This window comes from Schistocerca cancellata, chromosome 2 (assembly GCF_023864275.1).
Source record: "Schistocerca cancellata isolate TAMUIC-IGC-003103 chromosome 2, iqSchCanc2.1, whole genome shotgun sequence".
Lineage (NCBI taxonomy): Eukaryota > Metazoa > Arthropoda > Insecta > Orthoptera > Acrididae > Schistocerca > Schistocerca cancellata.
In genome coordinates this window covers 400,653,618-400,797,796 of record NC_064627.1, presented here as the reverse complement: position 1 = coordinate 400,797,796, position 144,179 = coordinate 400,653,618, and the positions used below count along the sequence as shown (strand labels likewise).

At 42.3% G+C, this 144,179-nt stretch overlaps 1 protein-coding gene across 1 annotated transcript; it reads right to left on the bottom strand.

The window, feature by feature from the left end:
* Positions 1–31,188: 31,188 nt before the first annotated feature.
* Positions 31,189–122,997, bottom strand: LOC126145978 (circadian clock-controlled protein daywake). Its single transcript, XM_049915592.1, has 7 exons — positions 122,868–122,997; positions 92,051–92,154; positions 73,090–73,182; positions 58,788–58,935; positions 46,863–46,996; positions 45,211–45,360; positions 31,189–31,654 (listed from the first exon to the last, which is right to left on the bottom strand). Exons 2-7 carry the CDS (start codon positions 92,124–92,126, stop codon positions 31,467–31,469), a joined length of 789 nt encoding a protein of 262 aa, XP_049771549.1. The 5' UTR covers positions 92,127–92,154; positions 122,868–122,997; the 3' UTR covers positions 31,189–31,466.
* Between the last annotated feature and the right edge of the window lie 21,182 nt (positions 122,998–144,179).

Here is a 144,179-nt window from a genome sequence, read left to right as displayed (position 1 = left end):
ACTGGAAATACGTGTATCCAGTCAAGTAGCTCCAGAACTGCTAATCAACGAGCGAACAGCAGTGGTAAGGAATGGTTTCTTAGTCTTTCGATGATCTGTTGTGTGAGTCACGTAAAAACTATAAATTTCGTATCTACTTCTTTGACATTGGATATATAGAAAACCACCTTCCCCTTTACCATTTTTTGTGCTCTACAGTTGTTAGTTAATATCACGTTAGTTAGGTTCATCAATGACTAAACGTTGAAATGCACAGTCCGTTCCCCATGCACTACCCTGATAAGTGAATGAACACAATTTTTTCTGTAATTTTTATACGTTGTCCTTTAAGATAAATAAATATTTTAGTATGTTGAAAGGTACCATCTCATGCTCATGTATTACACTGATGCTTCTTTTATTGTGTTTACGTGCAGGCACATCACATGTATGTTTGTTTTTGTATTTAACTGTTTTAAAGGGAAGTAAACATTTTGGCATATAGATAGCAGCAATAATAAACCACAGGGAGGAACCAATGTCTTGAGATTTTATGTTTGACGAATAGTCAAGGAGTATAATTGCAAGTTCAAACAAATCCTTTTGTAATCTTTGACAAGACATGTCTTTCCAAGACAAAATATTTTTTCTCCACTTTTGTAATTACTTCCTTGTATTTCGTTCTATTGTAATGTGCTTTAATGTGCCTATGTGCAGGCACGCAACATGTACGTTCGGTTGTTATTGGTTACAGTTTTAATGTTTAGTAAAAATATCGGCTTTTCACAGCCCCAATGCCACAAGGTGCTGCACTCTTGCACCGACTTGTTTACCTAGCAAATGCGATCTCACTGAAGTAGCAGTATTTCGTAGTCGTTCTCATCACCAACATCCCATTCTCCAAGTATAAATTATATGTAACTCTTTTTGGCTTGTGAATATGTCAGTAAGGAACAACTATGTATCAGTAGGAAACTACTGCGAAAGCAAAGAGAGCTTCACTGAAAATTTAAAGACAGCCAAAACCTCTGGCACAAACAGAAGCTAAACGATGACAAAGTTAGCGTAAGGAGGGTTATGCGTGAAGCGTTCAGTGAATTCGAAAGTAAAATTCTATGTACCGACATGACAGAAAATCCTAGGAAGTTCTGGTCTTACGTTAAATCAGTAAGTGGATCGAAACAGCATATCCAGACACTCTGGGATGATGATGGCATTGAAACAGAGGATGACACGCGTAAAGCTGAAATACTAAATACCTTTTTCCACAGCTGTTTCACAGAGGAAGACCGCACTGCAGTTCCTTCTCTAAATCCTCGTACAAACGAAAAATGGCTGACATCGAAATAAGTGTCCAAGGCACAGAAAAGCAACTGAAATCACTCAACAGAGGAAAGTCCACTGGACCTGACGCGATACCAATTCGATTCTACACAGAGTACGCGAAAAACTTGCCACCCTTCAAACAGCCGTGTAACGCAAGTCTCTAGAGGAACGGAAAGTTCCAAATGATTGGAAAAGAGCACAGGTAGTTCCAGTTTTCAAGAAAGGTCGTCGAGCAGATGCGCAAAGCTATGGGCCTATATCTCTGACATCGATCTGTTGTAGAATTTTAGAACGTATTTTTTGCTCGCGTATCTGGAAACCCAGAATCTACTCTGTAGGAATCAACATGGATTCCGGAAACAGCGATCGTGTGAGACCCAACTCGCTTTATTTCTTCATGAGACCCAGAAAATATTAGGTACAGGCTCCCAGGTAGATTCCATTTTCCTTGATTTCCGGAAGGCGTTCGATACAGTTCGGCACTGTCGCCTGATAAACAAAGTAAGAGCCTGCGGAATATCAGACCAGCTGTGTGGCTGGATTGAAGAGTTTTTAACAAACAGAACACAGCATGTTGTTCTGAACGGAGACGTCTACAGACGTTAAAGTAACCTCTGGCGTGCCACAGGGGAGTGTTATGGGACCATTGCTTTTTACAATATATATAAATGACCTAGTAGACAGTATCGGAGGTTCCATGCGGCTTTTCGCGGATGATACTGTAGTGTACAGAGAAGTTGCAGCATTAGAAAATTGCAGCGAAATGCAAGAAGATCTGCAGCGTGTAAACACTTGGTACAGGGAGTGGCAACTGACCCTTAATATAGACAAATGTAATGTATTGCGAATACATAGAAAGAATGATACTTTATTGTTTAATTATATGATAGCGGAACAAACTCTGATAGCTGTTACTTCTGTAAAATATCTGGGAGTATGCGTGCTGAACGATTTGAAATGGAATGACCATATAAAATTAATTGTTGGTAAGGCGGGTGCCAGGTTGAGATTCATTGGGAGAGTCCTTAGAAAATGTAGTCTGTCAACAAAGGAGGTGGCTTACAAAACACTCGTTCGACCTATACTTGAGTATTGCTCATCAGTGTCGGGTTGACAGAGGAGACAGAGAAGATCCAAAGAAGAGCGGCGCATTTTGTCACAGGGTTATTTGGTAAGCGGTGATAGCGGTACGGAGATGTTTAGCAAACTCAAGTGGCAGACTCTGCAAGAGAGGCGCTCTGCATCGCGGTGTAGCTTGCTGTGCAGATTTCGAGAGGGTGCGTTTCTGGATGAGGTATCGAATACATTACTTCCCCCTACTTATACCTCCAAAGGAGATCACGAATGTAAAATTAGAGAGATTCGAGCGCTCACGGAGGTTTTCCGGCAGTCGTTCTTCCCGCGAACCATACGCGATTGGAATAGGAAAGGGAGGTAATGACAGTGGCTCGTAAAGTGCCCTCCACCACATACCGTTGGGTGGCTTGCGGAGTATAAATGTAGATGTAGATGTAGAAGCTTTCAAAGTTATTTTTGCTATGAAATGGAATGTATTGGTTCTGACACTTAGATCGACCTCGCACTTTCTTGTTAACATTTGGTGTTTTTGAAAAAAAGATGTATAACTAATTATTTGTTATATTGTTTACTCCATGAAATCCTATGATTGGTAGGAGCTCGAAACATGTCATACGGAATAAATGCACCAGAAAACAACTACTATCTTCTTGTTGGCGACTACACAGCTTTTCTGAAATCCTGTCAGTTATATTAATAATACCTCAAACGGCAGTTTCAGGCCGACATAATTGAATGGTCGTTGCTCAGTTGGATGCCATTCCTTGAACATTTCTTGTACATTTTGTATCAGTGTGGGCGTCAGGCTCAAGTTAATTATTTGTGTCCATACATATCACTGCAATCAGTGGGATCTCATTTCTGGAGCTGCACTTGTGAATATTTTTTATTCATTATTACTCAAATATTTTGTAGTTATGGCTCACTGCCTGATTTGAACCGAAGGTCAGACTTTCTCTTGCTTTGGTTTTATTTGTACGTAACATACCTAATGAAAATCTTTTGTGGTTTATTGTAGCTGTGTTTGTCCAATATACGAGGTAGTATAGACACTGGGGACCTTATAGTCAATTTTGTGTTGTACTGATAAATTAGTACACTGGTTTTACAGAATCTGTTGTGCTGTTTGATGATGTTGTACCGACTGAAGCTCCCACAGTTGTCATGTTTGGTGAAGTTGCGATAAGCAAGAAAATTTAATGGTGCAGTAGTCGCATTGAAATTGTCACATTTTATAACCCAGCATCTTACCGCTCCTAGCTAGCTACATTTTCAGTTACATACCTTTTAGTACATGACGACCAAGGACACACAAAACCGTATTTATGTCTCCGAGTCACGCTAGAATAATTTTCACTCCATTTTATTGTAATGGTTTTCAATTACATAAATTGTTTACGGTTTTAGAGATGATATTCCCCCTATAAATGTTTCCTCATTTTAAATGAAAAGTTGGCTGCCAACAATATTAAATGGTTCAAATGGCTGTGAGCACTATGGGACTTAATATCTGAGGTCATCAGTCCGCTAAAACTTAAAACTACTTAAACCTAACTAACCTAAGGACATCACACAATTCAATGCCCGAGGCAGGATTCGAACAATGCGATCATAGCAGTCGCGCGGTTCCGGGCTAAACCTCCTAGAACCGCTCGGTCACAGCGGCCGGCGCCAACAATATATGATGATGGTTAATACGCGGAGATTCTCCCCAGTTTCGTCGAGGAAAGGAGTCTGTGGAAAACACTGACAAGAAGAAGGGACGGGATGATAACACATCTGTTAAGATGTCACACAATAACTTCCATGATACCATGAGAGCTGTAGGAGGTAAAACTTGTAGAGAAAGGCAGAGATTGGAATATATCCAGCAAATAATTGAGGACATAGGTTGCAGGTAATATTCTTGGCGGGCCGCATCAAACCAAACAGAAGATGGATGACAAAAGAAGTAGTACCCCTTGCCCACATCCTTATTATTCGCAGCATCTCGTGGATTCCCATCAGAGTTAAGAGTTAAGTGTTGGAGACTGGTGTGCATCCGCACTGAAGGGATCATTGGCCGTCCTCACCCGAGTTATATGTATGGAGCCTGTTGTTTGAGACATTTACGAAAGAACAGACACCATTATGATCCTGCAGCTACCATGAATCAAGACAAAAAGGAATTAAAAGCGTTACCTACCTGTGGGCATTGATTTTCATCGATGGGGAAACCTGAAAATTTGTGCCTGTCCGGTATTCTAACACAGGTCTTCTGTTTGGTAGGCAGGTGCGTTGATTTCAAAAAAATGGCTCTGAGCACTATGGGACCCAATTGCTGAGGTCATTAATCCCCTAGAACTTAGAACTAGTTCAACCTAACTAACCTAAGGACATCACAAACATCCATGCCCGAGGCAGGATTCGAACCTGCGACCGTAGCGGTCTTGCGATTCCAGACTGCAGCGCCTTTAACCGCACGGCCACCTCGGACGGCTGCGTTGATTTCTGCACCGTTCGGACACAGTGGTCATAGCAACTGCTTAGACTACCATACCCAACTTCTCAACTTATCCACACGCTACTTACCCATTATCATCATTATTCACGACATCTCACTGATTCCCATGAGTTCGAGCATCTGCACTGAAGGACTCATTGGTCGTTCTCACCTGAATTATATATATGGTGCCTGTTGCTTTGGACATGCCCGTAAAATTGGTCATTAAAAATATATTTTTTTTCAGTGGACAGTTCAGTTCATGAAATCAATACTAGTTATAATCTTCACAAAGATTGAAAATCGCTTACTTTCGTCCAAAATGGTGTCCATTATTCTTGAACACTCATTTTCAACAAATTTCCAGCAGCCATAAAAGCTTAACTGGCAATAAAGTTCAGTTTCAGAGGTTTGTGAGAAACTTACTACATGCTGTCTGGAACTTGTAAGAAGTTTCCACCGGGGTATACCCAAAATATGATGTCGAATAGATAGAAGAAATGGACAGTGTGAAAGTCTTGGAATTACAGCTTGTTAATAAATTCCACTGGGAGGAACACACCACAGAACTGCTGAATTGTCTAAACAAATCCCTATTTGCAATCCGCAATTGTTAGACACAGGGGATATTAAAATCAAAAATCTGGCATACTACGTATACCATAGTGCAATAATGCGATAAGGAATTATTTTCTCGGATACCTCATCGAGTCAGGGTAAAGTTTTCCACGTCCAAAACCTGTAATATGAATTATCTGTCTCGTGAAGTCAAGAACATTCGGCAGAGGCCTGTTCAGAGAACTAGGTATTTTATCTACTGCTTCCCAATGTGTTTATTCTTTAGTGAAATTTGTCATTAGAGAAGTATATTTTTTCAAACCGACTGCTGGTTTCATGGAATAAACACTAGAAATAAGGATAATTCTCATAATGCTTTAAAGTCACTTACTTTGGTCCAAAGAGGTCTCCATTACTCGGGAACACTCGTTTTAAGTAACTTGTCATCAGCCATACAAATTTTAATTAGTAGTAACTCTTAATTTAAGAGAAACCTAAGGGATTTTTAGCAGGCCAACTTCTTCTACTCCACTGATGAACTTAGTAGAGCCATATATATATATATATATATATATATATGTGTGTGTGTGTGTGTGTGTGTGTGTGTGTGTGTGTGTGTGTTTGTGTGTGTGTATGGGTGTTATAATAATACCAAATAATGCGAGTGTTAGTCCAATCTGATCTCTGTACAGAATGAGTGCAGTACTGTGATCATTGTAAGTAAGTGTTGTGAGACTTATCTTTCTATTTAATATTTCCACATCCATCATGATCGTTTCACTTGGGATTTGCTTTTTATTGTAAATATTTATTGTGTATTCTTGATTTTCTGGCATGATCTGAATCTTGGAGGAGCTCATCATTATGGATCCATTGGAACAAAAGGTACATCTAATCTAATCTGTTCAAAATTCTGCAAGGCCACTTCCCTATCATTCTGTTTCACCAGTTCCTGGTCTCCTATTTCACTGTCTCTTGCTTTTCTAGACATACATCAGAATTAAATTTTCGTCTTTCTTAACTATTTGAATTTCAAGTGCAGTGTGGTGGTGGATACACCGGTTGACGTCGGAATGCAGAAGTCAATCACCGCTGGGTGTGGTTGGCGCTTGGAAGTGTGTCCAAGCGGGCCGCCATGTGCTGATGATCTACCGGCATGCACTCAGCCTCATGATGCCACTTGAGGAGCTGCATAACCGAATGTTAACGGCATAAGGTCACGAAAACTGGCAATGGCTCCTCTGTACCTGCATCCGGTCATGCCAGATATCTGAGAATGATACGGTAATCGGTCGGCACCGTTGGGTCTTTCGAAGCCTATTCGTACGGAGTAGTTAACGTTCTCAATAATTGCCTCTTTCTCATCGTAATGTCTTTCAGTGTTTCAAACGCCTGCGGAACGAATAGGCATATAAATCTATATAACTGTGATACTGTGGAGGGTATTGCGTTTGTGCCGTAATGCATTCATTATGTTTTTAATAATAGTTTACCAGCATTCCCATTTACTTACTCATTATTAAACACTCTCCTGGATTATTGCTGTCTGATCTTTTGTTGATAATACTACACAATACAAAATTCTTCAATCACATGCTGAGTTGCCAGCGAGATGGAAATACCGACAAGAAATATGGCAAAACACGAAGGTACTGCTCTACTCTGCTGACAGAAGTGTAAGAACTAGATCTAATGGTCTGTGGACCCACAACCTCTTGAAAGACCATGCCTTATAGATAGAAAACTGCTTGGTCTAAAGCTAGGTAGGGGTATAATCGATCTCTAATTTGTGGTCCCGAAGAATTAGTGAACATTGCACTGAATTATACGTATAGGATATAAACAGGAGGTAAAGCCGTCGTTTCCCATTTCGAATATATTTACTGAATGGGGAAAAGAATGAATTAACTGTCATGGGAAATAACTGAGAGGAATGAAATCGCTTGCCGAATATTAATGTGCCGTGCCTGATATGAATGCTACGCCTTACATGATGTGAATTTTGCTGGCTTCCAAAAATCAGGAAATAAGAGTAAGTGTGGTGAAGATTTAAAAATGACTGTGTTGACAGTGGGGAAAATTGGCCAACATAGGACACAGTATAAATAAGCACGAAAACACACATCTCGAGAAACCGTTTGAAACATATAGAATAAACGTCTCCTCAAGACTTTGTTTTGCACCCTCATGAATCAGCATGAGAACGATGTTGCATCTCCATCACCTGGTTTGGTTCTGTCAAAAATACCTTACTTGAAATTATTTGGTATATCAGTAAAGTAAGTTATTCTGCCACGCACAGTCGTAATTTAGAAATCTTTGAGAAAAATCTTATCAGTTCCTTACCGCAATGCTTACTGCAATACCACTTCCTTTTAGTCGACAAAATCTGGATCGAATCATAATATTCCTCTACAGGCGGTGTCGGCATTAAACCATGAAGTTTTGAGGCACAGGTACATGGTGCAATTCATAGTTACTTACTATTCGGGTCAGACCTTAGAGCTAGAGCAAACAAGCATTTTAATTCATTGCATGTGGCTACGTACAAGAAGCGGAAGCTTTTCTGCGGGCGATACTGTCTGCGTGACAAGAAGTGCATATTTATACGTTTCTGATTGCCTTCCAATAACCTTTTGTTTCAAGTCTGTTCTCTCAACGTACCGACTCCTTACGTCATTCAACACTCTTTGCAAGCGAAATGAAGGAGTAAAGTTAACCTTCCGTCTCATTGTATACCAAAGACGCCTAGTAATTAGTGAAACTACACTGACGAGGCAAACAATAGTAACACGAAACATAATTAATGGAGAGTAATGAAATTTCTGGACTAAATTTGTCTAGGTGATATATTTAAGTGATTGACGTTACAAGGTCACAGATTAATGTAAGCACGAGATAAGGCATTGCAAATGTGAAGTGTTACTACATTAATAGCGCCTGTAAGCACAAGAATGTGAATACAAACATGCAAACATGCATGAATTCTGTCGTACAGGAGCCGGGTGTCACTTTGCGGGATGGAGTTCCGTGCCCCGTCAATACAGGGACGGTTAATGCTGGTTGTGGGTGATTGTCGTCCGATGACGTCACATATGTGTCCGATTAGATACAGATCTGCCGATCGAGCATGCCAAGGCAACATGTCGACACTTTGTAGAGCATTATGGCTTACAACACCGGTATGTGGGGGAGCGTTAGCATGTAGGAAAATAGCTTCTGGAACGTTGTTCATTAATGGCAGCACAACAGGTCGGATCACGAGATTGACGCACATTCTGCGGTTAGGGTGCGTGGGATAGATAACCCGAGAGTGCTACTGCTACCTTACGAAATTGCACCGCAGAAAATAGCTTCAGGTGTAAGTGCGGTGTGTGCAGATAGGTTGATTGCAGGTTTCGTCAGAAAACGCAACAGACCTCTACTCTTCCCTGCATTGAGATCTCGCCTAACACCACTAAAGTCGCAGTGGAGTACACGCTACAGGGCGTCTGGCTCCGAGATTTCCTTGAAATAACCGATTTGTAACAGTTTGTTGTGTCACAGCGGTGCCAACTGCTGCTCTAAATGCTGCTGCAAGTGCGGTGCGATGCGACAGGGCCATACAGCGAACACGATGGTCTACCCTGTCAGTAGTGTTATTATGTAGCCGTCCAGAGGTCGGCCCTCTTGCGGCAGTACGTTCCCGTGACCACCGCTGCCAGCAGTCACGTACAGTGGCCACATTCCTGCCAAGGCTTTCTGCAGTGTTGCAGAAGGAACATTCACCTTCCCGAACCCCTATTACATGATCTCGCTGAAACTCAGATTCTGACAATGGCATCCTTGCCGCCATAAAGGGATTTTTGACTAGCATCAACTACCCACGTTCAGTCTGAAAGGCATCTAATGCTCACGACCGTTGCAGCGTGTATCTAAAGCAAACTTGACTTGCACTTTCATAGTGTCGCCACTCTTATGGTACTGACATGAAATTTGAAGACATTATCTATTAGATGCAGGTACACACCTAAACTTCTGTTTAGCCGCACTACTCCTTCTTGGTGTAGCGATTTTTTGTACGTCAATGTATTTCTGTAAATCTCGACACGTGTCATCAACAATTCTCCTCTGAATCATTTCTTTAGACTATGGAGTACTTAAGTGAAGGGTTCTTCTAAATTTGAATACCCAGAGGTACACAAAAAAGATTGGATTTCATTTAGGAAAGTCATAATGCCAAAGGGAAAACTGTTTCTAGGTGTTCTTATTTTAATTGTGTCTATGGCTGGTGATTCTTAGATGAATTTCGTAAGGACAGAAACTTGAATGAGCAGTGTCACAAATCGAACAGTCGTGCCAGAATTTCGTGCACGCATATCTTTGCCTACAAGGTGTCCAGGGGTGACCTGTAAAGAGGTTTCTGGCCAGCTCGCTCTCGTACACACAGTCCATCAAGGAGGCAGCTGGTGCCTAGCTAGAAAACCCATGGGGCGCGCGGAGCACGTGGCCGTCAGTGATTGGCGTCTGTACTTTCGACGATGGGCGTGTGGGCCACTTTCCGCCATATGTGGTGGTATCGCAGGAAGAGGTGCCTTTTCCATCACGGTCTAAGGACTGGTGCTGCAAAGCGCCGTTTGTCCAAGAGTTCAGTTATGCGTGCCGCCATGGGACTGCAAGCTGCATGTTTGCGTCTCTCTGTTAATACTCGGCAAGGAGATCTGATGTTGTTGCTTACATTTACCGGCGCAACAGCGCGATTTTAACACCAATTACGACACGTTATACCAGCCGAGTGTCTGGGAAGGTGCGCCAAATTGGTTAATGCTCATTAACTGAGCGGACCACTGAGTTAGCCGATACCCACTAATTATCATCTTTCTATTTAAATTATTTGATTTGTATCACAAGGTTCAGCTTTTCACTGTAAAATTCCTTTCTAATTACATGCTTGCTCTTTATTGTGTTGATCCTTTGGCGAGACAAGTGGATAAGGACATACGATCTTGCATTCAGTAAATTTTGCCGTTGTTAACAGCTTAAAGTTTTGCTGTGACTTTTAACGCTCCGCCTGTGTTCTTGCGGCCATCTTCAGGAGTTGGCTCAATTTGGGCTCTCTAAGTATTAATGGGATTGTTTTTAAGACCGGTAGAGTTGGTCTTGCAACCAAAAATTTTCTACTTTATTAACTTATTGTGGCTGTCTCTTATATCGCCTGGTACCAGGATTTTTCTTACTTGTCCCTTCTTATACTGTAACACAGAGTACTATTGAAGGAAGGGGTGTAGCTGATCCCTAAATCTAATTCCCAGAGTGTGAGATAAGCTATCGGTTGCCACGCTATATTGCGCGTGTTTGTATTATTTTCTTTGTAATAATAGTCTTGTGTATGTTGTAGTAACATTTAATATGCATACTTGGCCGCATTCCTGTGGAGTGTCACGGGTTCTAGGGCGCAGTTCGAACCTCTTGCAACACCAGAAGATTGCTCAAAGTATTTTGTAAAACTTTCATGCCCACGTTTCTTATTACGGTTGATGTATACATATTAAAAAAAAACATTCTTTAAATTGTTGTAAATGACACTGGATGTACCCCATTAACATTCCCTTCGGGTTACAGTGAGTTCATGTATTTTGTTTCATGCACTGCTAAAAGCTCTTAAGAGCTTGTGACATTACAGGCTTACTGTTACCACCTCTCCATTATGTATTAGTTGATCAGTACTCTTATATCTCCAGCTATAATTAAATTCAATTACTTTTCGATAATGGGAAAAAGGTTTTAGAAGAATAATAGCAGTACCAAAGAATAGTTGATAGTGTTGTTAAACTATTTCATATTATAACTTATGTTTTGCATTATTATAACCAGTAGTACATTGTAAGAAGAGTATAAATACTCGGCCTCGAGTATTGTTAGGGCAGATGAGTGTTAGACCCACTAGAGGACAGATCTATGCGTACAGTTGAGATAAGTTCTTGGTGTATAATTCAGGTTTGGATTTACAATAGAGCAACTCGTGTGTTGGACATTGCCTAAAACAGCATAGTAGAACAGTGCAGTGAAGGATTAATCTGGAGTGTTAAACAGTTTGATTTAATATCGCAAAAGGCAGTGACTTTATATTCGTACTTTGTTGGGTTTCAGAAGGATTGCTCTACTGAGAATGCCATTTACACGATCACTCACCATATGTTACAAGCATTAAATAATAAAATAACACTAGGTGATTTTTCTGCGACCTCTGTAAGGCATTTGCCTGTGTGAATCACAGTATTCTCTTAGATAAATTAACATTTTATGGGATTGATGGTATAGTCAACCAGTAGATAATGTCATATCTAACCACAAGAATGCAGGAAGTTGTACTTAGCCATTCAAGGGACATAACTATGACTGGGTTCCCAAAGGTTCATTCTTAGGTCCGGTACTGATTCCCATATATGTAAACAATCTTCCATTTAGTATTCAACAAGCAAGATTAGTTGCTTATTCAGATGTCGCTAGTACTGTAATGAATCCAAGCATACAAACAGAAACAGCAGTAATCGTAAACAAAGTTCTTAAAACTATCATTCACTGGTTTTCTGGGAATGTTCTCACCCTCAGTTTTAAAACGGCACTACATATTCAGTTCTCCACATCTAGAAAAACTACACCAATGATAAGTCTAACACATGGTGAAGAAATAATAAATATGCTGGAAACTTCTTGTGGTGTCCATATTGATGAGCATTTAAATTCAATGTAGTTCAGCCACATTTGCGCTTAGAATCATTCCAAATCTAAAGGAGAGACAAATTAGTAACTTGATATACTTTTTATATTTTCATTCAATAACGTCATATAGCATAATGTTCTCGGTTAACTCATCCTTAAGAAAGAAAGTCCTCATTGCGCAAAAACTTGATATGAGAATAATAGAATAACATGTGGTACTCACCCACGATCGTCTTTGTAGATATCTGTTTAAGGAGTTGGGCATTCTGACTGCTGCCTCACAGTATATTTATTCCCTGATGAAGTTTATTTTAAATAATCCACTACAGTCCAAGCGGAACAATGAGGTATATAATTATAATACTAGAAGTGAAAAGACAGTCATTACTCCACATTAAGGTTGTCTTCAAAATAAAAAGGGATGCACAGTGCTGCAACAAATAATTTGATCTTTTACCCAGTGATATAAAATCATTGACAGACCGCAAAGTAAAATTTGATAGCAAACTGCCAAAGTTTCTCCTGACAACTCCTCCTAATCCGTTGAAGAATTTATACTGCTGGAATGTGTAAAGCGTTCCGCTGCGACAGAGCGGTTCTAGGCGCTTCGGTCCGAAACCACGCTGCTACTACGTTTGCAAGTTCGAATCATGCCTCGGGCATGGATGTGTGTTATGTATTAGGTTAGTTAGGTTCAAGCAGTTCTAAGTCTAGGGGACTGATGACCTCAGATGTTAAGTCCCATAGTGCTTAGAGCCATTTGAACCATTTGAATGTGTAAAAGGTGGTGGGTAGGAATTACTCACATCAGTATATGTTTCTTTTCTTTCTATTAAAAAAGAAAAAAAAATAGAAATTTTCAGAATGTAAGTGTATATACAAATTAATTTGCAATGTTAATGTATAATGACTTGTTGCACATCATTACGATTTATCGTACAAATGATCCATGGAACATGTTGCCAACTAACTAACTAACTCGTTTACAGTCATCCACTGCACAATGGATTAGTGGATTATGACGATGTGCTCGACCATTCCACGCATTCCTTGTAACTTCCTAATTACAGTCATTGTGCATATTGTACTACTGGTAAATCTTTGGATCTCACAACTAATCCATTTCCTGATTTCATGTGATTTTTGACAGCTACCCTCCTCGACGGTTACTGACCGTCAATAGACGAGGCCCGCTTCGTCTTAGTTTCGCTTTGGTTGTTCCTTCGCCTTTTCACTTCACAACCACATTACGAACTGCCGAAATGAGCATCTTTAGAACAGTTGAAACAAGAATTATTAGGCTCTAGCGTCTCGTCAACAAGGAGGTCTGTGGTGACGGAACACGAGCTCGGATTGTTTCAAGGATAAAGTAGGAAAAAGGCCGTGGAATTTCAAAGGAACCCTCGAGGTATTTGCGTGGTCCAAGTTAGGAAAATCAGGGTAAGCTTAAATGTTGATCATAGGATCTAGATTTTAACCGTCGTCCTCAAGAACGCTAGTCCAGTGTGCTAACTACTGCACCACGCCACTCGCTAAGAGGACAGTTGAAATGTCCTCGATGGATTTAGTGCTCGGGTGACATGTATTGAGTAGACCACGTTCGAAGTTACTAAACTCTCCTCAACGACCCATTCTGCTATTACTGCCCCTCTACTTACAAAACAACACTTCTTCCACCCCCCTTGTATAGCAGTGATTCCGCCTCTTGTGGCATAGTTAATTCTTTGTTATATATGTCCCAATTCTTTTGATGTTATAGTGTATTTTGTGTAGTCGTGCCGAAATGGTGATCATCTGCATTTACAAACATGTAGTGGGCTACATGGCTATTTGACTTTTGCTGCACGCCGCCTTCATGGAGTTGCAGCTGTAATGGACAGCTTTGTATTTTCCGGCAGTTCCTTGACACAGGGTCATTTGTTAAAGTGAATATGGGACGTTGTAACAGGCGTCGTTATATAAACGAAGAGTGTTTATTATCATTCCGTATGAAGTTCTTCAGCCGGCCGCGGTGGCCGAGCGATTCTAGGCTCTTCAGTCCGGAACCACGTAGCTGCTACGGTCGCAGGTTCGAATCCTGCCTCGGGCATGGATGTGCGTGATGTCCTTAGGTTACTAGAATGAGATTTTCACTCTGCAGCGGAGTGTGCGCTGATATGAAACTTCCTGGCAGATTAAAACTGTGTGCCCGACCGAGACTCGAACTCGGGACCTTTGCCTTTCGCGGGCAAGTTCTCTACCATCTGAGCTACCGAAGAACGACTCACTGGCAGAAGTAGAGCTGTGAGTACCGGGCGTGAGTCGTGCTTGCTGATGATACCCTTTTTAAGCGGTAAAGTATGTCACTGCACTTCAGGAAACTTTATTGCTTCTCAGATGTTGTTGATGATAGTTCTTGGTAGACCTACTGAAACACCGTTCGCTGGAAACTTATGTAAGTACTTGAGAAAGTACGTTACGCTTCTCGTCTCACGCTAACACGAGTACGGAACAAGAGCGACGTATCGTCATAGGAGACTGCATGTTCCACGTTTCCTTCATACACAATTCCGCTGCGTTACGGATAACAGGTGCATCACACTGTAATGATGATGAAGCCCTATACTCCTTGACAGATCGTATGGGAAGATGCAGGAGACCTGCACCGCTGTACTAAGCAAGGTCCTAGCGGAGGTGGTTTGCCATTGTCTTCCTCCGACCGTAATGGGGATGGATGATGATGATGAAGAAGACGACACAACAACACCCAGTCATCTCGAGGCCGGTGAAAATCCCCTGACCCCGCCGGGACTCGAACCCAGGACCCCGTGCGCAGGAAGCGAGAAAGCTACCGCGAGACCACGAGCTGCGGACTCACACTGTAAATGTACCCCAAAGTTGAAGTACGTTGGAGAGAACGACTCCCGTGAGAAAAACGTGAAAATTGCAAACAGATTCACCGTGAAATTCTTGTATTGAAGGGGCAAATGCAGTGTCACTTTTAGCTGTGGTGAAATGGTGACAACAGTTTCAACAAGGCCGCACAGACGTGGGTGATGGCGATAGGGAAGTCCAAACTCTGCACCATATGAGTTTCATCTTTCCGGAAAGCTGACGAAATATAAGATGGAAAAGTCATTTATCCAATGACGATGACTTCCACATAGCGATTCTCTAATGGCAACGTAACCAAGGAGCAGGTCTCTAGCGTTAAAGGTTAACTGCTACTTCCTGCCCCACTTCCCCTACGATCTTATCAATAAATAATCCATTCGGCCCCACAGGTCCCTTAATAAGATATTCCTCTCCCAACAACTTCACAACTTCAGTTATTTCATTTGCTTTTAAAGTACTGAACAGAATATTGTCTCTGAATCTAATTATTTCCTCCCTCTGATTACATTATGCCGATAATAGTATCCATATTAATTTCAAACTTCACTAGTTCTTGTCCCGAGGTTTAAAATCTTTTTGTGCTTTACAGACTAGCTTCTAATCTCAAAATTTCCCCTTGAAAGCCTTTTAGTTTATTTCATGCACGTGTACAATGTCTTACAAAAGGTTCCGAGACTGATTTTATTATTGGCGCACAAACGATGTCAGTGCAGTAACTATGGCAATTCAGTTGTGAACAGGCAGTGTTAAGTAGCGGAAGTGCGATCGTAGTACGTCAACGAAGTTGTTCCACAAGCTGTAGTGGAGCAACGAACTGAAAATTTCTAAATCAAGAGTTCAAAACATTCTACATGATGATGAAATAGATAAAAATGTGTGATAAGTTTGTCCCACGTTCCTTGACTCGCGATCGAAAATAACGGCGTTTGGCTGCCTGCCGTGACGAGATTGAAATACTAAGCGTGGACAATTCTTTTCTGGAAAACAAAATCATCACAGGTTATGAAACGGAGCTGTCATTGCGAACCTACAACAAAATGACAAAGTACAGAAATTCAAAATTTCTGACATAACCAACATTCAGGCTAAACTAAGGAGCGAGTTGAGCACATCTCAAATAACGATTTTTCTGAGAGTTTCATATGGTTGAAAGAACGTTCTGTGTATTGTTATCAAGCGGGGAGGGGGGAGGGGAGACTATGTACAATATCTACAGCATTAAAACCACCATCTTAATGATTCCATATTTTTGTCACGTTTTTATTAGGTCACTTCCTTATATGTCTGTTCGGTACAAGTTTCGCAATTGATTATAAACCAACTTCCCTGTGAACTAGAAACGCGAAACTTCTACATTGCTCAGATATAGGTGACAACGTAATAGTAACTCGCTTTCTTCTCTAGCGTGTGGGTGTGGCAGACATTACTTTGTGTTCCACTCCATTTCCCTCTTTTCCTATTCGTCGTAGATGGCTTGCAGGAAGAAAGGTTGTCGGTAAGGCTTCTTGTGATTTCCAATGTCGCAAATTTTACCTTGACAGTCTTTTCGTGAGATTTGCATAAGAGGAGGCGAAATATTTATTGAATCAGGAGACGACAAACATAAATAAACCTGAAATACACCGTCTGTCTCTCTTGTACCGTCATCAAAATGTCTGAAGTCGATTCAAACATTCACACACTTGACTAAATAGCAGAAAATAGTTATTTAAATAAAAAAGAATGTTTAATGTGCCACGTTTTTTAATCAGACTAGAAAGTATAAAATAATTTTTCCTACGTCCATACCTGTTCCTAACCCTACAAGAATATTTCCGAAAATCTGTAATTCCGAATTTATTGTATTTTTAAAAATACTTGTAGATTAAAATTGGGCTCATGCAATACATAATTTATGCTATTAGTTGTCCATTACATGTGCTCCACATTTTTTATTTTAAATCTTACAACGATCTTCATAGCTTTTAGTAACTCACAATCAGAAATTTTTAGTATTATCTGCATGGGTTTAGGAATCTGCATATGCCTACGAGTATTCATTTGATACTTTTGAATCAGGTTTGAAAATGTGACACACAAAAATTCATTTTTGTTTAAATAATTATTATTAATCCAGTCTCGAGACATTTTGAACTGACTAGATATGCCCATATTCCATCTTATGTTCCCTTTTCCCTCTTAGATATGACAACTTTATCTCCAGCTTGGTGTTATCGTAATAGCGTCGCTTTGTATCTTCGGAGTCAGGGTATTCCAGCAAAGAGGCGACTTCTTGTCCATAGCAACCCTTCTACTATGGCATGTGCAGCAGATATTGGAACTTATTCTCGTTTTCATATTTCTAACTAAATTGTGTCCTTTGGTTCTGACTTCCTTAATTCTGTGAGAGCTAGGATTTCAATCACTGTTTTTCAATTGACTGCGTTCCAGTTAAATGTTTTCAGGATTATTCATCTTTGTCTGTTTCCTAATTGCATTCTGCTGCATGCTATTTTGCGTACTCGTTTACTCGTTCGATTAGGTCACAAGCTGAGATAGAGGATTGTAAGCAGAACCGTGGGTGTTGATGATGTTGGCCGGCCTCTGGTAGAAATTTTGCCACAAGTCGAGAGGGGGAGTTTTCGTGTGAGGTAATCCGCACCCTACCCCATCGAACCATGAACCATGCCGTTGGTGGGGAGGCTTGCGTGCCTCAGCGATACAGAGAGCCGTACCGTAAGTGCAACCACAACGGAGGGGTATCTGTTGAGAGGCCAGACAAACGTGTGGTTCCTGAAGAGAGGCAGCAGCCTTTTCAGTAGTAGCAGGGGCAACAGTCTGGATGATTGACTGATCTGGCCTTGTAACACTAACCAAAACGGCCTTGCTGTTCTGGTACTACGAAAGCAAGGGGAAACTACAGTCGTAATTTTTACCGAGGGCATGCAGCTTTAGTGTATGATGATGGCATCAGCTTGGGTAAAATATTCCGGAGGTAAAATAGTCCCCCATTCGGATCTCCGGGTGGGGACTACTCAAGAGGACGTCGTTATCAGGAGAAAGAAAACTGGCGTTCTACGGATCGGAGCGTGGAATGTCAGATCCCTTAATCGGGCAGGTAGGTTAGAAAATTTAAAAAGGGAAATGGATAGGTTGAAGTTAGACAAAGTGGGAATTAGTGAAGTTCGGTGACAGGAGGAACACGACTTTTGGTCAGGTGAATACAGGGTTATAAATACAAAATCAAATAGGGGTAATGCAGGAGTAGGATTAATAATGAATAAAGAAATAGGAGTGCTGGTAAGCTACTACAAACAGTATAGTGAACGCATTATTGTGGCCAAGATAGACACGAAGCCCACACCTACTACAGTAGTACAAGTTTATATGCCAACTAGCTCTGCAGATGATGAAGAAATTGATGAAATGTATGATGAGATAAAAGAAATTATTCAGGTAGTGAAGGGAGACGAAAATATAATAGTCATGGGTGACTGGAATTCGAGAGTAGGAAAAGGGAGAGAAGGAAACATAATGGGTGAATATGGATTGGGGAGAGAAATGAAAGAGGAAGCCACCTGGTAGAATTTTGCACAGAGCTTAACTTAATCATAGCTAACACTTGGTTCAAGAATCATAAAAGAAGGTTGTATACATGGAAGAATCCTGGAGATACTAGAAGGTATCAGATAGGTTATATAATGGTAAGAAAGAGATTTCGGAACCAGGTTTTAAATTGTAAGACATTTCCAGGGGCAGATGTGGACTCTGACCACAATCTATTGGTTATAAACTGTATATTAAAACTGAAGAAACTGCAAAAAAGGTGGGAATTTAAGGAGATGGGACCTGGATAAACTGAAAGAACCAGAGGTGGTACAGAGTTTCAGGGAGAGCATAAAGGAACAATTGACAGGAATGTGGGAAATAAATACAGTAGAAGAAGAATGGGTAGCTCTGAGGGATGAAGTAGTGAAGGCAGCAGAGGATCAAGTAGGTAAAAAGATGAGGGCTAGTAGGAATCCTAGGGTAACAGAAGAAATATTGAATTTAATTTATGAAAGGAGAAAATATAAAAATGCAGTAAATGAAGCAGGCAAAAAGGAGTACAAACGTCTCAAAAATGAGATCGACAGGAAGTGCAAAATGGCTAAGCAGGGATGGCTAGAGGACAAATGTAAGGATGTAGAGGCTTATCTCACTAGGGGTAAGATAGATACTGCCTACAGGAAAATTAAAGAGACCTTTGGAGAAAAGAGAGCCCCTTGTGTGAATATCAAGAGCTCAGATGGAAATCCAATTCTAAGCAAAGAAGGGAAAGCAGAAAGGTGGAAGGAGTATATAGAGGGTCTATACAAGGGCGATGTACTTGAGGACCATATTATGGAAATGGAAGAGGATGTAGATGGAGATGAAGATACGATACTGCGTGAAGAGTTTGACAGAGCACTGAAAGACCTGAGTCGAAACAAGGCCCCGGGAGTAGACAACATTCCATTGGAACTACTGGCGGCCTTGGAAGAGCCAGTCCTGACAAAACTCTACCATCTGGTGAACAAGATGTATGAGACTGGCGAAATACCCTCAGACTTCAAGAAGAATATAATACATCCAATCCCAAAGAAAGCAGGTGTTGACGGACGTGAAAATTAACGAACTATCAGTTTAATAAGTCACAGCTGCAAAATACTAACGCGAATTCTTTACAGGCGAATGGAAAAACTAGTAGAAGCCGACCTCGGCGAAGATCAGTTTGGATTTCGCAGAAATGTTGGAACACGTGAGGCAATACTGACCCTACAACATATCTTAGAAAATAGATTAAGGAAAGGCAAACCTACATTTCTAGCATTTTTATACTTAGAGAAAGCTTTTGACAATGTTGACTGGAATTGTCTCTTTCAAATTGTAAAGGTGGCAGGGGTAAAATACAGGGAGCGAAAGGCTATTAACAATTTGTACAGAAACCAGATGGCAGTTATAAGAGTCGAGGGGCATGAAAGGAAAGCAGCGGTTGGGAAGGGAGTCAGACAAGGTTGTAGCCTGTCCCCAATGTTATTCAATATGTATATTGAGCAAGCAGTAAGGGAAACAAAAGAAAAATTCGGAGTGGGTATTAAAGACCATGTAGAAGAAATAAAAACTTTGAGGTTCGCCAATGACATTGTAATTCTGTCAGAGACAGCAAAGGACTTGGAAGAGCAGTTGAACGGAATGGACAGTGTCTTGAAAGGAGGATATAAGATGAACATCAACAAAAGCAAAACGAGGATCATGGAATGTAGTCGAATTAAGTCGGGTGCTGCTGAGGGAATTAGATTAGGAAATGAGACACTTAAAGTAGTAAAAAAAGTTTTGCTATTTGGGGAGCAAAATAACTGATGATGGGCGAAGTAGAGAGGATATAAAATGTAGACTGGCAATGGGAAGGAAAGCGTTTCTGAAGAAAAGAAATTTGTTAACATCTAGTATAGTTTTAAGTGTCAGGAAGTCGTTTCTGAAAGAATTTCTATGGCGTGTAGCCATGTATGGAAGTGAAACATGGACGATAAATAGTTTGGACAAGAAGAGAATATAAGCTTTCGAAATGTGGTGCTACAGAAGAATGCTGAAGATTAGATGGGTAGATCACGTAACTAATGAGGAGGTATTGAATAGAATAGGGGAGGAGTTTGTGGCACAACTTGACAAGAACAAGGGACCGGTTGGTAGGACATGTTCTGAGGCATCAAGGGATCACCAACTTAGTACTGGAGGGCAGCGTGGAGGGTAAAAATCGTAGAGGGAGACCAAGAGATGAATACACTAAGCAGAGTCAGAAGGATGTAGGTTGCGGTAAGAACTGGGAGATGAAGAAGCTTCCACAGGATAGAGTAGCATGGAGAGCTGCATCAAACCAGTCTCAGAACTGAAGACAACAACAACAACAATCCGCACACACGGTAGCTATGGCGGGCCCGCTGAATTGTGTGGACTTGGGGTGCTGGAACCTGTGTATTATGAATATTGATTCTAGTGTTTCGGTGTTTCTTGCATATCAGGCACACAGATCATAGTATGTCTGTGATGTGTATGCTACTAGCCGCACAAAACAGCATTTTATACTGTAATCTGGTATCATTTAACAACGGTGTCTCGCAAGACTTTGTTAATGACTGATGATTTGAGGTAGCTGCCCGCAGTGTTTTAAGCTTGCTGTATAGGCCACAGATTTTGCACTGATTGTATGCTATCAGTTGGAAAGTCAGTTTGCTAGATATTTGTTTATGTTATGATTAACAGTGTTGTCATACTGATCGTGTGTATTATGAGTGGCTTATGATATTGATATAATGACACACAGTTGTTTCCGTTTCTAATACCGAACTTTTTCAGATTCGTTTCCCTGATATATTATAGCGCATTGTGTGTGAGGATGCAGACAGTGGTTCGTGTACAAGGCACATGTTTATGGTAGTTTTCTAACCACAAACACCCATGGTCCTTTGAATGGGAAACTAACGTTATTAATAGTTATAGCATTTATAGAAAATATTCGATCTTTTACATCAAATATGTTTCTTAATTTGCCATGTACCAGCTCGTTTTCGCATGCTGCTTCTTTTGTAATTATATGTTTATGTGTATGTTGTAGAGAGGACTAATTAGTAATCTTCTCATAATGTGGTTTAGAGGTTTGAATGAAACACTAATAATATTGTTTATCATAATAATAGCTATAAGTCTCAGCAAAGAACATCCTGTACACTACGTTATCCATAATTATAATGAGAGTGGAGCAAACAAATGAGTCATTGAAACTAAAAGTCAAAGAATAGAAACAGCAGTAATAATAGGTGATCTTACATTTTTTTAGTATTTGGATATATATATATATATATATATATATATATATATATATATATATATAAACTTTGAACTTTTTTGCTTTGCATCTATTTATGCATATGAAGTGACTCTATGCAATGGTTATAAATATCTTGTATTCTCTTCTTTGCTGTGTCAGATCCAGAGAGATAATCAAGTACATATTAGAAATGAATGAAACAGAGTGTGAATGAAATATACAATAGTCTGTTGGGATCATAACTTTAATTGGCAAAACTCTCACATCTTTTTATATTATGGATGAATATGAAATATGTTATTCAAGTGCAAAATGTAAGGTCTATAATGTCAGAATATATCACAGGAACACCTCATAGAAATTTAACACACTGAACACATTTGATATGAGATGAAAATGTGAAAGGAATGCACTAGTCCTCAAAAATGTGAACTGACTGTATATAGAAAATAAACCTATATATGAACTATTCATATGGAGAATGGTAAGATAACATAAGGATAAACCATGACCAGGGTCCAAATAGTCAAAAGGCAAGCTTCACTGTGAGGAAGCTTACAGGGGCAATGTTAAGCATTTGCTGCCACTAGTATAGAATGCTGCATTACACTTGCATTCCATGATCTGGGATGAGAAATGGTGTGAATCACAGAATGTTTTCTTTAGTGAGGATTCTGTGAATGGAATGAAATGGGAATATGGGAGATTAAGCAGAAAACCAACTTTTTCACTGAAAATTGCACCTGAAATTCTGTGTAGTAATTGTAATTCTTAGTATACAAAAATAAGTTTTATTACACTACAGTTATTTAGATATAAATGCAGTACCTGATCAGTTCGTTATGATACTGTGGTTTAAAAGCAAATAGTTGTCCACATATAAATTGTTGTCAACAGAACAGTAATAGATCTAAACAATGTGACAACTAATTCCTATAGAAAATTAGTCTTGGGATGACCATGTGTAAAAAGTTTGAAAATTGATGGAGATGAAAGTAATATCATGACTTAGTAGTACAAATCTGTAGGGATATGAGGTATACTAAATCAGTGTGTAATTTTGCAATACGTACCACACACACACACAACCATACACACACACACACACACACACACACACACACACACACACACACACACACACACACACACAATGTTTATGTAAAGAGTAGCAATGGTATCTCCACGTCCAAATACGTATACAGTGTGTGCAATTCGATCTGAGGCTATGTTTTCGTGGTTCTTAGTACGAACTGACATCACCCGACGCTATAACTAATTTTTCGGTAAAATTTCACCTTAGCAAGCACAAATTTAGAGGGGAAGATGTATCATGTTATATAATAGAAACATACAGCTTAGCAATTTTTGCTTTTTATTGCAAAATATTTTGGCCTACTTCAAATTATGTACAGAAAAAACTTTCCACGAAGGTTGCAACATTTATCGACTGGAACAACGATGCCAAAACTCCCTGAATCGTTTGCAGACTGCATTTTCCATGATCAACTATTAAATAATGCAAATAACCTAATTTTAATGCTCCAACACAGCCACAGACAAACGTACTGACGAAACATCAATATTGCATAAAAATACTACGTTTCGAGGATACCTGTATTATGATGTATCACTTGAATGGTCTATTTTGATAATACACAAGTAGGACTTCATCATAAGAACTGTTTACATACAACACAACGTTACCAAAGACAGTGGTGTAACAACGCTGAGATAAAATGTGACAAAGATCATGGTGGGGCAAGACAGAGGTGAAAAGTCGATATCTAAAATAGATACAATTAATGAAGTTAATTCCCCACCATCGATTCCGTATAATGTTTCTGTAATTAGAAAGTAGGTAGCTTAAAGCAGATCAACTATCGTTTCTTACATGTGTGAATGTGTATTACAATTGTTCAGTATGCTATTTCGTCGAATTAGCATGATTCAGAATTATCAGGAGAAGATGGCAAACGTTTGTACTGCAAGATGAAGTTAATAACCTATCAGGGATTCACCAAAATGTCCACTGCAAGCACATACTTGAAAGCTTAGCGACTCTCTTTTCTTACCAATATGAATATGTAGTACCACTACGGATAATGCTGTTTGGGAAACATATTTCAACAGCTACACCTCCCCGAAAGTTTTGGTTACTGGCATGGACAATCGGTGCTCGTTATGTCAAAACAACCACTGTCCTAGTGGAGGCATCCTGAATATGTTACTATGCTAAATGTATTTCAGTACTTGTGAATGTGTATGGATGAATGCCGAACTAGCTGAAACTGCTATTTGCGAGCATATGTCATCAATGCCAGTATAATAGCAATGACATAGTTTATTTTGGTATCTGTCACGACATTTTAAATGGTAATTTACATCAAAAGCAGTGCCCATGTTTATTTTGGAATGTTAAAGATACAATTTTTACGTTTCTTTCTGAATTTAATGTGTGATGCAGAAATCAAAATACACTCGTCGACTAACCTATAATTTACTCCTGGAAAGCCAATAAGTGAGCCTCGCATATTTTAAAGAGTAATATAAATTATTCAGATGTGGAAGTATTGAATTTGAGGGCTCATTGTGCCTGCAAAATGTAGTACAGATATCGAACTTTGGTCATCAACTAGTGCTGCTTAACCCATAATTTTTATAAGCAATGCCAATACTTTTTTAGAAATCTTATAGAACGATTAAGTTATGACAGTAGGAGCACCATGTGTGTTTCGTACTTGAGTATTTCATATATTGAAAGTATTTATATTTTAGCGTGAAGTTCTAATTTTCGTTCTCGATTACAGATATGTAATTATAGTTGCATATTGTTGGCCCATAGTGTAGAGATAACATATCTGACTAGAAATGAAAAAGTCAGTGGTCCCAAATTCAAATCCAGCCACTGCTTAAAATTTGAATAAAAATCATCATCAATTGTTGCCCAAGATACGCGGTCTACCAACCTCGTTCCGCCAGTGATTATGTCAAAGAGAGTGAAGGAACAGACAGAGTTTACTTTGAGATGGGAAGCAGGCCCTAAAAATCAGAAGAATCGGCAATGATCAACGGCAAGAGTACGCAAAAGGCAGTGGAAAATACTGCATTAAAGATACATCAAATGTTATCAAAAGGGCATTCAGCCTGTAACTAAAAAAGTGTCGTGATGATCTCTCGGTTGTCAAAAGATTCCTGATTAGTCCCGCTTTCGGATCTCCGGGAGGGTACTGACTAGGTAACCATGAGAAAAAGAATTCTATAACCAAAGAAATGGTGACGTACTATAGGATGGAGTGTGGAAAGTGTCAGCATATAAGGGAGGCTTTCAAGTGAACTGTAAAGACTCAGTCTAAATATGGTGGGGTTCAATGAAACGGAAAGCACACAAGGATTTCTGGTCAGATGAATAAAGGTTAATGTGAACGGTAGCAGAAAAAGGGAAAACGGAAGTAAAATTCTTTATGAATAGGAAAATAGGGCACAGGGTGCATTACTGTGGTCAGTTCAGTGATATGGTTGTTATCAGAATCGACAGCAAACCAGCGCCTATAATAATAGTTCAAGTACACATACCGACGTCACAAGCAGAACACGAAGAGATAGAAAAAGTATATGAAGATACTTATCAGTTAATTCATTTGTAAAAGGAGATGTTAGTAGTCCATCAGAGAAGCATTTCTAACACTGCAGGAGGTAATGGAAGCAAGATTTGTTAAAAGGATTTGTCGACATGTAAGAAGCGCTTGTCAGTGTAAAGTGGTGCAAGATGTTCGAAAGTCTTACAAATACAGGAATGAGCTGTAGGGAAAGGCGGGTAATGTACAATGTGTACAGAAACTAAAAGGGCAAAATAATAATGCAAGAACAAAAACGAAGTGTTCAGATTAAAAAGGGTGTAACGCAGCGATATAGTCTTTCGCTTCTGCTGCTCAATCTACACGTCGAAGAAGTAACGACGCAAATAAAAGAAAGCTCCAAGATTGGGATTAAAATTAAAAGTGAAAGGATATCAATGAGATGATTCGCTGATGACATTGCTATTGTCTGTGAAAGCGAAGAAGAATTACAGGAAAGGGGATATTCCCGGCCAAAAGAAGTATGTTTAATGTTAATATTTTCTTAAGCAAGTTAAGAAATCTCGGAGAATGTACGTTTTGAGCACAGTATAATATGATAGTAAACCATGGACTGTGGGACAACCGGAAGAAAAGATAGTCTAAGCGTCTGAGATGTGGGGCCGTTGACTGACATTGGAAGTTGGTGGACTGATAAGATAAGAAATGAGGACAGTGTGCTTACGACGGTCTTACATTACAGAGTACGAGTTCTTACACCATAATTTTGTCACCTTTGTGTACCATATGGCAATGCCAATATTGATTATACATTTTATTTGTTCTGGGCTATAGGGTGGATGAGGCAATGATGTCATACCCAGCATAGAGATGTGTTCCTGGGTTCTGACACTTAAATGTGGGCGTACATTGTTGTGTTGGGGCAAGATTTCCTTTGGATTTTTCTCTGACTGAAGCCGTCGTAAATGGTTCTTGAGGTTGTTAAGGACCTACACATATACCTCTGAGTTACTGGTTGACCATTTTGGCAACATATTCAAGAGAAAGAAGCTCACTGTCCCAAAAGACTGTCATCATCGCTTCGCCAGAAGAGGGAGCTGCCTTGAGTTTTATCCTTTTTCAACGTTTCGGGTGGTGACACACCAGTGATTCCCTTTTTGTTTCCGGCTCGAAATGACGCACCCAGACTTCCTCACCTACAACGAGCCGTGACAGAAAGGTCTTCCCATTGGCCTGAAGCTGCTACAACAGTTCGGATGAAATGGCTTTTCTTTGAATATTGTTGTTTGAGCGTTCGTTGAACCCATCTCAGGCACATCTTCCAAGGGTCTCGCGCAAACATTCTTCCATAGCTCATCGACAACTGCAGAGCCAGTTATCAGGTTTTGTTGTGCCGGTCTGCAGGAGTAATGACAACCGCGCGGACAGCGGCTGTTGCAGGACATCCCGAACGATGCAGAAGGTGAAGCTCAGTGTCTGCAACTCCTGACGCTTTACTCACTGCCCAGCAGCACTCCTATTACCTGTGTCATTAGCATAGCTCCCACTAAGTACGATTTTTTTCCCCAACCAAGAATCTGAAATTCTTTAGTTTCTCCCGGCGTATTTGATAATCAAAATATCCACGGGTGTGTTGCCGGTCTATAGTTTCCAACGGGCACAATATTTCAGCGATCATACATGTCGCCATCATCAGGTGAATTGACGGACTGAGCTCCTGTGAACGTGCCGGCACGGAGATCCGTACGCTATGGCTGCTCAGAGGGAACTGGGTTCGGTCGCGGCGGCGGCCGATTTAAATACCCTCCGCCCGCGGCGCGCTCCCTCCGCCGTCCGCGCCCCGCGCCCCGCGCCCCGCGCCACGATCGCGCGGTGGAACAGATTGCGACGGCGTCTGAGATGACGTCGGTGTGATGGCTCTGTCCGCCGTGGTCGTCACAACTATACGTTTGCTCGATTTACTCTTGATTAACCCAATCACTGGTTCCCAAGCCTTGCTAAGATTATAGCCAGAGTCACGGTTTATGAGGTCGTCATTGGTGCGAATTTCGATGGCCTCTCTAACAACGCTGTCCCAGTATCTCGACGTTTGTACCAGAATCCTTACACATCTAAACTCCATACACCCCAACATCAAATTCGCTATGGAGACTGAAACGGAGGGTAAATTACCTTTCCTTGACGTCTTGGTCAAGAGAAGGGCTGACGGCACCCTAGGTCATGGGGTGTATCGGAAGACAACACACACTGATCTGTATTTGCACGCAGACAGCTGCCACCACCCTTCACAGAGGAACGGGGTACTTAAAACTCTAGTACATAGGGCGCGCACTATCTCTGACGCAGAGAGTCTACCCCAGGAATTGGAACACCTGAGAACTGTATTTCGAAAAAATGGGTACTCAGAGTGGGAGATTCAACGTGCTCTCCGCCCAACCACTGCAGTACAACCTGTTGAGATGGATGAAGTCACGAGGGAGGAGGTAGGCACTGCATTTATTCCATACACAGGCGCACTCTCGGGGAAAATCGCCCGCATTCTGAAGAAACACCAGGTCGGAACTGTGTTTTGTCCTCCAAATAAAACTCGTGCACTGGTGGGGGGCGCCAAAGATGACCTCGGTTTGAGGAAGGCCGGTGTGCACCAGATTCCGTGTCAATGTGGCAAGTCGTATATTGGTCAGACGATGCGTACCGTCGAGGATTGATGCCGTGAACACCAGAGGCACACTGATGTATCCGAGCAAGTCGGCGGTCGCTGAACATTGTTTGTCGGAAAATCACGCCATGGAGTATGACCGCGCGAGGATTCGGGTACAGACGTCGAGATACTGGGACAGCGTTGTTAGAGAGGCCATCGAAATTCGCACCAATGACGACCTCATAAACCGTGACTCTGGCTATAATCTTAGCAAGGCTTGGGAACCAGCGATTGGGTTAATCAAGAGTAAATCGAGCAAACGTATAGTTGTGACGACCACGGCGGACAGAGCCATCACACCCACGTCATCTCAGACGCCGTCGCAATCTGTTCCACCGCGCGACCGTGGCGCGGGGCGCGGACGGCGGAGGGAGCGCGCTGCGGGCGGAGGGTATTTAAATCGGCCGCCGCCGCGACCGAACCCAGTTCCCTCTGAGCAGCCATAGCGTACGGATCTCCGTGCCGGCACGTTCACAGGAGCTCAGTCCGTCAGTTCACCTGATGATGGCGACATGTATGATCGCCGAAATATTGTGCCCATTGGACACTATAGACCGGCAGCACACCCGTGGATATTTTGATTAAGAATCTGAAACTTTTAGGCTGAAACTTGTCGACTGTGTATGACAAAACCTATTCGTAATAATATTTCTTGTCACCACTATTGTATAGTTCGTAAAATTTAGCAGTATTATAAACTTACATTTTTTGTTTCTACAAGAATACAGTGCCTCAAGGTATTACGCGCAATGTGAAAGCTAGTGTTCTAAATTTCGATTACAGTTCCACCCATAGCAGTATTCTGATCTACAATAACCTTTGGTACACTACTTTTGGATACGAACATAGCTGTGTAAATTAGATTACATGTGCATGTGGTGCCAGTTACTCTAAACTGAATCTGATCTTCTGTAAATGAGACTAAATACAATGAATGGTTATTAATAATACGCAGATTGGCTCCCTTATCAAATAATCGCAACACAATAGCAAGCTTTCACGTATTGAATCTGTCTTGTTAGAAAAAAGCATCTACTGAATCATGCGAAAAGTTTGTCAATGGATAGTGTTTTCTAACTCCATCTCACAGATTTCGTTAAGGCCCAACTATTGATTCTTGCTTGCGCGTCGGACAACACAGTTCTGTTCCGTTCTATTCTGCGTTACTGCCTCATGTAAAAATGCTGACTGCATGTTCTTGAAATAAATCTCTGCGTGGGTGTTTGCCTTATTACACAATTAGGAAAAAAAAATACGACGCCTCACGAAAGAATTATCGAATGCGAGGGAAATCGGTAAATGTGATATAGAAGTACAGAAAAATGATTACAATTTCAGAAAAAATGGATGAGTTATTCAAGAGGAAGAGCTTTACAAATTGAGCAAGTCAGTAACGCGTTTGTCCACTTCTGGCCTTTAAGCAAGCAGTTACTCGGATTGGCATTAACTGATATGGTTGTTGGATCTCCTCCAGAGGGATATTATGACAGATTCTGTCCAATATTATCAAAAATAAGGGTCAGAGGTGGACCAACACGTTATTGACTTGCTCAATTTGTGAACCTCTTTCTGTTGACTAACTCATCCAAATTTTCTGAAATTGTCATCAGTTGTTTGTCTGTACATGTACGTGACATTTAGCGATTTACACCCCGTTTGGATAATTCCTTTCCTTTCTGTTAGTCCTGTTTTTTGTCTTAGAGGATGTTTTACCTTGAGATGCTTTACGAAAGCTGCTTTATTACCAAAAAGCATGACAACACAGTCGTATTAAGATTTGAATTTAAACCGTGAGGAGTAGCTTATTGGAATTTAGGAAAGTGAATGAAAAGGTGACTTTAAATTGAAATTCTGTTACTGTTTTTGAATAATCTGAACTCATCACATTAATGTGAAAACTATAGTCTACCTTTGGCAATGAAAACTGAATGAGACAAACAGTATGTTATGTCTCGAAATTTTTTCTTTGTTTTTCTTATGACATACTCTTAACTGAATTCAACGCAATCTTATAGTAAAATAATTGACAATTAACGATTACAGCAAATAATAACTTTGTTCATGTTATCTTTTTACAAAAGTGCAGTCACTGTTTGAAAGCATCTCAGAAATCAACCTCTGTCCTCAGCCACAGAGAGGAGGATCTCAGCTATCACCCTTTGTTGGCCATGTGCGCCATCACGGCTGGCCACTCACCAATCACTCGACACTCTCTCTCTCGCAGCGGCCTGTGACATCATTTATTCCTAACGCAACCTCTGGTAGCCAAAGAGCATCATATCACTCATGTGTCCATGTATCCAAAGATGCACATAGTGGCAAATACTCCGAACAAAACTGCCATTTCTCATGATATATAAACCTTTCAGATTCAATTAGCGCAAGTTCCATGTATCCAAAGATGCACATAGTGGCAAATACTCCGAATAAAACTGCCATTTCTCATGATATATAAACCTTTCAGATTCAATTAGCGCAAGTTCCGTGTAACGAGTGTCTTGCGTAGATGTTATTTTGATGGTTCTCTATGGCTCTGCCACCGGTTAAAATTTTTCAGAACTTCGCCTACACGCAGAAAAACGTCAAATTTTAGGCACTTAGAACTACATTTTCCTGTATACATTAACGGCTGTAAAAATTTTTTCGACCGTTATTTGTTGAACAACCTGCGCATATTCTACTTGACGCAACTATTAGCATTGCAAATTTTAAAAAAAGCACTCAAAAGCTTTTTGAGTCACATCTTCAACGAAGTGTCCAAGGAGCTATTGATTGCACTCATATACGTATATACAGCACGTAGGAACTACTTTTTCATAATCAGTATGAACTTACAGGGTGTATGCAATTCAAGAAATATCCGTTAGTAGCGCACGAGGATATGAACAGAATAAAAAGCGGTTCCAGACGCGTGAAAACTCTACCAAGATCGTTGTTCAGACACTCGTATTTACTCAAGTGGGGAGAAACCATGGAAAACATCACGCCAGAAGTACACCTAAGGGTATTTTTAATTTGGTAACTGAAAAAAGCAAGGAAAAACAAACAGTTTTATTAATTTAAATAATAAAATTACTAATGGGTCAGTACAAAGTACTTACTCTACTTCAAAGAATGAAAGAGCTGAAAAAAAAACTAATAATTTTTGTGGACGAACAGTACATGCAAACAGCACAGGCTGAAGCTGGGTACAAGAAACGAGAATGGAAATAAGTTTTCAGTAGGTGGGCCAGAGGTACGCGACAAAGTACTCTCTTGTGGGGCCCGTAATCGGCTGCGAGCCACGATAGCGGAGTTGCAGCAGCAGTGAAGTCTTTGGATACGAGCACACACACACAGGCAGCGGCGGCCAGTGCCACGTATTCAGCGGGCGGCGCGGCGCTTGACAGCCGCGTGCTCCGCCGGCAGCAGGAAGACGTCTGTGGGCACGTGCTTGAGCAGCTGGTTGGCGATGCTCATGAAGACGCCGGCCAGCTTGGTGCGCAGCTGCGGCATCATCGCGTTCAGCACCTCGTGGCCGTTCTCGCGCAGGAACAGGTTGGTCGCCTCCGCTGTGGACAACGGCCGACACGTCAGCACATCGGCAGCGCTGTGGCACTCAGCACAAAACTGGCACAGGGAACACAAAAGGCACATCCTGCCACTCTCCCACGTTGTAGTATTGACAAACATCATTCGTAACCTGTCTCCAGCTTGAGAATTCGAGCTTATACAGGGCTTTAGGAGTGCAAATGTAGATATTTCTATTGATGACTGAGGGCAATGAGCTGAACTCATTAGATCATTATTTGATTCATTTGCAGACTAATAGTTATAGCTATTGCGAGGAGTATGTTTTTGGATTGGCTAGTACCCCCAAGTACACATGACACAAGCAAGCCATTAATGTTTATTTTCCTCTCGGCAGCAGGTCAGGTATTGGATTATAGCCGTGTGGACGCATAAAGAACAGTCTATACTGACAGGCACAGTTCTCTTCACGGCGCTGTTACGACTGTGGAGACAACATCAGGTGCGACATGTCTGCGAGAAGACTGATGCAGGCAAAAACAGCTAAGACACTGTACTTATTAAGTTAGCAATTATCCCAATCTCTGTATGTAAGGTGGGGTAAATCCGACCGGGTCCAATGAAATCGTCATTTTCCAATTAAAATTTACATTCATTTAACTTTCACTACATTTAGTAATCTAAACATTGTTATTTTTTTAATATATGTTGTTCATTTATGTAAAAAACATAATTACTTATAATTATTTCACAAAAAAAACGTTCATTTAGAACTATTTCTGTGCAAAATCAACCAAACAAATAGGGGGTCGGATTTACTCCACCATGTTTGCAAATGGCAAAAATGGACATTTCTTAAAATACGAATATCACAAAAACTATTGATGGTATTAAAAAAAATATTTTGCAAACAGTTGCTCCTTTATATTACCTATAATTTAACGTATATAACGTTCAGATCCCACCTCGGATAAGCGTTTTATAGCCACAAGAAATTACTAGGTCGGATTTACCCCCCCCCCCCCATATATAAGAGTTCTCATGTACATTTTTTCTGATGTTTCGCCAAATATTTACTATTTTCTTTTAAAAGGGTGTAGCTGGGATCAGCCCAAACAAATACCGCTCATCACATCTGCCATACGACGCCCAGCGTCCATGGAAAGCGTTGGTTTGTTTCGTCCCGAGAAAATCTTAAGAATCAATATATTTGAGTGGAGTAATACGTTTTGGAAGCTCGGTCTACCTTCTTCCTCGCGGAGCGTGACTAATTACAGAAGAAATGTAGTTTCCCCGAGAAATTTCAGAGAATATTTTGTCCGTAATGAACGTTATTTCCCGTGACGTGAACCACCACCTGTTAATGTTTGATGCAACGACTTTATATGATTGTGTAGTGTTAAACGGAAATGGAGAAAAGTAGGACCACAGGAATGAGAGGATGTAGCCTCAGAGTCGTACAACTGAAAGATAAGAGTTTCAGATGCCACATTTTTCTGTTTATCTAGTTATGCATACATCCACATGGGTGCTATGCGAACCACAGTACGGTGTGTGTCAGAGGGTACATAGTATTCTATTCTTACTTTTAGTGCCCCTATTCACCATTTGCTCTTCCAGTCCCCTGTGGACCAAATTTCTCTTAGGACACACGTCGTTAAATTATTACGAATCAGCTTTAACATGACGCACAATATGCTTCTAGTAGCCTCACCCACTGCTATTTGTTGAGAATTTTTGTGTCCCAGACGCGCTTACGACAGTACCCATGATGCTTGGGGACGCCCTTCCCTCAACCTTCTCTACCTGTCGCGTTAATCGAAAATTAAAAGAGTTACAGATTTACTATGAAAGCTGACGATCTGGTAGAGCGAGAGTTTTCTAAGCGAGGTTTTTTGAGCATAAATTACAATTCCTTAACAAACGAGGGATAAGTTTGTATGGTGTCTACCTTTCTTACAGCTATAAGTAGTTCGTTTTGTCTTAAAACCCAGTGATACTCCTGTATATTTATTTACGCTCAGTTACCAGTACCTCTACCAGGTGTTGTTTATTTGCAGTTTGTGTTGCATTTTGTGAGAAATGTCTAATGATGTAGTCTCCCTTTAGAAAATTGCATCATCTAAAGACAGACTCAGAGACCTACGACCGTTGTCTGTTGGGGAACAGCAGAAGTTCTTCCACAGTGATTAACAGTACGCCAGATGCTACTAACCCTTCTATTTTTCTCCATTGTGAACGAGATGCTGAGTCTGATTGCACGTCTTCAACAGAATTGTGTAACTGGTCTGGTACGTCATAAGCTAGGATTTTATGAAAAAGCTGAATATGTTGAATAGTTTGGACATAGTAATTCCCTAAAGATAGTGTCCCGTTAATGCTGTAATACCGCAATCCATTTCTTTACAATACTTTCTAATTACACTAAATGGACTTACATGTTTCTTCATTTTGCTTTTACTTTATATGCTCTTTCAATGTGAGATTGAGTCCAAAAGTGTAAATCCTGTTAACGAAGCTTATTTTCCGTGACGGGTGACTTGTCTGTGCATGAAAAAAATATGCCTTTAGAAAGGACAGTAAACAAGGCAGATGAGAAAGATAATGACAAACGTACATTAATCTAACTATTTCAAATCACTGAAGACTTGGAATTAGATAAAAAAAACAAAAGTCACTATCAGTCTGACACTTCCAAAGTCAAGTTTACAGGGGAGGGGTCTAATGTCTTTGAAATCAAAAGAGGAGTGGGACAAGAATATGGACTAACACCTCTGCTCTCCACCTGCACTTTAGAAACTGTCATCCTAGAATGGCGAAAAGAAATGAACAATTCAGGGGCAGAAAATAGGTCGAAGTATATGAATCTTATACTCGACTGTCTATGTAGACGATCTGGTGATCTTTCAGAGTCCATAGATACGGCAGCAAAACAACTAGCTATAGACAAGGCAGTGAAGAATGAACTTCACGTCTCCTTTCACAAGACGCACTTTACGACAAACATAAAATCAGTGAAAACGAGGTCAGAATAGGAAAAATTAAATAGGCAGAAAAGTTTAAATACCTACGTGAACGGATAGATATAACCTACCGGAGAAGGAAGCTATAGTATCACGCAATAACGAAGGGGAAACTAATTGAAGCCACGTAAGATCGATATCCATAAACGCCAAAATTACACACCACTGAACGGTTATTCGATCGGAATCTCTGTATGCGGAAGACACTCTTACAACGAACATGAAAGGTCTAATAGAGAAACTTAAAGCCAAAGAAAGAACGATTTTGAGAAAAATCTAGGGTTGCAACGAAGTAGATACGGAGTATAGAAGACGTCACACCCACGAGCTGCATAGATACGCTGAGAGGGTGGATGGCACCATTCGCAACAGGTTAGTATTGTATGGCCACGTGTCACGAATCAGCCCAACAAGGATGTCTAAAAGACAACTACTTTCAAGATATGAAAACTAAATGGGCATGGTTCACAGAAGTTGAAGAAGATGTACGAGAACTAGAAGTTTTCTGCTAAAAATGTAATTATTCCGCATTAATTGCTACGTATGTTGGTTTTTTCCACTGTATGTCAGCTTGTCTTCTTCCCATTGTTTAATAATCCATCGATTTTGAGGTCTGGGATTTTAATTCTTTATCCTGAACAGATCTTCTGAAACCGAAAAACCACTTATCCGCGTGTTTAACTTTTTTTACACAGGATATTCCTTCTTAGCTCAGAAACTACCTTTACGCAAGTTCCAGATCTATTATCTGATCACAATGAGTGAGGAAGTAACGTCTATTCAGTTGTCTTGTTTTACAGAATGTTCATATCATACAGAACCATTATATTTTCAGAAAGACAAATTTTGTTATTTCGATGTGGTTTTTTTAATACCTGGGCATGTTTTGAACTTTAACAAAGTATATGGTAGGAGAGATGACAGGATCGACATCGTAACGATCGATTTTAGTGCTACTTATTTGTGATGTTCCGTACAACATGAGAATATTCTGGGCTCATATCATGAGCTCAAAAATATGTGACGCCGTCAGAGCACGCTCACGTAAATATCATAAAAGTGCGAATATTTAGTAAATACTGACATTTATAACTCTTACAGTGGATTTGTGATGTCAGTTTAGATTACTGTACACTCATTACTAAATTTAACAACTAATAATTACATTTATCGAGAGTCGAAGCTAAGCGCTGTTTAGAGACGCCATAATATTCGACCAAGATAACACTAGTTGTAGAAAGTCGTGAAACAACTCAGTAAGCATCTTGTCAGTCCAAGTCGAAGAAAGGTACATATACAAACAATAATGAACGTGTATCGTTCTCGTGTTAAGGTGATACAAAACATATAGTACACTCTTCGTACTGGTTACGAGACTGACACTGGTGCGTAATTTCAGAAATTTGCCTTAGAAATCAGATATAGGTTTGTGTTTTTGTCTCCTGCGGCTGAAATGATGAAACCCGGACCCGCAATCGACAGCGTTGAAGTGCATGACAGCGGCAATACAAAACAACATAATTACGATAGTCTCAGAAAAAAAATATATTTGCGTATGATGTAGATTCAGTCACGATAACCATCTGAAATGAAACAGCTCGAAGTGTATTAATTTGGATACTGAAATACGATGTAGTCACAAACATTATTTCGGTATTGGGGTTAACGATAGTTGAGAACCGTTCTTTCAGAATCGAATCAGATTTATAACTTCGAAACAATAAAGGATACTTAGTGTACTGTAGCTGGTCGCTAAAACAGATCTGTGGGTTTTGAGTACTTAGCGTTGCTGGTTCACGCGAACCCCTCGATTGTATGCAACCCGCCACCCACAAAAGTATGGCTGGTGGACATGTGCTAGCGTGGCTGATGCAGGAGACTAGGCGCAAACAGCTGCCCAAGGGCGGGGGGAGCCTTAGTGCGCTGGCTGCATGCGCATAATTTGCCGATACAGCATAATTTACCGAGAAGACTTCTGCTGTCAACAACGTTGTGTGTTTTCATAATGCTGGAATGTTTAGCTAGGCTAATAATCTGAAATTACAGGACGTGAGAACTGTATAGTTACAGTGTTTATGTGCAGGGTACGTTGTAATTTACCATTATAGAAGCATGTAGATTCAGACCATGGAGTGAGGAATAATATAGGGATAGCTTGTGGTCGATTTTACACAACTAATACATCTTAGTTTTTTAATACTTCTTTGTGTTATAAAGGATATCTTCCAAAGATTTTTTCATCGTTATGGTTTTCAAAAACAGGAAGTTCTATGCTGTTGCTCAAGTACAGCGTTAAAATATAAGCTGATTTACTGAAGTCAAAAAACTGTCGGAGTGAAACATTGCTCTCAGAAGTGTATGGTGAGGGTGTATGAGTAAACAATAAAACACTGCAGGTGCCGTCATGTGAGTTCGAAGGGTATGTTTATGCCGGAGCCTCGCTACTCAGGAACAGTCAAACATGGAAATGGTAGTGTGGCCTTAAAGTAGCAATTACGGCTCTAGTTTCAGGACACTTGGTGACGGTGGAGGCAAGAAACACAGAACCAACTTGATAGAATCGCCTGGTGAGGTTCGTAGGTAGCAGTGACAGTGCAGATTAAATGGCACAGTAGGACTCAGAGGCCTGTTCGATCATCGCCGGGCCATGCCAGCGAGTAGCGAGTTGGCAAAGTAAACGCGCCGTAACTGTTTGTGACTGACTGAACTATTACGCGACCAGCAGGCAACCTACTATATGTGGAAAACGAGGTTTTGCATTATAATTTTCTTGAACGGAAGGATTTTAATTATGTAGTGTTCCTTCTAAGCTTTAGGAGTGCTTATGCCACATTTGAAGTGTAAACTAACTTTACTGTCTTGTAATGATAATTGTTACATCGATAAACATAACGTGTTATCCCATCTAACGAATACTGCATGGAAAACAAGAGAAGAAAATTACTGCTTGTAGTGTGACAATTATCACCACACGCTACGTACAGTACTTGTACCAATAAACGTAGGAATGTTTTGGTTCAAATGGCTCTGAGCACTATGGGACTTAACATCTAAGGTCATCAGTCCCCTAGAACTTAGAACTACTTAAACCTAACTAACCTAAGGACATGACACACATCCATGCCCGAGGCAGGATTCGACCCTGCGACCGTAGCGGTCGCGCGGTTCCAGACTGAAGCGCCTAGAACCTCTCGGCCACCCCAGCCGGTAGGAATGTTTTGTTTCCGGTCTAATGAAAAAAGTTGCACGCTATACCTGTTATAATTTCATAAATGACGGTCGCAATATATATGCTGACGACGAAGACTCGAATGCCTAGAAGCAATTCTGCCGGTTCTCTGCCACAACTGTGAAGAGCTGATGAAACTCAACAATGTTGTATGTGTAGTCTAGTGTACAGGAGGCTTACCAATATTTCACTGTTATTGGGGACTTAAAATGAAAACACATGTGTTCGTTTTGAGGCTGGGGAACAAACACTTCCAGGAACATTTACTCCACATGCTTCCTTATTCGAAAAATTTAATTTATTCACTAAAGGAATAAACTCAAAACGTCATTGAATCTTTCTGTGTGAATTACCGCATCACCGTATAAAATAAAACGTTAAAAAAACGACTTTTCGGGTGCGCTGAAGCGGCCTTTCTCTTGCTGAAACCTCTGGTAACTATTCGTAGTCTGAAAGCAACTACGTGAGCTTTCAACAGAAAAGTCGAAACCTGAAGGCTAAGAAATTAACTTGGCATTTGTGGTAGTTCTGTAATGTGACATCCGCTACAGTATCTCTCATTTTATGCTAGGTGAACATCGCCACAACAAATCATAATTAGCGTAAATAACTGTTGTTAGGAAGTAAATTAGAAGAAGATTATATAGTTAGACCTAACAGAATTCTCCAATTTCAGAAGAGCAGACGTGTAATATGTGCTTGAGAATGACCTTCAATAATTATATTTTTATCTTATTATTACAAGAAAAATACATTTACGAGTATATATCATACCTCCGCTTGTGTCGCCTCACAATTATTAAATGAGGTAAAGCACCTAAAGGCGTGTTCTTGACTTGCTTGTAAACAACTTTCTTAAACCCAAGATTTAGAGATACTTATCAGCTTAATGTAAAAGATCTCACAAAATACATCTGCGTCGAGACAGCTGTAAGTCACCTTTGCCTTTTGGGAGAGTGAAAGGCAAGGAAAAAGCAACTGCTAACAGGACGTCCACCACTTTCGCTGCGCTGAGAGCGACAACAAACGTAATTTCCCACTTCCCGAGCCACTTCTCCCTCCACGCCTCCTGTGGATCTGAACGTGTCCCACGAGCCACTGTTTCGGTGTCCTTCTTACTAGAATGAAGCAGGGAAGGGGCAGAAGGGAAGGGCAGAGAGGGGAGGGAGAGGATGCTTCCACTCTCGTGACCTCGAGGGAAAGATGTATCAGACCTGTACCACGACTGGTGAGCAACTATTTTCAACACTCAGGCACTACTTTCGAATGGGGTCGACGGCTTCCTTAGACAGAATGACCGGCAGCACATCTTCGTCTCTGCTTGAAGTCACCACGAAGTATTTTGGTAGTCTGTTACACATAAATATGAACACAGCGCCAGCTAAACTACCTGCACGGCAGTAGTTATGACCATTCAGCTGCAGGCGATGATGACGTATGAAGTGGTCAAAAGCTTGCGGTATCATTTAACGTGCGAATTATACTTATTACTTAAAGAAGAGTCACTGAAACACATGACGATAATTATTTAGCATTGTACACCTGCAGCACAGATGTCAGAACGCACAAGGCGACGCATTTCCACGTCACAATTCCAGCGTGAAAGAAATTGTACTTACGAAACGTTAAAACTACCAAAAAGCCAGAAAATCACCGGCCTAAGAATTAATAAAATTTATAAAAGAAGATTGAACCAGCAGTAACTATAAGTGATTGTGTAGGTATTTTGAAGTTGTTCCTTATGAACAATAAAGTGAAAATGTAGCTTGTTACTGTTACTGTTTATTATTTCGATAGTAATCGCCATAACAATTAACACGTCTATCTCACTGTGAGAGAAGATGACCAAGGCCTTCATGGGAAAATGTTTGTGCCTATGGAACCATGACTGTACCCAGGCGTGCACCTCTTCATCTTAAGAAAATCAACGGCGACGAATGTCTTTCTTCAGGGCTCCAGAAATATGAATGTCGCATGGAGAGAGACATCCTTTCAAAACTTCTGCAGCTTAGTCGAATCAACTCACCAATAAAATTCCCGCCCACATGTTGCCAAGTTTATTTCGACTACGCTGCAGAAGCCAGACTGGGTAGCCCTTCCATGCAATTCCAATACACACCCTCGTGATTTCAAAATTTTCGGTGGCTTGCAAAAAGACATTCTTGGCAGTCGACTTGCTTAGGACGGACAGAATTACGCCTGACTACGATCATGTTTCCATAGGTAAACGCAAACCTTTTTCTATGAGGGCACTGACCATCTTGCCTCACATTGCGATAAACGTTTTAACAATTAAGGCGATTACTTTTGAAATAATAAACAGCTTACTTACTTTTCGCCATCTGTGTCGTTTTCATTTGACTGCCGCTTATAATTCAGACACCATTAAACAAAATGTAAATGTAAACATAACACACGGACTAGGCCTTAGGCCCGTTCCACTTGCTGCCTGCTCCCTGCAAGGCAGTATGAGTAGCGATCTACGATCGTAGGACTTGCGATCACATGTAGACAATTCCTCCAACCACCATCTCTAGTAAATGAATCCTGGTAATGCCTCCTTTGGCCCCAAGAGGCTGAGGTGACCACGTTCCACATCTCCCTAACTCAGAAAAATCCGAGGAGGTACCGAAAATCGAACTCGGATCTCTCCGCACCAAAAAACAGCGACGATAAACATTCGGCTACCGAAGTGGCCATGAACCAAATGTTTTGGGAGAAATTACGAAGGAAGGAGACTACACCTCATAGATAACATAACGCATGTCAATATGTTGTACGCGTGCTTGTAAAGCACCTCAGTCCCCATACCAGACACATAAAAAAGGAAGACGACAGAGAAATGACGATACTTCTATCCTATGATACCCGCAACAAAAATTAAACTCCTGCGTCTGATACATTGGCGTAATAAAAACATAAAAACATCTCCAATACTCTGTTCTGGGCAGTGTAGTGGAACGCCAAGAATAGAAGAAACAGATTGAAGGGAAAATGGGAGGAAGATCCTGGGATATAGAAGATGGATAATGGGAGATGCAAACGAAATAATGCCAAAGAGCACTACTCTAATCCTCAAAATTTTCACACGGAATACGAAAATGTAGTGTCATGTCCTACGGGTATAGCACAAACGTGACTGAAGGCAGACTAACTGAAGATTTCAACGTTATGGGCTAAAGGCAGACTAACTGAACACATTACACAAAATTTTAACAATATGGGCTAAAGGAAATAGAATTATATTAATATACTTCTTGAAGATGATATTAAAACATTTAGTAATTGAAAATAAAAAAATTATTTTTTCCAAGTACATACTGGAAAAATAAATCAGAAAATTTCTCCCCTACCACCCCTACCTCTATTTTCACGCCTACTCAAAAAATATAGAAGAAAACAGCAAAGAGGGAGAATGACATATTATTGGTCATTTCAGTACACAGGGTGATTCTGTGACGATGATACAACCTTTCACGGTTGATGGAGAAGGGTAAATACATCAACTTGAGGTTAGTGCCCTGATCCCGAAACGACAGAGTCGAAAGCTAAGAGCAAAAACCGTTCTGCTATCTCTGGACCCCAAAATCTTTGCTTTGCATATTTTGGAAGAAGATGGTATGCACTAAAACAAGACAAAATGGGATCCAAGGCGTATATCTTCATAGCTATGAGTACTTTTATCTTTCCTACCGTGAAACAAATCTCTTCTAGAGAAGATGTGCTCATGCCTCTTAAGGTATGCATTTTAGAGCCCATGATTGCTAGGCATTTTTTCTCGTTTTCGTCTATACTACTTTCTCTCGAAATGTGGAAATAGGAGAGTCCTTAGCAGAAGAGGAGGACTATCAGAAGTATCAGAACGACTTTCGCTCCTAACTTCCGATTCAGTCGCTTCCTGACAAGGGTCCCTTACCTCTAACTGATACAGTGATCCTTCTCCATCAACCCTGTGACGTTATCGCGGAATCATCCTGTACGCCTTCTATTATGCTCCGCTGTTTGTCATACGTACTGTGATGCGAAACTGGAGGTTACTAAGAAATACATAAAACTTCCTCGCAGGTTAAAACTGTGTTCCGGACCGATACTCGAACTCGGGGCCTTTGCTTTTCGGGGGCAAGTGCTCTACCACCTGAGTTACCCAAGCACTACTAACGACCCGTCCTCACGGCTTTAATTCCGCCAGAACCTACTTAACAGAAGCTCTCCTGCAGACCTTGCAGAACTAGCACTCCTAGAAGAAAGGGCAATTGCGGAGACATGGCTCACCTGCAGGAGCTCAGATGGTAGAGCACTTGCCCGCGAAAGGCAAATGTCCCGAGTTCGGGTCTCGGTTGGGCACACAGTTTTAATCTGCCAGGAAATTTCATATCAACGCACACGCCATTGCTGAGTGAAAATTTCATTCTGGAAGAAATACAGAGGTAATAATAAAAGCTTGAAATTTAATGTTACATTGTATAATAAAACAGTGCATAAAGAAAACGATTTTCAGGCAAAAGGGAATGAAGGACGAACCTCCTACATAGTAGATCTGCCACGTAATTCTTTCCAACATGTATACGTGGAAGACGCCTGGAGACACTGGAAGGTTTCAGATAGATTATATGATGGTAATCCAGAGATTTAGGAACCAGGTTTTAAGTTGTAAGACATTGCCAGGGGCAGATGTGGACTCTGACCACAATCTACTGGTTATGAACTGTATATTAAAACTGAAGAAACTGCAAAAATGTGGGAAAATTTTGGAAATTTGTGGTAAGATATTACGGGACCAAACAGCTGAGGTCATCGGTCCCTAAGGTTACACACTACTTAATCTAACTTAAACTAACTTACACTAAGGACAAGACATACACCCATGCCCGTGGGAGGACTCGAACCTCCGACGGGGAGAGCCGCTCGAACCGTGACAAGACGCCTCAAACCACGCGACTACCCAATAAACAAAAATAAAAAAGGTGGGAATTTAAGGAGATGGGACCTGCATAAACTGAAAGAACCAGAGGCTGTTGAGAGTTTCAGAGAGAGCATTAGGAAACAATTGACAAGAACAGAGGAAAGAAACACAGTAGAAGAAGAATGGGTAACTTTGAGAGATGAAATAGTGAAGGCAGCAGAGGACCAAGTAGGTAAAAAAACGACGGTTAGTAGAAATCCTTGAGTACCAGAAGAGATATTGAATTTAACTGATGAAAGGGGAAAGGAGAAGTGCAGTAAATGAAGCAGGCAAAAAGGAATCCAACGTCTCAAAAATCAGATCGACAGAGTGTGCAAAATGGCTAAGCAGGGATGGCTACAAGAGAAATGTAGGGATATAGAGGCATAAAGCACTAGGGGTAAGGTAGATACTGCCTACAGGGAAATTAAAGAGACATTTGGAAAAAAGAGAACCACTTGTATGAATATTAAGAGCTGAGACGGAAAACCAGTTCTAAGCAAAGAACTGAAGGCAGGATGGTGAAAGGAATATATAGAGGGTCTATACAAGGGCGATGTAATTGAAGGCAATATTATTGAAATGGAATAGGATGTAGATGAAGATGAGCTGGGGTATGCGATACTGTGTGAAGAACTTGACAGAGCACTGGAAGACCTAAGTCGAAACAAGGCCCCGGGAGTAGACAACGTTCCATTACAACTACTGATAGCCAGGGGAGACCCAGCCCTGACGAAACTCTACCATTTGGTCAGCAAGATGTATGAGACAGGCAAAATACCCTCAGACTTCAAGAAGAATATAATAATTCCAATACCAAAGAAAGCAAGTGTCGACAGGTGCGAAAATTACCGAACTATCAGTGTAATAAGTCACGCCGCAAAATACTATCACAAATTCTTTACAGACGAATGGAAAAACTGGTAGAAACCAACCTCTGGGAAGATCGGTTTGGATTCCGTAGAAATGTTGGAACACGTGAGGCAATACTGACCTTACGACTCAATTTAGAAGAAAGATTCAGGAAAGGCAAACCTACGTATCTAGCATTCGTAGATTTGGGGATAGCTTTTGCCAATGTTGACTGGAATACTCTATATCAAATTCTGAAGGTGGCAGGGGTCAAATACAGTGATCGAAAGGCTATTTACTATTTGTACAGAAACCAGGTAGCAGTAATAAGAGTCGAGGGGCACGAAAGGGAAGCAGTGGTTGAGAAGGGAGTGAGACAGGGCTATAGCCTATCTCCGATGTTATTCTATATGTATATTGAGCATGCAGTAAAGGAAACAAAAGAAAATCTTTGAGTAGGAATTACAATCCACGGAGATGAAGTAAAAACTTTGAGGTTTGCCGTCGACACTATAATTCTTTCAGAGACAGCAAAGGACCTGGATGAGCAGTTGAACAGTACGGACAGTGTCTTGAAAGGAGGATATAAGATGAACATCAACGAAAGCAAAACAAGGGTAATGGAATGTAGTCGAATTCAGTCAGTTGATGCTGAGGGAATTAGATTAGGAAATGAGACACTTAAAGTAGTAGATGAGTTTTGCTACTTGGGGAGCAAAATAACAGATGATGGTCGAAGTAGAGGAGATATAAAATGTAGTCTGTCAATGGCAAGAAAAGCGTTTCTGAAGAAGAGAAATTTGTTAACATCGAGTATAGATTTAAGTGTCAGGAAGTCTTTTCTAAAAGTATTTGCATGAAGTGTAGCCATGTATGGATGTGAAACATGGACAATAAATAGTTTCGACAAGAAGAGAATGGAAGTTCTCGAAAAGTTGTGTTCCAGTAGAATGCTGAAGATTAGATGGGTAGATCCCTTAACCAATGACGAGGTACTGAATAGAATTGGAGAGAAGAGGAATTTGTGGCACAACTTGACTAGAAGAAGGGATCGGGTGGTAGGATACGATCTGATGTATCAAGGGATCATCAATTTAATATTGGAGGGAAGTGCGAAGGGTAAAAATCGTAGAGGGTGACCAAGAGATGAATACACTAAACAGATTCAGAAGTATGTAGGTTGCAGTAGTTACTCGGAGGTGAAGAAGCCTGCACAGGATAGAGTAGCATGGAGAGCTGCATCAAACCAGTCACTGGACTGAAGACAATAACAACAACTGTAGAGTCGGTAACATGTTAAAAGGCTGCGAGGAGGCAGAAAAGTGGGGATATTTATTTGCTTCCCGAGACCTCTGCACTGAGTGCTGGAACTCTTAGGACGCTGATACATGTAAAAGGAGTGTTTTTTTTTTGGCAATTACCGATAATGCAGTAGTTTTCATTGTTTCCAGTCGATATAGTTAGAGAAACTGAGGAAGTGTCAGAAGGAAGGTGTGAGAGGCTATGGCACACTGCATGTCGGGAATTATCGCCTGTTGTTGTTGTACTCACTGAGTATGCGGTTGTTGTTGAAGACCTTCTTGACGGCCATGCGCACCGTCTTGATGCTGAGGTCGACGTCGAGCGTGTCGACGTGCAGGTACTGCCGGCCGTCGCGCGTCGGCGTGCTCACCTTGCCGCGCACCACCGCCACGATGTCGCCTGCAGGCACACAAACACACACACACACAAACGGCATGAGTAGGCGCCGCTCACACTGTCTCCCACATCCACCGCCTCACCAGCTGAATTTCACAGCTTTATTCCCCTATCAACTAGCACATATGTGTGCGTGAAAACAAGGAGGTCATATGTTTCAGTGGAGCGCAAAGAAGACTCCCTACATATTAACTAATGGGATTTTGGCCGAAATTTCATCGTCACAAATTGAAATTTCTCTGCTTTTGTTGGTATGTATACTCTTAATAATAATAACCATGGATTTTTAAAATGGATTGTATTTCATGGCTTCTGAACAAAACTGTAAAACAAAATGAAAAATTGAAAAAAGCCGTCATTTCCTTTGTGAAATGATTTGTCTCAAAGAAAGGCATAAAACAGATCAGAGAAACGTTTAACGGGCCTTTAAATTATGCTTGAAATTATGTAGAGCAAGCGAGGTGCCGACGGAGAACGTAAAAGCTTGTGAAATATTTTTCTAATTTATTAATTTCTTACTTTTAGACAAATCATTTCACAAGGCAATTGACCTTTTTTTTAAATTCTTTTTATCAGCTTACGCATTCTGAATATCTGGGTGTAGCGTAACAGACAGACACACACACACACACACACACACACACACACACACACACACATATATATATATATATATATATATATATATATATATGTGTGTGTGTGTGTGTGTGTGTGTGTGTGTGTGTGTGTTTGTGTGAGTCGGTGTTTGTGTATGTGTGTAAATAGGGGGGCGGGGGAGGGTATCGTGTTGGTTTAATGGTGAATGACAGAGAACATCTGAGATTTCATGGCAAATGGCTGTGGGTATCCATTACTTATCCTCCATTTCTTGAAACTGATACTGAATTAATAATTCCGTCTGTTTGGCAGGGCAGGAAGCACGTTCTCTTTGCGAAGATTTTTTTTTTTTTGCGTACAGGAGGGTGGGAAACTGTCCTTCCATGCCATTCGCTGGATACGCTCTTAGTATTGCGATTGACGTAACGCATGATCTCATTCCATTGCACGGCATGTTCTCGAGTCGACATCTATCGCTCGTGTAACTACATGAGTAATAAATTTTTTTTATCTTCTTACAGACCAAAGATAGCAAAAATGGTTTATGATTTATAATGGTTGCCCTATACTCGGTGATTTGCTAGCTTTCCTAAAAGGACACAGACATCGTTTAATGTCATTAATTTAGTGAAGGATTTTTGTTCAAAAAGTGTGGAAACTGAGTGCTATGTATTTTCTCGATTTCACTGTCTCTGATGGAAAGGTAGAGAAACATATCGAAACTTTGTAAACACATGTAGTGTACAGTCTGAAGAAAATACGTACTAGCTAGGCCACGTAACATATCAACGACATTTAATTGTATTAGATAATCACGTATGTTCTGTTAACAACTAGCATGAAGAAGTGGGCGCAGTTTTCGGTAGCCCCGAGTGCAGTGGTTGCCGGTAGAGTGCGGTACTCACCGAGCGTGGACTGGAAGGTGCCGTTGCCGGAGGCTGGCAGGATGATGAGGACGCCGCTGCTGGTGTAGCGCGCGTTGATGCGCAGCTGTGGGATGCGGATGCGGCTCTCGAAGGGCGCGCCGTTCTTGCCCAGCCTGCGGAACACCACAGTAATCACAGCTCAAGAATCTGACTGGGCTTTGTTCATTACAAAACTATACATTATACGAGTGGAAAATGAAAAATGCCCAGAGATGTAAGGCAGAAACGCTAGGAACACATAGAGGGATGCGTCGTTGTTGTGGTCTTCAGTTCGAAGATTGGTTTGATGCGGCTCTCCACGATACTCTACCCTGTGCAAGCCTTTTGATGTCCCGGTGTGGCCGAGCGGTTCTAGGCGCTTCAGTCTAGAACCGTGCGACCGCTACGGTCTCAGTCTCGAATCCTGCTTTGGGCATGGATGTGTGTGATGTCCTTAGGTTAGTTAGGTTTAAGTAGTTCTAGCGGACTGATGACCTCAGATATTAAGTCCCATAGTGCTCAGAGCCACATAGCCTTTTGATCTCCTAATAAATACCACAACTAAGATCCTACAGAATGTAGGGGCAGCTCGTTTTGTATTATCACGTAATAGGGGAGAGAATGTGGCAGATATGATTCGCGAGTTGGGGTGGAATTCATTAAAGCAAAGACGTGTTTCGTCGCGGCGAGATCTATTTACGGAATTCCAGTCACCAACTTTCTCTTCCCATTGCGAAAATATTTTGTTGAGCCCAACCTACATAGGTAGGAATGATCATCAAAATAAAATAAGAGAAATCAGAGCTCGAACAGAAAGGTTTAGATGTTCGTTTTCCCCGCGCGCTGGCAGGGAGATAGTATGATTGTGGTTCGATGACCCCTCTGCTAAGCACTTAAATGTGAATTGCAGACTAATCATGCAGATGTAGATGTAGAATGTGCTTACTGTTTTTATTTCTTGGCCTCTCCCAACAATTTGTATCGCCCCCCTTTCCCTCCAATAGTAAACTGCTGATCCATTGATGTCTAAAAATGTGTCCTGTCAACGTATCCCTCCTATCTACCTTCTAGCGGGTTGTGCCACAAATTTCTTCTTTCACCAATTCTATTCAGTACCTCCTCATTAGTTACGTGATCTATGCTTCTAATCTTAAGCATTCTTCTGTAGCACTAGAATTCAAAAGTTTCTATCCTCTTCTTTCTAAATTGTTTTTCGTCCTTGTTTCACTTCCATACATGACTACACTCCATAGAAAAACGTTTTCAGAAAAGCCTTCCTAACACTTAAATCCATATTCGATGTTAACAAATTTCTCTTCTTCGGAAATGATTTTCTTGACATTGCCAGTCTATAATTTTTATCCACTTTACTTTGGTATTCATCAGCTATTTTGCTAGTCAGATAACAAAACTCCTTCTACTACTTTAAGAATCTTATTTTATAATTTAATTCTCTTATCATCACTTGATTTAATTCTGATACATTCCATTATCCTTGTCGCGCTTTTGTTGATGTTTGTGTGATATCCTCCTGAAAGGAGAACATTGTTCATTCCGTTCAACAGTTCTCCAAAACCCTTTCTGTCTGTGACAGAATTATAACGTCATCGCCAAATGTCAAAGTTTTTATTTCTTCTTCCTTAACTTTAACTATTATTCTAAATTTCTTTTATTTTCTTTATCGCTTCCTCAATGCACAGATTTAATAAAACTGGGGATGGGATACAACAGTGTCTCACTCTCTTCTCGACAACTGCTTCCGTTTAATGCTCCTCGACTCTTATAACTCACGTCTAGTTCCTGTAAAAGCCATAAATAGTCTTTCGAAGTCTGCATTTTACCCCTGCTCCCTTCATAATTCCAAAAATAGTATTCCAGTCAACATTCTCAAATGCTTTCTCTTAGTCTACAAACACTAAAAACGGAGAATGTCTTTCCCTAACCTATCTTCTAAGATGGATCTTACAGTCAGTATTGCTTCGCGTGCTCCTGCATTCCTTCGGAATCCAAACTGATCTTTCTCGAAGTCGGCTTCTACCAGCTTTTCCATACTCCTGTAAGGAATTCGTGTTAGTATCTTGCAATCTTGTGGTACTAAACTGATAGTTCGGTAACAATCACTCCTGTCAGCACCTCCTTTCTTTGGAGTTGGAATTACTACGATATTTTAATAGCGTTACGCCTGTCTCATATATCTTACACACCAGACGAAGAGTTTTGTCATGGCTGGCTCTCCCAAGGCTGAGAAAATGTCGTCTACTCCCGAGAACTTTTTCGACTTATGTCTTTCAGAGGGATATGAACAATATCATTCAAAGCGCCTTTTTGAAGTCGGAACAGGAAGCGGAGTGAACACCCAGAGATCGTAAAATTGCTGAAATAATGACGTATAGTGACGAGTATGGTATTGGATTTATAAACTGTGCAGACATGTCGGTGAGGGTAGAGGAGCAAAACTTTTTTACATGGCCTCATATCCGCCATCGACTGCATTATTTATTAACCCATCCATTATTGCAGTTTGGAAATTATGTCATTTTGAAATGGTCGTAGGTGCTGATAACACATAGGTAGTCAACATTAATAAAAAGAATAAATGTGACGTGAGACCCTATATCTGGTGTCAGCCTTTGTCACATTCGCCATCGGTGTGCGACTGCTGAGATGAAAAATACTGAAAAAATTTAATCACATTAGTTTTTACCCTATCCACATGAAGCATTTAAAAGAATTCTGCGTTGTTCCGGTGCAACAACAAGCACAGTTTTGTGGAATTGTTGGTCTCAACGGTCCTATGGGTGAGCTGTCCAGCGCTTTGCAGGAGGACAACCACGGCGTCTCAACGTAGGCGCGAAATACTGCCAAAAAAGTAGTTATAGGTCAGGGACGCTGCAACAAAAATATATTTCGACAGTACTCAGTAGAAGTCCTACAAGGCACAAACAAAAAATAAGAATTATACACAAGCAAGGAAGAAAGATCGAAGAGCCATATTTCCGTGAGACACTGACAAATGGAAGAAAAGAGAACGATTCAAAGAGCCCTTTGTGGATGGATCATGTATCAGTCCAAGCCTAAATACTTTTCAGTTGCTGAAACAGTTATTTTCTCTTTCAAGTATCTTAGTGGGTTAGTAAACGACCAGTAACGATTCTTTAAAGAATCGAACTCCCGTGGTAGAAAAGCTTCAGACAACTGAAACCTTACAAATGAGTAAATGTTTGGCATTAAGCATGTAAAACCTTTACGTTTAAGACATAAAATCCTATTAGGTTGGTTTTATTCGTTTCGTATTATTCACTAATTATAAATTCAAAACCAAAACTGGTAAACAAGAAATTAATATGTCGAACAGCATTTTAAATTTTGTAATTGGGTCAGTAATTATGTGAAATACTGGAAATAAATCCATCACCAATCCTGTAATGATATAATCAAGTGAAACAATCAATGACGGAAATATGTTTCGTGACGATCAACGGTGATCAACATTCCGAGCATCAGTTACCGAGTAATGAATATGCCACGAAGCTCGTTACGTCCTTAAATATTTCCTTACTCACGTGTTTTCTTCCTCTCACGCAGTTCATGTCTGCCTCGAGGCAAGTCACTATTTTTCGTATGTCTCCAGGTCGTTTCCCTTAGAGGACTGACATGTTGCAGCGTTCCGTTTGTACGGCCGGCAACCAATCTGGCATAGAAATTCCGCGGGTTGCCTAAATGCCACACTATCGCTCTCCGCCACTGTTCTGCAGCAGTTCCTGTAGGTGGCCCTAGGGAGTGTCACCAGGGGTCGCAGGCGGGGGGGGGGGGGGGGGGGAAATCTATTTGCATCCGAGACCTAGAATAGTTCTTTTGATATCCTGAAGCGCGAAACTATTTTAGACCCTCGCTCCGCCGTGCAGAGCGAGTTCACGTCGAGCCACAGCTACAAACGAACATCTGCTCCACTACGACGCCGCTGTCTGCTGCCGACCCTCGATGGACACCGCCTGGCCTCTGCAGGTCCACCAGCGGTCCAGTCTCCGGGGTTGGATGTCAAAACCTGGTCCACAAACTTTGGTAGAATATTGACGGTAACCTGTATTTTTTTTCCTCCAAAGGCCTGTATCACTGTGCATGTAAGAGTGGGTCTTGGTTCCCATACGCAGCAGTACAACTTTGTAAATAGAATATGACACATCTCTCTGTTTTGTCATTTTTAAACCAGTAAGATCCTGAAGGATGCTAGTGATTTTTGAAACTATTCGTTCGGTGGGAGGAAGAAGTCAGTACATTTGATGCATGAAATTATGTACGTTTTGTCACCCTTCGTTGCAGTTTTTCAAGCGTGAATTTTAAAAGGCAAGACCAAGTACGTAAGTTATTATTAAATTCATATACAACAAGGACAATCGTCATGTGGTTCTACATCCGAAGATAGAATGCTTAATACACTGCATTTGATGCTTATTTGTTGCAACGTATTTAGTCAATGTCGAGCTGAAATGGCGCACAATGGCTAGCTGCGTCCTACAGCCCCACAGTGTTACTTGTTTCTTTGTTATTATAATTGTACGTTTGCAAATATATTAACAAATGTACACTCTAAGACAAAAATAAAAAGGAAGAAAAAAAGACTCAACACGAATGAATTATCCAAATGTAACGGAAATCGGTAGACCTGATGTGCATATACTGACAAACAAATGATTACAATTTCACAAAAATTGGGTGATTTATTTAAGAGAAAGAAGTATACAAATTCAGCAATTCGTCCAACTCTGGGCCTTATACAAGCAGTTATTCAGCTTAATGTAAGTCAGACCTGAAATCTCGGTTCACTTTCATATTTACAGTTATTCGACTTTGCATTGACCAATGGAATTATTGGATGTCCTCCTGAGTGATATCGTACCAAATTATGTCCAATTAGCGTATTGGATTGTCCAAATCACGAGGTGGTTGGAGTGCTCTTTTCTGGTTATCGGGACTCAATTCGAAGCGAAACACATTACTGAAGACAGTACTACTCCAGTCAGTAAGATTTCAGGCCGAAGATTTGCCTGGAGATACCGAGAACAGCGATGGGATATCAACCTAACTCTCGCCCGCCATACGACCCGACAACCAGGAGTAAATGTCTGGGATGCCATTTCTTTTCACAGCAGGACCACTTTAGGTGTCATCCGCGACAGCCTTATAGCACAGCGGTACGTGGAAGATATTGTACGCCCATTTTTGATGCCCTTCATGGCAAGCCAACATGGGATTACATTTCATCAAGATAATGCCACTCGCACACGGCGAGTTTCTGCTGCATGTCTTCGTGCTTGCCAAACCCTACCTTGGCCAGCAGGGTCGCCGGATCGCTCCCCAAGTGAGCATTATGGGTAGGGCCCTCCAACTACCTAGAGATTTTATAATGCCAAGCCAAATAACTGCTTGCATAAGGGAGAAAGGTGGAACAACATGTTACTGACTTGCTGAATTAGTGTAGCGCTTTCTCTTTAATAAACCGTACAGTTTTTCTGATTTTGTAATCAAATACTTAAACGCAGTACTCCACAATTTTAACGGCTACGCCATGCACAGTGGTATTGCGGAGATCAGGAAGGAACAAAAAATTACGAAGAAGAAAGCATGTCATGCTAAGAAAAACCGTACAAATAACAACAGAAAACTTGAGTTTTCATCATCAGAGTTTGAATCAGACTTGACCAGCTTGTGTGACGCCCGTGAACTAGATGATATGGCTATTGAATCGAAATAAGAAGTTCACTTACTGCGAGGTGAATCTGAAAACAAAGATCGACAAGTTTCGCACAGATTTGTATATTGCACGTACTGCAGCCATGGGTAGTACAGCACATGGGACAGTTTACATAATTATTTACGTGATATTAGTTCACGCAAACTCTGATCTTCTTGCTTTTTGATTTTACTTGTTCAACAGCGGACTTACCGTTTTAATTTTGTTATTTATATTGTTATATTCTGTTTTTAGATAAAGCTCAATCTAATCATTTAGCACGTTAGCAGAAACGAAATTTAAATGTGAAAGGAACTACGTAAAGTAAAAATTAATAAGTCTTACTATGCGCTATTTAATCGCGCTTGACGTGATATTTTTCCTGCTCTGACCAACTAAAATGGCGTTTTGCAAAAATTTAGGACTGATGTGGTCTCATATAAAGATTAGTTGTCCAAAAGACGTATTAGCTTAACAATAAACTGTGGACGTGTGGATTAAGTTTTAGGGGCAAATTTCGGTATTCATGTGAATATTGTCTGGTTGGCCTGTTACTTAAAGTGGCCGAAGGTAAGAAGACAGGGGGAAGAAATTTAGCGCTTGTTGAAAGCTTTATTCAAGGTATAACTTCTGCTACATTCTCGATAGTTCACTTGAAGATGTGTGGCAAACGAAATACTGTGTTTCACAGAGAATGAAGACCAGCATCATCATATGTTCAGCACTACGGTAAAACTTCAAGGTAAGAAGGAAGGTATGTTCGTGAATTCGTACTGGTGTCCTCATTCTACAATAAGTTAGGAATGAGAGATTCAGAGATATAACGTAAAAATTTAACTAATGATTTTTGTCAGAACGAAAGATTTAAAGACAGATTTCAATTTGGACTCATATAGATGATACATTCTGTTTCTCTGCGATGATGCATTCTGAACGATAGGCTTAACCACGTGAGTCACTGATTAAATACACGAGGAATTTTGTGCATCAGTCTTCATGTTTGTCAGCTGTGAATCTGCCAAACAACATCTGGTGAAATATAGATTAAGATAGTAAATTTTATCACAAAGAAATAACCGTCAGTCACTTTTTTCAAGGTGTAATCAATAACAGAAATATAATCTGAGATATGAATAACACAGTGCTGTGTCGAATTTATTGTTTATTGCCATCGGTATCGGTCCTCGAATATCATCCAGGTAACTCTATCAACGCAAATCAAAGGAAAACACAATGTAGAAACGGCGAATAACATGGTCACATACAATCAACGAATCGTTTTATGTTGCTTGCGAAAGGAAACAATAAAAACTTCACATATCGTACGGAACTCGATAAAAGAGAAACTTCGTGCTTACAAACAAAACAGCCAAAAAGAAAATGCCGTTCCCCGTTCAATGGCAGAGGAATAACTATATGCTAGAATTCTAAAGGCGAACAGAAAAGATGTGCGACACTCATGACTAAAGAAATACAAAATACAAAATTCGAAATAAGTAACATCACATAATAAAACTATTATACTTCAAACAATAGACATAAGCAATGACGTTAATCAAAATAAGGGTAAAATTATGTTAATTTATGTTAGTTTGCCGTTTTGTTGTGGTTGTCGCAACACGTGGAGCTTCTCTGTTGTATTAGGTTATAAATGTTTTATTTTATGACAGGGCCTATATCGATATGTTAACTGCTTCTTTGTGTCTATAATATGTAACTCTTTTGGTCATGTATCTCTCACACTTGATTTGCTCCTGTCCGGCGACTTAGTATCGAGTTATTCCTCTGCAGTGAATTGGTCACGAATTTTCACTTCTGAATACTTTGTTCTTTCCGTTGTACACTATACTGAAAGTCTAACTATACGCAAGAAGTTCCTCTTGTGTGGAATTATGTATGACATGTGGTCTTTATTGTTTTCTTTCGTAAGTAACATGAAATGGTTAGTTGGCTGTATGAAATTTTGTTATTTGGTGTTTCTGAATTCTTTTCTATGCTTTACTTTGAGAGATAAAAACGCTATTCAGTGAGTTAAAGGAAACGAAAATTTAAAAGTTATGGGGGAATGAAATTTGGCAGTAGAAAAAGTAAGACAAAAAAAAAATAATGAATAAATATGGACTGGGGGAAAGAAATGAAAGAGGAAGGCGCCTGGTAGAACTTTACACAGGATATAATTTAATCATCTCTAACACATGGTTTAAGAATATTGAAAGAAGATTGTACACGAGAAAGAAAGCTGGAGACAACGGAGGATTTCAGATTGATTATACAACGGTAGTTCAGAGATTTCAGAACCAGATTTTAAGTCGTAAGACATTTCGAGTGGCAGATGTGGACTGTGAACACAATTTATCGTTTATGAAGTGTAGATTAAAACGGAAGAAATTGCAAAAAGGTGGGATATTAAGGAAATAAGGAGATGGGACTTGGATAAGTTAAAAGAATCAGAGGTTGTTGAGAATTTCAGAGAAAGTATTAGAGAAAGATTGAAGAAGAACAGGGGAAGGAATACAGTAGAAGACGAATGGGTAGCTTTGAGAGATTAATTAGTGAAGACAGCACAGGATCATAAAAGCAAAAAGACAAGACTAACAGAAATTATTGCGTAACAAAAGAGATATTGAATTAAATTGATGAAAGGCGAAAATAAAGAACACAGTAAATAAAGCAGCGGGAAGGAAATACAAACGTCTAAAAAATGAAGTTGACAGGAAGTGCGGAAAGTCTAAGCAGGAATTGCTGGAAGACAAATGTAATGATTTAGAACCATGTATCACTAGGAAAAAGATAGGTAGCAAATAAAGGAATATTAAAGAAGCCTTTAGAGAAAAGAGAAGTGGCTGTATGAATATCAAGAGCGCAGCTGAAAAACCTGTACTAAGGAAAAAGGGAAAGCCGAAAACTGGAAGGAGTATATAGAGAGTCTAAGCAGGAAGGGAGATGAGTTTGAGGGTAGTATTATAGAAATGGAGACGGCCGCTGTGTCCGAGCGGTTCTACGCGCTTCAGTCTCGTCAGTCTCGAACCGCGCTACCACTACGGTCACAGGTTCGAGACCTGCCTCTGGCATAGATGTGTGCGATGTCCTTAGGTTAGTTAGGTTTAAGTAGTTCTACGTTCTAGGGGACTAATGACCTCAGACGTTAATTCCCATGGAGCTCAGTGCCATTTGAACCATTTTTTATAAATGAAAGAGGGGACGTAAATGAAGATGAACGGGGAGATATGATATTGCGAGAAGAATTTGTCAGAATACTGTAAGACATAATCGAAACAAGGCTCCGAGAGTAAATGACAGTCTCAGAACTGCTGACAGACTTGGGAGAAACAGCCACGAAAAAACTCTTCCATACGGTGCGGAAGACGTACGAGACAGGCAAAATACCTCAGACTCCAAGTAGAATATAATAATTATCAATCCGAACAAAGCAAGTGCCGACAGATGTGAATATTATCGAAATATCAGTTTAATAAATCATGGTTGCAAAATGCTAACAGAGATCTCTTACAGAAGAATGGAAAAACTAGGTGAAGCCGACCTCGGCGAAGATCACTTTGGATTACGGAGATATACAGGGTGATTCAAAAAGAATACCACAACTTTAAAAATGTGTATTTAATGAAAGAAACATAATATAACCTTCTGTTATACATCATTACAAAGAGTATTTAAAAAGGTTTTTTTTCACTCAAAAAAAAGTTCAGAGATGTTCAATATGGCCCCCTCCAGACACTCGAGCAATATCAACCCAATACTCCAACTCGTTCCACACTCTCTGTAGCATATCAGGCGTAACAATTTGGATAGCTGCTGTTATTTCTCGTTTCAAATCATCAATGGTGGCTGGGAGAGGTGGCCGAAACACCATATCCTTAACATACCCCCATAAGAAAAAATCGCAGGGGGTAAGATCAGGGCTTCTTGGAGGCCAGTGATGAAGTGCTGTCACGGGCTGCCTGGCGGCCGATCCATCGCCTCGGGTAGTTGACGTTCAGGTAGTTACGGACAGATAAGTGCCAATGTGGTGGCGCTCCATCCTTCTGAAATATGAATTGTTGTGCTTCTTGTTCGAGCTGAGAGAACCGCCAATTCTCTAACATCTCCAGATCACTCGTAACAGATAACATCTCCAGATCACTCGTTCTCGGCCGTCCAGAACTTTTCCCTTTGCACGAACACCCATTCTCTGTAAACTGTTTATACCAACGTTTAATACACCACCTATCAGGAGGTTTAACACCATACTTCGTTCGAAATGCACGCTGAACAACTGTCGTCGATTCACTTCTGCCGTACTCAATAACACAAAAAGCTTTCTGTTGATCGGTCGCCATCTTAGCATCAACTGACGCTGACGCCTAGTCAACAGCGCCTCAAGCGAACAAATGTACAACTAAATGAAACTTTATAGCTCCCTTAATTCACCGACAGATAGTGCTTAGCTCTGCCTTTTGTCGTTGCAGAGTTTTAAATTCCTAAAGTTGTGGTATTCTTTTTGAATCACCTTGTATATAGGAACACGCGAGACAATACTGACCCTACGACTTCTCTTAGAAGATAAAAATTTGAAATTCTGTCAGAGACAGCAAAGGGTTTGGAAGAGTAGTCGAACGGAATGGACAATGTTCTCCTTTCAGGAGGATATCAGATAAATATCAACAAAAGCGTGACAAGGATAATGGAATGTACTAGAATTAAATCAGGTGGTGCTAAGGGAATTACATTAGAAAACAAGACACTAAAGGTAATATATGGGTTTTGTTATTTGGCCTGTAAAATAACTGATGATGACCGAAGTAAAGAGAATATATAATACGTCAAAGATCCGCCTCAGTTGCGAAAAGTTACTGGTCTTTACCCACGTTTCAGCTAGAGTAATCTAGCTTTCTTCAGACGCATAAAATAAACTAATACATGCCAGAATAAGGCACGGTCAAACATAAAAAGCTGAAGTACCGTGATACTATGTCAAACTACGTTATTTTGCTGAGGAATAGCCCTGGCCCCACTTCATGGAAAGCGGTCGGTTAGGCGCGGACGCTGAGTTAACCGTGCCTTATTCTGGCTTGTATTAGTATATTTTATGCTTCTCAAGAAGGCTAGATTACTCTAGCTGAAACCTGGGTAAAGACCAGTAACTTTTCGCAACTGAGGCAGATCTTTGACGTATTAATTTATCACAGCTGCTGACAGGGCTGCAAAACGTTAAAATTCTTAGAATATGTAATGTAGACCGGCAATGGAAAGAAAATCGTTTCTGAATAAAAGAAATTTGTTACGGAACTGAAACATGGACGATACACAGTTTAAACAAGAAGAGAACAGAAACTTTTGAAATGTGGTACAGCAGAATGTTGAAGATTAGGTGGGCAAATCAAGTAACTAACTTGGAGGTACTGAATAGAACTGGGGAGAAAAGAAATTTGTGGCGCAACCTGACTATAAGAAGAGATCGGTTGATAGCATAGATTCTGAGACATCAAGGAAATACCAGTTTAGTACTGGAGGGGAGCGCCGGGGCTAAAAGTCATAGAGTGTCTAATAAATGTATACAATAAGCAGATTCAGAGGAGTGTAAGTTGCAGTAATTATTGGGAGATGAAGAGGCTTGCCTAGGATAGAGCAGCATCAAAAGCAGCATCAGACCGGTCTTCAGATTGACGATCACAACAGCAAAGTTGATAGAGTTAAGTGGATGATGGTCGAGGACCTAAACTGTTAGTAACACATAAGAAATACATTACAGCACAGTGCTATGCATTTCTCAACAGCATAACTCTCAATTTGTTTTTTCACCACAAAAACATCGAATAGACGTAGAAACAGTAATTTCTAAATCCGTCAGCATACCTACCCCGACCGTTTAATACTAATCTCATGGCGGGCTGTCATGTCGTTGAGAAACAGCATCCTCTTGAGAGCTGTACAGTTAATGTCTATAGTAAAGATGTAGGAAATAAGTAAACTCTACAGTCAAGAAAACAAAGTCCAGTTATATGTGTGTAATGAAGATCGTATCTGTCTCACAGGACTGATTAAAATGAAACTTCTTTAAACCAAGATAGAAAGTTTTCAGAGCGAAAACAACATAATTATAATGATCTCCTCTAGGAGGCCGATTGATCAAACCAGACGTCTTTGCCGAGGACCATCTGGTGTTATGCGACGTGCGACGTCTGCTGGCTGCTCACCTGAGCCTGTCGACGGAGAAGTTGCTGGCGCCATAGATGTCGACGTCACGCAGGGTGACGCGGTAACCGTTGGGGCCAGTCGTGAGCGACAGCGACAGCTCGTCCATGCGGAACGGCTCCACGGATGGCATCTCTATCTCCGGGATACCTGGTCACAGGAAAACACAATGGTCACCTGACTAGTAATTAGTCTGCCTAGAGTTGCGCTCTACCAAAACTACGATTCGGTAGTTTGGGTACTCTACATAAATCACGTAGTAAATGGTAGGATTACCAGCAGTATTGGTAGCATTGGTAGGGAAAGAAACGTAAATGGATGTGTGAAACAGGCACTGGGAGCAACGAACTCTTTGTTTTGCTTGTTTGGTTGTTTGTGTAGCACATAATTAGAACCATACATCATTCAGTGTTAGTCCATTGTGTAATTTATATCCTCACAGAATATAAACCTCACCTTATAAGTGTTAAAATTTCGATGATCGTATAACTTCTGTACTTTTATGTAATCAAAGCAATTACTTTTGATGCAATTAGAGTTCAGGCGTTCAAACACTATATATATATAATTAGAGTTTAGACGTTCGAACATATGATTTACTATAACATCCTTTTTTCACGTTACATATAAACAATACCTGACTTAAACAATGTCAGTTTCAAATTTGTTATAAATACTGTTTACTTTTATGTAACAGACAGGAGGATGACTATATAGAACAAGCCCTTTAGATATATATCCTCACTTATTTTTTGGACAGTTCATCGCTTCCGATTTTTATGGGAACCTAGTAAGACACTGATTGCATATGTAAAGAATGCAATCGTTATGAGCTAATGACCGATAGGTATGCAACACTCCTAACACTCCTAAGGTACAGGTAATGCGGGTACAACCTTAACTGGCCAAAGCTACTAGGAAAACTACGTAGTCCACGCTTACTTATGATAGCCTACGGTAGTTTTACGACTCTGTTAGTGCCGAAAAACTGATGACTAGATGGCGTCGCGGTTAACACAGAAAACATGTGCTCTGGGGTTCAAATTGCAGCCTGACCATTCTAATTCAGTTTTTCAGTGCGTCCCCTACATCACCACGTTCCAAAACTTGAGTAGATACACGTCCATTGCCTTTCCTCATCTCTGTCCAACTCAGCTTGTGATCAGCCTCTAATGACCTCTTCGAAGTGAAATCGTAAGTTGTGCAAGGCCTCAAAGCCAACAGCTCCTCAATTACTGAAGATATATCTCATTACAGATTGAATTTATCAATGCTGCACAGTTTACGTATAAATGATCTTCTAGATTAAATGAAGCAAAGGAATTCAATAGTCTGAGAGCCATTCAGGAAAGTAAAACTGAGGTACTGATAGCTTAAGACCTTCGGACGTGCCATACAGTGTGCCTGGAATCACAATCACAATCTTTAAGTGCATTTTCTGAATGGGAAGAGTGCTGTTCGTGATACAGTTCAGTAGACGGGTTTAATCTGCCAAGAAGATCCAAATCTGATGTTACTTTACTCTCTGTTATGTTTTGTGTCACGTAAATTATGGCTGTCTTATCACAGGGATGAATCACACAACTTGGTAATTAAAATTAAAGCAACTTGAGAAGGAGGTCTTACGTAGGGGAGAGTGCTGTACCTGCACCATGGTGTATCTAGAAATACGTGATATTTCGCGGTCGGCAGTCTACTCAGTGACCTAATTTCGACTCACATGAACGAGTGCCCAGTACTAATCTCCATAACCAGTTTCCGGCATTTTCTGCTGTTTTTGTTGTAGTGGTACCTGAGGTTGTGTTTTGTGCACACTTCTAAATATTATTAATTCTACACATTTAATATATCAAAGCTATTTGGAAGGTATTGTTAATTTTTTAGGTATTGAATTTTATAGTGAGCAAAACTGTATGTGGTTCTAAAACTAGTTATATAACGTATGGACTGTTAAGCCATACTTCGTCGGTCTTGTACAATCTCGTACACTGAGAGGGAAGAACGTTTTCTGCCATGGATTATGGGATACAAGCAAATGACCTGAGTTTCTTTAACGTCTTAGAAATTTTTCCTGTCTTGAATATGGAAATTTGTGTTGGTTTCCCATAGGGTCTATTACAAAATTCTGTCAACTTATAATTAGTTTTTTATAACACTTCTACTTAATTTGTTTTCACTTACTGATTAACAGCATGTAGTGCAAAGCAACAGATAAGCTATTACATACAATACAGACAAGATTGTCTAGAATGAAACACTTTCAAATTTCAACAGAATATTTGTACCTAGGTACGTGAATGTATTGTACTTTGGAATATTATTTCATATTTAGAGAGACATTACTTTTGAAGAGAAAGTTTCGTAATATCAGAAAAAGAATGCATACATAAAGTGAAATCTATCATTTAAAAATGAAATGAGAAAACACCCTGACGAAAAAATATCACAGCAGCAAAACATATTTAAGGTAGAATTCTGAAATTTTGTGAATACATTTGTCAGGATAACATTTTAAGTGATTAACATTGTAAGATTACAAGTTAATGTAAGCACTACGTAAACCATTGCAAATGTGAAATGTTGGCACGTTAATAACCGGTGTAACCGGATGCAAATGTGCACGCAGTGTGTTGTACACTTGCCGTATTTCAGTTTGTGGGATGGAGTTCTATGCCTGTTGCACCTGGTCGGTCAATACAAACACGGTCAATGCTGTTTGTGGACGATGCTGGATTTGTCGTCCGATGACGTCCCATATGTTCTCGATTGGAGACAGAGTTGTTGATCGAGCACACCGAGGCAACATGCCGATACTTATACAGGCTGTTGGGCTACAATAGCGGCTTGTGGGCGGACATTATCCAGCTGGAAAACACGTCCTGCAATGCTGTTCGTGAATGGCAGCACAACGAATGGAATAACCAGATTTAGGTACAGATTTGGAATTAGGTTACGTGGGATAGCCGCGAGAGTGCTCCTGCTGTTGTACGAAATCGCCCTCCAGACCATAACTCCAGGCGTAGGGCCAGTGTGCCTAGCACGCAGATAGGTTGGGTGCAGGCCTTTAGCTGGCCTCCTTCTAAGCAACAGACGGTCATCACTGGCACTGAGGCAGAAGTAGCTTTCATGAGAAAACTCAACAGGCGTCCACCCTACCGTCTAATGAGCTCTGGCATGGCACCACTGCAGTCGCAAATGGAGGTGCTTTGGGGTCAGAGTGGAATGCACTTTACACGGCGTCTCACTCCTTAAAGTAAACGATTCGTAACAGTTCGTTGTGTCACTGTGGTGCCAGCTGCTGCTCAAATTGCTCTTGCAGAAGTAGTACCATGCAACAGAGTCATACGCCGAACATGATGGTGTTCTCTCTCTGTAGGGCCACGAGGCCGTCCGAAACCCGGGCTTCATCTGAGCTTACACTCTTGTAGCCACCGCTGGCAGCAATCAGATACGGTGCTACATTCCTGCCAAGGATTTACGCAGTATCGCAGAAGAAACATCTAGCTTTTCGCAACCCTAATACATGATTCATTTCAAACTCAGTGAGGTAATGATAATGGCAGCTTCGTCGCCTTAAAGGCATTATTGACTGACATCAACTCACCACATACTATGTCAAAGTTAACAAACTTTTACGACCGTTATAGAGTGTAAATTAAAGCAAACCTGATTTGTACCGCCATAATGGCGCTATCAGCTCCACTATTATACGACTGGGCCGAAATACGAAAAGTCATCGTCTTTCAGATGTGTAAACATGCCTACCAATTTTTGTTTATATCGACAACTCCTTCTTGGTGTTGTGATGTTTTCCGTATGTGTATATTAAACTTCTGTTACGGAGCTGATTAGGGGGATAGTCTCGAAGTGTTCCAAGGTATAAAATTGTCCCCTACATGTATTCGTCCCATACTCGCACCTTCTAAAGTAAATGACAAGGGCTACAGTAGTCTTCTTACGTACATTTAAAACAAAAATATTACTTAAAATATATCTTACTCTTAACTTGCACACCAGAAGCACCCCACACGTCTCGATACTATCGTTAGAGCAGTAAGTGTTGTGTCGATTGACTATACTCTTTTCGTAGAAATCGGGGTGGCCGAACTGGAACTCGCCCCTCCAAAATGCGAATACAGCGTCTTAACCGCTGCATTATATCGCTCGGTCTAGAACATCAGGGCAGAAGACGCATATCGCAGGAGGAACCGTTCGATCTGCTCTAGCAAGCTCAAGACTGCATCCAAGTCTAAATCAAATACCACAAATTAATTCTGTAAACAGATCTTGAGAACATGCTAAGGTAAAACAAAAGGGTGGTCATGAGAGTCCCTATGCTTAGATACATATCGTCTTTTGAGTTCGGTGCTTATTAAAATATCTAAACTATTCAGTTTGATCTTGGACAGTAAACCATCATTCAGGCTAATTAGATAACTAGATCTCGCCATCAGATAATTTTGTGCTGGCTGTAATTTTCCATTCAGTCCATTTAGCCGCTCCACATACCCCCACAGGGCAATGAAATTTGACCACGTACGCAGCAGAGGCCGCCGGCATCGTTGCCCATGCAGCAAGCGGTGGATTTACAGTGTGGAGAACTCACGCGATTTTTTGGGTTCCAAACCTGAAACGGTACAAATGGAACCTTTACAGGATCACTTCGTTGTCCATCTGTCTGCTTGTCTGTTCCTCTATGTGTCTGTGTGTCTGGCTGTTCCGTTTTCTCAGGAAATATATGTGACATACTAAGGTCTATAGTTCCTTGGCGGTATAAAAATGAGGATCTAAGTCAATGCAATCGAAAGGTATGATCATTTATTTCACATGGTTTGGCACTCGCAAACTCACTCATTAAAACCCACAGAGTACGTCCGGTTTAAGCAGAATTATGAAATTTAGAAACAAGAAAAGTCTCAAAGTAAAAGTAAACGGAAAAATCTGAAAATTGTTAATTTGAAATTATATCAGAAGAAAAAATAGTTCTTTCCTCCTTTGCTATCCAACTTCAGACTTCAAATCATAGTATCTCTCAAAACTCTTGGAATCACTGGGACGGGTACTTGAGAGTATAAATGTTGTTAAAAAGTAAAAATCATCGTGATTCTCGATTTGCCAGGGTGAGTGTACTGTCTGTATACATAATTAAGTTTGTACGGTACCCTCACAGTGTGAGTTATACTAGCACCTGGCCAATTTTCATTTTGAGAAGAGAATAAAAGGAAGATAGGAAACAGTGTCTCTTTACGTGCGAGACGCTACCGCACCGGACACTCGGTGCACCCTCAATAAAAATGTTCAGATGTGTGTGAATTCCTAAGGGACCAAACTGCTTAGGTCACACTACTTTATCTAACTTGTGCTATAAGAACAACATACACACCCATGCCCGTGGGAGGACTCGAACCTCCGGCAGGAGGCGCCCTCCCTCAATAGGTCGTGCTTTACAGGACCCTGTGATTAGATGCTAAAATTATCAACGATTTGGAACGTCGGTGAATCTGCAAGAGCCAAGAACCTCCACGCCTAATGCACCGTGATAGTCTCCTGTAAGACGGAAAATGGCTGTTCGAAATCATGCGCGAGAAAGTGTGCGGCTCGCCGTCGTACTACATGGCATCGGCACCCACTCTCATCCTCTCTTTCTTCATTTTCATCTTTCGACGACCCTATAGAACGATTTTCAGGTCTTATTTATTTATTTTCTAACATTAGTGATGTGCTTTAGCGGAATTTCTTGCTCGCTATTAGAACTGTCTTGCCGCATTGGTCATATTGCTGAACAGCCTTGGCACCCGACAGAAAGAGCTCTGTTTAGAATTTCTAACTCCGTTAATTATTTTATTTTATTCCTTTTGGAACTTTCCTTATTGTTGAGGTTTTGTTTACATCAGATTGCGAGGACCGTTCAATAGGTAATGCAACACATTTTCTTTGTCCGGCAGTTTCGGTTCAAAAAATGCGAAATTTCTTGTAATATGTCGTGGAATATTCCCACTTGAGCAACTGTTGTATCGTGACGTTCTCACAGGCTATGGCGCTGTAAGTAGCATTCAAAATGGCGTCTGTAATCGAAGAGACTTGTAAGCAGAGAGCTGTCATTGAGTTTATTTTGGTGAAAAACAAGAGCATCGCAAATACTCATAGGCGCTTGCAGAATGGAAACATGGCAGTGAACAAAAGCATGAAGAATCGTTGGGCGAGACGCCTCTCATCATCTCAAGATGACAGCTCAAACCTGTCCGATTTCCCGCGTGCCGGCCGGCCGCACACAACTGTGGCTTCTGCAATGTTGGAACGTGAAAACACTCTCATTCGAGGTGATCGACGTATCACAATCAGACACCTCTCTGCCTAACTGTTCGTCTCTCTTGGTAATGCCGACACCCTCATCTAACAGTTGTTGTGCTCTAATTGTGTGTGCCTTCTGGGGCTGCATAAACGAAAACCATAAGGAACAACGAAGGACTATCTGGCGGAACTGCTTGCGCGTTGTGTGTCTCTTTGTGACAATTTTTTGTCGAACATCGTCACATGGATTCATTGCTTCGAACGGGAAACAAAACGGTAGTCCATGGAGCGGCGCCACAAGATCTCTCATTCGAAGAAAAATTTCAAAGCCGCACCCCTAGTTGGTAAAGTTACGACGACCCTCCTCTGGGACTCTGAAGGGATTGTTCTGTTTAATGTCCTCCCTCATGGTCCAACGATCAACTCTGAAGTGTATCGTGCTACCCTCAGGAAACTGAAGAAACAACTTCAGCGTTTTCGTCACCACGAAAATGCAAATGAAATTCTCCTTTCCCATGCCAACGAAGCCCTCACACAAGTCTGTGCCTCCGAGAGGAAATCACAAAACTTTGTCGGCCTCTTCTTCCTCATCCACCCTACCGTCCGGACCTTGCACCTTTCGCCTTCCATCTGTTTGGCCCAATGAAAGATGCACTCTGCGAGAAGCAGTACATGGATGATGAGAAAGTTTGATGCAACAAGCTGCTGCCTCCAACGTCGGGCAGTGGAGGGGTACCATGCGGGTATACAGGTCCTTCCAGTAAGGTGTCGCAGGGACTTCGAATTGGACACAGATTACGTTGAAAAATACGGTTTTGTAGACAGAAGAGTGAGGAATACCATGGTGTGTTACAATCCTGATTAAAACCAACCTGCTTTCAGAAAATTGAGCGCTCCTCGTGTGATGTTTTAAATAATTAAATAAAAATCTGAAAATGATTTGTGGAGTAGTCTTTGAGGTGAATTTAAATTTATGAAACTGTGGTGTAGAAGAATCAAATGATATACTGATTAAAAGAACAAGAGAAACATGCATATTGTCTAGATGAGCTACCGGATCAGACCTTTTTATGGAATTGTCGAAATATTTCTACATTTGCGCTTCGAGTAAAAAACTGAAATCAATCACTCTATCGCTAATGGGTTTTATCAATAACTGACATTAATGAATAGCCTTTCAAACAGTTTAGTGTATGTAGTGAACTTTATTTATATAACACGAATTTTGAAGTACTCATAAAACATTCTTAGCCATAGCCCTTCAGTGTCCGCATTTGCACTTCTTACGACCTTTTGTTAGTGACTCGAGGAAGTAACGATTACATCAGAGTCGAAAGTGAAAGCGGAAGTGCTCTCTTAGATGGCAAAGATCAACAAGAGCAGGAAGTGGAAGCGGCGGGAACTTGATCTCTCCGCGCGGTTCTAATGGTGAACTTCCTGCCTCTACAGGTATTTAAAAAGTACAGGTCGTACCCGTTCTCAGAGGAAAGCCAAATACGGATACATACACCCGTGTTCAGTGCGGTAAGTATGCTGCGCTGTAAAAGGTCAGCATTTCGTGTTGCAGTAGTCTGCAAAACAGCTAAGACGTGCTTTCACTGTGCCGCTGAGCTGAAGCGTTTTTATATGCTTGCAAGCCGCGGTGGTCAGCAGTTACATAAAACGGCGTTGCGTAAGGTAAGAGCAGTGCGCTGCTGCAGGGGGAGTCGTTGCCCCCTGCGCGCCTGCATCTGCGAGTGACGTGTCGACATCTCGCATGAGGAGACCCTGCACCAAGCTCACTCACGTAACGAAGACCGCGAGTAATGCCGGTATCACTTGGCCTTTCACAGTAGGATTAGAAGACAGATGGCCTGGAGTCTGACTTTCGATGGCCGTGCGGTTCTAGGCGCTGCAGTCTGGAACCGCGAGACCGCTACGGTCGCAGGTTCGAATCCTGCCTCGGGCATGGATGTGTGTGATGTCCTTAGGTTAGTTAGGTTTAAGTAGTTCTAAGTCCTAGGGGACTGATGACCTCAGAAGTTGAGTCCCATAGTGCTCAGAGACATTTTAACGAACCATCTGACTTTCGACATTCGTGCGCAATGAAAACGTCCTAGACGTTCTGTGAATTGCGTTCGTATGTCAAGACAAATGTCAGGTAAGGAAATAGAATGAATTTATACATATAAGATTGGCATAATGCAACACATTTTTGTAAAGAAGGCTGGGTTTATTCAGGATTACAATACACCATATTATTCCCCACCCTTTTGGCTACAAAAACCTATCTTTCAACATAGCCTCCATTCAATGTGACGGCCCTACGCAAGCTTAGTGGGAGGTCTTGTTCACACACACGGTACCACTCTAATGACAGACGTCGGAGCCAACGCCATGTTGCATCAATATCCTCTCCCTCATCCAGGCACTGCTTCCCGCGGAGTGAATCCTTCATTGGGCCAGACAGACGGAATCGGAAGACCATACACACACCTTTGAGTAGTCCAATTGGATGACGAGTGTATCAGCATGAACAACAGACGTCCAGTCGTGCAGCAGAGGTGTTTGATTGTGATACACCGATCGCCTCGAATGAGAGTGTCCGCACGTTCCAGCGTTGCAGAAGTCACAGCTGTGTGCGACCGGCCGGCACGTAGGAGGTCGGACAGCTCTTCTTGAGCTGATGAGAGATGCATCACCCGACGACTCATCGTGCTTTTGCTACTTCCATGTCTACGTTTACAATGTGCTAGCATCTATGAATATCTGCGATGCTCTTGTTTTCCGCCAATATAATAGCTCTCTGCTTGGTTCAAATGGCTCTGAGCACTATGGGACTTAACATCTATGGTCATCAGTCCCCTAGAACTTAGAACTACTTAAACATAACTAACCTAAGGACATCACACAACACCCAGTCTTCACGAGGCAGAGAAAATCACTGACCCCGCCGGGAATCGAACCCGGGATATCTGCTTGGAAGGCACCTTGTCGCAGACGTCATTTTGTAGGCTGTATGATACTACAGTTGCTGAAGCGGGAATATTTCACGATATCTCACAACAAATTCCGTGTTTTTTTAGCCGTAACTAGCCGAGGAAGGAAATGTATTGAACTGCTTATTAAAACCCTCTCGTATTTACTAACAAACCTGAAATCAATATTTTCCCAGAAATGAGCAACTGCTGCAGCATTTTCTTGTGCCTTGAACAACTCCTCTTTGCTGCAAGACCCAGGAAAACGTGAATACTGACACAAATGTTTCGTTTTCTGTATTTCTCCATAATAACAAAGCACTGGTCCTTTTTTTAAAATCGCCTATTTCATTACACTGTCCTTAGATTTCCCAACACCCATTCGAAATTTGTTCTCTAATCTCCATTCCAGTCCAAGTTGTATCTGACTGATATGCATTCTGATGGCTTTACCTCTGCTTGGAGATGACGTCCCACAATTTTTCGTTGGCTTTCTTGACTCAATATTTGGTTCAGATGTTGACTGTGAAATGGTCTTCCTACATTTCAACATGGATCATGGAGGACCATGTCCATGCACTAAGTGTAACTCATTTTCTTCGACTTTCTTCTTTTGGCATTGTGCCTACTTTGCAACGTATCACAGGGGAGGCAGTGTCTGCCATGCAGTACCATTTATCAAAACAGGAGTTGGTTCTAGACACCCATCAATTACCGTTGCAGTTTCATTAAGATCTGCATCTACTTCATTCGTATGGGTGGATTTTTCCGTAATTCGATTTAGTGCCTCCTCATTAATTATTCGATGTACCCATTTAAGTTTCAGTATTCTTTTGTAGTTCCACATTTCAAAACTTTTTATTCTCTTCTTGAATGAACTAATTATCGCCCGTGTTTCACCTCTGTGCGAGACTGTACTCCAGGCAGTTACCACCAAAAAAGACTTAAATTTATATTAGGTTTAAATTTACATTTGGTCTTAACAAATTTCTCGTCTTCAGTAATTATTTTCGCACTATTGTCGGTTTGCGTTTTTATATATTGTTAATTTCGGCCATCATCAGATATTTGACTACCAAAATATCTTCTATTTTTAGTATCTTATTTGCTAACCTAATTCTGTCACCATCACCTGATTTAATTCGTCTACATTGCAATACCCTTGTTTTACTTGATGTTCATCTCATAAACTCTTATCACGACACTGTTGATTATGTTCAACTGCTCTTCCTAGTCCTTCGTCATCTGCGACAATTACAATGTTATCGGCAAACGGCAAAGATTTAATTTCATCTCTCTTATCTTTCTCGTCCGAAGTTTCTCCTTACTTTTCCTTACTGCTTGCTGAATGTACACACAGAATAACATCGAGGGGCGCTGCAACCCCGTCTCACTCTCTTCTCAACTACTGATTTCCTTTCATGCCCTTCGAATCTTGCAAGTGCAGTTTGAATTCTGTACAACTTCTAACAATTTTATCCATGCTACCTTCCTAATTTCAAAGATTTAACTCTGCACAACATTGTCAAAAACTACTTCTAAATCTCAAAAATGTTGTAAGCATAAGTTTGCCTTTCTTCGGCCGGTGTTCTAAGGTACGTCTTAAGATCAGTATGGCCTCACGCGTTTCTACATTTCCCCGTAACACAAACTGATCTTCCGAGAGGTCAGTTTCTATTAGTTTCTGTAAATAATCCTTACCGGTATTTTGCAAACATTATTTATAACACTGATTGTTCGTTATGTTCCACTAATGGCACATTATCCTTTTATCAGCCTTTGTAGAACCAGGAGCAGAGGCCTTTTTCTCCAATGCATTGAAGCACTGGTGCCACACGTCATTAGACGTTTGTCCAAATCAAATGTGATTAAGTTATGCACTGTGTCAGTTTTGCTACCTGCCTTTCTCGCAATGGAAGTGTCATCCCTTGAGATAACGTTCTGTAGGAACATGTCGGTCAGCGGTAGAACTGAAATGTCTACATCTATATCTACATACACTCCTGGAAATTGAAATAAGAACACCGTGAATTCATTGTCCCAGGAAGGGGAAACTTTATTGACACATTCCTGGGGTCAGATACATCACATGATCACACTGACAGAACCACAGGCACATAGACATAGGCAACAGAGCATGCACAATGTCGGCAGTAGTACAGTGTATATCCACCTTTCGCAGCAATGCAGGCTGCTATTCTCCCATGGAGACGATCGTAGAGATGCTGGATGTAGTCCTGTGGAACGGCTTGCCATGCCATTTCCACCTGGCGCCTCAGTTGGACCAGCGTTCGTGCTGGACGTGCAGACCGCGTGAGACGACGCTTCATCCAGTCCCAAACATGCTCAATGGGGGACACATCCGGAGATCTTGCTGGCCAGGGTAGTTGACTTACACCTTCTAGAGCACGTTGGGTGGCACGGGATACATGCGGACGTGCATTGTCCTGTTGGAACAGCAAGTTCCCTTGCCGGTCTAGGAATGGTAGAACGATGGGTTCGATGACGGTTTGGATGTACCGTGCACTATTCAGTGTCCCCTCGACGATCACCAGTGGTGTACGGCCAGTGTAGGAGATCGCTCCCCACACCATGATGCCGGGTGTTGGCCCTGTGTGCCTCGGTCGTATGCAGTCCTGATTGTGGCGCTCACCTGCACGGCGCCAAACACGCATACGACCATCATTGGCACCAAGGCAGAAGCGACTCTCATCGCTGAAGACGACACGTCTCCATTCGTCCCTCCATTCACGCCTGTCGCGACACCACTGGAGGCGGGCTGCACGATGTTGGGGCGTGATCGGAAGACGGCCTAACGGTGTGCGGGACCGTAGCCCAGCTTCATGGATACAGTTGCGAATGGTCCTCGCCGATACCCCAGGAGCAACAGTGTCCCTAATTTGCTGGGAAGTGGCGGTGCGGTCCCCTACGGCACTGCGTAGGATCCTACGGTCTTGGCGTGCATCCGTGCGTCGCTGCGGTCCGGTCCCAGGTCGACGGGCACGTGCACCTTCCGCCGACAACTGGCGACAACATCGATGTACTGTGGAGACCTCACGCCCCACGTGTTGAGCAATTCGGCGGTACGTCCACCCGGCCTCCCGCATGCCCACTATACGCCCTCGCTCAAAGTCCGTCAACTGCACATACGGTTCACGTCCACGCTGTCGCGGCATGCTACCAGTGTTAAATACTGCGATGGAGCTCCGTATGCCGCGGCAAATTGGCTGACACTGACGGCGGCGGTGCACGAATGCTGCGCAGCTAGCGCCATTCGACCGCCAACACCGCGGTTCCTGGTGTGTCCGCTGTGCCGTGCGTGTGATCATTGCTTGTACAGCCCTCTCGCAGTGTCCGGAGCAAGTATGGTGGGTCTGATACACCGGTGTCAATGTGTTCTTTTTTCCATTTCCAGGAGTGTAGATACTCTGCAAGCCACCGTACGGTGCGTGACTTTGTACCACTACTAATCATTTCCTTTCCTGTTCCACTCGCAAATAGACAGAGGGAAAAACGACTGTCTATATGCCTCCGTATGAGCCCTACTTTCTTGTATCTTATCGTCGTGGTCCTTACGCGCAATGTATGTTGGCGGCAGTACAATGGTTCGGCAGTCTGCTTCAAATGCCGGTTCTCTAAAGTTTCTCAACAGTGTTTCTCACAAAGAACGTCGCCTTCCCATTTCATTTCCCGAAGCATCTCCGTTACACTTATGCGTTGTTCAAACGTACCGGTAACAAATACAGCAGCCCGCCTCTGAACTGCTTCGATGTATTCCTTCAATCCGACGTGGTACGGATCCCAAGCAATCGAGCAGTACCCAACAATAGGTCACACCGGCAGGACACTACTAATACTGTGTCCAAATATTACACATTTGTTCTTCCTATTCATTCGCATCAACTTACATTTTTTCCACATTTAGGCCCAGCTGCCATTCATAAGACCAACTGGAAATTTTGTTGAGTCGTCTTGTATCTTCTTACAGTTACTCAACTTCGATACCCTATCGTACACTACGGCATCATCAACAAACAGCCGCAGATTTCTGCCCACCGTCCGCCAAATCATTTATGTATGCACAGAACAAAAGCGGTCCTATCACACTTCCCTGGCGCACTTCTGACGATATCCTTGTCTCCAATGAACACTCGCCGCCGAGGACAACAAACTTGAGAAGCCTTCGAGGTACTCACATATGTGTGAACTTATTCTATATACCTTCGTTAATAGCCTGCAATGGGGTACCATGTCAAATGCTTTTAGGAAGTCTAGAAATACGGAATCTGCCCGTTGCCCTTCATCGATAGTTCGCAGTATATCATGTGAGAAAAGGGCAAGCTGAGTTTCGCACGGACGATGCCTTCTAAAACCATTCTTATTCCTGGACTTAAGCTTCTCAGTCTCAAGAAAGTTTATTGTAAGTCCTACCAATTCCACACATGTAGCCTTCTGCGCGTCAGTCAGAAAGAATGTTAAAATTGTCCTTGATACACCCCTATTCCTCCGATTTCAAATTCAGAGATCTGTTGACTGCAAATATCTGTCACTTAGAGCGTAATGCAACATCAACAGTTTCATTTACACCTGGAAACTCTGAACCAGTTTCTACAAATTTTCTGTTTATCAGTTTCTGATTGGCACACTTACACAACTATATCGAATGAAACTGTTCAGCGTAATGTGTTGGAAGCCACATGCAACTTCCAGACGCATTCCTCCATGCGCTGTCTGGTTTATACTACCAAAAGACATAATTCGATTAGAAAGTTACAGATTACAAGTCGATCCCTTTCTGACAAAAGATCTGCGACATTTATTTTTAACTCTTACTTAATTACTTAGGTAATAGTAGAAACTGGACGTGTACTAGTCTCACCCGGCACCAAAGGAAGTTAGATATTTTAGTGTCTAAAGAGGCATAAATTGGGTGTTTACATTCCACGTTTGGAGAAGGGGTTGCCTTATTATGTTTGTTTTAGATTCGTATGTAAAATTTGATCTCACTGCGGCTCCTGACGGCGTTTATTTGAAACGTATGATGCTCTCCATTTACCTTTTGCCAGATATGGCCTCGTGTGGTGCAAGGCCTCGATGAAGCAGTCTACGATCTTCGGGTCACCCATCCGGCATTGTTTGACGTATGGAGCTGAAACAAAAAAAATCAATTAGTATTGTGCTGTATAAGCCTTTCTTTACCGTAAGAAAGTGTCCCATACGTAAGTACCGCGATTATAGGAACTTCACTATCAGAAATATTAGTGTTGTTTTGTACCAGTCCCCAAGGAAAATTGCTAGAAGTAATACGTTATGATCTGACTTGATACATCAGAGTGTATGTACCATAGAAACAACAACTAAAAAACTTCTAGTTATTTTTTTTTCTAGCTTCCAGCGAATTCTCTCGCACAGCAGACCGTTAGGCGCTATAAAAGCTGTTTGCAAATAGTGCTTTTTAAAACACAGAAAAGATTTAATTTTAGAACAAGTGTAGCGTGCATATGAAAGTATTGGTCATTTTGCAATCATTATTATTATTATTGTTATTATTATTTCACAACGTCGACTTTTAACGCTTATTCCGGGAGAATAGGTCATGTGTCTTCATACTTACGTTGAACTCAGGGGTCACTTGAGGAACACCTAGAGGTTGTGGAATTTTTTTTTTTCGAGTAAAGCATTGTGAGTTCATTCCCGTTTAGATGGGAAATAGCAAGTACGAAGGAATTTAATGTTACTCATTGATATATAAGCTTTTCCACCGTTAAAATTTTGTTACAGAAAGGCAGCCATCATTTCAAATTTATTATTGTTATTATTATTTCACAACGTCGACTTTTAACGCTTATTCCGGGAGAATAGGTCATGTGTCTTCATACTTACATTGAACTCAGGGGTCACTTGAGGAACACCTAGAGGTTGTGGAAATTTTTTTTTTTTTTCAAGTAAAGCATTGTGAGTTCATTCCTGTTTAGATGGGAAATAGCAAGTACGACTGAATTTAATGTTACTCATTGATATATAAGCTTTTCCACCGTTAAAATGTTGTTACAGAAAGGCAGCCATCCATTTCAATCGGGATAGTTTTTGTAACTACTCGAAATACCTGGATTGCTCCCCTCGCAGGTGCGTACGCTTGCGTATATCTTATGTCAAACTCTAGCGATCACTGAACGTGTTTCTCACTCTGATGTCCATATCAAATAAACTAATGCACTTGAACCATGACCTTCCACAAAGTACTTAGCAACTACTGTAATATGGTGTGAAGGAAATTGTTGGTACCATTAGGAAGCAGCAGTGGATGTTACCGTAGGGACTCATATTTACGGTGTGCTCAGGAATCTCATTTCACTGGGTACATAAAATATTAACTACGTAGTATCCGTAGATACTGACACAGGAAAATAAAATCTAAATTGAACCTAACTGGAGACACACGTTTTTTCACTTGCCAGAGACTACAGGCGAATATTAGGTTTCTCCCATCACTGTGGTATTCTCGTGTAGGGAAATTATGACCCCTGCTACTTTGTGCAAGGTGCTTCAGTGTTGCAGGTTTCACCGAAGCTTATCCTCCCCACAATCACCCACACTTTGATGATGAGCATTTGTCCTCTGAACGTTGAGAAAGAAGTGAAGATGAAAGCCTGTAAGGTGAGGAAAGTTAATGAATGCTTGGTTTCATTCGTTTTGATTGAGCAATAAGGTGGAAAACTTTCTAAACTGGTTCAGAGCCGCTGCTTACGTGCCAGCATTTCACAGTTGTCCACACCGATACCTGGCGGTGTAAAATGTTTTTTGGGCGTGAACCGAACGGCTGCAATAATTTTCGCCATTATCGAGATCCACGTTTGCTCCGCAAGGCACAGGAATTTTCGTGGAAACGAAGATCGTTAATCATCTATTAATCAGAGTGGTTTTCATGAAATCAACATCACGACGGTAATCCCAATGTGTTCAGTGCAATAGGGTGCAGAAACGTAGAGCACTGGGGCATCATTCTGAAGACAACGAAAGAATTATTATACATTTCGGGCTGGTGCACTGCATTGCAAAAATTTCGCGTATTTATGGGAGTGTTCTAGGCGAAGAGAGCCCACGGCTCGAGAGAGTGATCCCATAATATGCTCTTATTTCATGAAAACCTTGTCTACTTGAGTGATTATCCCAAACGTGTGTGTAAGTTGTGAGCGTTACGTAAGATATTCTGGAACGGATTATTGGGAATGTTTTAGTAATAGTTAATGTATCGTACTGCAGTGCGCACTTTCGAAGTAACATTGGTTTATGCGCACACCAGTTCCTCCAGTGGCTTAGCAGCAAATCAGTGTGCTCACCATCACGACCATCTGACCATCAGTGCTCTCTGCTAGCCTTTGCTCTGGGTACTTGAGACACAGTCAGTCTGTAATAGCTTGAACGTAGCCTCTTAGATGAGTTTGGCTCTTTTGTACATATTGTGGAAAACGATATGAAAAGTGGTGCAGGTAATGGTTCATTCTTCAGAAGCATATTCTTTCGAAGACGTCACCGAAAGCAACTGGAGTAGGTGATTTCCAACAGTAGCTTGCCATCGGCGCGTAGAGACCCAAATCCCAACTTGTTATCCGAGCAGACCTTTGATTTCACGAATTCCGGCACACTTTAACGGTATTTCGAATGGGGCGTATCTACAGAAACCCTATCCCACGTGGCAGCAGATAAACAAATACCAGTTCGCTAGCTGCTCGGTTGCAAAGTATCGATACAAACGTTATACTAAATTATTGTATAGTGCTCTACTGGAGCTGAATAGGTCACTCAAAAAGGTCATACACGCACTGAAAAGTGACTTTATTACTCAAATAGCTCACTCGAGGGGTTTTGGATTTATTTCCATCATCATATATCCAACTGCGCAAAAGGTTACAGGATATAAGCCTTATTAGAGGCACATGTAACATAGGCTGGCAGACAGCTAAAGCTGCTTCTTAGTCAGTTATGTGACATGCACGTTTAATAACGCTCGTATCCTGTGACTTTCTGTGATCTTGGATATCTCATGATTAAAATAAATCGCGTAAAATGAGCTTTTTGAGTAAGTGGTTTGTCATCTGCCGTATGACTTTTCTGAAGCAACCTATTCAGCTCCACTACAGTACTATATTATAATATAACGGTGGTCGGTCGTCTCTTACAAGATTCCGTGTCCCAACTTTATCGTTCTGTTAAATGAATGTGTTCCTGTTCAGATTTCTAAGACTACGTATCGTGAACCAGTTTTCCACAATCTTCACTCGGATGACCAAAAGTCTGCCATCATCATGGATATTTGCCAGTTCAAACTATTCCAATTGCAAGAGTATTTTAAGGCAGTCTTTCCATTGTGAGATTTACCTTTACTTCACTGGCATACTATCATAGAATTAAGTATAAACATGCAAAACATTTGGTGATATAATGCAATTAATCAGTCGACAAAAGCAACATTATTGATTGGCGACTCCATGTTGTCTTGTGCACTACGACCATGTAACAGGTATACTTGAAAAAAGAGACAGCATTGGTCGTATATTTTTCTATTGCAAAATCGATTTTCTGTCACTGAGAGACCATCTTCAGTGCTATATTGTATAACAAATTGGGATGCACTGTTGTTACTAAGCTTACGGCAATCACATAGTCTATGTGATCGCCGTAAGCTTAGTAACAACAGTGCATCCCAATTTGTTATACAATATAGCACTGAAGATGGTCACTCAGTCTATGTGATTGCCGTAAGCTTAGTAACAACAGTGCATCCCAATTTGTTATACAATATAGCACTGAAGATGGTCACTCAGTGACAGAAAATCGATTTTGCAATAGAAAAATATACGACCAATGCTGTCTCTTTTTTCAAGTATAAAAGCAACATTGCTTCACGTTGGCCTCCATGTTGAATGCAGTGATGTCCTGTTGTGGGCGCAACAATAACTGAAGTGGCTGAAGCCCACTTTAGAAATCTGCAACAGAGTTTCACAGGAGAGTAAAAAACAGACAGCCACTTTTTTTAATACTTTGTCGGGGTTCACAACCGTAATACACCCAGAACTATTTTTGCATCGTTCCCACCAATGTCCTGGAAACCTCTCCCTGAGGTAACTTTTATTTTAACTGGCGACAGCCTTTACATCCTCCAATCCAAAAATTACCGACATAACGTCGTCGCGACTTCAATTAGCAACTTTCCGCTGTAATATTTTCATAGATACACACTGACGGAAAAAATAGCAACATAAAAGAAAGTTGGTAGGCGTGTTTCTACATATGAAATATGATGTCTATTCAAATTCCTCGCCACTCGCATAACAATGGTGCTAGTAACGCCACTATGAGGATGCAAAGCAGGTTTGTTTCAAATACACGCTGTAACGGTCGTGAGCGTTAGTCCTGTTTTTGATCATGGTGATTTGATGTTAGTCAAAAATGCCTTTGTGACGACAAGGACGCCATTTTCAACATCTCACTGAGTTTGAAAGAGATCATGTAATAGGGACACGAAAAGCTGGATGTTCCTCCTGCGATACTGCAGAAAGACTTGGCTGGAATGTAGCCACTGTACATGATTGCTAGCAGCGGTTGTCACGAGAATGTATGACCGTATGAAGACCAGGCTCCGCCCGACCATGTGACACTACCGAGAGGGAACACGATCGTATTTGACATGTGGCTCTGGCACATCGTACTGCATGCGCAACAGCAATTTGAGCAGCAGTTGGCACCACAGTGACACAACGAACTGTTAGAAATCGGTTAGTTCAAGGAAAGCTCCGAGCACTGCGTTTCACTGATCTCGTTCGCGACTTCGGTGGTGTCATCAAGCGAGAGTCATTGGATGGCAGAGTGGAGGTCTGTTGCGTTTTATATGACACCAGGAGCACTCTGGTGGTTATCCCACGCACCCTGACTGCCAATTTGTACGTCAGTCTGGTGATGCGACCTGCTGTGCTCCCATTCATGAAGAGCAGGGATGTTTTCCAATAGGATAACGCTAGCCCGATTACCGCTGTTGTAACCCAAAATGCTCTACAGGGTGTCGACATGTTGTCTTGGCCTACTCGATGACGAGATCTGTTTCCAGTAGGGCACATATGGGACATAATCGGACGACAATTCCAGCGTCATCCAGAAACAGCATTAACAGCTCGTGTATTGACCGGCCAAGTACAACAGACATGCAACTTCACCCAACAAACTGACATCCGGCACATGTACAACTCACAGCGTGCACTTCATACTTGTATTCAACATTCTGGCGGTTACGCCGGTTATTAACGTGCCAACATTCCACATTTGCAGTAGTTTACCTAGCACTTACATTAACATGTGATCTTGCATGGTTAATCACTTGAATATGTTACCTTGACAAAAGTATTGACGAAATTTCAGTACTCTACATTAATTATTTATTGGTGTTGCGATTTTTTTCCGTCAGTGTATATACTGATGGGCCCAAACATTACGACCACCTGCTTAATATCATTTTGATATAACACTGGAACGCAAAACAGCAGCGATTCTAGGCGACATATATTGGACAGGTCCTCGATAGGTTTCTGGAGGTATGTGGGACTGGATATCTCCGCACAGATCACACAATTACGAGGTGGTGGTTTGTCGTCGTGGAGCTACCACCAGATAGTGTCCAAGACGTGTTCCATCGGCTTCAGATTAGACACTTTAGGTGGCTAACATAAACGTGATATCACTATAAAGCTCCTCAAACCACCGTAGTACGACTCTAGCCTTGTGACACGGACAGTTATACACTGGAACTTGCCATCACCGTCGGGAAAGACGTGTACCATGAACAGATGCAGGTGGTCTGCAACAGTATTCACGTAGTCCACAGCTGTCATGTCGGTTTCAGTTGCTATTGTCATGTAAGCCCAGTTGAATTCCCACCGTACCATAATAGTGCTCTCAAAGGCCTGTGTCCGATGCGCGGTGCATGTTTCGAGCAGCGGTTCGCCTAGATGTCAGCGTATCCAGGCAGGACCATTGACCTGGGATATTAAGAAACTCAATCCCATTTATTGATTCACAATCCACTCTCTTTTTTTCCGTGCCCATTACACGAACTCTTTGGGTCCACATTAAAACAGGGGCCACCTGCTGCCAAGCCCCATCTTTAAGAACGTATGCTGAACGTTGTGTTTCGAAACGCTTGTGTTTGCGCTGGCATTGTACCTTGTCGTCAGGTCTGCCACAGATTTGCGCCTATACCACATTACAGACTGACAACCGCCGGAACTCCACGTTCTGTGATGAGGTGCAGACGTCCAACATCTTGTGGATTTCAGTGTCCTTCAACCATTTTCTATAGGCTTTCGCGACAGCAGCACGTGAACAGCCCACCAACTTCATCATTTCCAAAATATCGTCGCCGGACGCCCGGCCCTAACGCCCTACCTTTTGCTAAAGTCAGTGGATTTCCCCATCTATGGTCCATATCGTCGCTAGAATGATACGCCATTCATCTCTGCTGTGCTCATATACCTGTACGTTCCTTACCGCGGCACACTTCAGCAACGCCACCGAGCTGCATTCAGTCTCGCTGTGGGCAGTCGTCATAATGTTTCTGGGTCATCAGTGTATATTTAAATGTCTTTCAGCAAACGATATATCTTTTATTTCTCGAATGATAGCTGCCCTGCTGTTTTGCGTAGCATGGCTACCTAGATAATAAATTTTAACAACTTATATTTTGCATAAAACGTCTGTTTGTTTGTCTCTTCGCCACTACGTCGAAATTGAGTATAATCATGGTAGATCCAGTATTGAAATAAACCTTTGATAGTGGGACGTTCAACAGAAATGATAAACGCAAGATTGACGGAGAAAAATTGGCCTGCCTCAGATCTGATACAGTATGTTTTAGATCAGAATAGCAGAGAAGGGACGAGTTGAGAAAGGAACTCTAAGTTCATTTTTTTAATAGTTGTATGTGGGCCATATTCTTAAGTGGAGTTAATGACTTGAGAGGGCCGATGAGTGGTAGTTGTACTCAGACGGTCTAGCTTTGTCAAAAGAAGCAAAAACAGGATAAAATCTAATTTAAGCTGTGCTCCATAGAGCTGGGAAAACATTATTTTATTATAAGTAGTTCCAATTCATCGTCATTTGAACGTGTGTATTTTGTGCTGAAAAGAAAGTACCTAACATTATACCACGATTATAGTATTACACAGGATGTTTAAAAAGTTGTCACATATTCCTAAAGGGGTAGGATTTGTCAGAAATAGAAGTAATGATAGGCCGGAAGCAAATACCGGTTGAGACATGCGTCAGTCTGTACCCTCATTCCCATCTGTCTGTTAAGCAGGACGCTACGTGGAGCCCTGAGCATGACTATAACGCATTCTAACGCATCCTGACCCCCTTCTTCCCAGTGAATCACTCAGTCTTTCAAATACGTCCGGTACCATTCGGACTGCGTCACATTCATGGGTCAAGTGCTCCTGTAACGTCTGCGTATTGTCGATGGGATAGTAATACACCAGAACCTTATACGCCCCCATAGCCAGAAATCTCATGGATTGGATCCGGTGAACTGGGAGGTCATGGTACTGGACCTCCTCGGTCAAACCATCGTCCATGATAAGTTGTCGTGAGTACCGTCGCATGGTCGTAGGAAATGGGATGGTGCCCCGTCGTACATAAACTAAAGTCGTTGTCTCTTGCTGGAAGGCCAACTTTCTCCAGTAGTGCATACGTCTGTGGTACGCAGCACCTGTTTATCTAAAATGTGCAGGCGTTAGAAGAACGTGTCCCCAATGTATATGACGCAATCCGAATGGAGCCAGCTGTATTTGTAAAGAGTGCGTGATGCACTGCGAAGAAGGGCTGAAGGACGTGTCAGGATGCAGCGCTGCCAATAATGTCTACAGACTGATGGAACTGAGAGGACAGATTGTCCCATATCTCTACAGGTACTTGCTTCCGCACATATAATTACAGGAACTTTTTTCTATCTTTGACTTCCACAAACTTCTGTAGGAATACGTTACACTTCTTTAAACACCCTGTACATCTTCTTTCCTTCAGAAAGATTGAGTGTTTTCGTCAAGTATTTTATCCACGTCAGAAAGATGTTAAGGGGCTCCGGAACGCCCTATACTTGCAATGTTAAAATAACGCTTATAAATTACATCTTTCCTCACAAAGTATTTGAGGTAGGAAGTTGAACTTTTTACAGATTATTTATTGGAATATGGGCTACAACTTAACACAGGGATTTTACAAAATTTTAGTTCAGTTATTAAAGATGATTTTTTTAATTGTAATGAAAATTCACAACATTTTTTTGCAATTTTTTATTTATATATTCAAAAATATACAGTTTTTTGGAAAAAGGCTGTGTTAAATTGTGCAGAAGGTACTGTGTAACATTTACTGAAAGTTTGAAACAAATGTGTTTGGAAGATCCTTAGAAAACATGTAATTAGTATGATAAAATAAAAGTTTTGGGAATCGAGCGAGAAAGATTGGATTAACTTTTTAGTGCATTCCAGGTCCATAGGATGGATTATCTTCATCCTCTGCAAACTCCTCCTCCAGCTTCCTCTTGTTCCTCCTCCTGTTTACTCTTGCTTGTATTTCTAGACTCTTTACAGCCCTGTCTGCAGCCCGAAGGCGTTCCTTGTCTACAGCAAGCATCGCTCGTACCATGTTAGAACCTATCTTCATTCCCATATTTCTAAATACCTTGCACCTTACAATGTTGCCATCATTGAAAGTTGCAACAGCATCATACACACCAAAGTGAAGTGTTTCTATTCCAACAAATACAGTCCTGGGGATTCTCGACCATATAACACTATTTACACTTTCATTGGGGTTTTGAGTTTTTCCGTGAATACACTTTTTCAACAGTTCAGGTGCTGCTAAGTCTCTGAAAATAGGTTAGCCACAACACATACTTTATCTCACATCACTAAAATGTACCTGATGAACACGGACGTTAATAATAACACCATTTGACAGCAGTTTAACAGCGCCACAGTGGGTCACGCCCATGTAGAACACATTTCAAAAAAAATTTAAAAATAGTTGTAGTCTTCGGAATTGAATAAATTATATATCTATTAAAAGGTAATAGTCTGCAGATTCAGAAAACGCAAAAAAGTAAAAATTTAACTTTTCATGATTTTGAGCCTTTCCGGAGCCCCTTAACGAAATAGTCGAGGCTAGCTGTAAGATAATAATATTTTATTGTACAGTTCTGGTGGTCTGTGTAAAAAATGTTGTTACATGCACCAACGATGTATTAAAATGTAAAATGAAGCTGGTAGCTCAAGAAAATTACCGAAGCTTGAAACTGGCCAATCGCACAGATAATAAAAAGAATACAGCCTAGGTTTTCATTCTCAAAACACGCTGACGCTGTCGATCCGACAAAAATTAAATTTCAAAAAAAATGTTAGTTACATCAGATCTTTGACTTTCTTTGTGGAACTTTTCAAATGTAAAAGTAGTTACTTTCGAAAGTTTTGATGTGCGAAAGTCTCAAGTGGCAATTTAGTTTGCATTGGATGTGGGCATGTCATTATACCAAGGAAGTACAAATAGTATTTAAGGTAAGACGCACCAGTGACATGCGTTAACTTATTTCATTAAAACATTTGCTCGAAATCAGTAATTGATTACAATACGTAATCATCAATAAACAGATTAAATACACAGCATGACTTTCGTAACTCTCACCCGTAACCTGTAGCCACAAATTATTCTGAAACAAAAATTTTAGTACAGTACTGGCATTATTGTAGCTTCATGTGAGCTGTACAGTAAGCGACAAAAGGGTTAGTCACACATAGTGCCAACAAAATCTGCTCTTATACATGCAACATTGTTTTAGTTATCTGTTCATAAATTATTGAGGAATGTAAGTGGACAGATTAAAAACTGCTGAAACGCTGCGAGGGAGAACACGAAAGCACGTGATTCTGTGGTTGATGGAGGGAAAGTTACCGTACAACTCTCCGTCGATATGAGACCGTCAGCTGGTGGAGCTATTTTTCACTTCAGTAAAAATGGAGGAAGACCAAAGTAGGTTCGATCGAGGCATTGCTGAACCACTGAGGGACCTCTCTCGTTAGGCTACTGAAAAAATAGTACCGGTACCAGAAGACGTTTGGGTTACTGGAATGTCTAACATAGCACTGAATGGTGTGGTTGAATAAAATACAGGATTATTTGAATGTTCTACACACGTTCAAGTGACAGTACTGAGTTGATTTATTATAATTGATTACATGTATGGATACAGTAACTCAAGAAGTTTTTTTGGTTACAGTGATTTCCAGCAACATAGCTTCCAGACAAACCGGGAAGGCGTTTCCCGTGATGGAGTTTTGCAACACCGAGTCCACAACTGCAGTGCGACGTAAACTCAGGACCACCTCTAACAAGGCTAGAGTTGGTACAGAAGTTTACGGAAACACGATGTCTTTGTAAAGACGAACATAACTGGGCAACTGTGACCGATGTCGATTGCGAGACTTTGTGAGCGAGTGTAGGCCGAAGTGGACTATGTGCCATGGGGATAACGGTTTACATATTATCTACACCTACATCTACATGGTTACTCTGCAATTCACACTTAAGTGCCTGGCAGAGGGTTCATCGAACCATTTTCTTACTACTTCTCTACCATTCCTCTCTCGAATGGCTCGTAGGAAAAAAGAGCACCTAAACATTCCCGCTGGAGCTCTGATTTCTCTCATTTTATTATGATGATCTATTCTCCCTACGTATGTGGGTGCCAACAAAATATTTTCGCATTCGGAAGAGAAAGATGGTGACTGAAATTTCGTAAATAGATCTCGCCGCAAAGAAATCCGCCTTTGTTTCAGTAACTGCCACCCCAACTCACGTATCATATCAGTGACACTCTCACTCCTATTGCGCGATAACACGAAACGAGCTGCCCTTCTTTGCGCTTTTTCGATGTCCTCCGTCAATCCTACCTGGTAAGTATCACACACCACGCAGCAGTATTCCAGCAGAGGACGGACAAGTGTAATGTAGGCTGACTCTTTAGTGGGTTTGTCGCATCTTCTAAGTGTTCTGCCAACAAAGTGCAGCCTCTGTTTCGCCTTCCCCACAATGTGGTCTTTCCACTTTAAGTTGCTCGTAATTGTAGTTCCTAGGTATTTAGTCGAATAGACAGCCCTTAGATTTGTGCGATTTATCGTATACCCAAAATTTATCGGATTTCTTTTAGTACCCATGTGGATCACCTCGCACTTTGCTTTGTTTAGCGCCAGTTGCCACTTTTCGCACCATACACAAATTCTCTCTAGATCATTTTGTAATTGGAATTGATCGTCTGATGATTTTACTAGACGGTAAATTACAGCGTCATCTGCAAACAATCTAAAGGGGCTTCTCAGATTATCACCTAGATCATTTATGTAAATCAGGAACAGCAGAGGGCCTATGACACTACCTTGCGGAACGCGAGATATCACTTCTGTTCTACTCGACGCTTTACCGTTTATGACTACGAACTGTGACCTCTCTGAAAGGAAATCACGAATCCAGTCACACAACTGAGACGATACTCCGTACGCACGCAACTTGATAAATAGTCGCTTGCGAGGAACGGTATCAAAAGCCTTCTGGAAATCTAGGAATTTGGAATCTATCTGAGATCTCTTATCGACAGCACTAGTTACTTCATGGGAATAAAGTCTTGTTGCACAAGAACGATATTTTCTGAATCCGTGTTGGTTATGCATCAGTAAGTCATTTTCTTCAAGGTGATTCATAATGCTCGAGTACAGTATATGGTCCAAAATCCTACTGCAAATTGAGGTCAGTGATATGGGTCTGGCCGGCCGGTGTGGCCGTGCGGTTCCAAGCGCTTCAGTTTGGAACCGCGTGGCCGCTACGGTCGCAGGTTCGAATCCTGCCTCGGGCATGGATGTGTGTGATGTCCTTAGGTTAGTTAGGTTTAAGTAGTTCTAAGTTCTAGGGGACTGATGACCTCAGAAGTTAAGTCCCATAGTGCTCAGAACCATTAGAACCATTTTCGATATGGGTCTGCAATTCAATGAGTTACTCCAATTTCCTTTCTTGGACATTGGTGTGACCTGTGCTACTTTCCAGTCTTTAGGAACAGACCTTTCGTCAAGTGAGCGGTTGTATATGATTGCTAAGAAAGGCGCTATTGTGTCTGCATTCTCTGAAAGGAATCTGACTGGTATACCATCTGGACCGGAAGACTTGCCTTTATTAAGTGATTTGAGTTATTTCGGAACACCTAAGATATCTGCTTTTATGTCACTCACGCTAACAGCTGTCTGGTACGTGAAATGACAGAAAAGAAACTTATTGCGTTGTCCTTTCTGTACATGAAATCATGTAATAACTTACGTCAGTAAAACTTTTTCAATGACTTGAAAATGCTTATCTCACTCTCAATAAAATGGTAGTGTTGAGCATGGACCGTAATTTTTTACGCAGATTAAATGGGAATCTTGCGTGTGCCACGGGTCCTGAAACTAAAAAAATAGCAGAAGGTAGGAAGATTTGGAAGTTGGTACGGAGATGGAAAAGAAAGTTTTTTCGGCTCTTTGCGTCACTGTTCGTCACATGTGGCCTACATTCAGTTCAGTCCAGAAGAGTTCTACATAATGCACAAATTTTGTGGATTTGTGTACAGCACTAAAATGCATATTGCTTTTACATATTTCAATACAAATTCTCTTGGTATACGTGCATTCAGCTGCAAGTCCAACGCTCCAAGCCGTGAACCTCCCACAATTGCTCCAAGGAGATGCTGCGTATACTTTGCTTTCCCTGTAAAGGTCTCGCGCCGTGGAGGCGGTACGGCAGGCCGCGTAGCCAGCTGGCAGCTTCGCTTTCTACGGCGGAGGCCACGCGGAGAAAGTGCTGGCGCCGGGTCGCTGACCTGTGGCTGCCCGCTGCCTGCTGCCTGCTGCCTGCCCCGCGAAACTTGAGGGCGCTACTTGTGTCGTCCTTGTCTCTGACCCCCCCCACCCCGCCCATCCCCCACCCCTTCCTCCGTTTGATTACAAGTACAGAAGTTTGCTGACATTACAAATATGTAGACTAGTTATGGCCAGCGAGCTTCACTTGGAGATGCATACATTTCTCTGAACGTATATCTAGTCAATTTCTCCTTAAAGTTTCATAAATGTTGATGAAACAAGGCTTCTGTTTACACTCCAGAGTCCAACCGTAATTTCGTCCACTAGTTCCGAACGTCAGCCTGAGGTTACTACTCCTTACTACTGGACCAACTAATGGCGGTGCAAACTGAGGAAATTTACGAGGTCATATTCAATGACAATCCCCAGAGCGAAAGTAGAAGAGAGTATAGTAAAGATGCAATATGTTGCGACGGGCTGCGAGAGGAATACTCGCTGGGTAGCTTGACGCTTCACGCCAGATAGCCCCGGCTCATCAACTACACTCCTGGAAATGGAAAAAAGAACACATTGACACCGGTGTGTCAGACCCACCATACTTGCTCCGGACACTGCGAGAGGGCTGTACAAGCAATGATCACACGCACGGCACAGCGGACACACCAGGAACCGCGGTGTTGGCCGTCGAATGGCGCTAGCTGCGCAGCATTTGTGCACCGCCGCCGTCAGTGTCAGCCAGTTTGCCGTGGCATACGGAGCTCCATCGCAGTCTTTAACACTGGTAGCATGCCGCGACAGCGTGGACGTGAACCGTATGTGCAGTTGACGGACTTTGAGCGAGGGCGTATAGCGGGCATGCGGGAGGCCGGGTGGACGTACCGCCGAATTGCTCAACACGTGGGGCGTGAGGTCTCCACAGTACATCGATGTTGTCGCCAGTGGTCGGCGGAAGGTGCACGTGCCTGTCGACCTGGGACCGGACCGCAGCGACGCACGGATGATCGCCAAGACCGTAGGATCGTACGCAGTGCCGTAGGGGACCGCACCGCCACTTCCCAGCAAATTAGGGACACTGTTGCTCCTGGGGTATCGGCGAGGACCATTCGCAACCGTCTCCATGAAGCTGGGCTACGGTCCCGCACACCGTTAGGCCTTCTTCCGCTCATGCACCAACATCGTGCAGCCCGCCTCCAGTGGTGTCGCGACAGGCGTGAATGGAGGGACGAATGGAGACGTGTCGTCTTCAGCGATGAGAGTCGCTTCTGCCTTGGTGCCAATGATGGTCGTATGCGTGCTTGGCGACGTGCAGGTGAGCGCCACAATCAGGACTGCATACGACCGAGGCACACAGGGACAACACCCGGCATCATGGTGTGGGGAGCGATCTCCTACACTGGCCGTACACCACTGGTGATCGTCGAGGGGACACTGAATAGTGCACGGTACATCCAAACCGTCATCGAACCCATCGTTCTACCAATCCTAGACCGGCAAGGGAACTTGCTGTTCCAACAGGACAATGCACGTCCGCAAGTATCCCGTGCCACCCAACGTGCTCTAGAAGGTGTAAGTCAACTACCCTGGCCAGCAAGATGTCCCCCATTGAGCATGTTTGGGACTGGATGAAGCGTCGTCTCTCGCGGTCTGCACGTCCAGCACGAACGCTGGTCCAACTGAGGCGCCAGGTGGAAATGGCATGGCAAGCCGTTCCAAAGGACTACGTCCAGCATCTCTACGATCGTCTCCATGGGAGAATAGCAGCTTGCATTGCTGCGAAAGGTGGATATACACTGTACTAGTGCCGACATTGTGCATGCTCTGTTGCCTGTGTCTATGTGCCTGTGGTTCTGTCAGTGTGATCATGTGATGTATCTGACCCCTGGAATGTGTCAATAAAGTTTCCCCTTCCTGGGACAATGAATTCACGGTGTTCTTATTTCAATTTCCAGGAGTGTATTTACCGCGGAAAGCCGTTTCAGCTTTGCAACCAAACTTCCCTCGGAACCAAAAGGATTTGGTTTCTCGGAAGCCGCCCGCCTAGACATCGCAGGAACTGCGCCTGATCACTGGCGGGCATTGCTTGTGGTTAGTACTAGGGCGTTATCTGATCACCTTCGAGTCTCTAACTTTCGTTCTTGATTAATGAAAAAACTATTTAGCTTCAGTTCATGCAGCGACGATCCAAGAATTTCACCTCTGACGTCGCAATACGAAAGCCTCTGCCAGCCCTGTTAAAACCAACACAATAGAACAGAGGTCGTATTCCATTATTCCATGCACACAGTATTCAGGCGGGCTCTCCTGCTTTAAGCACTCTAATTTGTTCAGAGTAAACGAGTCGGCCGACCTCGACTCTCGATAAAGAGCCATGCGTTTGGATTTCAACGGCGTCCGTCTCGGGATGCACGGGCAGGCACGAGGCAGCCGCGCGCCTTCGGCTCGTCTCGCCAGCAGAACATACGAAGACAGATCAACACGACAGTTCATCACGGACGGGCTGTGACCCAACAGCGTGGGGCACAAAGACAACTACGGTCATTTTAACCGCAACTCTGATACATTCTAAGGCAAAAAAAGAAAAAGAAAAACTAAAAAAGAAAAAAAGAAAAAAAAAACAACGAACCGTGAAGGACTTACCCGAAAGGAACGAAAATCGGTAGATGTGATGTAATGTACAGATAAACGTCATACATCGACAACATCTACATGATTACTCTGCAATTCACATTTAAGTGCTTGCCAGAGGGTTCATCGAACCACAATCATACTATCTCTCTACCATTCCACTCCCGAACAGCGCGCGGGAAAAACGAACACCTAAACCTTTCTGTTCGAGATCTGATTTCTCTTATTTTATTTTGATGATCGTTCATACCTATGTAGGTTGGGCTCAACAAAATATTTTCGCACTCGGAAGAGAAAGTTGGTGACTGAAATTTCGTAAATAGATCTCGCCGCCACGAAATACGTCTTTGCTTTAATGACTTCCATCCCAACTCTCGTATCATATCTGCCACACTCTCTCCCCTATTACGTGATAATACAAAACGAGCTGCCCTTTTTTGTACCCTTTCGATGTCCTCCGTCAATCCCACCTGGTAAGGATCCCACACCGCGCAGCAATATTCTAATAGAGGACGAACGAGTGTAGTGTAAGCAGTCTCTTTAGTGGACTTGTTGCATCTTCTAAGTGTCCTGCCAATGAAACGCAACCTTTAGCTCGCCTTCCCCACAATATTATCTATGTGGTCTTTCCAACTGAAGTTGTTCGTAATTTTAACACCCAGGTACTTAGTTGAATTGACAGCCTTGAGAATTGTACTATTTATCGAGTAATCGAATTCCAACGGATTTCTTTTGGAACTCATGTGGATCACCTCACACTTTTCGTTATTTAGCGTCAACTGCCACCTGCCACACCATACATCAATCTTTTCTAAAACGCTTTGCAACTGATACTGGTCTTCGGACGACCTGACTAGACGGTAAATTACAGCATCATCTGAGAACAACCTAAGAGAACTGCTCAGATTGTCACCCAGGTCATTTATATAGATCAGGAACAGCAGAGGTCCCAGGACACTTCCCTGGGGAACACCTTATATCACTTCAATTTTACTCGATGATTTGCCGTCTATTACTACGAACTGCGACCTTCCTGACAGGAAATCACGAATCCAGTCGCACAACTGAGACGATACCCCATAGGCCCGCAGCTTGATTAGAAGTCGCTTGTGAGGAACGGTGTCAAAAGCTTTCCGGAAATCTAGAAATACAGAATCAACTTGAAATCCCCTGTCGATAGCGGCCATTACTTCTTGCGAATAAAGAGCTAGATGCGTTGCACAAGAACGATGTTTTCTGAAACCATGCTGATTACTCATCAATAGATCGTTCCCTTCGAAGTGATTCATAATGTTTGAATACAGTATATGCTCCAAAACCCTACTGCAAACCGACGTCAATGATATAGGTCTGTAGTTCGATGGATTACTCATACTACCCTACTTAAACACTGGTGCGACCTGCGCAATTTTCCAATCTGTAGGTACAGATCTATCGGTGAGCGAACAGTTGTATATGATTGCTAAGTAGGGAGCTATTGTATAATTTTAGAAAAATTTAATGAGACATTTAAGAGAAAGAGCTTCAGAAATTGAACAAGTCAATGAAACGCTGATTCAACACCGTCCCTTATGCAAGCAGTTAAAGGGCTTCTGATTGACTGATTATTGGATGTCCTCCTGAGGGATATCGTGCCAAATTCTGTCCAACTGGCGCGTTAGGCTGTACAGGGAATGATTTATTACCGTGGGACATGTGAACTGTATTTTGCCAATCCCTCCAGACATTACTGCCGGTAGATGAATCCTGATGGTGCTGCAACTTCTTTATTCAAGCAGCTTCTCGTTTAGCGTCACAACGTTGAGTATATCTCGTTACAGATTCCCTACTTAAGAAGGAAACTCTGGGAGGATATCGGGAATTAAATCCAGATCCTTCCATTCCAAAGGCAGCAACATGAACCATATGGCTATGGAGGCAGTCTGTTGGGTTATATAGATAATGTAAATACGAAGTTGTATTGCATCAGCAGCAAAAGTACTAATAGATAAACCGGTCAAAGACGGTTTTGTTCATAGAGGAAAATCAATGTGTATCCTATCCCTTGACGGTCCGAAGTGATTAGTCAACAAGTTTGAACAAGCGTTAGGAAGTCACCAGATTCAGTATATCTAAATCTCTCCCTACTTCCCACATGGAAATTCCAGTGAAAGGATTATGAATGAGTTATACAGACTGTGTGGAACATATTGTAACAAGAAACACACATCCTGGGCTACTACACAACTTTTTTGAAGGAATCATTGACAATTTATGGCATGAGGCAACTGGATTCCCTCTCTGATAATGTGTGATGAGAGGCCGTCAAGCAACATGGCAGGGGCCCAATTCTTTAGGGGAGAGGGCAAGAGCTGGGGGAACGAAATATTTTTAAAGATGAAGGCAACTTGTAAGCATCCATAAAAAAGTAACAGTTTCAGCATTGCTATAACCTGCGAAATATCAAAGTTTAAATCATGTTCTTGAAAGAAAACTGTATTTTTTCCATTCCCTTGCGTTTCGAAGGGTGGGGGGTTTTGAGCCCATGTATGGGCACCCTTGCAGAGGAAGTACATATCCCCTTACTTCAAAGATTTCTTGATCAGATTTTCTGCTAGAGAGAACCAGTCGACTGCTTTCGACCATGCAAGGCGACTTGGACAGCAGCTCATATTCTGTTCTAGATATTCATGGATAGCAATACCACGTTCGGTAGCGCTGCTCTCACTTTATCTCATGATACTTGTTCACATATGAGCTTTCGGCATCTTCCTGCATTTCCGCAGCAAAAACGCAAACCATAACATGCCGAAGAGTGTATATGTATTCCAAATGGGGTCCCACTACGTCAGGGATAAGATACTAGCTCTAACCTTGTCATTCAGGTGTGAACAAAATCAGAAATGGTGTCACTACCTATGGGACACATGCTTCACTCTAGCTGTTTTTTGACATACGAGATGAGGGAAACCTGGCTTGTAGACCGGCTGTGAAGGGAGGATGACTCCACATGTCCACGATGCCAAGCTGACTAGATTCGAGTAGCATAGCTTAAGACGAGTGATGAGGATTGGAACAGAGTACGGCCAATCGTGCCTTACAACAAATCTGATATCCTGCTGCTCTCACGTTCATTCCATGGGTCGTAATTTGTCGTATGCTACCTGTAAAAAACGATTAAAGACGAAATTTATCTTCAACCGTACCGTGAAGTTGAACGAGCTTCAGGTTCCGGATACCACCACTCCAGAGGGGATATTTTGGAAAGTTGCTAGTTAACCACACTAGTGGCGTTGTAAGCATTGTCAATAGTACTAACGTTGCGTAGAACGCTTCTAAGTACTCGCAAACAATAGCGTACGTATAAGCTCAGGGCTGGAATACAGACGGCTTAAAACAATGGTGGACAAATTCTACATTCTCTCAAATAAAAAAATAATAATAATACAAAGATATTCACTGGAAAGAGTGAATTGGAGTTGTACTCACGGATGTTGTTGCTGGGTGCAGACTGAATAGGTACTAGAAGCAGCAGTGCAGATAACAGCAGAAATATCGCTTCCATCGTGAGCAGCTTATGCGGTTTTCTGTTCCTGAAACAGAACGAAACTTTGTCAACCATTTATACGACTTAATACGTTTTTGTTTTGTTTATAGGAACTACGTTCGGAAACCATTTGGTGGAGAACAAGGAGTTGTGCGCATGCATCAGGACACGAATTGTGCTGGGTACTTCTTGGTTGGTTTTGACAATAAATATCTGATACGTACGAAGAAGAGTACGCCAAATTCGCTCGAAGACATTCCGATAGAGGTGTTGCCGCCCAGACACAGAGATAGCACGGCGTTTCCAAAGTATTTCACTACCACTTTTCCCTTCACTTTGTGACCAAAGCGCCTCGTTTAGACGAAACTGCTACACGAATTATTTACAGTGTGATCATATTACCAATGAATTAGTTAGTTTTATATGAAATTCTGTTCTTTGTGAATTACAAGAAAATGGCAATACCTTCTTAAAGTGTAAAAAGTGGGACATATCGTTTAGACTCCTCTCAGAGTTATGTACACGTATATATCAGGTGCCGATAACGCTATATCATGCGAGTGCGCTGCTTCTCTGTCGAAGTGTACATAAACGTGTGGGTCTACATTTCCTTTAATGTGACACCTCATGGCTTTCGATGACAAGATGCTGTAATGTTCGTTAGAACTTCTCTCTGCGTACAGTCCCATAATTCGAGTAATCTGTAAGATAGATGATGAAATATTAACAAAAACCGATTACACACAGAGGTGACACAAGTAATGGGCTACCTGCTAATATCGGGTCGGACCCTCTTTTGCCCGGAGTAGTGCAGCGGCTCGACGTGTCATGACCTCAACAAATAGTATGAAGCCCCTGCAGAAATATTGAGCCATGCTGCCTCTATAGACGCCCATAAATGCGACAGTGTTGCCGGCACAGGATTTTTTGTACGAACTGACTTCTAGAAAATGTCCCATAAATGTTCAATGGGATTAATGTCGGGCGTTCTTGGTGTACAAATCGTTCGCTCGAATTAACCAGAATGCTGTTCAGACCATCGCGAATCATTGTGACCCAATGACGTGACATCCTTGTTTGGGAACATGAAACCATGAATGGCTGCAAATGGTAGCCGAACGTAACCGTTTAGTCAATGATCAATTTCGTTGCACCAGACGACCCAGTCCATTCCATGTAAACACAGTCCACACCATTATGGAGCCACCATCAGCTTCTACAGTGCCTTGTTGTCAACTTCGTGGGGTATGCGCCACTCTCGAACCCTACCATAAGCTCTTACCGACTGCAGTTTGGACTCAAAATCGAGACTCATCTAACCAGGCCACAGTTTTCCAGTCGTCTATGGACCAACCTATATGGTCACGACCTCGGAGAGGTGCCGCGGGCGACGTCTTGCCATTAGTAAAGCACTGCGTCGTTCGTGTGCTGCCATAGCCCATTAACGCCAAATTTCCCACGTACTGTCCTAACGCATACGATCGTGGTAAGTCCCACATTGATTTCTGCCATTATTTCAAGCGGAGTTGCTTGTCTGTTAGCACTGATATCTCTACATAAAGGTAGCTGCAGTCGGTCGTTAAGTGAAAGTTATCGGCCATTGCGTTGTCCGTGGTGATAGGTAATGCCTGAAATTTGGTATCCTCAACACACGCTTGACAACGTGGATCTCGGTATACTGAATGCCCTAAAGATATCCAAAATGGAATGAAATGGAATGTCTCATATGTCTAGCTTCAACTATCATTCCGCGTTCCGAGTCTATTAATTCCCGTTGTGCGGCCATAATCAATTCGGAAACCTTTCCACATGAATCACCCGAACAAAAATGACAGCTCCACCAGTGCACTGACCTTTTATGCCTTGTGTACGCAATACTATCGCCATCTGTATGCGGGGTGTTTCCGTAAGATCGTGCAAAAGTGTAACCGGACTTGGAGAATGCTCCACTGAACAGTTTGAGGTGCCGCGCGTGGTAGCCGCGCGGTCTCGGGCGCCTTGTCACGGCTCGCGTGGCTTTCCCCCGTCGGAGGTTCGAGTCCTCCCTCGGGCATGGGTGAGTGTATTGTCCTTGGCATAAGTTAGGTTAAGTAGTGTGTAAGCTTTGGGACAGGTTACCTCAGCCGTTTGGTCCCATAAGACCTTGCCACAAATTTCCCAATTTTCCTATTTGAGGTAGGGAACCTGGGGTCGGAGAAGCTAGCTGAAGGAGATATGGAAGTTAAACTTTTCTACCGCTCTATCTAGCATTACCATTTTCGAACCTATTTACAACTATCATGCGAAGGAGTTTACACGTACTGTGCTGTTTATTTACATGTACATTCTTTATTTCCTGCAAGGAAACAAGGAGGACGAGCCTGATTGCTTGAAAGTTTTCATGCAGGTTTTGTCTACATTACTTGTCCTTAATATGAGCCTGTTGTATCGTATTTACATTGGCACATGACATAAAGTGCTATGAATCAACGACAGACCTATTCATTACTCGGTGCTATTCAGAGACGTACAGTACAGTACGATAGAACAGTACCAGTACAGTTTCGCAGATCTCACTGACACGAACGTTGTGCATGGTGAAGTACATTTCAATGCTCTCGTTGCTGAAAAGCTGTACATTGAACAATTTCCTAACAGGCATCATCCGATACGACGAGTGTTTATTTCTCTCGATCGACGAATGCCAGAATTGTAGCTGCCTGTGATGTGATTCGAAACACACGAGGTGTATTTGTTATGATGCGTCTGAATATTGTTCGGCGATGTTATCGTTGCAGTGAGGTTGATGGCCGTCAGTTTCAGCACATTTTGTAAGATGCCATATAAGTGATACGTTTATTGTGTCAGTGATGGTATTCACAGTTAACTGTAACTAATACAAATAAAAAGGTACAATGTAATGTGATTTTATTCAATGTGGCTCCTCCGACCCTAGGTTCCCTACCTCAATGTCCCCTATGTCCTGTTATATTTTTGCACACTCACACGGAAACCCCCTGTATGTGCAAATCGCTATTCCATGACTGTTGTCATCCCAGTGTAATATACCTGATGTTTATTCGTCAGTTTAGCTCAATGTTTAGGGGGTGAAAGTTCTGAAAGCGCTCAGACAATAGCGACGTGGTTGACCATTGGTTTCTGAACTCTTCTGGGTTTCTGCGAAAACATTGAACTTGCTGACTCGGCAGGCGGCTGACGAGAACTAACGGTTATATAACGAACAGCGAATTGTCCGCGTTAGACGACACGTGTGTACTGTGATTTCTTAAATTGTTGCAAAGCCGTTTAAACACGTCCTTCTAGTACGAAAGTGGAGGACAGAACACACGCAAATTTTCACTGTCACTCTGTGCCTGAAACTTCAGCAGATGTACAGCATATCTATAAAAAGTCTGTCTCTGGCAAAATACATCATCTGCAAATTATGTGCAATATACCACCAAAGCTCAGTAGTGGATTACATAAACGAGTAGTTTCACTCAGTTTTGGTCGTTTTACCGATGCAAAATGTTACCCACCGACAGAAATGTGAAAAACTACGCTCTTGAGGCTTCGAACTGCTCATAAATTATGTCTGATGTATTTTAAAAACTGCGTCAGAATGCCTGTGTTCAGCTCCTTGATACTGATTTACCGAGCGATGTGGCGCAGTGGTTAGCAAACTAGGACGGTGGTTCAAATCCGCATTCCATCATACAGATTTATGTTTTCCGTGATTTCCCTAGATCGCTCCAGGGAAATGCCGAGAAGGCTTCTTCGAAAGGATACAGCCAATTTTCTTCTCCATTCCGAAAACTATCCGAGCTTGTGCACCCTCTTACGGCATTTGCGAACTGACCATAGGACGTACATGTTCAGCAATGGACATAAATAGCCGACAGGTAGGTTAATGAAGTCAGATCTTCTACTGTAGCACTCTCGACATCACGTAGGTTTGAAGCATCTCGGGCGGTGTCGAGAGGCAATGATTACCCACAGCGTGACGCATGTCCGTTTTGTACCACATTTGAGCAAATGTACCACGATATATCCTGGATAGTCAACGCCTCAGACCAATGCACGCAAGAAAACGTCGTCGTTCATTTATTATGAAAAAGATCTGTATGTTATCTTTCTAGTCTACATTGTAGTCTGAGACGTCAAAAATTTGGAATCATATCACCATACACATTTTTAAATAGCACTGTCGGTCAAATATTACTTAACTTTTCCCGTAATCGTTGTGTGATACGCTTCAAGTGATCCCTAAGCTTCAACGTACACTTGCGAGCTTTCTTATTAGATGAAATGTAGGCGTGATAATACGGTGTGTCATGGCCGTATCGAAATTCTCAACGGTTAATAAGTGATGCTTAAAATTCATGGAAGAATGCCTGTTTACAATTCACTTCAGTGTATCCTGCATATTTCCATATCATAATTACAGTATGTGGGAATGAACTAGATAAACACAATAAAATTTGTACTATCATATGCGAAATTTAGAAGTGCAGGTTGGGATGGGTGAAAGAGGGACCTTTTAGTTACTGCAAATTGTATAGTAGTCTATATTTACGCCACTATTAGTCATGTGTGAAGAGGTAGCTGATTTCACTCTTTTCTGCTCATTTGTTTGTAATGTCGTAGTGTCGTTCTCTGTCATATTACTCTTTTATAAGCACTTCAAATTACCTTAGAGTATGTATAGCATCTGCTCCAATGCTAAAGATGAACTTACAAAGTTTGTCACCGCTGCCTGATTAATGTTTAGATACGATAAGTCCTCGGTATCCAGCGACTCATTACATGGTGACTATTAATAAATATTTACCCAAATTACATTGTTGACTGGTACTGACAAAGCCCGCACATCGGTGCATATGAGTTTAACATGGGCCGTATATTGCGTTTATAAAGAAAATTAGAAGTACTTGTTGTTTAACAGCAAACTTTAAATTCCCTTTGGTTTGAACTATAGATTACAAAACGTTATCATATGTTCAGGTACAGCTAACTAAAACGTAAAAAAGTATGTTATACAATAACATAGAGTTATTTTCTTACAGAAGATGCTCAATATTCGGCCGCAGTTTTCACAACAGGTTGTGTGGCGACTATCATACGCGATGAAGAATTCTTGAAATGCGTAATCTTCAGTTTCTGCGAGGTTCGAGGCAACTATAGCCATGTGGCTGAACTGTCGAAGTTGTTAACATGGTTCATCACCGAGAGGTCCATCGGCACCATGTCTTTTAACCAATCTGGTCATGAAACAGTATCAGCACACCATTGTTCACATTTTACCCATATGTCGGTCCTAACATCGAGCGAAAAATCTTTCGGCAGCCCGTAATTTTTAAATCACCAAACCGACGAGTTGTTAGTTCACATCTTCTAAGATTCCAGGAATGTAACTCTCATGATACGTTTTGTAGAGGACTTTGTTGATTCTGGTGGGATGAATGTAGAAAAAAGAATAATTTGAAAAAATTGTCATTACGTACGGGGTTTCATCATCCCACACGTATCTGTTACTACTGTTGCAAACGTGACGCAGTCTAAGTAAAACATGTAAACTGAAAAATGAAGGAAGAATGCCGTAAGAAGCAATTTTGAATTAAATTCCACGTGGAAAGCTCGTTGGTTGCAATGCTTGCCCCTTCAGCTGATAACACGAGTTCAGTTGCCGTTCATGTAAGATTCTCAAAAAAATGTTACACGTAATGTTCATATCATGTACGGTGCGCCGGCTACGGCATTGTTTACGATATACTCTTCAATATCGTATGGGAACATTTCGTCACGCCTCGTATTGGAAGGTTATATCCGCTGTACTCTACGTAACATACACGAGCGCTGCACAGTGTTTATCTCCGCATGCGTAAATTTACGTAAACTGTAACACTGATTACGTACGATTACCACTTACGGAACCAAAATCCGAGAAAGAACGGAGCAGTACACATCTGAAATCTGAGAACGGAGACCCAAAGGTGTGTTGACAGCGTCATCCACAGTGAGAACTATAAGTCAAAAGAAATAAGACTTAAATATGACTCATGAAATATGTAGCGTCTCTCTGCACTAGTGAACAGGTATTCAAGTACACTGCATTCCTACGGTCGCAGGTTCGAATCCTGCCTCGGGCATGGATGTGTTTGATGTCCTTAGGTTAGTTAGGTTTAAGTAGTTCTAAGTTCTAGGGGACTGATGACCTCAGAAGTTAAGTCCCATAGTGCTCAGAGATAGTGCTCAGAGCCATCTGAACCAACACTGCATTCGCAAGGTACATATAGTTTGTAAACGGTAACTGTTTACAATGTACCACAGTGGTGGTCATGGGGAACAGTTTGAAACAGAACACTTGTTGTCTCTGCGGACGGGAAATAATTTCAAAATATTCCTACAAAAATCACCTAAGCTACAGTGCATGCGCGCCACGTGAGAGTTTCAATATCCTCTCGCTGTCTTACGTCACCTACTTAGTAGGCTATTTCGTTAACATTATTGATTTCAACTTTCCTGTGAATATAATAAAAGAAAAAAATGTAAACGTTACGTAAAAAGACCTATGTTTACAATTCGACCTAAACTTGACCCTTACAAGCGCAGTAGTATCGTGCGTAGTAAACATATCAGTTACACTAAACGATTTAGTTCACAATATTTCGAGGTAAAATTTACGCAACCGTCAATTATACATTTTGTAAGAGCTAGGACAAGGAGTTTTTAATATTGAAAGGTGATAGCCAAAATCTCTGGCAGCTAGCTCGCCTGCGCTATAGCTTACGGTGCTTTTGTGAGCCAATCTGAGATTTTTCCCGGCTTGATAGACTATCCTATATAAATCTATTCGTCTCGGCTTCACCTACACCAGATTTTTTTACTTCGCGATATTCAGCAAACGATCCTGACAAAGTTCCGGAAACTCTGGCGTTGGAATTTATGCTCAAGACAGTTGTTCAAAATGACTCGTGGAATAACAGTGAGAGCGGGAAACACTATGTGGAAACAACAGGCAGATTACGCCACCTGCTGAATACTCGGTTGCAACTGTGGCACGTGAGCTTTGGGCCAAGGTCTCACAACACAGGAGGCCTTACCCACCCGAGAATAGCCGTAGTCGTACTGGGTTGCTAGAGAAGGCGTTACGCCTTTCACGTTAGCCAACAGCCTGAACCGACGACGATGCACCACTGGGAGAAAACAAACGGTTGACAATGAGCGACGGTGCTGTGGGGAAACGGCGACGCGCCGTAAGGCTGATGGCCGTTTCAACACGGCGCGTGCGCGTCGCGTACAGTGGAGGCGATGAGGCAACCGCCAGAGCCCTGGCGGTCGCGACTCGCAGGCAGCCTTGGGCACCATTTCTAACTTGCAAATTCTTCCCTTCGCTTCTGTCTGCCGTTATAAGCAACCGAATTTTTGGATGAGATTACGTTCTAGTATTATTCACCTTAAGGACTGGAGGAGTGGCTGCGAAGGTAATCGTTGTCGTTAATTATCACATTCCCCATTCAGCACGCGATAACGTAAGTCTAAATGGTGGCGCGGTGGCTAGTATTGCAGAGTCACAGGTTTAGGGAAGAATGTGTCGAATTCTGATGAAACTTGCAACCGCACCTACGACGTAAACTGCAGATAAAACTAATAATACTAAGCTAATGGTAACAGATGTGGCGCTCGACAGAATCTCAGTCAGAGGGGGAGAACTCCTTAATAATGAAAGAGCACTCCTGGAAACATAAATGCGAGACCTATTTCTAGTTCTTCACATTCCTGCTTCTATTTCTAGAATATTCAGATACCTTCAAGTAGATTCCATATTTGAAGTCGCACTAAGTGTAATTTAAGGCTTCGTGAGACACAGTAAATGGCCATCAAGGGTTTAGTAAAAATCACTAAGAAACTTGATGTGTGACCCGCCTTAAAGATCACTAGAAGTTTCTCTTTTCTCAGCATTGCATATGATGTATGGTCATTTCATTCCATTCGTCCCTCTCGTGATTAACAGCCTGTTTCTACCAATCTGGATAGAAACGGTATTGGTATGCTATGTCGTGAAACTTGTTTGTTTCGCCGCAGAAGTTGTTGCACGATAAATACCTCACACAGAGTCCTAACCGTTTATCGCTGCATAACTGCACACATGCATTACAAACACATACACGAAACTTCTTAATGTTGTTCTGAATGGAACTTGAGAAAATTGTATAAACATTATATGAAATTTAACGATGAAATTCGCCAATAGCCGTGCAGGTGAGATGTTATCTTATTTTATTTTTGCTACCAGTTTCGGCATTCTATTATGCCATCTTGAGGCCCCATATACATCTCTCAAAAATAAACTATATTGGCATACCGTGCCATATGTTCTTTAAAGTCGTGAATTCTGAACCTTATCGTAAGTGCTTCCTTCGAAGACCTGATTGCAAAAATGGCACTGAGCACTATGGGACTTAACATCTGTGGTCATCAGTCCCCTAGAACTTAGAACTACTCAAACCTAACTAACCTAAGGACACCACACACATCCATGTCCGAGGCAGGATTCGAACCTGCGACCGTAGCAATCGCGCGGTTCCGGACTGAGCGCCTAGAACCGCTAGACCACCGCGGCCGGCACCTGATTGCACATATGATGATGTATTATGAATAAATAAGGCAAAACTGTTCGGAAAAATAACTAAAAATATTTAGTTACGCCAAGGGGTAAGAGGTGGAATTTAAAAAGTATACTACTGTACGGCTTTGACATCAGATATCCTGAACGGTATGAGAATGCTTTCAAATTCATTGACGCATTGATCATGTATCAATATTTTGCTACCTCGAAGGCAAAAGGGCGTATTACTTTTGACGCCACATTTATAAGAGTACATTAGAAACCCGATACGTATAACTTTTGCTTTGCGAGCTCAACTTGTGACACACTGAAGTAGTGCTGTACAACGTCAGATGATGTATCGTTCTGCAGGACGGTGCTCGTGCTCGTGATTGTCATCTTACGAAATACGCTGCGCAACATGCTGGAGAAGTCATCTCATTGACCTTAGTCGCCGTCATCTAGAATGTGTGGAATTTGAAGGATATGATCTGCATTACACTTAATAAACCACCATCAGTTACGACAGTAACTAAAAGTAATGTGAAACATTAGCTTCTAACATATCATAATTCTAAGAGTCTTTAGATGACTCCAGAGGTTTATTGTGCGCAGAGAAGGCTGGACTAGATACTAAAAGAGTTTGACATGACAGATTGCACATAGATGTGTGATGTATTATTCAGTTCTCACCAACTCAGTGTACAACCTGTACAGCACATGGATAAAGCTGCACTCCTTTGGCACCAATGTTTCACTGGGTTCGTTTTCTGTTGTCACTTATTTATACACAAATTAGTATGCGCCTATGACACTAACTGATAATATGTGAACATTTGCTTATGATGACTACCTGAAGTGCCAAAACATATACTGAGATGACTAAAACCATTGGATAACGTTATGGACATACACAGAACGCGGTAGTATCGGGTACACAACCTATAACAGGGCACTCTTGCTAACAGCACAACGTCGCCAGCAGAGCCTCTACTGGGCTCGTGACCGCATCAAATGGACCCTAGACGACTGAAAACCGTGGCATGGTCACATGAGTCCTGATTTCAGTTGGTAAGAGCTGATGGTAAGGTTCGAATGTGGAGCAGGCCTCAAGAAGCCATGGATCGAAATTGTCAACGAGGCACTGTGCAAGCTGGTGGTGACTCCATAATGGTGTGGGTTGTGTTTACATGGAGTGGGCTGGGTCCTCTGGTCCAACTGAACCGATCATCGATTTTAAATGGTTATATTCGGCTACTTGGAGATCATCTGCAGGCATTCATGGATTTCGTGTTCCCAAACCACTACGAAATTTTTATGGATGACAATGCACCGTGTCACTGGGCTTCAGTTGTTCGCGATTGATTTCAAGAACATTCTGGACCATTCCAGTCAGTGATTTGGCGAACCAGATAGTGCAACGTGGATCCCATCGAACATTTAAGTTGCGTAATCGAGAGGTCAGTTCGTGCAAAAAAATCCTGCACCGGTAACACTTCCGTAAATATGGACGGCCATAGAAACAACATGGCTCAACATTTCTGTAGGGGACTTCCAACGACTTGTTGAGTCCATGTCACGTCGAACTGCCGCAATGCGCCGGGCAAAATGAGGCGAGACGCGACATTAGGTGATATCCCATTACTTCTAAAACCTCACTGCATTATTAAAAAAGAGAAAAAAACACTTTTTTTATTCTTACAATACACAATAATGCAACCCAGCAGCAGTCCGGTAATTTATTCGAAACCTTGTGTTTCAGCATAAGTAATAAAGTACATAGGATCGTGTGAGTGCCGTTCTATGGTTGTGCATATTTAGCCAGATCCGTGTATTTGCTTATTTGTGCAATGAGCCGTGAACGTGGCCGCGCTTTTCCTAGATTCGCTAAATGACCTTTTCCCTTTTCGAGAAAAGTCCTTAGCACTATTACAACAAATATTTGTACGTCAGAACGGTAAGCATCGTTTTCTGCAGAGTTTAATGTTTTTGTGATGTTGCTCACGCATACACCAGGAACTGAAGAGAACGGAATTTATCCTTGTGTCGTACAAATATTTGCTGTAATAGCGCTAAGGACGTTCGTATTCGACAGAACTATGTCAATATGACGTATTTTCTTTTTCTGATCAGTAGCTTCATTTTGTCCCCATGAGTTTATATACTACCTAAGTGTACTTCACAAACAAAGGGCGTGTATTGCAAAGAGAGTTATAGGTCATGGCATTTCAAGCAGTATCAGCAGACAGAATCGATCAGCGTCAGGTTCCTCTTCTCGTACTTTTCGTAAGAATAATCGAGGCCAAAGCTATAGAACCTCACGCATACACCAGGAACTGAAGAGAACGGAATTTATCCTTGTATCGTACAAATATTTGCTGTAATAGCGCTAAGGACGTTCGTATTCGACAGAACTATGTCAATATGACGTATTTTCTTTTTCTGATCAGTAGCTTCATTTTGTCCCCATGAGTTTATATACTACCTAAGTGTACTTCACAAACAAAGGGCGTGTATTGCAAAGAGAGTTATAGGTCATGGCATTTCAAGCAGTATCAGCAGACAGAATCGATCAGCGTCAGGTTCCTCTTCTCGTACTTTTCGTAAGAATAATCGAGGCCAAAGCTATAGAACATTAATATGAGTATTTCTTTTGTAGAAAAATACGAAATTATACACATGTAACACTTTAATGTTATTTGTATATCTCATTATTCCATTACGAGTAAAGCTTTTGGAATCTGTCCTAACAGTATTTGGTAAACAAATAGGGGTACTAGTCAAAACAAGACAGAAATTACGAGTCAGATGGTTGCTGTTTCTGTGCGAACGATCCTTTTTTTTAAGCAGTATTTCACTTTACTTGTAGACCCCAAGAAAACTTCACTGTAGACAGGAGTACATTAACCGCCACCTGTAGTGTTGGCAGAAGAGCCAACACCGTGTTACTAGTGGAGGCCGAAATGCACGCGTTTCAGCTCACGCAGGCTGGCGTGAGGAGGGAAGAACTATACTGACGTGAGGTCTGGAACATGACAAGGAATTAGAATTCAGAAAGCGGACGTAATTAGCTTGATACTTAACTTAACTCCATTAAAGATAAACGTCGCTCTTGACGGTACATGATTCACAATATTATCTGTTCAGAATACATTCGTAGTAACTGAATATGGCGCTTTGCTAGGTCGTAGCAAATGACGTAGCTGAAGGCTATGCTAAACTATCGTCTCTGCAAATGAGAGCGTATGTAGTCAGTGAACCATCGCTAGCAAAGTCGGCTGTAGAACTGGGGCGAGTGCTAGACCTGCAATCACTGATAGTGGCGACACGCGGGTCCGACGTATACTAACGGACCGCGGCCGACTTAAAGGCTACCACCTAGCAAGTGTGGTGTCTGGTGGTGACACCACACCACCCACTTGCGTAGTTATATTACGTGTATGTTTTGTTATTGGCAGTATCCTCACCGAACTGCGAGCTACGTATTATGTGAACATCCTCTATCAATTTCTGCCTCCGATGTTCTTCTTGTAGGCATTTTGATACCATTAGCATAGAAAAGAGAAGATAGTCGTATATCGTGGAAGTGAGACTACGTACGTTGTATTCTGTGTGTAATTGCTTCGTATTAAGTTTTTGTAATGGAACAGGGTAACAAAAACTGCTTGGTGTAGTGTAACACTGGCGACTAACCCAAAGTGTGTGTTCTATCGGGGTTCACTTTATTTAGATGCCTCATGAATTATTGGTCGCATTCCACAACACGAACAATTCATTATTTTATTTAGTGGAATACAACCAGAGGAACAAGCAAACAAGAACGATATCATTTTCCGCTTGGTCATTGGTGCCTTAGCTGTTAAAAAGTAGAAGTCCCTATAATACAACTAGAGAATGACCACTGAATCATTGATGTCTTTCGTAATTCAGTCATCATAAAACTAAAACGCCTCTCGCAAAGCATGTACACATTACAGTTACAGTAACTCGAAACAACAGCTTACAGGCGACGACAGCTGCTTTTGAGATACTTCTAAATTTGGGTTAAAACGACAGCATAGATCGCAATAATGATGATGCCGCGAGAGCAACCGAGGAGCCGTCAGCAGCAACTATATTTGTTCATTTTCTCAAGATGACTTTTGCATGAAGTCGAAACCGGTCTTTAACAAAATATTATTGCGATCTGTATTGCTGCTTTAACCCAGTTGTATCAGCAGATCGCTGTTACTCATCTGGACCACATTGTCCGAAATTATGAACTACTAAGTTCGTTGCCATTCTAAGATACTCATGGCGACAATGATCTGTTGAGAACTATTTGCGATTAATAGATTTATTATAACATGCACCTGACTATCACAACAGCAATTGTACACTCACTCACTATTGGAGAGCCGTTACGTGACACCACGCCAGTGGTGTCACGTGACTGGGATGGGTGTACACAGTCCATATACTGGCCGTTTTTGATGGACTAACTCTTTGCCAGATAATACGGATTGCAAGCCTACAAAAGCCTATTCTGTCTTAGGAATCGTTTTTTCGGTTGAGGCATCTGAGAACCTCTCCTGCACAGACTCAGAGTTTCAACTAGTTTTATTTACCTTTTGCCACAGCTGTTGCCTATAAATATGCCTGCCGTGAGTACCACCAAACTTTTCTGGCAAAACAGTTGATGAAAGTTGTCGCCGTCGATTGCCGCGATTTCTCACGGCAGGGAGACAGGAAAAAGAGCAGCAAATTAAACGCCAATTTAATGCAGGTTGACAACATATCGTAAACATCTTACCATCCAAAATGACTTACCAGCCGGGGGATAAAGTAGTGACCGCCTGGCAAAGAAAGTAAAGTGCCCAGGACGACGAGAAACGAAACTTCACGGGTGGAGAAAGTATGTGATGTTTTTTCAATGATTACAATATCGAGTCAAATTTACAGAGAATTTGGCATTATGAGCCCATTTCTCAGTAAAAATTGCTGAGGCGGTTGGGAAGGGGGTCTATCCTGCGGCAAGATGGCCCACAGCTGTTGTAATTGGTACTTGTTATTCTGGATACTGCCACTGGGGCAGCGTTGAAGTCCGAGATTGTAGAGACACAAGCACACCACTCATGGACGACCATTGTCTTGCATGTGACCCTAACACGGTCACATGAGAGGTAACACATGAGGATACAGGATGTCCGTAACATACCGTTGTGCCATCAACGCCCCCTCAAACACCAACAGTCGTGATCTGAAGACGTCCTGAATGGTCCCTGCACCATGACGCCAGGAGATAACACCGCTGCCTCCCTCTAAGACACGGATACAATGAGACCTCTCCCCATGTCGCCGCATATTCGTTGACGATGGTCATCCAGAGCCGTGCATAATCATGATTTATCGCTGAACACAATATGACGTCATTCATCAGAAGGCACAGCAAAAATCCAAACGTAGCTGTTTGTATTGTGGCGGTAACGGCAGCCTACGCGTTGGACGATAAGTCTTTAGTCTGGCTTCTGCTAGTCTCCGACCAGTGGTGCAGGATGGTACAGCAGGGATAAGACAGATAGTAAGCGCAGGTCCCACCATTGTAGATCCTGATAACGCTGTCTCACATGAGTATGCGGCATCTCTGTGTCCTTTGCAGTCACTACTCATCTGATGGTCTTCATGGCCTTTGTGTAGGCTGTCCCAGGAGGAATGGTCAATAATCAGGGATATGGCACAAACATCGTGTGAAGCAAGAAACTTCATATGGTCATATGCCCTATTCCGAACTCATTTACACTACTGGCCATTAAAACTGCTACACCAAGAAGAAATGCAGCTGATAAACGGGTATTCATTGGAAAAATATATTATACTAGAACTGACATGTGATTACATTTTCACGCAATTTGGGTGCATAGAACCTGAGTTCCCAGAACAACCACCTCAGGCCGTAATAACGGCGTTGATACGCCTGGGCATTGAGTCAAACAGAGCTTGGATGGCTGCCCATGCAGCTTCAACACGATACCACAGTTCATCAAGAGCAGTGACTGGCGTATTGTGACGAGCCAGTTGCTCGGCCACCATTGACCAGACGTCTTCAATTGGTGACAGATCTGGAGAAGGTGCTCGCCAGGGCAGCAGTCGAACATTTTCTGTATCCAGAAAGGCCCGTACAGGACCTGCAACATGCGGTCGTGCATTATCCTACTGAAATGTAGGGTTTCGCAGGGTTCGAATGAAGGGTAGAGCCACGGGCTGTAACACATCTGAAATGTAACGTCCACTGTTCAAAGTGCCGTCAGTGCGAACAATAGGTGACCGAGACGTGTAACCAATGGCACCTCATACAATCACGCTGGGTGATACGCCAGTATGGCGATGACGAATAAAATCTTCCAATGTCCGTTCACCGCGATGTCACCCAACACGGATGCGACCATCATGATGCTGTAAACGGAACCTGGATTCATCCAAAAAAATGACGTTTTTCCATTATTGCACCCAGGTTCGTCGTTGAATACACCATCGCTGGCGCTCCTGTCTGTGAAGCAGCGTCAAGGGTAACCGCAGCCATGGTCTCCGAGCTGATAGTCCATGCTGCTGTAAACGCCGCCGAACTGTCCGTGCAGATGGTTGTTGTATTGCAAACGTCCCCATCTGTTGACTCAGGGATCAAGACGAGGCTCCACGATCCGTTACAGCCATGCGGATAAGATGCCTCTCATCTCGACTGATAGTGATAGGAGGCCGTTGGGATGCAGCACGGCGTTCCGTATTACCCTCCTGAACCCACCGATTCCATATTCTGCTAATAGTCATTGGATCTCGACCAAGGCAAGCAGTAATGTCGCGATACGATAAATCGCAATCGCGATAGGCTACAATCCGACCTTTATCAAAGTCAGAAACGTGATGGTACGCATTTCTCCTCGTTACACAAGGCACCACAACAACGTTTCACCAAGCAACGCCGGTCAACTGGTGTTTGTGTATGAGAAATCGGTTGGAAACTTTCCTCATGTCAGCACGTTGTAGGTGTCACCACCGGCGCCAAACTTGTGTGAATACTCTGAAAAGCTAATCATCTGCATATCACAGCATCTTCTTCCTGTCGGTTAAATTTCGCATCTGTAGCACGTCATCTTCGTGGTACAGCAATTTTAATGGCCAGTAGTGTAGCTATACAAAAAATGGCCAGTAGTTTACTTTACGTTGTTATTTTTTCTGTATTATTTAATACCAGTTTACTCATGTACACGTGTACAATAGCTCGCAAACATTACAACATGCGTTTTACATAGTAATGAATGAAAAATATGTTTGTTAGAACATTCGTCTCTAAGCATTATCGTACACCTCACAATACAGTTGTCATAGAGTTCACAATAAATATTCGAATATCTCACCGTCAACTTCAGTGCGTTTGTGCACTCATGGGAGATCATGTTGTGTTGCTTGTCTGTGTGACTTTACACAATCCCTAACGAGGGCAGCAGCGTCCGTAATGTAATCAAGCCGCTCACTTCGCATTTTCACCTTTCGTTTGTACGCCTCAGACTTCGTCCTACCGCATAATCAAAAATATAATGGAGGCGATGTTGGTGGCCAATACCGTGACGAATCCAGTGATTAGTATAACTGAAGTTGTAATGTTTCTTCACGCATCTGGTAAAATGTGGAGTGGTTCCGTCATGCTGGAAGTACATTGCAGTACGCATGACCATCCTTAAGGTGTTCAACAAACGTATTTTCCAAAACATGTGGGTAGTTCTGTCTCGTCGTTCGCTCTTATAAAATGACTGAGCCTATGAAGATGTGGCGTTACCTATAGTGTTGCACCAAACATTGATCGGAGTTTCCACTGTAGTGTGTAGATTTCGCTGCGACCACTGGTGATTATTTAGTGTGTTGTTGATTTATACCGTGTAAGTGTGACTTTATCAGTGATAAAGTAATCTTAATGGGTGCCAATGACCATTGTCATTTGATGACTGACAAAATCAGTTGGTGTGGCATTTCCGAAAATGTGACGATTTTGCAGACGCTGTATGTGAAATGAGCACAAGTTTTCAGCATCTAATGTTCGCCATACGCCTGTTAGAGGGACGCTGATACGTGCAGAAAGTCGCCGTGTGCTGGTAGGTAGTTTGCGCTGCACCATTTCAAGAGTGTGGTACTGCGGTGCCTGTATTATTCCGAATAATGCTGCAAAGTTCCTTTGGACATGACTGTGGCAATAGCCGTCTTGAAGATAGTACCATAACAAATCACTAGATAGCGGGACAAGCGGAAGCTCGAGAATTTGCCAGAAACATGACTGCAAGCTATTGTATATTGATTAATTACCGTTATATCCAATGGAACAAAGCTGGCCAGGAAGAACCTATTGCTGAGAGTGTCACAGGCCATTATCATCACGTGGTTTGGCACAGGCGAAGACGTATTCATTTCTCGCAGTCCGCTCATACCCAGTGATTTAAATATGCCCCTCTATTTAAGGAGATTGCAGTTTTCCATGTGGCTAGCTTTCGTTATGAGTATCAACAAGGCACAAGGCCAGTTACTTCGTGTGGCAGATATTAAACATCCTGTATAACAGTGGGCACTGCTGCAAGCCGAAAATAAAATAAAAAAAAAAATCCTCATCCGGACTCGACCCAGGCCCCTTAGTTTACAGCTCTGAGATCTTTCCACTGTGCTGACAATTGGCTCGAATGTACCCTACTACACTGAAGAGCCAAAGAAACTGATACTCCCTCCTAATATCGTGTAGAGCCCCGGCGAGCACGCAGAAGGGCCGAAACACGACGTGCCTTGGATTCAACTAAAGTCTGAGGTAGCTCTGTAGGCCACTGATACCATGAATCCTGCATGGGCGTCCATAAATCGGTAAAAGTACGAGGGCGAGGAGATCTCTTCTGAAAAGCACGTAGCAAGGCATCCCAGATGTGCTCAATCATGTTCACGTCAGGAGAGTCTGGTAGCCAGCGGAAGTGTTTAAACTCAGAAGAGTGTTTCTGGAGCCACTCTTTAGCAGTTCTGTAGGTGTGGGGTGTCGCATTTTCATGCTGGAATTGCCCAAGTCCGTCGGAATGTACGATGGACATTATTGGACGCAGGTAATCAGACAGAATGCTTACGTACGTGTCGCCTGTCAGAGTCGTTTCTAGGTGTATCATGGGGCCCATATCACTCCAATTTCACACGCCGATACCATTACAGAGCCTTCACCAGCCTGAACAACTCCCTGCTGGCATGCAGGGTCAATGAATTCATGAGGGTGTCTTCATATCCATACACGTCCATCCGCTCTGTACAATTTGAAACGAGTCTCGTCCGACCAGGAAACATATTTTCAGTCATCAACACAACAATGTCGGTGTTGATGGGCCCAGGTGAGGCGTAAGGCTTTGTATCGTGCAGTCATCGAGTTATACGAGTGGGCCTTGGGTGTTGATCCCACGCGTAACCTGAAATTTAATTCATTGTCTTCTAGAAGAGGTGCGCTCAGTTTTCAGTTCAGTATTATTTACGACAGCAATTTTTTTGACTCTTTACGTAAATGTTCTGAGAATTTGTATTGAGGTGAATGTTTTATTCAAACAAAATCAGGACATACGTGAATAGCCGGCCGGATTGGTCGAGCGGTTCCAGACGCTACAGTCTCGAGCCGCGCGACAGTTGCGGTCGCCGGTTCGAATCCTGCCTCGGGCATGGATGTGTGTGATGTCCTTAGGTTAGTTAGGTTTTAGTAGTTCTAAGTTCTAGGGGACTGATGACCTCAGAAGTTAAGTCCCATAATGCTCAGAGCCATTTGAACCATACGTGAATACATCATACAGGAATACATCATATTTTCATCATCTTCGAAAGGAACTCTGTCTGAGATATCTAACACGAGATACTTTGAGTCAAATGAGACGCCTGATACTGTGCTCGCGCGTTAAAACCTCAGCGGTCGCTGCTTTGTTTTCGTTGTGATAAACAGAAGGCCAGGTTTCTAATTGACCTATTATTACAAGTACGTTTTGTGTTAATTTCTACCACGTTAAAATAAATTATGCCTGTTAACCGAAGTGAAGAAACTTATACCACTTGTTTGGACGAAAGAAGAATAGCGGCATAAAATACACTAGCCCAGAACTGGCAGTGCAAACAGTGAGAGGGATATCTCTTGCCCAATTGTAACTGATTTCCTGAGATAAACTTCATTCGGACTCAGTTTCTAGTAACAATGTTCTTGTTAACAGTCAAATCTACAACAAAACTATAAGTTTGTTACGGAGATACTGAAACCGCAATCATCTGAATCTGCCTGCACATTTTTTCTCGCCACTGTCACAGATGCTTGATGTAATGCTGTCGCAACTTGGTGAGTTTAGGGTTCTATTCGTGCGCCACTCATATTTGTACTCTGAAAACAAATGAATTATTTACAATGGCTACGGTCGCAGGTTCGAATCCTGTCTCGTGCATGGATGTGTGTAATGTCCTTAGGTTAGTTAGGTTTAAGTAGTTCTAAGTTGTAGGGGACTGATGACCTCAGAAGTTAAGTTCCATAGTGCTCAGAGCCATGGGAACCATTTTGTATTTTTCCAACACAACACTGCAGGGAAGCTCCTTCCTGATCGAGTGAGTGAAAGTTCTTATAAACGATCATACTTCATTTGGGCTAGTTTTCAGGAACAACAATCACAACTGTTGATGTCAAGCAACCAACACGGCAATTAAAACATGCATTTTCGCTTTTCCGTTAAATAATGGAGAAAATGAGAAGTTGATCTGGAAGTATTTCCTGAACTACGCAGTTTTCCAGTAAGATACATCAATAATTGGAGTCCGTGAGAAAGTTCATCTCGAGTACGACAACTAACATCCTTGACACACATTTTAGTTAACGAGCAAGATATGCGGTCCAACGGCAGGTGGCATCACTAGCAGTGGCGCAAAACATCACAGCTGTCATCATGTTGCGGAAATTGAGAGATTTTTCTCATATCGATATCCGACGCGGAGACAGATGTGGTGCACCACGGGCCCTAGGTGACAGGGATGAATGACGGTGTGCGGACGAACAGACGTACAACTACTGAGCAACTGTCAGTCCAGATGAACCAAGAGGCTTCCAACAGCGCCTCTTGAAAGGTCATTAAGCGCATGTTGCTGCGTATGGACCTCCACAGCAGGCGCCTGGTTGGCGCACTCATGTTGAGTGCCGTTCATCGGCGACGGACGCTGGAATCTGCTCGCCAATGCACGGGAAGACCACTGAGTGGCGACAGGTGATCTTCTCAGATAACAGATGACGTCTGCAACAACTGTCCGAAGGGTCGAGGTGGGAGGAGGAAGCTTTATAGTCTGAGGAATGTTCTAGTGGCATTCCCTGGGTGATCACGTCATTCTGGAGGTCACAATGGATCAACGCAGGTATGCACCACGCCTCACATGCAGTTAGGTTTTCTTCTGCAGGATTGCATCTATTAGCAGGATAATACGACATGTCATACAGTTCGCGTGATTTGACGAGTACCGAGATGAGTTTACCGTACACTTCTTGCCACCAAACTCTCCGGATTTTAACTCAATCGAGAATCTGCGCAACCAAATCGATCGAGCTGATCGCGTTATTGAACCTTAACAGAGAAACCTAGGGCAGGTGGCCACGGTACAGGAGTTGACATAGCTCCATATCTCTGACAGTACCTTCCAGATCTCAATGACTCTGGGCACGTCATACCGCAGACTGCTCTCCAAAAGGTGGTTATTCAGGCTTTTGGCAGATGCTCAGATTAATGTGACTGTACAGCGTAGTAGCAGAACAAATTCTTCAAGGCTTGGATAAATCTAAACTGTTGTGTTTGCTGTCGCACAGCATATATCACATCAGGCTATAGGTCAAGATAGTTTGGGCACTGGAAGCATTTTCTTTTTCCCATTCAGCAGTGCTTCGACTCCTGATTAATTTCCGAACATGACTGACGCTCCATTTGCAGACATATAAAATAACAAATTTCACGAAGAACCCACATTTTCGACACTTGCTCTAATGCTGCCAAGAATGTCACATCCCTGATATCCACACTTTCATGAAATGCTAATGAATATGCAACAAAAACTTTATAAAGATTCAGCAAGCTGGCTCTGCACGTCGTCTGCGAGAAATGTATGGTTGTCGTGTTTTATCAAACCACCACGCGAAACCGTCCTACCTCAAGTGGACATAAATGTCCAGTACCAACTACCAAGTACTCTTTTATTAAATCACTATCCGTGAAAGGGCACAAGTACTTCGCTAAAAGTAGTACAGCTTTGTTGATCATCCAAAGGGAACACTCCCTTGATTTTTCTTCCTCTACTTCCTACTTTTAAGAGAGCTTCCTTTTAAGTTTTAAAACTTTTTGTCCGCGTTCAGGTTCTTCACATTTTCATTTTCCGCATTCTTTGATGTGGTAAGATACGTAGTGTCTTTGTACACTGAACTTCGCCAGCCGAGGTGGCCGAGCGATGCTAGGCGCTACAATGGCTCTGATGGTTGCAATCGGTGGGAAAAGTGAGGAGAAAATGACAATAAAAAAACGCTGTTATCTGTCGCATAGTTAAGACATATGAGAACTATGTTTATCAAGGAAAAGAAGACGCAGAATATGTATAGAGCACTCTGCGTTAGCAACTAAGAATTTCAAAACTTCGCAGAAATGTTCTGCCCACTGGCCCACCACGAATAAAATGTTCTTTGAAGTGCACGCGGGGAAAAATGAAGAATGGTGGAACGAAGTTCCCAATAGCAGAAACAGCAGCAGCTAAAGTACTAGGCTACCTCTTTTTCCAGATATGATGCTTGAAACCTTTTCGTGACAGAACTCGATTTGGCTTTTGGGATATTGTGATTCCAGCTCGCCCACGTTTCAAACATGTTTTGTTTCAAAGTTGTATGATTTCATTATAGTAGCCAAGTTATCGAGAAAGGCGCCAGCGTTCCGTTTATTGAAGATAGAAGCTCAGGCTAACCTGGTAGCTTCAGGACTCCTGATTGACAAATCTTTCTGTTTCTTCAATCAACCGAGAAACCAGTCAGCCCCAGCTTGTGAAGTTTCTGTCCATTTTTCAGGTACTTCTAGCTCACTGGAAATGCCTAACTCGTAACACAATGTTAGTACTTCTTTTGGACTGTGTTTACATATCTCTGTATTTGAATACGCTTGTCTCTACCAGTTTCTTTGGCGCCTCCGTGTATTATGTGGCTTATTAAACTATTCTTCTGGTTTCGTAGGCCTATCATTATTAATGGAATCTCCTACAATCTGATATGTTGATTTTCGGTTCCCACTGGTTTGTTACTGGTGAAAGTCTTACATAAGGTTTATAACCTTATAAGGTTTTTTAATACTACTAGTTTTTCGTCTACATTCAATTTGCACGTGGAAGTACATGTGTGCCCACCAGTTTAGTTAACTTCTAGCTTCCCGATATTTAATGTTGCATAACTTCTTACCTCCTGTTTCTATCTGTAGTAACGGGCTTGTTAATGGGTTACGTTTCTCAAACAGACGACCTACTGTTGGTATCTTAATTTATGCTTTTGAATTACGTTGTAACCATATTTCTTATATTTAGTTAGTACTCGTTTTGCCATAGTGCCTCATACACTGCACTCTTCGTCCTAATGCTCTGCCGGTTATTATTTGTTGAGTACTTCCCCACTTCATAGGATTGGATTCTGTGACTACGAACGCTGTGGGCGTGTCCGTGTGACATTACTGTAAGAACTTTTCATTTACGTTTATTTTTATTGGCTGTCCTTGACTTTTATAAATTTATAGATTACAATGAAGCTTTCCTCTCTACGTAATATCGTGAGAAGAGGCCATTTTAACGCATCGAAACCGGTCGTGCGAATAAATCATCAATCGGCAGTTGTTTGCGGTTTTATTCACGTTCAATTTACCTTTATGTGAGTATTTAGCAATCTGATTCTTGCTGGATACGGCCACTGTTTACTCAGCAAAGAGTCAATATACCACTACACGTTGGAAATGAAGCTGTTAAAAAGCACCAAACTATTACCACAAATGCTTGCTCGAAAGACCAATTTTCTCTGATAAGGCAGAAACGCGCTAATATTGGTCACAATAGATATCTATATCTACATACATAATCCGCAAGCCACCGCACGGTGTGTGCCAGAGGGTACCCTGTATCACCTCTTGTCATCTCACATCCGGTTCCACCCGCAAACAGAACGAGGGAAAAACGATAATCTGTATGTCTCAGTATGAGCCCTAGTTTCCCGTATCTTATTTTTGTGGTCCTTACGCGCAAAGTGTGGTCGTTGCAGCAAAATCGCTCTGCATTTGGCTTCAAATGCCGTTGCCTAAACTTTTTTAATACCACTCTTCGAAAAGAACGTTGCCTTCCTTCCAGAGATTCCCATTTGATTTCCCAAAGTATCCATGTAAGACTTGCGTGTGTTCCGAAAGTACCGGTAAGGAAGCTAGCAGCACGCCTCTGAACTGCTTCGATATTTTCCTTTGACCCGACCTGGAGTGAATCCCAAACACTCAAGTAGCACCCAAAAACAGGTCACACAAGCTTCCTATATGCGGTCTCCTTTCCAGATAAACCACACTTTCCTAAAATTCACGTAATAAATCGAAGTCGACCATTCGCTTTTCCTACCACAATCGTCACATGCGTGTTCCATTTCATATCGCTTTGCTACGTTACGTTCAAACCTTTCACGGTGTCACTTTGCTAGCCAAGACACTACTAGCGACTTATGAAAACAATATCGATTTATTTTTTCCACTCATCCGCATTAAATTACATTTTTCAACATTGAGAGCCAGCTGCCATCCATCACGCCAACGAGAAATTTTGTATAAGCCGTCTTGTGTCATACTACAATCAGTCGTCTTCGACACCTTCCCGTACACCACAGCGCCATCAGCAAAAAACGTCAGACTGCTGGCCACTCTGTCCGCCAGGTCATTTATTTACACATAAGGAGAAAGAAATCGCGGCACTAAGAAGGACATACGAAAGTTGGTAGGCATGTTTCTACATTTGAAGCATTATGTATATTCAAATTTCGTGCCAATCTCGCAAAAGTGGTGCCAACAGCACCTCTATGAGGATGCAAGTCAGGTTCGCTTTAAATACCCGCTGTGACAGTCGTGAGCGATAGTTATCTTTGAGATTGGACGTCGTGAGTTGATGTTAGTTTAAGGATGCCTTTAAGACTATAAAGAGGCCGTTATCAACACCTCACCAAGTTTGAACGAGTCCGTGTAATAGGGATACGAGAAGCTGGATGTTTCTTCTGCGATACTCCATAAATCCTTGGCAGGAATGTAGACATTGCGCATGACAGCTGGCAGAGGTGGTCACGATAATGTACGGTCGCAAGAAGACCGAGTTTCGGACGGCTATGTGGCGCTACCGTGAGGAAAGACCGCCGTGATTGGCGTATGGCCCTGGCGCATCGTACTGCATCTGCTGCAGCAATCTGAGCAGCAGTTGGTACCACAGTGACACAACGAACTCTTACAAATCGGTCACTTCAAGGGTAGCTCCCAGCCAGACGCTTCCTAACGTTCACTCTTCTGACCCCAAACCATTGTCATTTACAGCTTAAGTGGTGCCAAGTGAGGCCAGAGTGGAGCTCTGTTGTGTTTTCTGATGAAAATTGGTTCTGCTTCGGTGCTAGTGATGGTGGTGTGTTGGTTGGAAGGAGGCCAGTTGGAGGTCCGCAACGAACCTACCTGTCTGCTAGACACACTCGAGTAATGACCGGGGGTCCTATTTCGTATGCCAGCAGGAGCACTGTGCATCCTGGTTATCCTACGCAGCCTGACTGCAAATTTGTACGTCAGTCTGGTGATTCAGCTTGTTGTGGTTTCATTCATGAACAGCATTCCTATGGGTGTTTTCCAACAGAATAACGTTCGCTCACATACCGCTGTTTTAACCCAACATGCTCTATTGCGTGTCGACATGTAGCTTTGGCCTGTTCGCTCATCAGATCTGTCTCCAATCGAGCACATATGGGACATAATCGGACAACTCCAGTATTACCCACAAACGGCATTAACCGTTCCTACACTGATCGGCCAAGCACAACAGGCATGGAACTGCATTACACATACCAACATCCGGAACTTTAACACCACAATGCAAGCACATTTGCAGGCTTGTATTCAATAATCTAGAAGTTACACTGGTTATTAATGTGCCAGCATTTCATCATTTGCAATGGCTTATCTTTCGATACCATTAACCTGTGAACTTGCAATGTTAATCATTTAAATATGTTACCTAGGCAAATGCATTCCAGAAATTTCATTACTCTACATTGATAATTTCTTGGTGTTACGACTTTTTTTCCTTCAGTGTATATAGAAAACAATAGTGGTCCTATCACAGTTAGAACGCTTTATGTCCATGAGCATGGTTTTCAGATCCAGAAATACAAGACTACCTAACAAAAACGATCAGGAACCGACCACAATATCAGTGATCACAGATTCAGTCGGAATGGAAACTGTTTCATAGTGAAAGCTGTTACGACGTTATACACTAGGCACCGAGTTGCTGTGTGCGTCTTTGCTGAAACAGCTAAGTCATTAAGAGCACCGCGAACAGTACAGCTTCGCGAAGAAGAGAAAGCACCGCTCCACAGCGGAAGCCGGCACTTTGTGCTGCGCTTCTTATTTCACCGGGAGAAAGCCGCTGGATTGCAGCGCTGGCGTTCTCTGAGAGGCATAACAGTATGCGGAAGGTCGGTATGTCTTTCATGTGCCGCTTTACTCTAGTACAAACTACAAGCAAAGCGTTAGTCCTAATATGTTTGTCGTGGAAAGATCGACGACGAATTCCAAAATTAATTCACTAGATTAAACGTCCACCTTTAATGTTTAGGTTTTGTTAACCGACTTACCAATCCTAAAGTCTGTTTATAGTCTGTACGTCATACTAGTTCAGCCAAGACAGCAGCATTTGATTAATTTTCGACAAAGTAATTCAAGAAAGTTCGTCTAATACTTCGATGCACTAGAAGTCTGAGCAGCCTTAGTTAAATAATACGAATCAAAGTGATAATCAACGGTTCGATAATACTGTTTCTAACGGTGTTATTGTTAGTTTTCTGTCTCCGTATCCAAAATCAGTAGCACTTGCTTGCGGGATGACTGTGAACATAGAGCCAGCCCACTGGAATCCAGGTGCTTGGTCGCGGCCCGCAAGATGAAGCTGTTCGTCACCAGAATGTGTGTCCTTTCTTAGGATAACTGCCAAACATATGCTCCATAGGGGGACTTTGAGCTCCACAAACACCTTAATGGTCTAGAAGAGGAGCGGACTGTGCGTCGAACTCGATGTAACACTCCCTTAAAAAGCATGTGGACAGCATCATAGTGCGAAAGTACTCATCACAGTCTTCGGCCACAATATAGTGCACACGTGACGCTCGATACTGGGCGAAGCATAGCGAATCACAGTCTCACAAACAGGCAGGAAAAATAGTATTGGCGAAGAAAGTGTTACTGGGCACGAATTTCTTATTACGAGTGTCAAGACACATTGTTGATTATGCACAATAGGCAGACTAATGGTGGTAGTTTGGAGTACTACCGTACGCACTCACTTATCTGAACACTGTCAGACTGTCTCAACATCCGAAAAGAATTGAAATTAAACTTTTCCCGTTTGCAGTTTCCATGTCGCTTGAAAAATTATTTAGTCATTCGGTAACATATTTTTACAAAAGTCACTGCCTGGAATGAAGAACTCAGGGAAACGAGAGGAAACTAATTGCTTATAGAGAGAAGTGCTCGAAGGGTGTGGGATGGCGCAGTGTAGTAATCTCCGTGTTTACAAGTTGCCTGTTTATCGAGACCAAGTACTTTCAGATAAGGTTATGGCGTTTGCAAAAGCGAAGGAGTAAACAATAAAAGCAGTATGTGTAGACAGTGAATTGAAGGAAAGTGGTTTAACTCATTTAGCAAGGGAAAACCTTGGAAAACAGCCAGCGATAATGAATAAAACAATTAACAGATAACACTGAAAGGGTAAATTGAAGGAACCAAAATACCAACACGATTTGTAACTGAGGTGTTTGCTGTGCCTAATAATGCAGTTACCTAATATGAGATGGTGTGCCTGGTAGAACATACGCTGTTTGAGCAGCTCAAAATTAGTGTCTGTCCTACGACAGGATACTGGCAGTGTAAAACAAGGACAGATTTCATTTTACCCAGAGTAAGAGTAGATGAATCGGGACACTGGCAGCTCTATTGGACTGTCGTGAATAGACGGCCCTATAATTCGGTAAGAGTTGACTTCACTGCTACCACCGTTCACGACAATTTAAAAAGCCTCCCTCGTAGAGAAATGAAATGATCGTACAGCTTTGATGGCCTAGAGTCCCACCTGAGGCGTTCGGCCACCGAACTGCCAGTCCTTTCAGTTGACACTACAAGTAGTAGATAGTGTCGGAAGTTCCATGCGGCTTTTCGCTGATGATGCTGTAGTATACAGAGAAGTTGCAGCATTAGAAAATTGCAGCGAAATGCAAGAAGATCTGTAGCGGATAGGCACTTGGTGCAGGGAGTGGCCACTGACCCTTAACATAGACAAATGTAATGTATTGCGAATACAAAGAAAGAAGGATCCCTTATTGTATGATTATATGATAGCGGAACAAACACTGGTAGCAGTTACTTCTGTAAAATATCTGGGAGTATGCGTACGGAACGATTTGAAGGAGAATGATCGTATAAAATTAATTGTTGGTAAGGCGGGTGCCAGGTTGAGATTCATTGGGAGAGTCCTTAGAAAATGTAGTCCATCGACAAAGGAGGTGGCTTACAAAACACTCGTTCGTATTGATCATCAGTGTGGGATCCGTCCCAGGTCGGGTTGACAAAGGAGATAGAGAAGATCCAAAGAAGAGCGGCGCGTTTCGTCACAGGGTTGTTTGGTAAGCGTGATAGCGTTACGGAGATGTTTAGCTAACGCAGGTGGCAGACTCTGCAAGAGAGGCGCTATGCATCGCGGTGTAGCTTGCTGTCCAGGTTTCGAGAGGGTGCGTTTCTGGATGAGGTATCGAATATATTGCTTCCCCCTACTTATACCTCCCGAGGAGATCACGAATGTAAAATTAGAGATTCGAGGGCGCATGGAGGCTTTCCGGCAGTCGTTCTTCCCGCGAATCATACGCGACTGGAACAGGAAAGGGAGGTAATGACAGTGGCACTTAAAGAGCCCTCCGCCACACACCGTTGGATGGATTGGGGAGTATAAATGTAAATATACACTCGATGACTTGCGTGTCGATGAGGACGAAATAATGGTGAAGATAACACAATACCCAGTCCCAAAGCGGAGAAAATCTCCAACCCGTCCGGGAATCGAACCCGGGCCCACTACATGTCTGTCAGACGCCGTGACGACCTAGGTAATGGAGCGGACTCCATTGTAGTAATCCTGCAGTGAATATTTATTGAAAATTTGATCCCTGCTTCTCGTTCTGTAGGGAATATTTACTGAAAATTGGATCCCTGCTTCTCGTGAGTATTAAACTGCATGTGTCGATGACTAACTCCATTTTTCGTTACGACCGAAAATTGCTAACAGCTATGCTCCTTATTGGTAAGACAGAGATTTATTGGTAAGACAGAGATTTAGGAACCAGGTTTTAAATTGCAAGACATTTCCAGGGGCAGATGTGGTCTCTGACCACAATCTATTGGTTATGAACTGTAGATTAAAACTGAAGAAACTGCAAAAAGGTGGGAATTTAAGAAGATGGGACCTGGATAAACTGACTAAACCAGAGGTTGTACAGAGTTTCAGGGAGAGCGTAAGGGAACAAATGGCAACAATTGGGGAAAGAAATACAGTAGAAGAAGAATGGGTAGCTATGAGGGATGACGTAGTGAAGGCAGCAGAGGATCAAGTAGGTAAAAGACGAGGGCTAGTAGAAATCCTTGGGTAACAGAAGAAATATGGAATTTAATTGATGAAAGGAGAAAATATAAAAATGCAGTAAATGAAGCAGGCAAAAAGGAATACAAACGTCTCAAAAATGAGATCGACAGGAAGTGCAAAATCGATAAGCAGGGATGGCTAGAGGATAAATGTAAGGATGTAGAGGCTTATCTCACTAGGGGTAAGATAGATACTGCCTACAGGAAAATTAAAGAGACCTTTGGAGAAAAGAGAGCCGCTTGTATGAATATCAAGAGCTCAGATGGAAACCCAGTTCTAAGCAAAGAAGGGAAAGCAGAAAGATGGATGGAGAATATAGAGGGTCTACACAAGGGCGATGTACTTGAGGATAGTATTATGGAAATGGAAGAGGATGTAGATGAAGATGACATGGGAGATATGATACTGCGTGAAGAGTTTGACAGAGCACTGTAAGACCTGAGTCGAAACAAGGCCCCGGGAGTAGACAACATTCCATTAGAACTACTGACGGCCTTGGGAGAGCCAGTCCTGACAAAACTCTACCATCTGGTGAGACAGACTTTAAGAAGAACATAATAATTCCAATCCCAAAGAAAGCAGGTGTTGACAGATGTGAAAATTACCGAACTATCAGTTTAATAACTCACGGCTGCAAAATACTAACGCGAATTCTTTACAGATGAATGGAAAAACTAGTAGAAGCCGACCTTGAGGAAGATCAGTTTGGATTCCGTAGAAATATTGGAACACGTGAGGCAATACTGACCCTACGACTTATCTTAGAAGATAGATTAAGGAAAGGCAAACCTACGTTTCTAGCATTTGTGGACTTAGAGAAAGCTTTTGACAATGTTGACTGGAATACTCTCTTTCAAATTCTGAAGGTGGCAGGGGTAAAATATAGGGAGCGAAAGGCTATTTACAATTTGTATAGAAACCAAATGGCAGTTATAAGAGTTGAGAGGCATGAAAGGGAAGCAGTGGTTGGGAAGGGAGTGAGACATGGTTGTAGCCTCTCCCCGATGTTATCCAATCTGTATATTGAGCAAGCAGTAAAGGAAACAAAAGAAAAATTCGGCGTAGGAATTAAAATCCATGGAGAAGAAATAAGAACTTTGAGGTTCGCCGATGACATTGTAATTCTGTCAGAGAAAGCAAAGGACTTGGGAGAGCAGTTGATCGGAATGTATAGTGTCTTGAAAGGAGGATATAAGATGAACGTCAACAAAAGCAAAACGAGCATAATGGAATGTAGTCGAATTAAGTCGAGTGATGATGAGGGCATTAGATTAGGAAATGAGACATTTAAAGTAGTAAAGGAGTTTTGCTATTTTGGGAGGAAAATAACTGATGATGGTCGAAGTAGAGAGGATATAAAATGTAGACTGGCAATGGCAAGGAAAGCGTATCTGAAGAAGAGAAATTTGCTAACATCGAATATAGATTTAAGGGTTTGGAAGTCGTTTCTGAAAGTATTTGTATGGAGTGTAGCCATGTATGGAAGTGAAACATGGACGATAAATAGTTTGGTCAAGAAGAGAATAGAAGCTTTCGAAATGTGGTGCTACAGAAGAATGCTGAAGATTAGATGGGTAGATCACATAACTAATGAGGAGGTGTTGAATAGGATTGAATAAGTTTGTGGCACAACTTGACTAGGAGAAGGGACCGGTTAGTAGGGCATGTTCTGAGGCATCAAGGGATCACAAATTTAGCATTAGAGGGCAACGTGGAGGATTATAATCGTAGAGGGAGACCAAGAGATGATTACACCAAGCAGATTCAGAAGGATGTAGGTTGCAGTAGGTACTGGGAGATGAAGAAGCTTGCACATGATAGAGTAGCATGGAGAGCTTCATCAAACCAGCCTCAGGACTGAAGACAACAACAACAACAACAACATGCTCCTTATGAAGAGAATCCAGCCGATTCTGAAAAAAAAAGATAGAAAATCCACGACTGACGCAGGTTGAATTTCGAGAGCCTATAATACGAGGATATTGCCGCGCAGTTCGTCAACACGATTGTTGAAATGCACCTATTGACCGTAGCTCTGTCAGTTCAGTTGACGAACTGTCAGTTCGATTGATCGCAGTGAAACGACATGTAAGCCAACGCCTATATCAGCACACCGAGATCTCAGTTTGAGTATTTCAACATTGAGAAGGTGTCCTGAGAGGGCCAAGAGTGAGTAAGCGAGAAGGGATGGGGCCACTCACCGTGTGCCGTGCTGAGCTGAGCCTAGGAGCCGGGCTGCCCTGTGCTGGTGGTGTAGGAGCGCTGCTGTGCTGTGCTGTGCTGCAGGCAGGGGCGTGCGGCGGCGACTGCGGGCCCAAGCTCTCTCCCGCGGCAGCCCTCTCCGCCCGGCGCTCCACTCTCCCACGGGCCTCGCTTCCCCCGACACGACTCAACGAGCATCCGCACAAACATACGAGTGGTGCTCCCCCACCCGCGCACCACTGGCCTCTCACGCACTAAATCTAAATGCGCCTACATACAAAGGTTGGTAATGCTCAATTTGATTCACTAGACTCTCGTTCACTAGACTCTCGTTCTCATCACATGGAAAAGGAAACTCGTTAAATTCTAGACGATGGGTCTTCAAACCACTTTTCAATACATTACGTTTATTCCAAATTTTCATACTGTTTCGTAATTGTTTAAACAGGCAGAAATTCACCCGTTCTAGGTGGCACGAATATCGTAACACCACGGTCAGTCCCCGATGATATTCAGTCTGTACACTGGACAAACAGTAAAGAGAAACAAGGAGAAATTACGAAACAGAATTTAAGTTCAGGGAGCAGAAACAGTATTTCGTGGTTTGCTGATGAGAGTGCATTTCTTTCAGAACAAAAGAGTTAGAGTTAAAAGAGCACTGGAGCAGAATTGATAGTGTCTTGAAGGGAGAAAATCTGGACACGTGCAAGTAGCACTCGCGCACCGAGAATTAATTACCTTTATAGATAGTTCATCCATCTCTGGAATCGAAAATTTCGCCGATTTTTGCCTGTTATCGATATCGATAGTGGGCAGATAACAAAATACGTGATGTAAATGGCCATATTTTATTATTGCATTGGCGTACAGTATTAAGCTTTTTACACAGCAAGCGGCCATAGACCACCTCAGATAAAGGTTTCTTAACAGACGGACGTAGAGAGAAACAGACAGACGCACGAACAAAAAGGGTACTATGAGGTTTAGGTTTTTATCGATTGAGGTAGGGAACGCTAATTACAAAATCAACATCACCAAAAGCAAACGAAGTGCGAAGATTACAGTTTTGAACGTGGGTGTCATTACTGCCGACACGGGATTAAACAGCCCACCCGTTGCTCCAAAACTGTAGGTACATTGACCTATGTTTCGACACCTACTAGGGGTGTCTTCATCAGAATAAATGTTGCTAGATCCTATAAAATGATACATAGGAAATGAGGTATAACCAAAAACATATTAACCAAGATGACAATAATTATGACGCGCAAAGGTTACTTACGTAAAATTACATTGTTAAAAAGCAATAGTCAGAATTTCGAGCAGCAATGCTCCTATAAAAAGTAAAATATAAAGTTCTAGCCTTTCCCACGTGTGTCCAGCTGGGAACAACATCAGACTGATCGGCCCAGTGGCTTACAGTGCTGCCACGAAAACAACATCAGTTGCGCCGCCCATCAGGAGCTGACTGTGGCATGTGCTCATCTGAAACATTATATCAGTTAATTTTAAAAACAAAATATAAAGGGAGCTTAATGTCTTTTTGAAAAGGCAAAGAAGTCAAGCAGATTAAGTATAATGTAGCCGTCTGCCAGGCTTAACAGAAAGTACTATTACTTAAAGAACAGAATTTTTTACAAACAGTTCTAAAATCCAGAAAATATTTGCATTACTGTAACTTCAGTAGCACAAACCTATGAGATTAGAGGAAAGTGATGTTTGCAAACCAGAAGCAGGGAAAATATGGTATAAAAATAGAGGAATCAAAATTCAGCGAGCAGTGGATTGAAACCATTGAAAAAAAAATTTGTTACGTAGATATAACTGTTCATTGAGGATGAGGCCATATTTCTGAGAAAGCTGTTGTTCGTACCAACTTTTTTCTGTGTCATTCTGTCTCTACCCAACATTAAAGTCAGATGTCAGTTGCGACACAGCTCGCCGCCTCTACTGTTTAAGCAATCTGTCCAACCTACGACGTCCGAGATCTGTAAAGAGTGGTGGCCGCCCAACCTCACGACGTCTGGACGTGGCTTCACCTTGGTTTCTTCATGTATTGAAGATACTCGCCACAGCACTCCTCGAACAACTGAGAAGTCGTGCAATTCCCGAAATGCTAGTCCTGAGCCTCTGGGCCATCAATCTGCCCTCGGTCAAACTCAGATAGATCGCGCACCTTCCCCATTCGGTGGTCGTACTTCTGGTTGATCAGTGCTCTTATTGCTACCCGCCAAGGTAACCGAGAGCGCTAACGCGCTGTTTCCTGGACTCGGGTAGGGGCGCCGGCCACGGATCGAATCCGCCCAGAGGCCAGTGTGCCAACCAGCCTGGATGTGGTTTTTAGGCGGTTTTCCACATCCCGCTAGGTGAATGCCGGGCTGGTCCCCACGTTCCGCCTCATTTACACGGCTCGCAGACAACCAAACATATTCGCACTATTCCATGGATTACACTAGACGCAGACAGTTGGAGTACACTAATTCCTTCCTGGGGGCAGGGGGGGGGGTAGAGGGGACGGGGTGGCCACAGGAAGGACATCCGGCCATCCCTTAAAATTAACAAGTCACATCCGATTAACCAGCAGACCTCGCAAGTCGGGATTAATGCTGGGAAAGAGAGAGATAGTGTCTCTTATTGCTACAGATATTTTCTTTCCTCAGCAGTCTACTACCTGTTTCGCCGGACCATGTTATGTGTTTGTCTATATGTTGTGCTGAGATTGTGGCAATATGATTCTACTGAAGCTACTAAGGGGCGCCCACATTGAGAAGCCGATAACGCGGAGAAAGAGGATGTTATTCAGTTAACTACCGAGCGAGGTGGCGCAATGGTTGGCACACTGGACTCGCATTCTGAAGGACGACGGTTCAATCCCGGGTACGGCCATCCTGATTTAGGTTTTCCGTGATTTTTCAAAATTGCTCCAGGCAAATCCTGGGATGATTCCTTTGAAAGGGCACGGCCGACTTCCTTTCACGTCCTTCCCTAATCCGACGAGACCGATGACCTCGTAGTTTGGTCTCTTCCCCCAAACAACCCAACTATTCACGTAACTTTTCTGGCCGTAAATATTCTGACATGGTCAAAAAGGAACATACACGAGGCTTCGTAATTAGGTCTTTCCGTCCAGAATTTTCACTACTCGAATCGTATTGGAATAACTCAGAACAGTCCGCCTCCGTTGCGTTCAGTGTCGCCTTGCGCGTCGAGCGAGCAGGTCTTCGTGAACTTCCGCCCTGTGCCGCAGCGCCGCTTGTCTCGAAGCTACTTAGTCTTGTTGCTATATCGGCCGGAGTCACATAGTACTTGCGTAGCGGAGTTGGTTGTCGTTTTTCTCTTGGTGGCGGTGTTTTCTGCCCGCGCCATGGTGTCCGTCGAGTCTCCTAAGTTTGTTCCTCTTCGAGCTACTGTTCGTTTCAGTTTTGACAAGAGTACGAGTCATGTTCAACCTGGCTCTTTAGAAATTAACGATTGGTTGACTGATTTATCCGCGTTACACCTGATCAGGTAGATACTGCTTACTTTGATTCTGTCTGTCCACGAGGGGACGACGGCTCCTGCAGCGCAAGTCAAACGCCGGCGGACTGAGGACGGTACAGATTTCGAGGACACCCCACATCAGTCTCGTTCTTCTGATACGGCACTGACAGAGGGTGTACCTTCTGGCGGTAATAAGCTGTCCACTGACGTTAATTGCGATTCCAGTATTACCAGAGTGATGTAGCTGCTTCTGTTGATGATGAAACGTGTCTTGAATCTGCCCCCCCCCCCCCCCCCCCCCCCACTTCACTCGTAGACGCGACGGTTCCCGTGCGTTCAGACGTTAGGCAGAGACGTTGCCTGCTGGCCAGTCTTTACAGTGTTCCAGTGGAATACCACCTCTCCTCTCCGCTGAGACGGTGGAGCAACAGGATTGTACGGGTTCTCTTCCTGACGATCAGGAGATGCCATCCGACACCTGCACTGCATTACCTGTCTCTTCTGTACCTATTTTGCTGTTAGTCGTTCTGAGTTGTGCTCCCCGCTTTCCGATGAGTGACGAGCCCCCAACCTTCCCACATCAAGTGTGTATGTTTCCATGGAGTGGTGTGAAACAGCGTTTTCAACCTGCACGCGCAGCGGCGCGTCGTATAAAGAAAAACGAGGATTCCTCGGCTTCCGGGGGGGGGGGGGGGGGGGGACTGGAACTGGAATTATACCTTCTTTCCCCCGTCTCCGGACGTTGTGGAGAGAAGGACGTGATGAGTGCTTTTTGCTTAGTGCTGTTTCATTGACATTTCATGTGCTATGGATGCAGGTATCTACATTTCTAACCCTCAATGTTAGCTTGCTGCGTTACACCAGTTTACTTATGATTCTCAAGCTCATCGTTTGTTTGCAAGAGGTGTTATTTGATGTGTTTTGTCTTCCTGGATACTCCATGTTTTTCAATGTCGCTCCTGAAAATTCTACTGGTATGGCTTTGCTTTCTCGAGATGGAATCCCGCCGAAGGACTTCGAAACGCTAGATGATGGTCGCGGTATAGGCTGTAGTTTTTTTATGACCCCACCTTAATTTTTCTTTACGCTCCGTCTGGATCCGGTCGTTCATCCGATCGCGCGAGGTTTTATAAGGAGGAAGTTGTTTATTTACTCAGACGGAACCCGCGGAAGGTTTTGTTGGGGGGCGATTTTAACTGCGCCTTACGTCATGTAGATCGGACCCCCAATTATACATACTGTCGTGAACTTAATGATATGGTGACGTCCTTGCATCTCCAAGACGCTTGGGCTTGCAGATATCCTACATTGATGCGGTTTACGTTTTTTACAGCTACTTCAAGTAGCCGACTGGACCGCTTTTATTTATCTGCCCCCATATGTAGTCAGCTTCTATCGATTGATGTAATGCCTACCAGTTTTACTGATCACAGTGTTGTTTCAATGTCTTTTAACCACGTCCCGCAGCGGGTTCATCTTTCGCGCCCTTTATGGAAGCTAAACACTCTACATCTCACGGACGCCTCTGGAAGACATCATCGCAGACGTATGGCGGCGGACAACCAAGTCCCACGAGCGTTATTCCTCACTTCTACAATGGTGGGTTACCTTTGATAAACCCCGGATTCGAAAAACACTCAAGCATTTTAGCCCTGAAAAAGGGGCTGAAATAACGCGAACTAGGGAATTTTATTATGCTGTCCTTTGCGATCTTTACAATAATGCTCGTGATGCCCACTTGAGAGTCGTCGACGTCCACTGTGAGAAGGCAAAACTTCTACAACTCAAAGGTAGGCAAATGGATGGTGTCAGATTGCGTTCCCAGCCTCGTTCAATCCTCTCTCTATCATCTTCTTCGGCTTCATAAGCGATCTCAAAGGACGTGTCTTTCTACCATTCGTTCTCTAGATGGGCGTGATTGGTCCTCCCAATCTGATATCACTCGTGAACTTTTTCAGTACTTTTCCGAACTTTATACTGAAGTGGATTCAGACGGTCCACCGTCTGTTGATTTTACCTCCCTCCTTGATAGTGTTGTTACTCAATCTCTCCAGGATATTGTGGCTCGTTCTCCCTCCCACAAATCGCCTGGCTGCGATAGCCTGCCCAAAGAATTTTATATTCGATTTTGGCCCCTGATAGGAGATACGATAACTTCTGTGGTGAACGAAGTATTCTACGGAGGCCTTCTCCTGCCCAGATTTAAGGTTGCTAAAATTGACCTGATCCCCAAAAATCCGGGACGTTTGCCTGTGGATCAGGTCCGCCCGATAACCATCTACAACCATGATTATAAAACAGAGGCTCGGGTGGTAAATAGCCGACTATCGGTATTGTTGGCTACCATCATCGCGAGCCATCGAAGTTGTCTTCCGTACTCTCCTGTGTCTCGTTGCTGAATGTAGTGATCTGACTTCGCTTGCATCCACCATTCCCATGCCAAGCGCTTTGCTTTTCATTGATTTTCGCCACGCGTTCGACCGCGTTAATCACGGATTCCTTACGCGAGTATTGACGACTGTTGGTTTTAACGATGCTGCGCGATGACTGTTTAGCTCTCTAATTACTGGTATTCGGGAGTCCATTGACGTAAATGGCCTTCTTACTTCCCCCATCGTAGTGTGTCAGGGCGTCCTTCAAGGGAGTCCATTATCTATGTCGCTCTACGTGCTGTTTCTGGAACACTGCGATCTATAGCTGCTCGTTTGGGTGGCTGGTCGCTGTTGGGAGAAGGGTTTACCGTTCGTGCATATGTTGATGACGTTATCGTTCTTCTTCGTACCCATGATGATATACCACTGCTGAAGGAAAATTTGGCTGCCTTTTGTTGTCTTACGAGAGCGCGGGTTGATGATCGGAATTGTCGCTTAGTCTGCGATGATGTGACGCTGTCGAAATTCCATGGGCTTTGAAGGTTACCCGATATCGATCGTTAGGTGTCATAAATGACAGTTGTTTGCTAAAGATGGCTACGATAAGCTGGAAGTCTGTCACTGATAAGATTCAGGGAGCAATCATTGAACACGAGCGTCGCTCCCTCTCACTTCTCCCTAAGGACCGGGCCATGGAAACGTATGTGTTAAGTAAGGCTTATTTTATAGCACAAATCTTTCTACTACTGACTTTTAAATGTAATCTTTCCGTATATATATATGTGTGGCTCAGAAGCCGGCACGGTAGCTCAGCGTGTTCGGTCAGAGGATTAACTGCCCTCTGTAATAAAAAAAATATGTTAATCGATCAACAACGAACTGAAAGGGTGTCTTAAGACGTCCGCCCCGAGCAGATGCAGTGAACTAAAGCGAACAAAATGAGATTAAAAGAAAAAAAAAGAGATGGATAAAGCGTCTGCCATGTAAGAAGGAGTTCCCGTTTTCGAGTCCCGATCGGGGCACATATTTTCAACTGTCCTCGTTGACTAATATTAATAACTGTATGCAGCTAGGGGTATTCATTTCGTTGTAATTTCATTTAACTGGTAGGTTTATCTGGCGCAACTCTATATTTCGCGTGCGTTTATGGGGTCATGGCACGCCCCCGTCTGCTGGGAGGTTGGGTCTCCCTGACATTCGGGTTAAGGCTTCTGCCTTATTCACAAGTCGCACCGTTTTAACATGTCTATGCGCCTCCCAGTCACTTACAGCTCGCCTTCATGACTGTGTCCGACCGGCGACTTTAATACCTCCAGTAGATATTGGTAGTATTAGTTATAAATTACGGCACGTTAAGGAATTTATTCTTGAAGTCAGTTATTTAGGAGTAAATATTCTTTCCCAAACGAATCTCTCCTTAAAAATACTGTTAAGCAGCTGGCCAATTCCTCATAGTATTCCCTCTGTGGAAGCACTGTCGCCAGAAACGAATTGGAAGATTGTTTGGTCTAACGTTAGCTTCCCGATTTTCCCCATGGAAGTGGCGTCCTCCTGGTACCAAGTTGTTCACGATATTGTACCTACCAACGTGCGACTTTTTCGTATTGGCCTCAATGTGACGGATCGTTGCAATCGTTGCCTTGAAACTGATACATTATGTAATCGGTTGATCTGCGGTCATGGTCATTGGAGATGGCTTCGCCGACAACTGGCTTTTCTCCTCAGGACGTCGGAGGCGGCTATCTCGGGGGAGATTCTCGTGCGTCCCGATTCAACCTTCTTTCCCCGATCGAAGAAAAACACCATCATGTGGCTTGTTGGACATTATGTCCACTATGTGATGGTGAGTGGATATACTAAAGCAGATCCGTGTACCTTTTCGCAACCTATGGCCACAGCCCATTGGACGTGGCTTAGCATGCCACGTTATCGTGAGCTTTTTTCTAATATGCTGTATCTTGTTTTTCATCGACAAGGAGTTGTATGAGTTGAAATCCCACCCCTCCCCCTCCTTTTTTGTGGACACTCTTGTTTGGATTTAAAATATTCTACTATGTAGAAGTGTCGGCGGAAAGAAGGTATGGACACGTTAAAATTAACGCCATATTCTTTCACATACGTTTTTCTGATTAACCCTTTTGTTTTTTTTAGAAATGACTTATTTTTGTTTTATTTTAATTGATTGCCTTAAATAAGTGCTTTGGAGAAAAACGGCATGTGACTGCGGCCAAGAGCAACACGGGTTCGAATCATAGAAGGATGTTATATTTTTAAATGTTTAGCATGAAATACGAAAAAAGGTAAAAAGAAATAAAATTGGTAGAATGCTCGCCTGCCACACGGCCGTCCCTGGTTCGATTCTCGGCCGATGCAGTTTTCTTCTCCTAATTGCAGCTAGTTTAACACCTTAAAGAACCTCTACCTACTCATTAGCGTCCCTTCGCAGTTGGTTAGGAGAAAACCTGACTGATTATACTTCTACTGACTTTTAAATGTAATACAACAGAAGCAATGAATTTGATTTTGTTTTATATTGACAATATTCAACAGTCGTTCTGGAAAACAAGCAAGAAAGCAGTCAATCAGTTAATAACTAAGACCAACTTATTATCTCTAGCAATGTGTTGTCATGCGCCTTCGCTGTATTAGCCAATTCGTTTTTAAAGGATAATAAGACGTCTGCTGGTGACGTTATGCAATTTCGAGCGCGCCGATTGACATCGGAACAACCTGTATTTGTAGATCTCCATTAATGCGCTCCTTATAGACATAGGAAAAATCGTGATATGCAGCTTCATCTGGATTTCTTTGGTCTTCTTCACTTAACAGGGTTTTCCCCTTTAAGTCATTGTCAGCTGCAACAGGCAGAAGAAGTACTTTGTTGGTGCTATATATTTTGGTGATCTTATTGAGACAAACTCACGTTGCAGTGTTCTTCTTCGGCACCCCAGTGTCGAAATGTCCACAGAAACACCAAAGTGAAAAATCCGTGCAACACCCACGTGTATCCGATTTCGAAATTTTGTTTTGTGTGAAACCTCGTGTACAAGATTCGTGTGCTGATTTTAATCTCTAGATTCGCATATTTTACTGTTTGCATCGCTTCTGCCACAATCTTTCATCGACAGCGTCAATACCAGTTTGTATAGCGAAAACAAAGTAGCTCTGCGGTAGCGTTACCGCCCGTCACACAAGGGAGCCCGGGTTCGATTCCCGGCAGGCGACTGGGTGTTGTGTCTCCTCCATTGGGCTTTTCGTCCACGGGTCTCAGAGGGCCATAGACGCGGGTTCCCAGGTAGATGCCGTGTTTCTTGACTTCCGCAAGGCGTTTGATACAGTTCCCCACAGTCGTTTAATGAACAAAGTAAGAACATATGGACTATCAAACCAACTGTGTGATTGGATTGAAGAGTTCCTAGATAACAGAACACAGCATGTCATTCTCAAAGGAGAGAAGTCTTCCGAAGTAAGAGTGATTTCAAGTGTGCCGCAGGGGAGTGTCGTAGGACCGTTGCTATTCACAATATATATAAATGACCTTGTGGATAACATCGGAAGTTCACTGAGGCCTTTTGCGGGTGATGCTGTAGTATATCGAGAGGTTGTAACAATGGAAAATTGTACTGAAATGCAGGAGGATCTGCAACGAATTGACGCTTGGTGCAGGGATTGGCAATTGAATCTCAATGTAGACAAGTGTAATGTGCTGCGAATACATAGAAAGAAAGATCTTTTATCATTTAGCTACAATATAGCAGGTCAGCAACTGCAAGCAGTTAATTCCATAAATTATCTGGGAGTAGGCATTAGGAGTGATTTACAATGGAGATGCCAGACTGAGATTCATTGGAAGAATCTTAAGGAATTGCGGTCCGAAAACAAAGGAAGTAGGTTACAGTACACTTGTTCGCCCACTGCTTGAATACTACTCACCGGTGTGGGATCCTTACCAGATAGGGTTGACAGAAGAGATAGAGAAGATCCAACGGAGAGCAGCGCGCTTCGTTACAGCATCATTTAGTAATCGCGAAAGCGTTACGGAGATGATAGATAAACTCGAGTGGAAGACTCTGAAAGAGAGAGCTCATTAGCTCGGTACGGGCTTTTGTTGAAGTTTCGAGAACATACCTTCACCAAGGAGTCAAGCAGTATGTTGCTTCCTCCTACATATATCTCGTGAAGAGACCATGAGGATAAAATCAGAGAGATTATAGCCCACACAGAGGCATACCGACGATCTTTCTTTGCACGAACAATACGAGACTGGAATAGAAGGGAGAACCGATAGGGGTACTCAAGGTACTCCGCCACACACCGTAGATGTAGATGTAGATTTTAATCATCATTGACACGCAAGTTGCCGAAGTGGCGTCAACTAAAAAGACTTGAAGTACGGCGGCCGAACCCCGAAGGCGATATGCCATACAATCATTTCATTTCAGCTCACAACAGCGAGATTAGGTGGGACGATTGACTTTACCAGCTATTGTTTCAAATCTTATGGAAACGTGATCCGAAGTTTCGGGATGTCATAGGGAAAAGTGGAAGACTTCATGAACGTGGCGACAGTGTTCCACAACTAGTTTAAGTAGACAAAGTCTTCATTTTTTTCTGGTATGATATTTGGGTACCGTCACTAAGAATAGGGCAATAGTGTCCGTGAAATTTAGGATAACGTAACTTTTGATTTACCAACATTATTTGGAACTTATTCCCAACTTATTTTAGGCCCAGGTTTTGCTTCCATCTGGACAGTGAACGTATTCAAGTCTTCATTCCTGCCACTTCAGTGAAACCTGAGGTTATCGAAATAAAAACAAACACTACTTTGATATACACTGATAACATTAGCAGGCACAAGACTGACCATTATGGCACCACTAGGATAAATGCGGCAGTCATGATTCTGAAGTGGCGCCCGTGCCAACTACCCGGGAGATCCTTTCAGGGAAAACGCCAGTCAGCGTCCTCACAATGTGGACTGCCAGGTTACTGTTCAGTATTGTATGCATGTCGGACACTGTGCGGAGCGAGTGGGAAAGTGACGGCCTTACGAAGAAAGTGTCGCTGACCCAGACCTTCCGAGAAGAAAGAATCGGGCGCCCAACTGACTAACTACTGTTGGAGAAGAAAGTTGGGAGAGGCACTGCAAGAAACGTGGAAGAGAGAGCGGCACGCGATTTCTGGCGTGACGCCCACGGATGCTGTCTGCACCTGGCTGCCGACACCTGCCGCCGCCTCCCACGACTGCCTCCCCTGTTTTGGAATAAATTGTAACACCTAACACGTCCAGCTGCTTATCCGGATTATCCACCATTTAACTTCAAAATATATTGTTAATCGAGGGCATGGGAATAAAAGTAGAAAAAGAACTGAAGTATCATAAATGTTTCGTGACTAAACTAGTTAGAACCAACACCATTTACATGGAAAGGACGAACAGCTGCGACGACTCGAAGCTGTGATGTCAGCGAGGAGCGGAGAAAGTCAGCAGCTGTCGTGTTGTATCAACAACGTGTTGGCTGTAAAAAACTGGTTGTGCTATGTGATCTGTATGAGACTGTTATTTATTGTGTATTATGACTGATAATCCTATTAAATGACGGCTTATTCTAGGAGTTTCGTTGAACAAAATTCTAGCCGCCGAATTTGTTCTTGAAGTTATACTGATAACAGAAAATTGGATGGATACAACTGATTGTGATGTTCCTGCCTCAGTGTTGTTGTATAAAAATGTTATTTGGAGACATGTGAAAGTATTACGAAACAACTGCTGTACATTTAAAAATGCCCCATATATTCCTAACAGTTCATACGCACAATAATACGCATTTTTTTCAAAGACGTCAACAGCTTTGTTTACAAATGTACTGGCTGGCTCTGAGCACTATGGGACTCAACTGCTGTGGTCATAAGTCCCCTAGAACTTAGAACTACTTAAACCTAACTAACCTAAGGACATCACACACATCCATGCCCGAGGCAGGATTCGAACCTGCGACCGTAGCAGCAGCACGGTTCCAGGCGCCTAGAACCGCTCGGCCATATCGGCCGGCGATATCCAGATCCTCCACTGATTTAGGGCACCTTTCATTTAAGTAATTGTGAACTTGCTTTAACTTTTCATACCAAAGGTCCTTCTAATTCCCCTGCTGATTTCCCGAACATTATTTTAAAAGCTATCATTTTCATTCCAGTTTCGTCTTCTGTTAAGCTTATAAAGCTTCCCCATGAAATTTCATGGTCTTTTAATAGTATTTTTGAGAACCATGATTTTTGTTTCTAAATTTGATCAATTTCTTTACACTGAGGTACTTACAATTTTGCCTAACGAACTCTTCTCTTTATTATTACTATTGCATTAACCTTTGTTTGAATTTGCATGTTATTATAGTTGCTACAATCTCAAGAAAATAGCGATATAGAAAGTTGCGGTTCACAGAAAACAAAAATATATGTGTAACATAATTGCACAAAACATAGTTTTGCCTACATTTCACAAACTTATCTATTTTTGACGACTAAGTTTTCGGGTTCAAACCCATTATCTAGTGATTCTTTTTTCATAGCCGACCATGATTTTCTTGTGTTATTGTAGCAAGGATCACGACTTGAGAGTGGGCGCATAACTCGAAACGTTGCTAAAGTAAAAGAACATAAAAAGTGTGAGCGTAGCAACGAAAACGTGCTTTCTTGTTTCATTTTTTACAATGTTTAACCATGAACCGTTATCGGAAATTACAGTAGTTGGACCGCATTGTAAAAATGTTGTTGATAGTTAGCCACGTTCCCAGGGCCAAAGATTTGTGGATAAGCCCTGTGAGGCTCTTCTTGAGGCATCGCTGAGTAAGCAGCTCTTACAACTGTTGAGTACAATCTTGGTATACTTAGCACAGAGATGGGTCGACGTCTGGAAGTCAGTAGAATCTATTCGGTCAGGCGAAGAAAATTTTCAACAAAAGTCTCTCCAGAAATGAAATATTCGCACGGAGTGAGGCTGTTGTTTCTGAAATTGTATTTCTGGCGCACAGTATTGTACGGATATAAAACATTGTGCGTAAGAACATCCAGCAAGCGGAAAACAGATGCATTTCAAACACGGCAGTACAAGGGAATTTAAACATTATGCGTAAGTGTAAAGCAAAAAATGAATAGGTTCCAGATATAAATGCCGAGAGATGAAATACATGGAAAACCCTCTTCGCAAGAAACGTCACAGACGAATTATCAGATGCCACAGTGGTTAACCTGTAAACCGAAGGAGCAGCTGACGAGAAAATTGGAAGCGCAGTGTAAGACTGTTGAGAATGTTTGGACGTTGGTATTAAGACGCAAAAGTATTAGCGCAAAGTAAGACGTGAAAATAGAGTTGAAAGCAGTTTGCACGTATAAGAACGTTCTAGGGTCACTCTGTACCGTTGAGTTTAGTGACGTCTTCTGCTGCGTTCTGTGGTGGTGAAGTCACTTCATCCACAGTTGGAGTCACTTCATCCACAGACCAGCAAACACTGCAGCTGCTGCATCCTTAAAACGGCAGCAAGAGCTGTACAATATCCTTACAATGTCACATGGCTGCGAGGACCACGTCCATGTCGTTGCAGAATGAGCACTTCGCATCTTGTAGCCACTTGATGCATATTTACGTCTAATAGACTTGTAGTTTGAAACACAATTTCATTACAGAATAGTTGTTGCAGTAAGTTTTATATGCTATGACCGTTGTTTTCTTTCTAAAACGTCTCATTTGCCTGGAGAAAAATTTCCGTTTCCGCTTGATAAGAGAGAATATTTTTACATGTTAATATCACCAGCACAAATTTTGACACCCCATGAAACTAGTAGTGTACATCCTGTTGTCATAACTTGTAAATGGGTACGTTTCTGTTCCTCCAGGAGCCTTTGGCAGGGGATAAAAGAGAAATCCCTGGATAACCTCATACAGGACACGTTCACCATACTATCAGATCACGCAGAAGACTACTTTAAAATGTATTCATCGTATGTGACGAGGTGCTGTATGAATGAACATGGGGTGTACGGAGGTCAGGGTCTTACGTGACCAGTGCATAAGATTCTCGATGTCATTGCCCCCGCTGCCTTGACGTGAAGGTCGGTAACTTTGCCTAATTGCCAGCTCACCTGTCTATACTGTCTAAGGTTGTGTACTCCGCTTGATACTTGCTTCTGTAAACATCGAGACAGATATCACAATGATCTTCATTAATCATTCTGTGCACAACTGAACAGCTGAACAGTCTAAATTGATGTAATATAGATACATAAAATGGGAAATATTCTAAAACTAACAGGGAAAGTAGTAAACCCGACTGACAGAGACTGAATACTACATGTAAAGAAAAATCAGTTGGATGCATTAAACCATAGCAAAGTTAATGATATAACTGAAGGTAACTCAGTAATTACGACATAAAATGAAAATATCAAATACCGAACACACATAATTCGTTTGCAATGTGACTCTGGACGGAGATATATATCGTAGAGCAAAACGCGAGAAGAGGGATCATTATTACAAAAAGCAGTTGTCTGTCAGTATTAACGAGATTAAATACTAAGTCATCATAAATCGAGACGAGTCTGATTAGATGGATAAGAGTTTAATATACGGGTGGGTGGCGAAAACTAATGCCTCCGAATTTTTTATATGAAAACGCTTAAATCTTTTTCAGTAAAACAAACGTTAATAACGTCCTACATCTTTATTCCCCATATCTCCATGTTCGTTTCTCAATGTAGTCAACCTGGCGAGCAACACATTTCCCCCCAACGAGAGATCAGTTTGTTGATATCGTAACTGAAGAATGTTTAACTTTGTTTGACGGAGCCAGAAAACCATCTCTGACTGCACTCCTTCATGACTATCCAAAGAGTCCAGGAAGGTGTACTTTAAGTTTTGGAAACTAATGAAAATCGGATGGGGCCAAGTCGTGAGTGTATACAGTATGATATGGATGACAGTAAACCTAAGGCGTCGGATTGTTCAGATGCCACAGCGCACGTCTGTGGTCTGGTATTGTCATTCTGAAGAACACAGTGCTCCATCTGTGGACGAACCCGAAAATCGATTACAGCACGCTGTTTCTCACGCACTGCCATAGTTACATTAGACAACGCCACTCTAAGTTCGGAGCCCTATAGCGGCAGAGCACTGGAAATAAGTAGATGTGAAGAATAAAGATGCAGAATGATAATAACACTTGTATTATTTAAGAAGTTTAAGAACACGTTTGGAAGAGTTACTTTTCAGGGCGACCTCGTGTAATGGGAAAAACGACTTCAACCCAATTAACACAAACAAATGCACATACACACGCGTGCACACCACACACACACACACACATAGGAGCTAATGCACGACAGTAAATTTTTATATGCACCAAACGTTCAAGTATAATAACACTCAAGTAAACAACAGACTCATCCGAAAAATATGTGTTAAGGCAATACAACTAACAGTTGTTAAAAACTGAATCGATTATTTTATTTCGTGACAGCCCCACGAACGTATACTGCTGCGGACCGAGCCGAGCGAGTGGTTAGTTCACTGGAATCGCGTTCGGGAGGATTACGGTTCAAACCCTCGTCATGCATCAAGATTTGAGTTGTCCGTGATTTCCCTATAACGCTCCAGCCAAATGCCGGGATAGTTCCTTTCAAACGCCACACAACCCGAGCTTTTGCTACGTCAGCCGGCCGGTGTGGCCGAACGGTTCTAGGCGCTTCAGTCTGGAACCGCGCGACTGCTACGGTCGCAGGTTCGAATCCTGCCTCGGGCATGGATGTGTGTGATGTCCTTAGGTTAGTTAGGTTTAAGTAGTTCTAAGTTCTAGGGGACTGATGACCTCAGATGTTAAGTCCCATAGTGCTCAGAGCCATTTGAACCATTTGGTGCTCCGTGTTTAACGACCTCAATGTCGGCGGTACGTTAAACTCAATCTTCCTTCCTTCCATCATTACTGAGGTAACCAAATGCTTGGTGTAGCTCCTAATATCACCTCCTTTCGAGATGCGTTCTGCAGGAACTCGACGTGACATGGCCTCAACATGTCGTTGGAAGTCTTCTGCAGAAATATTGAGCCGATTTTGTTCACGATTCTGTCCCATAAATCTTCGATAGGATTCATGTCAGACGATCTGGTTGGCCAAGTATTTCGCTCGAAAAGTCCAGAATGTTCTTCAAACAAATCACGAACACTTGTGGTCAGGTGTCATGACATCGTTGTTTGGGAACATGGTCCACGTATGGCTGCAAGTGGTCTCGAAGTATCCGAATATAACCATTTCCTGTCAGTGATCGACAAATTTGGACCAGAGGACCCAGTCCAGTCCATGTAAACACAGCCCACATCACTATGGAGCCACCACCAGCTTGCACAGTACCTTGTTGACATCTTAGGTCCCTGGCATCGATCAATGTGCACCATTGACGTCTTAGGTCCCTGGCATCGTTCAATGTGCACCAAACTCGTACCAAACCATCAGCTCTTACCAACTGAAATCGGGGCTCATCTAACCAGGCCACGGATTTCAGTCCTCCAGATATGGTATCGAGCCCAGGAGAGGCACTCTCTTGGCATGGTGGATCATGGAATATTGAATTCCCTAACGATTCCCGAAATGAAATGTCCCATGCGTCTAGCTCCAACAACAATTATGTTTTCAAAGCGTATTAATTCCTGTCGTGCGGTCATAATCAAGTCGGAAATCTTTTCACGTGAATCACCCGAGAACAAATGACAAGTCCTCCAATGCACAGCCCTTTTATATATTGAGTACACGGTACTACCGTCATCTGCAAATGTGCATATCTCTATTCCATTACTATTTTCACCTCACTGTATAACGACTCGATGGTTTTTGGCAGATGTACTCGGCGATGGTCATCAATACGGAGCAAATTTATTGCGAACTCATACGCTGCATGTAGCAAGTTGTTATTGTAATGAAAACTGTTCCTACTTGTTTTCCTCCAGCAGGACACGGCAGAAGAAGCGTGCAAGTGCTGCGAGCAGAGGACATTGCGTGGGTGGTGTGTGTAGGGAGCGCGGCGGTTGCACAACAGCCTTGCTACCGGGCTGGGCGGACCAGGAGAAAGTGGGGCCCTCGCACCGCCTTGCCCAACGCGCTGCCCGCTGACCATTACCTGCACCTGCTGGCTCGTCACCGTCGCGGAGCGTGACCGACGCGCTTCCTCTGCTCACGTCGCACGCTGCTCCCGCCTATCACTGCGTGCATTTCTTACCGAACACCTCATTACGTATACTTTCTAAACAATTACTCTTGCAACATCGCTCCGCTACACAATTCACCACTCCTTTCAGGCCCTATTCAACCTACAGTCCTTCCATTATTGTCGCTTACTTTTTTTATCTCAACACTTTGTCTTTCTGGTCATCAGTCATCTGTCTGGGTTGATGCGGTCCGTCACGAATTCCTCTTTTGTGCCAACCTTTTCATCTCAGAGTGGCACTTGCAACCTACGTTCTCAGTTATTTGCTGGATGTATTCCAATTTCTATCTTCCTCTACAGTTTCTACCCTCTGCAGCCCCCTCCAGCCCCCTCCAGTACCACCGAGGTTATTTCCTTGAAGTCTTAACACATGTCCTGTCATCCTGCCCGATCTTCGTGTCAGCGTTTCTGTATGTTCCTTTCTTCACGATTCTGCACAGGACGTGCTAATTCCTTACTTTAAGAGTCCACCTTTTTCAACGTTCTTTCGTAGCACCACACTTCAAACGCTTCGATTCTCTTGTATTTTCTTTTTACCACAGTCTATGATTCACTACCATACAGCGCTGTGCTTCAAACGTACATTCCCAGAAATTTCTTCGTCAAATTATGACCTATGTTTGAAACTTTCGGACTTCTCTTGGCCAGGAACGCCCGCTTTGTTGTGCTAGCCTGCTTTTAATGTCCTCTTTTTTTCACTCATTTCTGGTTACTTTGTTCCAAAAGTAGGAGAATTCCCTAGCTTTGTGTACCTCGTGAACTGCAATTCAGATGGTGAGTTTCTCGCTGTTCTACTCCCTGCTATTTCTCATTACTTTCGTCTTTCTTCAATTTACTCTCAGTGCATATTTTGTACACATGAAATTTTTTATTCCATTTAACAGATCTTGTGATTATTCTTCACACTGAGGTTAGCATTGTCGTCTGCTTATCTTATCCATGATATCTTTTCACCCTGAATTTTAATCCCTTCTTGAAAATATTTTGTTTCCGTAATCGCTTCTACTTTGTACAGATTAAACAGCAGCGGTAAAAGACTGCATTCCTGTCTTACATCATTTTTATCTGAGCACTTCGTTCTTGGTCTTCCAGTCTCCTTATTTCCTCTTGGTTCTTTTACATATCGTATATTCCCTGTCGTTCCCTATAACATACTTCTATTTCCTCTGAATTTCGAGCATCTTGCACCCTTTTACACTTTGCAGGGTAACAGATACTGTGAATGTGTCTTGACTTCTCTTCAGTCTTGTTCCCATTATCAACTGAAATGCCAGGGCTGCACCTCTGACATCTTTACCGTTCCTAAAGCCTTACTGACTGCCACCTATCTTCAATTTTCCTTTCCATTATTCTATACATTATTGTTTTCAGCAATTTGAATGCATCAGCTGTTAAGTGATTGTGCTATAGTTCTTGCACTCATCTGCCTTTGCTATCTTCGGAATTGTCTGGATGGTGCTTCTCCGCAAATCTGACGGTATATATATTCGTTTGTCTTGCACGTCCTCCAGTGAATTTTGAAATTCCGATGGAATTTTATTTACCCCTTCTGCCTTAATTGAACTCAAGTGTCCCAAAACCCAGTTACGATATGACTCTAATAGTGCATCCCCTATTTTTTCCATACAAACTCGAATTTGTTGTTCTGTTACGTCTACAAACATTTCATCCCCCTTAAATGGGTCTTTAATGTATTCCAATCCGCTGCTTTTTGTGCGTTTAACAGTGGGATTCCCATTGCAATCTCAAGGTTGGCACCATACGTTTCACCGAAAGTTGTTTTTACTTTTCTATAGGCCGATGCAGAATCAGTCCTTCCGATAATCGTTCTTTCCGATTTCTTTACACTTTCCCTGCCGACATTTCGCTTTGGCCTCCCTTCGCTTCCTATTTGTTTCATTGTTAACTGATTTCTGTTTCTATATTCCTCTCTTTCCCTGAGCATTTTTCTGTTTCCTTCTTTCGTCAATCAGCTGATTCCTTCCGCTATGCAAGATTTCTTCGCAGGTATCTACCTTCTACCTATGTTTGTATGTCCAACATCTATGACTGCTGCTCTTTGAGATGTCCATTTCTCTTCAGTTGAATTACTTGCTGTGACATTCCTAATACCGGTATCCACACCTTTACCGAACTTCAAACGCGTCTCATCATTCTCATTACTTCTGTATCTCAATTCCTGCTTCTTAGGCAAGACTCTCTTAAGCTTCACTTTACTCTTTAATATTACTGAATCGTGATCTGAGTCTACAACTGCTCGTAAGTACGTCTTAAATACAATATCTTATTTCCAAATCTCTCTCTAACCATGACATGATTCAGTTGGAATCTTTAAGTGTGTCCGGGCCTGGACCATATATACCTCATCCTCTCATGATTCTTGAACAGAGTATTCGCTATTACTAGCTTAAATTTATTGTATAGCTCACTTAGTCTTTCTGTTTTCTCATTCCTATTAAAAATCCTATATTCTCCCGTAACCTTTTTTTCTACTCCTACAACCGCATTATAGTCCCCCATGACTATTAGATTACCGTCTCCCTTTACATTCTGAGTTACCCATTCAATATCCTCATACACTTTCTCCATTTCTTCATCTTATGCTTGCGGAATCGGTGTTTATACGTGATTTATTGTAGTTGGTATTGATTTGCTGCCGGCCGGAACGGCCGTGCAGTTCTAGGCGCTTTTTTCTTGACACCCGTCTCACTATGATACTGAACGGGCGCTGAAGACCTTGCTGTCGTGCGCCCACACAACCCTTCTACTACTACTACTACTACTGCAGTCTGGAGCCGAGCGACCGCTACGATCGCAGGTTCGAATCCTGCCTCGGGCATGGATGTGTGTGATGTCCTTAGGTTAGTTAGGTTTAATTAGTTCTAATTTCTAGGCGACTGATGACCTCAGAAGTTAAGTAGCATAGTGCTCAGAGCCCCCTTTATTGATTTGCTGTGGAGTCTGACGAAACGAATCCCAGCACTGAACTGTTCAAGTAACAAACTCTCTACCTTTGTTCTTCTTTCCATTCCACTTCACTGATCCACACTATATCTAGATTGAGCGTCTACATTTCGCTCTTCAGATGCAGTCGTGGAATTGCAAATGTTTTCACCAGTCAGGTTGTTTTTGTTGTTGTGGTCTTCAGTCCTGAGACTGGTTTGATGCAGCTCTTCATACTTCTCTATCCTGTGCAAGCTTCTTCATCTCCCAGTACTTACTGCAATCTACATCCTTCTGAATCTGCTTAGTGTATTCATCTCCTGGTCTCGCTCTACGATTTTTACCCTCTACACTGCCCTCCAAAGCTAAATTTGTGATCCCCTGATGCCTCAGAACATGTCCTACCAACCGATCCCTTCTCCTAGTCAAGTTGTGCCACAAACTCCTCTTCTCCCCAATTCTGTTCAATACCTCCTCATTAGTTATGTGATCTACCTCTCTAATCTTCAGCATTCTTATGCAGCACCACATTTCGAAAGCTTCTTTTCTGTTCTTGACCAAACTATTTATCGTCCATGTTTCACTTCCATACTTGGCTACACTCCATACAAATACTTTAAGAAATGACTTCCTAACACTTAAATTTATACTCGATGTTGACAAATTTCTCTTCTTCAGATACGCTTTCCTTGCCATTGCCAATCTACATTTTATATCCTCTCTACCTCGACCATTATCAGTTATTTAGCTCCCCAAATAGCAAAATTCCTTTACTACTTTAAGTGTCTCATTTCCTAATCTAATTCCCTCAGCATCACCTGATTTAATTAGACTACATTCGATTATCCTCGTTTTGCTTTTGTTGATGTTCATCATATATCCTCCTTTCAAGACACTGTCCATTCCGTTCAACTGCTCTTCCAAGTCCCTTGCTGTCTCTGACAGAATTACAATGTCATCGGCGAACCTCAAAGTTTTTATTTCTTCTCCATGGATTTTAATTCCTACTCCGAATTTTTCTTTTGTTTCCTTCACTGCTTGCTCAATATACAGATTGAATAACATCGGGGAGAGGCTACAAACCCTGTCTTACTCCCTTCTTAACCACTGCTTCCCTTTCATATCCCTCGACTCTTATAACTGCCATCTGGTTTCTGTACAAATTGTAAATAGCCTTTCGCTCCCTGTATTTTACCCCTGCCACCTTTAGAATTTGAAAGAGAGTATTCCAGTCAGCATTGTCAAAAACTTTCTCTATGTCTACA

Bases quoted from the DNA above. Each gene is read 5' to 3' on its own strand.
- LOC126145978 (XM_049915592.1), bottom strand. From the start codon at position 92,126: ATGGAAGCGATATTTCTGCTGTTATCTGCACTGCTGCTTCTAGTACCT. The intron at 58,936-73,089 runs GTAAATGGAGAG...TCCTGTGACCAG, and splicing joins GAGGCCATATCTGGCAAAAG to GTATCCCGGAGATAGAGATG. The intron at 31,655-45,210 runs GTGAGTACAACA...CGTTGTCCACAG, and splicing joins CAACAACAACCGCATACTCA to CGGAGGCGACCAACCTGTTC.